Source organism: Bos javanicus, chromosome 12 (assembly GCF_032452875.1).
Source record: "Bos javanicus breed banteng chromosome 12, ARS-OSU_banteng_1.0, whole genome shotgun sequence".
Lineage (NCBI taxonomy): Eukaryota > Metazoa > Chordata > Mammalia > Artiodactyla > Bovidae > Bos > Bos javanicus.
In genome coordinates, this window is record NC_083879.1 from 7,145,672 (window position 1) to 7,289,850 (window position 144,179).

A 144,179-nucleotide genomic window follows, 5' to 3' on the forward strand; every position below is an offset into this window, starting at 1 on the left:
TTTATAATAATGGTGATCAAGAGGAGATCAGTTTATACATCCTAGTCAAAAGTTTCCAGTGGTGTGCATAGTCTCATCTCTTCTTTCCCTTAAGTGCAGTTTCTTACATTAATATATTGCAAGTTTTCAATTTTCTTCTTGGAAATTTTTTTTTTTGTCTTTCTTAACTAATATACTTTTTACCTCAAGGCCATGAAAATATTCTCATATTGTATATTTGACAAGCTTTGTAATTTACCTGTTTAAATTTAGTTTCTATCCAGCAGATTTTATTTGATTGTATCTTATGATTAAATTGTCACTATTTGTTTATGTGATCATCATGTTAACCCAGGAACATCTACTTAAAGAGTTGCTCTTTCTCTATCCCACTATTCTGTTCTGTGATAAACTAAGTATCAGGGTATTTTAGATCTGAACGTAGATCTACTGATCTGTCTTTCATGAGTTCCACAAATACTTAACTTTTGTATTAAAAAGATAATTCCTCATATATCTTTCAGAATATTCTCCAGGATTCCAAGAGAGATAGTCCTTTCACTTCAAGATTATTTATTAAGAGTTTCTTGGCTGTTCACAGTCCTAAGTATTTTGCTGTACATTTTTGAATCAATGTTCCAATTTCCACCAAAAAAATAAAAAAAGCTCAAATTTTTATTGAAATTGTCTCTTAAAATAGTACAGATAGTGTTCCAGGATAAGGACCCAGGTCTTTTTCACTTTTCTATTTATAAAGTATTTAGGAAAGGATCTGTATGAACTGGCTTCCCTTGTGGCTGCCTGCTAATATAGTTAACTTGAGTTTGATTCCTGAGTTGAGAAGATTCCCCTGGAGAAGGAAATAATAGCCTATGCCAGTATTCTTGCCTGGGAAATACCATGGACAAGGGAGTCTGGCAGGTTATATAGTCCATGGGGCTGCAAAACTCATATCTATAGCTTTTCTTCCTTTGTTTGCCCATGACCATGTCACCTCTCTCACAATCACTGGACATGGAGGCAAGTCAGATGTATTTCTGCTTCACCCTTAAGTGTAAGTATAGCCCCTTGCAGATCCAGCTAAGTATGCAGGTGATGCACTCTAGACGCTTTTGCCTTTAATGAGTTCCAAATTTTGATGTATATCTCTCTTTATCCTGCAAGGTTGTCAAAATTCTCAGCTTTGGGGGGAATTTAATACTGTTTGGACAAAAAACATCATTTGTGCTGTTTCCTCTATGGATTTTTTAAAAATATTTTGTTGGAACTTTTCTTAATCATGTAAAGAATATTTTAGAAATGTATTCTGGAATATTTTTATTTGTTGCATTTTATTTTTTATTACAAATTTATTTATTTTAATTGGAGGCTAATTACTTTACAATATTGTATTGGTTTTGCCATACATCAACATGAATCCACCATGAGTATACATGTGTTCCCCATCCTGAACCCCCCTCCCAACTCCCTCCCTGTACCATCCCTCTGGGTCATCCCAGTGCACCAGCCCCAAGCATCCTGTATCATGCATCGAAACTGGACTGGTGATTCATTTCATATATGATATTATACAAGTTTCAATGCCATTCTCCCAAATCATCCCACCCTCAGTCTCCCTCACAGAGTCCAAAAGACTGTTCTGTGTCTCTTTTGCTATCTCACAAAAGAGTTATTGTTACCATCTTTCTAAATTTTCTGAAATTTCCAAAAAGGGTTATCATTACTATCTTTCTAAATTCCATATATATGCATTAGTATACTGTATTGGTGTTTTTCTTTCTGGCTTACTTCACTCTGTATAATAGGCTCCAGTTTCATCCACCTCATTAGAACTGATTCAAATGTATTCTTTTTAATGGCTGAGTAATACTCCATTGTGTATATGTACCACTGCTTTCTTATCCATCCATCTGCTGATGGACATTTAGATTGCTTCCATGTCCTGGCTATTATAAACAGTGCTGTGATGAACATTGGGGTACATGTGTCTCTTTCCCTTCTGGTTTCCTCAGTGTGTATGCCCAACAGTGGGATTTCTGGGTTGTATGGCAGTTCTAGTTCCAGTTTTTTAAGGAATTTCCACGCTGTTCTCCATAGTGGCTGTACTAGTTTGCATTCCCACCAACAGTGTAAGAGGATTCCCTTTTCTCCACACCCTCTCCCGCATTTATTGCTTGTAGACTTTTTAAATGAGATAGTTGGTTCAAATAATCCAGTTTGTCATATTTCCAAAATAAAAGTTTGTTTTTTTATCTGTATTATTCATAGCACTTAGCATATCTTTCTACCTTAGGTACTTAATAATCACTTGCTAAATGATACAAAAAATGTCTCCTCCTTTCTTTTCTCAATTCTATTATGGGAAAAATTCCTCTATTTCATCATGGTGTATGTATGTGCACAAAAGGAACCTATATTAAAACAGAGTTGTGGCTTGGCTGCTGGTATCAAAGTGTTAGTCACTCAGCAGTGTCCAACTCTTTGCAACCCCATGGACTATAGCCCACCAGCTTCCTCTGTCCATGTGATTATTTCAGCAAGAATAGTGGAGTGGGTAACCATTCCCTTCTCCAGAGGATCTTTCTGGTTCAGAGATCAAACCTGAGTCTCCTGCAATAGTAAATTTGATAGTGATATGTTTCCAGAACTTATTTTAATATTCTATTGATATTCAACAGGTGAAATTTTGAAGTATTTTGCTCTTGTGACAGATGGTTGCAGAAAGCATTTCACTTTCAATCTAGTATCATTCCCCAGAAGTAAGAGACTCTAAGCCTTTTCTTTCAAGAGGGATGAATCCTCCAGCACCTTAGTAAGAGAGAGACTTAACTGAGGTATTTTGTAGCTAAAGCTGTCAAATTACTATGAAAAATATATTGCTGTTTATTAAATACACAAACCCTACACTACCATCTTCCTTAATGATTCAACTATGGTTATTTACATTTCACACCTGAAAATTATTTGTATTTAAAAATGCTCCATTACTAGAAATGATATGCTATTAGAGAACTCTGTTCATGACACCTGAACTAGTTAGGTTTTCCTTAAACACATTAAAATCCTCAGCATTTTTATATATGTACTTGAAATGAGATTGATTATTTCATATTAACTTACTTAAGATGCTGGGAAAGATTGAGGGCAGGAGCAGAAGGGGGTAACAGAGTGTGAGATGGTTGCATGACATCACTGACTCAACGGACATGAATTTGAGCTAACTCTGGAAGATAGTGAAAGACAGGGAAGCCTGGTGTTCTGAAGCCCGGGAGATCACAAAGAGTCAGACACGACTTAGTGACTGAGCAACAAATTTTCCTTGTAAGATCAGTGTTTACTCATCATCTACTCTGGGTCCATCTACTTATATTTCTTTATTGTGATTTATTAGAAGGCTTAAATATATTCTGCATATTATCTGCCACTATAGGTTTTTGTCAGAGTTTTATAAAACTATGCCCAGATTTTTATACTAAAACAGTTTACACAGGAGGAAGTATAGCTGACCATCACTGTGGTCTAAAATGCCGCCTCAACTGTGTAGGACAGGTTGAAAAAATATCCCAGATTTCAAGTCACCCAAATTATACACTAGTTCAATATAAATTTTAAATACAAACCTTTCACCATCTATAAGCAGTTTTCTTTAGTCCTTACTTTTGGCTTTGCTTTATTATGATATATCTGCTTTTTAAATGTAGTCAGAAATCTCATGTAGTTAGATAGCAATGAGCCATGAGTCAAAATCAAGGACTAGAAAACAGTCTAATGAATCGGTTTTTGAGGAGTCAAGATAGAAAAGGAAACACTATAGAGAACTGAAGAGCCATTCTTCCATACAAAAATAGAGAAAAGACAATGATCTTCTTTAGGAGTATAAATGAAATCAACAATTTGCTAGTTAGTAATTGATTATGAAGGCAGGCTGACACGTGCTGCCATGGTAGTACTGTTTGCAGCTGCCGTAGTTACTCTTTGCAGCTGTGCTCCACACACTCTTTTAAAGTTTGAGTGTCTTTTCCACCTATCTGAAAGGCTAAACTATAAGGCATGAAACTTGGCAGTCGTTTATTTTGCTTTGATTCCCATTTATCATTAGTGAGTTTAAACATCTGTTTAAACTTTAGAGAGAAAAACCCTTCTTTTTTAAAATTTATATATTTTCATTTTTCAATATATTGAAAAATGCTTGTAAAGCTTTATATTTCCTAATATTTTTGGAAATAATTTAGCATTTCCATGCATCTACAATCTTTGCATAGTCACAAAATTAAAGTTTCCATTTAGGCAATATCTTCTTCTCATCACATTAGAATGAAAGAATCTGAGAGAGTGAGGATCTGAGTAATTTCAACAGTGTTGTTTAACAACACAGAAATCTGTGCCTCAAGAAACTCAGCTATTACAGAATCATTGACAGTGGTATTCAGAGTTCAGTTTTGAACACGTTGAATTGAGGTGCTTCTTGGACATCACAGTGGGAATGTTTAGTGATTTATAGAAGAGCTGGTTCAGAAACCGAACAAAGCCTGAAATTGCAATAAGTACTTCAAAATTATCAGCTCAAAAGTCACAATATAAGCCATTCTAGGGCATACAAACACTCATGCAGGTGAAAATAGAAAGAGAAAAGTGTTGAAGATAGAATATTGAAACACACTAATGTTTAAGTGACTCTGTCAGAAAAAAAAAGAAAGAAAGAAAGAAAAAATTGAGCTAGCAAAGTAGGGGAGTAACAATGACTCTCATGGCAAGAGAGTAGAAAGAAGAAAATGATACCTTGAACAAGGAGGATAGCGGTAATTAAAAGAGAAGTGAGAGATCTGCTTTACTAAATGCTCTAGAGATGTGTGCCCATGGCAACACACACCTAGGCAACTTCTGTGTTTGAAAGGGTTTAATAAAATGGGACTGGTAGAACCATTCTAAGGGCTTCAATGTAATTCATCTATATCAAGGCCTGAGAGAAATGAAAACCATCAAATCTACATGCTAGTAGAAAAATTAGCTTTGCCTAGAAGAATTGAGTATATTACTAGAAATCACTTTTGAAGGTTAAATATGGCTTAGGTATACATAGTCCAGGCTCTGGAGAAGCATCATTACCAACTGAATCATATAAGCAATTTACTGATATTAGAAATCCATTTGTTCAGAGGACAAAGTTCTCAGTAACAAATTTCATCCGTTTTGTAGACTTCATTGATGATTTCAAGACTTTATAAAGTTGAAAAGTGGACATGGAGAGACAAAATCTTACTAATTAGTAAAATCTCTCAAGTTAGAATGCTTCTTAATCAGAAAATATTTTATTATAGTAATCAATAATGATTTAGAAGAAATTCTGATGTACTATGATGGATACTATCATGATGCAGTATTTTTAACATTAAAAAGTCATTTTTTACAGTTACCCTGACAGCATGGAAAGGCATAACTGTTAAAAAAAAGTAGTGAATACAATATGACTACACATATATAATTTTTGTGGCTATGTAGCTCAATCAATGATAAACAGTTTGATAGACAAATTGATATAATTAAATTTATCCACGTCTCCACAGATAAATGTAAATAATGTACAAATGTAAATAATGTACAAATAACTAAAGGGAAACTTTCAGAAGACATCTGAAACTGCTGTGCATTTGAACATAGCAAATTAAGGAAAATACTTTTTATTGAATGAATTTAGAAAATAGATGAAGAAACAGATGACTTGAATCATGAGTAAAAAATCAATCTTTAAAATATAAGGAGTCTTTAAATTATTATTTGAACAAAGTCATGATATAATTTATGGTAAATTTTTAAGATTGTTTATCTTATAAACATTAGTGATAATCCTAAAAACGATAACCTTGATAAATGACAGTCTTAAAAATGTGACCTGATTGTAGATAGTCAACCATTGTCTTGATGTGTATTGACACTGATTAATGTAATCCCTTTCACCTCAAACATCAGGCCATTCTATTTGATGTCAGCATCAGATGAGGTCAAATTTAGTGTACGAGGAACAGTAGAAAACAGAAACAACATTTTTTCTCAAAAAGAACAAAATTATTCTTATACATGGAAGTATTTATATTCTCTAATCATTATGATACTTTTAAAAATTACAAGTAAAATATTAAAACTTGAATTGTAAAATAACAATAACATGTTGCCATCACTGATCTGTTTTTGATTTCTCTTCCTGTGTCTTTCTGGCTAGTAAAGCCATTTTATATTTTGCAGCTGCACTTAACATCATTCTTTAGTTTAGTTTCTTAACTTCATCCTTTAGTTTAGTTTAGTTCCTTGTGGGTTTAGTCACTAAGTCATTTCCAACTCTTTGCGACCCCATAAAATGCAAAGCCCACCAGGGTCTTCTGTCCTGGGATTTCCCAGGCAAGAATACTAGAGTGGGTTGCCATTCCCTTCTCCAGTTTAGTTTCTTAACTTCATCCTTTATTCTTTGAGTAAAGATTACAGAGTTAACACACAAGGCCCTCAAAATCCCATTATAGTATAGCAAGAAGAATTTGGTACCAACATTATGAAAAGAGGGAGACTCACTTAAGAAAAGACTCCTTGGGACTTGCAGTTCCATAGAAAGATTTAGGGGGCAAAACAAATACAATATTGTAAAGTAATTAACCTCCAATTAAAACAAATACATTTATGTTTACAAAAAAAGCAAAAAAGAAATCCCAGGTACAGAATAAGAGCAGTGTTGAGCAGAGTAGGAAGCAAGGATTAAATTAAAATCTATGAAAGAGAGAGAACTTCCTGCCAACCCTTCTCCATTCTTTTCTCTTGTAGACAACAGCAATAGTTGTAGACAACTCCCATGTAGAAGTGTGTTCTCTACCATATCAATCTAAATAGAAAATTCTAAAATGTTACAAAACAAATATAGAGCTCATAATCAACTTTTTAAAGGTTTTACACTTTGATTCGAACAGAGTACCAATATTATGATCATTTTCCAATCATATTTGCTTTTCAAAATTTGAACCCTTTCTATAGGAGTTATATTCATGCATATTCTCTGTCTCTCACAACAATGACAATTGAGGTGATCCCTGGGTCAATTTCCTGACACAGAGGTGTCAACTGAAATCCTAGAACTTCTCAGTTTTAGAGGCACTATATTTGGAATATTAGCCTAGACTCTACATCCTCAGTGCTCAACAATATTCCAAGTTATTTAAAGTTTAATAAGCATTTCTTTAATTATACTGCATAAGTATTGGTTATTTACAACTGAAATCACTGGCTTATATATACATTGATACTTACGTTAATAGTGATGAAGTTAACTTTGGGAGCATAATAGGGAGCTGATATTTGTTATCTGGTCTGTTTGTGGCTGAAGGCAGAGAACATTCAGGTTGGATTAAGACATGGAATTCTGGAAGCCCATGACATTCAGTGGCAAACAGCTAATTAAATTATTACCTGTGGTCAGCTAGAATGAAGTGTCTATTAATGACAAGGCTTTGAAAGACTGAGTCACCTCTCAAAAAGAACAGAGTAAAGGGCATGAGGAACTCAAGGTTTTAGGGTGGGCTGGTCGCTTTTAATTTTGCTGGACAGCTTAGAGACAATGCATAAAAGCTCAAGGTTCAAAATTGTTAGTTAAAAACTCACACAGACAATCAAGGATTTTCAGTGTCTCTCAATTCTTTTTGCCTCTAGGATGAGACAGATGAAAATCAAGGTAAAACTTGATCCTAAGGGTTTTCAATTTATGTAGGTTGAATTATAAACCTGACAATACATCAAATGTAACAAAGCTTTGATAGAGAAAGAATAAAGCACTGAATGTGGGTATAAGGACATGTTGAGAGATTTGGACATTTAAAAATACACCAATTATCCAAACTCCCAATCAACCGTTATTTCCAGTGGAGGCATTGCCCCTATCTGATATGACTATTCCTGTCCTACTCAGAAATCTTAAAATTATTTGGCCAAAGAAGTCTTTTTTCCAAAGGGGATTTAACACTTTCCATACTTAATACTCAACATCTGTCTTATTGTCTTCAGACCATTCAAACTAAAACCAAATGCCAAGAGATGTATAAAATTACATATTCAAACATAGGACAAAAATACTTATATTTTGCTTTTATTTTTGCTTTTAAGTTTAATTAGGTCCCATTAAGAGACACTGATGTATAGATCAGTCTTATGGACTCTGTGGGAGAGGGAGAGGGTGGGGAGATTTGGGAGAATGGCATTGAAACATGTATAATATCATGTATGAAATGAGTCGCCAGTCCAGGTTCAATGCATGATACTGGATGCTTGGGGCTGGTGCACTGGGACGACCCAGAGGGAGGGTATGGGGAGGGAGGAGGGAGGAGGTTTCAGGATGGGGAACACAGGTATACCTGTGGCAGATTCATTTCGATATTTGGCAAAACTGATACAATATTGTAAAGTTTAAAAATAAAATAAAATTTAAAAAATACTTATAATAAAAAAATACAAGATTTTGCATGTATATATTTTTAAACTGGAAAATACATGAGATAAAATATTTTAAGTGTGCTGGATAAAGAAAAATAAGGAAAAACATAATTTTAAATGCATCTGAGCTTATAGATACAGGTAGCTTGATAGAGATTCTGGGTTTATTGTGCTACCTTGCATAGATATGATCATTTACTTGAATGGTTACTGAAATATTGATTCAAAGGTCATTCACACTAATATAAGTGGATAATCTAGAAATTCCTTTGAATGTGTACAGAAAAGAAATGAAAGACTTAAGGTTGTATTTGTTATGTATGATATTTTTCTATATTTTCTAAAATTGGAAAGCCCAGAAAATATCTCCCTTACCAAAGTACTAGGAAAACCTAGAATGAGGAAAGGACATGCATCTCTGAAAGACCAGGAGCAGCGAATCTCCTGGAGATGTGGTTACTGATGGGGGATAATGCAAAATTCGAAATGTATCTCAGATTCAAAGTAGATATTACAGGAGTAGGACTAGTGAGATAATGAACTAATTTGTAAAACAGGAATCTTTTAAGGTGGCTATTTTTTCATGGAATTCATAAGACTGAGACTAGTATTTTGTCAAATAGGTTCTTCCTTACCATTAATAACTCAAAATTGTATTAAGTTTGGGGCTTTCCTGATGGCTCAGTGGTAAAGAATTTGCCTGCAAGGTAGGAGAAGCAGGAGGTGCCATTTAGATCCCTGGGTCAGGAAGAGGGAATGGCAACCCACTCCAGTAGTCTTGCCAGGAAAATTCCATGGACCGAGGAGCCTGGTGGGCTATAGCCCAAAGGATAGCAGAGTTGGACATGACTGAAACTGAGCACATGCTGCTGCTGCTGCTGCTAAGTCGCTTCAGTCGTGTCCGACTCTGTGCGACCCCATAGATGGCAGCCCACCAGGATCCCCCGTCCCTGGGATTCTCCAGGCAAGAACACTGGAGTGGGTTGCCATTTCCTTCTCCAATGCATGAAAGTGAAAAGTGAAAGTGAAGTCGCTCAGTAGTGTCTGACTCCTAGCAACCCCATGGACTGCAGCCTACCAGGCTCCTCGGTCCATGGGATTTTCCAGGTAAGAGTACTGGAGTGGGGTGCCATTGCCTTCTCCGGAGCACATGCTAAGTTTGGCAAAAAGAACATTGATGATCGTTTCCATACCTAGTTTTGGTTTCTTATCTCTTGTTACTTCATGGACTTATGGTGTCTACAATTAAGACAGTGACAAGTAATCTTGAGAAATTGCATCGAAATAATAATAACTATTTCTCCTATAACTACTGCAATTCATCTGCAAACATTTACCAGAATCATTATTCACAGCTGAAAGGAAAATAAACAATATTTGGAAGACTGATTGGATTACACTGGGGCTCAGCTAATGCTAATTTTTGTGGTCCAGGGCAATACTGTTGTCCACTGATGAGACAAGGCTTATAGCTATCAGGTGATAAATGAAATTTTCACCTAGAACATAACTGACATGGTGAGCTACTAAATCCCCAGTTCATGACTTCATGGTTGAAATAGTTATGCACGAATAACATCATTCATGTTAGAAAGAGCCCAGTGAAACCAACTCGAACCACACTCTTCTTCCAAAATAGTAAACCAAAGTGGAAATATGTTCCTGTGTTCATCATAAACATTATTACTCTTGAGTTTTAAAATATCAAGGAAAAGTGATAACTCCTATTTAATTTGCATGTAATCCCTGTTTGACTAAACAGAACATAGATGAGACAGGTTTTTAGAAAAGCACTAAGATTAAAAACTAAAGAAGTTCAATATCACCTGTTAATACAGATGTCTACTGAAACTGTGGAAATCAATACAGCTTTGACTGGGTGTAGACATTATCTACAATGTTCTTTTCTATCTATCTTAATACGTAAGACTATCAGAAACTCTACTTTCACCTACCAAAGACAGAAATACACACTAAACCTACAAAGTCAAGTCTCTGATAGGCCACTTAGTCAACAGAGACTTTGAACATCTCATCACATCATGGGATGTCACACTGTCAATTATATTGTGACATCATTCTGCTTATACTTGGGAAGCTAGAATCAACAAACGTTCTAGATGACACCAAATATCCAAAGTTATGAGTCAATAAAACAATAAAAAATATATGTTACTCAATACAGTGATGTTCTCAGAGGTCTAGTAATCTTAGGATATCCTGAAATTAAATTTCCAAGGAAAAGAACCAAGTGCTGTCTTCACCATCTTTTACTATTTCAAAAGATGCTAATTTCATATTTTAGGAGTTTGGAGACAGTGTAGATAATATTTAAGCCTGCCACCCAGAATTATATATTGAAAAACCTAGAAAGTTTCTATCTTTATGTGGGATTAGTGAAATAAAGGTTATCAGTCTGCTCCAGAGTGTGGCAGTGTCACTGCTGAGACACTGCACATGACCACCTGAGACAACAGATACGACGTTCAGGCTACAACATTTCACTCATAGTGCAGTTCTAGCGACCCCATTCTAAGCGGATCAAAATGTGAATGATGCACCTGGAATAAGGAAGCATCTAACCTTTCTTGTGGAGAAGGCAATGGCACCCCACTCCAGTACTCTTCTCTGGAAAATCCCATGGACTGAGGAGCCTGGTAGGCTGAAGTCCATGGGGTCGCTAAGAGTCGGACAGGACTGAGCGACTTCACTTTCACTTTTCACTTTCATGCATTGGAGAAGAAAATGGCTACCCACTCCAGTATTCTTGCCTGGAGAATCCCAAGGAATGGGGAGCCTGGTGGGCTGCCGTCTCTGGGGTCGCACAAAGTTGGACACGATTGAAGTGACTTAGCAGTAACCTTTCTTGAATAGATGTTTTCTGAAACTCTCTTGCTTTTTCCATGATCAAGCAGATGTTGGCAATTTGATCTCAGGTTCCTCTGCCTTTTCTAAAACCAGCTTGAACATCTGGAAGTTCGCGGTTCACGTTTTGCTGAAGCCCTGCTTGGAGACTTTTGAGCATTACTTTACTAGCCTGTGAGATGAGTGCAATTGTGCGGTAGTTTAAGCATTCTTTGGCATTGCTTTCTTTGGGATTGGAATGAAAACTGACCTTATCCAGTCCTGTGGTCACTGCTGAGTTTTCCAAATTTGCTGGCATATTGAGTGCAGCACTTTCACAGCATCATCTTTCAGGATTTGAAATAGCTCCACTGGAATTCCATCACCTCCACTAGCTTTATTCGTAGTGATGCTTTCTAAGGCCCACTTGACTTCACATTCCAGGATGTCTGGCTCTAGGTCAGTGATCACATCATCGTGATTATCTGGGTCGTGAAGATCTTTTTTGTACAGTTCTTCTTTGTATTTTTGATACCTCTTCATAATATCTTCTGCTTCTGTTAGATCCATATCATTTCTGTCCTTTATTGAGCCCATCTTTGCATGAAATATTCCCTTGGTATCTCTGATTTTCTTGAAGAGACCCCTAGTCTTTCCCATTCTGTTGTTTTTCTCTATTTCTTTGCATTGATCACTGAGGAAGGCTTTCTTATCTCTTCTTGCTATTCTTTGGAACTCTGCATTCAGATGTTTATATCTTTCCTTTTCTCCTTTGCTTTTTGCTTCTCTTCTTTTCACAGCTGTTTATAAAACCTCCCCATGTAGCCATTTTGCTTTTTTGCATTTCTTTTCCACGAGGATGGTCTTGATCCCTGTCTCCTGTACAATGTCACGAACCTCCGTCCATAGTTCATCAGGCACTCTATCTATCAGATCTAGTCCCTTAAATCTATTTCTCACTTCCACTGAATAATCATATGGCATTTTATTTAGGTCATACCTGAATGGTCTAGTGGTTTTCCCTACTTTCTTCAATTTAAGTCTTATTTTGGCAATAAGGAGTCTGTGGAAAATTCTGAAAGAGATGGGAATACCAGACCACATGACCTGCCTCTTGAGAAACCTATATGCAGGTCAGGAAGCAACAGTTAGAACTGGACATGGAACAACAGACTAGAACAACAACAGGTTCCAAATAGGAAAAGGAGTACATCAAGGCTGTATATTGTCACCCTCTTTATTAACTTATATGCAGAGTACATCATGAGAAATGCTGGGCTGGAAGAAACACAAGCTGGAATCAAGATTGCCGGGAGAAATATCAATAACCTCAGATATGCAGATAACACCATCCTTATGGCAGAAAGAGAAGAGGAACTAAAAAGCCTCTTGATGAAAGTGAAAGAGGAGAGTGAAAAAGTTGACTTAAAGCTCAACATTCAGAAAACAAAGATCATGGCATCTGGTCCCATCACTTCATGGCAAATAGAAGGGGAAACAGTGGAAACAGTGTCAGACTTTATTTTTGGGGGCTCCAAAATCACTGCAGATGGTGACTGCAGCCATGAAATTAAAAGATGCTTATTCCTTGGAAGGAAAGTTATGACCAACCTAGATAGCATATTCAAAAGCAGAGACATTACTTTGCCAACAAAGGTCTGTCTATTCAAGGCTATGATTTTTCCAGTGGTCATGTATGGATGTGAGAGTTGGACTGTGAAGAAAGCTGAGCACCAAATAATTGATGCTTCTGAACTGTGATGTTGGAGAAGACTCTTGAGAGTTCCATGGACTGCAAGGAGATCCAACCAGTCCATTCTAAAGGAGATCAGTCCCTGGTGTTCTTTGGAGGGAATGATGTTAAAGCTGAAACTCCAGTACTTTGGCCACCTCATGCGAAGAGTTGACTCATTGGAAAAGACTCTGATACTCGGAGGGATTAGGGGCAGGAGGATAAGGGGATGACAGAGGATGAGATGGCTGGATGGCATCACCGACTCGATGGATGTGAGTTTGAGTGAACTCTGGGAGTTGGTGTTCGACAGGGAGGCCTGACATGCTGCAATTCATGGGGTCGCAAAGAGTCGGATATGACTGAGTGACTGACCTGACCTGAACTGAACTGAACCTTTCTTATTACATAATGGCCCTGAGTGTTAAATTGAAAAATAATATTCTCTTTAAATCTGTGAGAAAGTCTTACATGAATTCCAAAGTAGATTCCCCTAGGAATTTGGACCATGACTTCTTTAGAAGGCAAAAGAAAATGTGTATCATCTAAAAAAGTTGCTCTTGCATTTTTTGAGCACTGACAGAAACTGAAAGCTTTGTTCTGAGACTCCAGGTAATCATATCACTGTGTTCTCATGACTTGGTGTTATCTGATCATTAAAGATAGGTATACCTGCAGTGTTCATTATTAAACACTATAGATGGGACCAGGTTCAAATAGAGTTTGAAGGCACAGTAAGTTGCATAACATATAGCTTACTAACCTATGATACCTTCCGTAACACTCTTCCCTCAGTCTACATTTATGGCTTCATGGACACATACATATACACTTTGTGTAAAAAAATAATATATTGAGTTTAAAGAGAGACCTTTAAAACTCTCTAACAACAGAAAGGAATGAAATATTTTGCATTAAAGTTCACAAGAGATGATAGTGGATCAGGGAAATCCTTTTGGGCACAGATGCTAATGATTATTGCATTGCCATCTTTGTTAGAAAAAAAAAAAAAAAGAGATGGTTAGAGGATCTCTACCATTTGAGGCTAATGTTGTTTAATATATTTTAAGTGACTTACTAAGGCTAATATTGGAGTTCAAATGCTTAGCTTTGTGGAAGAGATAAGTGAACAGTACAGAAGCATGATTGTCCTTTGTGAATGCTCAACAAAGGCTTCATCTGTGGATAAGATTGTGAATGGCAACCACCCTTTTACCTCATTCTCATTTTTCATAGGAGGAGTCATGAACCACAAACACCAGTGTAAGGGACAAATGTGGTAGATGGCCCAACACTGACTATATCTTAACAAGGCTGATCTGATTAACAAAACAAGTAGATATAGATAATTCCCTAGTGACATGCACCAATCTTATGTGCCACAATTCCCTAGGACAATCAGATAGTATGTTACCAACTTTTTTTTTAATTTACTATTTCACATCTTGAACAAAAGCCATTGTTGATTTGAAATTCAAGCTACATGTACTGTATTTTATTTCAGTTCAGATCAGTCACTCAGCTGTGTTTGATTCTTTGCAACCCCAAAGACTGCAGCATGCCAGGCTTCACTGTCCATCACCAACTGCCCGAGATTGCTCAGGCTCATGTCCTTTGAGTCAGTGATGCCATCCAACCATCTCATCCTCTGTTGTCCCCTTCTTCTCTTGCCTTCAATCTTTCCCAGCATCAGATTCTTTTCCAATGAGCTGACTCTTTGCATCAGGTGACCAAAGTATTGGAGTTTCAACTTCAGCATTAGTCCATCAAATGAATATTCAGGACTGATCTCCTTTAGGATGGACTGGTTGGATCTCCTTGCAGTCCAAGGGACTCTCAAGAGTATTCTCCAACACCACAATTCAAAAGCATCAATTCTTGAGTGCTCAGCTTTCTTTGTAGTCCAACTCTCACATCCATATATGACTACTGGAAAACCTGTAGATTTGACTAGACAGACATATGTTGGAAAAGTAATGTTTCTGCCTTTTACTATGCTGTCTAGGTTGGTCATAGCTTTTCTTCCAAAAGGCAATCATCTTTTAATTTCATGGCTGCGGTCACCATCTGCAGTGACTTTCGAGCCCCCCAAAAGTAAAGTATCTCACTGTTTCCATTGTTTTCCCATCTATTTACCATGAAGTGATTGGACTGAATGCCATGATCTTAGCTTTCTGAATGTTGAGTTTTAAGCCAACTTTTTCACTCTCCTCTTTCACTTTCATCAAGAGGCTCTTTAGTTCTTCTTCACTTTCTGCCATAAGGGTGGTGTCGTCTGCGTATCTGAGGTTATTGATATTTCTCCTGGCAATCTTGATTCCATCTTGTGCATCATCCAGCCTGGCATTTTGCATGATATACTCAGGATATAAGTTAAGTAAGCAGAGTGGCAATATACAGCCTTGGTGTTGTCCTTTCCAGATTTGGAGCTAGTCTGTTGTTGTTCCATGTCCAGTTCTAACAGTCTCTTCTTGACCTGCATGCAGATATATCAGGAGGCAGGTAAAGGGGTATGGTATTCCCATCTCTTGTAGAATTTTCCACAATTTCTTGTGATCTGCACTTTCAAAGTTTTGGCATGGACAATAAAGTAGAAGTAGATATTTTTCTGGAACTCTCTTGCTTTTTTGATAAGCCAACGTATGTTGGCTATTTGATCTCTGATTTCTCTGCATTTTCTAAATTCAGCTTAAACATCTGGAAGCTCACAGTTCACACACTGTTGAAGCCTGGCTTGGAGAAAGCCCATATTTTATTTAGCATGTTCTTATATTTCCTGAAAGTGTTATTTGATATCATGATCTACTCCACAAAAATATGTATGACTGTAGGTATTAAAATATATATATATATATATATATGTATATATATGGTTGTTTACTACTGCTTATGGGATTCATTGATATTGACAAGCATTCTATCTTTCAGAACAGCTGCTCTAGAGTATATTGGAATTTTATATAAAATTTCATTAGGTGACTGCTTCTTATAATTATTATTGAAAAGTGAAAGTGAAAGTCGCTCAGTCATGTATGACTCTTTGCAACCTCAATGACTGTATAGTCCATGGAATTCTCCAGGCCAGAATACCAGACTGGGTAGTCATTCCCTTCTTTAGGGGATCGTCCCAACCTAAGGCTCAAACCCAGGTCTCTTACATTGCAGGTGGGTCCTGTACTGCCTCAGCCACCAGGGAAGCCCATAAATATTATAGCTTACCCCCCAAACCCTAGAAACTGACTAACAAAATGTGTTGTTGTTTTCCTCCCACCCTGAATATATGGATCCTGAGGGAAGGAAATGGAAATGGAAGTCACTATCACATTCATGATCTAGTTGAGAATGTACAGTCTATTCCTTGTTATTCAAAACTCTGCTTGTTCAGTGGCCTTATGCTAAAGCCAAGATTGTGTATATGAGAGTTTCCTTTGCACTGACAGCCATTTTAAGCAGCACATGTCTCTGGAAGAATAGGAAAAAATGAATTATTGTCTAATAATTAAACCTTATTCTAAAAGGGGATGTAGAGCCCTTAGTAACCAAGGAAAAGAAAGGAGTATGGATAAAATCATGACATCCCCTGGGACTGTCTAGTACTGCTACATCCAACAAAAACATTTAATAGAATATCACAGCCATCTCATCCAGACTGGACCTGAAAACTCAGTAATGAAGATTTAGAATAGCCTCTCAGAAAGAAGTATTTTGTGGTGCAGCCTAATAGCACAGAAAACATGAAATGGACAGATGAGAAAGGCAGCTGAAAATACCATTTATGGCCTAGTGGTCAACTACAGAAATGAAACTGTAATGACAAATTCTTGACTCTTCTTTTAACATTTAATATATATTAGCTAGTAACGTTAAATAAATAAATAATTTTCCTTTTCAAATATATTTTCTAAATACAGAATATCACTATTCAGATATATACTAATAATTTTCTGCTTAAGTACGTAAGCCCACAATAAGTGGCAATTATGAGCTTCCAGCTACTCAGGCCAAAGATCTTGGAAACCTAACTCCTCTTTCTCATGTACTTTGACCAGTCTTTCAAAAATTTCTGTGGCATCCAACTTTGAAATACGGCCAGAATCATAGTTTCTTATTACTTTTTTTTGTTCCCACTGACAACTATTCTTTTTGGTCAAACTCTAGGCAGGCTCTTCTGAGCTTTACTAGGATCCATTCTTAAGAGGGCTTCCCTTGTAGCTCAGAGCTTAAAGCGTCTGTCTGCAATGCGGAAGACCTGGGTTCGATCCATGGGTGGGGAAGATCCCCTGGAGAAGGAAATGGCAACCCACTGCAGTATTCTTGCCTGGAGAATCCCATGGATGCATGAGCCTAGTGGGCTACAGTCCACAGGGTCTCAAAGAGTCAGACACGACTGAGCGACTTCACTCACTCACTCATTCTTAAGAGGAACATAGGCTCTTGTCTCTAAGAGCCAGTTCCAGTAAAAATACTCTGAAGTCAATTTAACCAGAATCCTCTGACTTTGATATCTGATCATCCTTTTTACATGATTGAGGTCCTCATCTTTCACTATCCCCCAGATGATATGTGATACACTAGCTGTCTTCAGCAAGAATTCTATTTGATCTATTTAACGAGAATCTGCCCCCCACCCCGCCCCTTACCCTTGGTGTTTCCTTTTAATCATTTTGCATCCACTAAATTCCACTCCACTCTCTTCCTTGAATATACTTTCCCACTTTTCCTTTTTTTTGCTTGTTTTATTTGAAGTTGAGCTCAATCTATCATCCCTAATATAAGATCTCATTATGATAACCCCTTGTATAAAATCTGCCTCACCATCTTTTAACAAATGCTATGAGTATTGGATATTTTAGTTACCATCCAGGCTTATTCCACCATCAACAACTTCTGAGACAATCACAATCTTCCAGACCAGTTTCCCAGATTGTCCACTGCTTCATTAGATTCTTTCCTCAAAATAGCAACCAGTATGTTCCTTTCAAAAGGTAAGTTTGGTATGTTATTACTCTCTTTAAACCCTCTGTGGACTTACTGCAATACACAGAGTTAAATACAAGGTCATCTAGCTTTTTTAGTCCAAAGCCTAGAACAAAGTGTTTACACTATCTAGCATTTTTTAACCTCTGATCTTTTCTCCTACCACTTTTTCCCTTTCTCATTCATTGCAGTAGCATTGGTTATCTTTACAATCAATCTTTTTTTCCAAATTCTCATTGATTCCCTGTGGGTAGAAGGAAAAAAGTTTATTGTCCTCTTTCCACTCCAAATATTCTTTTACCTACTGAAGGCTAGAGGGGAAATTATAACACATCAGGATTAGGTTTTGTTTTTCTTTTTCTTTTTTCAATAATAACTCAGTATGCTTTTTAAAATATCTATCTACTTCTCCTTGAAACTAAAAACATACATGAGTAGATTAAAAGTAAGTGGATGGAGAAAATATAGCATGCCACTCCTGATCAAAAGAAAGCAGATGTAGCTATATTAATTTCAGAGAGAACAGGCTTCAAGGCAAGAAAATTTACCAGGGACAAAAAGAGGCATTATATAATGATAAAAGGATCAATTCTCTCAGAAACCATAACAGTCCTTAATGTGTGCGTACCTAACAACAAAGTGTCAAGCTGCATGAGGCTAAAATGAATGGAACTTCAAAGTGTATTAGATGAATCTGCTGTTGAAGTTTAGATTTTAGCACCCCTCCTCAGAAATGGCAGAAAATCAGTACAGACATAGTTGAATATCAGTACTTTCCAATCTGATCTATAGATTCAAAGCATTATATATCTATGCTCTGAATTTTAACAGAGTATCCCATTAAGGTCAAGCTGAAGTGATGTGTGCAAGATCTTTGCAAAAGATTGGTCATATTATAGACAATATTATGTTGGAATTAAGTTGGAGTTTAGAGACTGTGAGAAAGTAAATTAAAGATGCATTGAAGAATTTTCCAGAAAACTTTAAACTTTTCAGAATGACTGGATCAAAATGTTTTTTAATCCTAAATAATTATTGGTATTATTTTCTTCATCATGCTAGCAAATTAGTGTTTAAAGACTGGTCCAATTGTATTAACAGTCTCACTGTTTTACTTATCCATGTAGCTATAGTTTATCATTTGACTATGAAGTTTGCCCCATTTTCAGTGGGGCTTGACTTTGACTTTTGAAAACAGCTGATTTTAGCCAATTGAATGTTAGTAAGTATAGGTTGACCAGTGGCTAGAAAAATGCATGTGCAGTTAGGATTTCTATCCTGTGATAAATCAAAATCTATGAGAAGAATAGCTTTGGGCTAGCCTACTAGTCCCTCAGAAAGGATGAAGAGCATATGTAACACAGCTGGGATTAGCTAAAAACCCTCAGGAAAATGTCCAGAATTGCTTTTGTGCCCAATCAAAATGTATTAAATCATTTTTAAGATAATTTACAAAAATAAATAAATGAGATCTAATTAAGTTAAAAAGATTTTGCAATACAAAGGAAACCATAAACAAAACAAAACAAAAAAAGACAACCTACACAAAAAGAGAAAATATGTGCAAATGATGGAGCTGACAAGGGAGTGGTCTTCAAAATTTACAAACAGCTCATGCAGAGTATTATGATCAAAATAATCAACTCAATCAAAAAAAAAAAAAAAGAGCTAAATAGACATTTCTCCAAAAAACAAACAGATGGCAAAGAGGCACATGGAGAGATGTTCAACATCACAAATATTCAGTTTAGTTCAGTTCAGTCATTCAGTTGTGTCCGACTCTATGAATCCCCATGGACTGCAGCAAGCCAGGCTTACCTGTCTGTCACCAACTTCTGAAGCTTTCTTGAACTCATATCCATTGAATCAGTGATGCCATCCAACCATCTTATCATCTGTCATCCCCTTTTCCTCCTGCCTTCAATCTTTCCAACCATCAGGGTCTTTGCCAATAAGTCAGATATTCCCATCAGGTGACCAAAGTATTGGAGCTTCAGCTTCAGCATCAGTCCTTCCAATGAATGTTCAGGACTGATTTCCTTTAGGATTGACTGGTTGATCTCCTTGCAGTCCAGGGGACTCTCAAGCATCTTCTCCAACACCACAGTTCAAAGTCATCAATTCTTTGGCACTCAGCCTTCTTTATTGTCCAGTTCTCACATCTGTACATGATACTGGAAAAAAACATAGTTTTGACTGTATGGATCTTTGTTGGCAAAGTAATGTTTCTTGTTTCTAATACACTATCTAGGTTTGTCATAGCTTTTCTTCCAAGGAGCAAGTATCTTAATTTCATGGTTGCAGTTCCCATCTGCAGTGATTTTGGAGCCCAAGAAAATAAAGTCTGCCACTGTTTCTATTGTTTCCCCATCTATTTGCCATGAAGTGATGGGACTGGATGTCATGATCTTAGTTTTTTGAATGTTGAATTTTATATTCCCACACAAATTGTGAAGTTATTTGTTCTAGTTCTGTGAAAAGTACCTTTGGTAGCTTGATAGGGATTGCATTGAATCTACAGATTGCTTTGGGTAGTATACTCATTTTCATTATATTGATTCTTCTGATTCATGAACATGGTGTATTTCTCCATCTATTATTGTCTTCTTTGATTTCTTTCACCAGTGTTTTATAGTTTTCTATATATAGGTCTTTTGTTTCTTTAGGTAGATATATTCCTAAGCATTTTATTCTTCTCATTGTAATGGTGAATGAAATTGTTTCCTTAATTTCTCTTTCTTTCTATTTTCTCATTATTAGTGTATAGGAATGCAAGGGATTTCTGTGTGTTGATTTTATATCCTGCAACTTTGCTATACTCATTGATTAATTAGCTCCAGTAATTTTCTGGTGGAGTCTTTAGAGTTCTCTATGTAGAGGATCATGTCAGAATGGAACTAGAGGAATCAACCTGCCTGACTTCAGGCTCTACTACAAAGCCACAGTCATCAAGACAGTATGGTACTGGCACAAAGAGAGAAATATAGATCAATGGAACAAAATAGAAAGCCCAGAAATAAATCCATGCACCTATGGACACCTTATCTTTGACAAAGGAGGCAAGGATATACAATGGAGAAAAGACAATCTCTTTAACAAGTGGTGCTGGGAAAACTGGTCAACCACTTGTAAAAGAATGAAACTAGAACACTTTCTAACACCATGAACAAAAATAAACTCAAAATGAATTAAAGATCTAAATATAACACCAGAAACTATAAGACTCTTAGAGGAGAACATAGGCAAAACACTCTCCAACAAAAATCACAGCAGGATCCTCTATGACCCACTCCCAGAATATTGGAAATAAAAGCAAAAATAAACAAATGGGACCTAATTAAGATTAAAAGCTTCTGAACAACAAGGGAAGCTATAAGCAAGGTGAAAAGATAGCCTTCAGAATGGGAGAAAATAATAGCAAATGAAGCAACTGACAAAGAATTAATCTCAAAAATATACAAGCAACTCCTGCAGCTCAATTCCAGAAAAATAAACGACCCAATCAAAAAATGGTCCAAAGAACTAAACAGACATTTCTCCAAAGAAAACATACAGATGGATAACAAACACATGAAAAGATGCTCAACATCACTCATTATCAGAGAAATGCAAATCAAAACCACAATGAGGTACCATTTCACGCCAGTCAGAATGGCTGCTATCCAAAAGTCTATAAGCAGTAAATGCTGGAGAGGGTGTGGAGAAAAGGGAACCCTCTTACACTGTTGGTGGGAATGCAAACTAGTACAGCAAATATGGAGAACAGTTTGGAGAATCCTTAAAAAACTGGAAATAGAACTGCCATACAACCCAACAATCCCACTGCTGGGCATACACACCAAGGAAACCAGAATTGAAAGAGACACGTGTACTCCAGTGGTCATCACAGCACTGTGTATAATAGCTAGGACATGGAAGCAACTTGGATGTCTATCAGCAGATGAGTGGATAAGAAAGCTGTGGTACATATACACAATGGAGTATTACTCAGCTATTAAAAAGAATGTATTTGAATCAGTTCTAATGAGGTGGATGATACTTGAGCCTATCATGCAGAGTGAAGTAAGCCAAAAAGAAAAACACCAATACAGTATACTAAATCTGAACCAGTCCAGGTTTGATGCATGATACAGGAAGCTTGGGGCTCGTGCACTGGGATGACCCAGAGGGATGGTATGGGGAGGGAGGTGGGAGGGGGTTCAGGATGAGGAACAATTGTATACCTGTGGAGGATTTATGTTGATGTATGGCAAAATCAATACAATATTGTAAAGTAATTAGCCTCCAATTAAAATAAATAAATTTATACTAAAATTTTTAATAAATAAATAAAACATAGGAAAGGAAAAAAAAAAAAGAATTTTAAGCCAGCTTTTTCACTATCCTCTTTCATCTTCATCAAGAGGCTCTTTAATTCCTCTTTGCTATCTGCTACAAGGGTGGTGTCATATGCATATCTGAGGTTACTTATATCTCTCCTGGCAATCTTAATCTCAGCTTGTGCTTCATCCAGCCTGGCATTTCACATGATGTACCCTGCATATAAATTAAATAAATGGTGATGATATACAGCCTTGACATACCCCTTTCCCAATCTGGAATCAGTCCGTTGTTACATGACCAGTTCTAACTGTTGCTTCTTGATTTGCATACGAGTTTTGCAAGAAGCAGGTAATGTGGTCTGGTATTCCAATATCTTTAGGAATTTTCCACAATTTTTTGTTATCTACAGAGTAAAAGCCTTTCAATTCAGTTCAGTTCAGTCACTCTGTCATGTCCGACTCTTTGTGACCCCATGAATCACAGCATACCAGGCCTCCCTGTCCATCACAAACTCCCAGAGTTCACTCAAACTCACGTCTGTTGAGTTGGTGATGCCATCTAGTCATCTCATCCTCTTTCGTTCTCTTCTCCTCCTGCCCCCAATCCCTCCCAGCATCAGAGTCTTTTCCAATGAGTCAACTCTTCACATGAGGTGGCCAAAGTACTGGAGTTTCAGCTTTAGCATCATTAGCATAGTCAATTAAGTAGAAGTAGAATTTTTTGTGGAATTCTGTAGTTTTCTATGATCCGAGAGATGTTGGCAATTTGATCTCTAGATCCTCTGCCTTTTCTAAGTCCAACTTGACCATTTGGAAGTTCTCAGTTAACATACTCTTGAAGTCTAGCATGAAGGATTTTCAGCATTACTCTACTAGCATGTGAGCAAAAATTTTTGACATTGCCAAAAACATTTTTTGGCATTGCCATTCTTTGGAATTAGAATAAAAACTGACTTTTTCCAGTCTTGTGGCCACTGCTGAGTTTTCCAACCTGCTTGCATATTGAGTGCCACACTTTAAGAGCATCATCTCTTAGGATTTGAAATAGCTCAGCAGGAATTCCATCACCTCCACTAGCTTTGTTCACAGTGATGCTTCCTAAGGCTCACTTGACTTCTCATTCCAGGTAGTCTGGCTCTAGGTGAGTGATCACATGATCGTGATTAGCTGGGTCGTGAAGATCTTTTTGTATATTTCTTCTGTGTATTCTTGCCATCTCTTTTGAATATCTTCTGCTTCTCTTAGGTCAATACTGTTTCTGCTCTTTATTGTGCCCATCTTTGTATGAAATGTTCCCTTAGTATCTCTAATTTTCTTGAAGAGATTTCTAGTCTTTTCCATTCTATTGTTTTCCTCTATTTATTTGCATTGTTCACTTAAAAAGTCTTATGTCTCCCACATGTATATGTAAAACTGAATCACTTTTCTGTACACCTGAAATTAACACAGCATTGTTAATTAACTATATTCTAATATAAAATAGGCAGTTTAAAAGTAAATTAAAAAATAAATATAATTGATAACTTTTATAAACAGTTTTTATGACTAAAAAGTATTAAATGATACAGCACTTTTATTTACTCTGCTATTTGTTGTAAGAGAAGATAAAGCAATTTTTCAAGGCCATTATGCAGCATTTTGAAATAAATTTTAACTAAAACTCAAAGACAATAGCATTGAATGAAATCATAAAATGAACAGGAGCATATTGGTGACCAGGAATGGTAGTAGAGAAATTCTGGTGGTCATTCTTTGGGAGTGTGAGTGGAAAGGATGAAAGGGGTTATAGGAGAGACCAGGAAAGAGATATTCTCAAAAATAAGTCAGAGATCTATTCACAACATCTACTCACATTTTCTGTTTCTATCCATCTTCTCCTACATTCATAATCCATCACTTTCGTCCCAGAGTGCTGTCTAACTTTACTAGCCAAAATCTAACCTAGAACAGAGGGGTCACCAAAAAGGCTTTAAGACTTGGCAGAGGAAAGCTGCTGAGGGTCATGATTAAGATGCCTAGAGAGTTTGGATTTATAATAATTCTTACTTAATCTATGAATATTTTTTTTTCATAGAAAAAGCTCATTCTGGTTTTTTAGATTTTAAATCACTAAATGCATAGCTATATCTCAAGTTCATTATTGAAAAAATAATCTTTGGTGGACAAAACAAGAAAATGTCAGTTCTGTGTATGGCATTGCTAATAAGAGATAATGTGTTCATACATTGTTGTAACTTTGACAGCATTGAATTGCTTTAGAATATCGTCTATTTTTAATTTAAACCTGCCTGTGTATATTAAAGTAATCATTTTAAAAAGTGTCATCTTGCATAATGGATTAAATGAATAAAATATCCAGTAAACAAATTCTGTGAATAAAATAAAAAGAAATATTTTAAGATATTTTTCTATTATTTAATATTTTGTTTTGATTATTTAAAAATATTATTAATTTGAAAAATCAAGTTAATAAAAATACATGAATTATATTATATGTTTTATCTGTCACCATAAATTAGAAATAGAGAATTAAGCAATAGCAATTTATTATAGTCACTAAATGTTGAAATTCAGCATCAAATATAAATTATTCATCTTTAGTGCCAACATAGAAACTAGAGGAGCAACTGTTTACATTTAAATATATTTATTCATTTGAAGTAATCATATTTTGATTCAAATATTTGCATTTTTATTTCTCACAATATATTCATGTATTAAAATCTTCATTTGGCTAAATATACTATAAAGGTTTGCCAAACATAATAAAAGGATGGATTTGAAAGAGAGATAAACTGCTTATGATTATTTATAATTTTCTGAGATGACAAACTTGAATGTGTAAAGAGGGACTATTGACAAGTGACTAAAATTAACATTTTAAAAATGGAACCTAGAGTAAGGAAACATTTGAAGCTTTTTAATCTTGAATATACAACTGTCAAAATTAGAATTTCAAAATGGCACTTCCAGGTCCAAATCCATGTACACCAGTTGGTCAATATTTTCCAGAGGACTTTCTTGATGGCTGTTGGTTTCAGGATCTGAATCATTTAATATCAGATCTCAGGACAACTGAGAAGAAGTCTCAGGGCTTTGTCTGGTTTTCAGCTAGTGTGATAGAAGGACTCTCATAGCTGCATGAGTGGAGGAGCCCTCTCCTTTCAGAGTTTATATTCTATATGTAGCTTCTTTTCTTCTCTTTTATCTCTTTGCTTATTTGGCCAATTCCTCTCTGCTATTAGTATCATGGGTGGCTGTCTGATCCACATTCTTTTCACAGGCCCTTAGGCTAAACTGGACTTCCTGGGCAGTAAACTCCAATTGCAACAAATTGTGTAATTTTTAAAGTACCTAATAAATTGAGTGAGTGTTTGTGTGTGTGTGTTAGTCAGTCAATTGTGCCTGACTCTTTGTGACCCCATGGACTATAGCCCTCCAGGCTCCTCTGTCCATAGAATTCCCCAGGCAAAACTATTGGAGTGGGTTGCCTTTCCATCCTCCAGGGGATCTTCCCAACCCAGAAATTAAATCCAGGTCTCTTGCATTGCAGGCAGAGTCTTTACCATTCGGGTCACCAGGGAAGATTATCGAATAAATAGGGTGAGAATTAAATAAACATATGCAGAAAGTTGACTGTAGTGCTTGGAATATATGTCAATTAGTATCTCAAGCATTTTAATTATTATAACACAAGTTAATACAACATACTACAGCAGGAGTTATGAGTCCAGAGGAAAAGTTACGGCTTCCAGAGAAGTGGACAAGATTGGGTCAAAAAAAAAAAAATTATGGCTGAAGAAGACAGTAGATATGTAAAAATGTAGACATAGTGATCAATGATGAAGATGAATGAAGCATGAGTAAAACCAGAAAAGAAAATGCAAGTTTAATACAGAAAGTATAGGTAGTTCATTTGATAGAGTTTCAGAAAAAGTGAAAAGTAACAAAGAATAATACATTTTAGTATACCAACAGAACCAGTTCTTACTTGGTTTTTAGTTCTGAAGAGAGGTCCTGCCCAAATTTCAATCTTGTTTTTTCACCAATGTATATCTTGATGCATATTAGTATATGTACTAAGGTCATTTTGAGAATTAAAGAAAATATAAACCCATTGAAATATGTAGCGTATAAATATACTTATGTGTAATATTGCTTAGAATAGTTTTTGACATATAGTAAATATTGATTAAATAATAGCTATTTCAATATCACTGTTGTTAGCAATATAATAAAGAGACGTTATCAAGAAGTTGATTGAATGGGCTTATTTAAAACTGATGTCTAAAGGCTTAAAGAAAATCATGCCATTACTTTCAGAGACATGAGAGAAAGTAGAGATTCAAGCTGAAAAGATGAAACAGAGTTGGGACGGTGTTAAATTGAAGGTTCTTGTAGGACTTTCAGTTATAGTTGTTCATATGACAGTGAAGAGTTTTAAGGTTTAAAGCAGGGGTCCTCAACCCATGGACCATGACCTATTATCAGTCTGTTAGGAACTGGGCCGCACAGCTGCGAATGCATGGCAGGCAAGCTAGCAAAGCGTCATCTGTATTAACAGCCACTCCTCATAGTTTCTATTATCACCTGAACTCCACCTCCTGTCAGACCAGCAGAGGCATTAGAATTCCATAGGAACAAGAATCCCACAATGAACTGCACATATGAAGGATCTAGGTTATGAGCTCCTTATTAGACTCTAATGCCTGGAGATTTGAGGTGGAGCTAAGGCAGTCATGTTAGTGCTGGGAGCGGCTGCAAATATAGATTATCATTAACAGAGAGGTTTGACTGCACAGAGATCATAAAAAAATCAGTTGTTTGCAGACTCATAGCAAAGCCCCATCAGTGAGCAGCAAGTGACAATTAAGCTTCCTCTGGTGGCAGGCTTTTTGGTGGCAAGTGAGTTGATGCACTTCAATTGTACAGCTGCCTCTGGTGGCAGGCTTCAAGCCAGAATTTGACACTTATTTTAGTCAAACATGACCCGCCCATTATTTCATTTACCACTCCCATACATTCCACTTTTCCTATGCACTTGTCTCAGTCACAGTTTTGGTAAGCACACAAGCAAATGCTAGCCCAAAATGAGTAAAAACAAACATCCCTGGAGAGCTTTTTTCAAAAGAGGAAAAGACCCAGTGGTGAATCAACAGAAGACTCTAAGACTACCAACAAAAGGAAAACTGCATTTAAAAGAAAGTACCAAGAATCCTACTTAAATCATGGTGTTCATTGCAACAGGTGATTCACATTCTCCTGCTTTTATAATATGTGGTGACTGGATATCCAATGAAGACGTGAAACCTTCAAAACTGTTTTGCCACACAGAGACCAAGTACTGTGCATTAAAAGACTATACTTTGGAGTTTTGAAAAAGAAAAAAAAAAAAAAGACGAAGCAACTATTAAAGGCCACCATTTCATCAAATGTGTCTGCATTGAGAGCATCATTCTTGTGACTACCCACATTGCTAAAGCTAAGAAGTCCTTTACTTTGGGGAAGACTTTATACTGTGTGCTGCTAAGGACATGTGTCAAGAACTTTTAGGAGAGGCTACAGTTCAAAAAGTGGCACATTTTCCTCTCTTGGCTAGCACCAAAGCTAGACAAGTTGGTAAAACAGCAGAGGATACTGAGGCACAGTTGTTAGAGAGGATGAATGAGTCTCCATGGTACACAATCCAGGTGACGAGTCTACTGATGTTGACAAAAAGGCAACAATGATGGTTTTGTGAGATCTATTTTTCAAAAGGACGTGCATGAGGCTATGTCATATGCACTTTTGTTGTCAACCAATACCACAGCTGCAGAACTATTCCCGTCTTTGAATGATTACGTATCAGGAAAATTGAATTGGTCATTCTGTGTCAGTGTATTCATGGATGAAACAGCCGCCGTGACTGGCCGGCTGTCTGGTTTCACTACTCAGGTCAAAGATGTTACTTCCAAATGTGAGTCTATGCATAGTGTCATCCATAGAGAAATGCTGGCTAACCTAAAAACGTCACCTGAAGTTAATAACGTTTTGCAGGATATGATTAAAATTATCAACTGCATTAAAGTACAAGCCCTTAACTGATGTCTTTTTGTGCAGCTCTGTGAGGAGATGGACACAGAGCACCCTCATCTTCTCTCATACACAGAAGTGAGGTGGCTTTCTAAAGGCAGACCACTGCTCAGAGTTTTTGGGTTACAACAGCCACGCATTACTGACAAAATGGAGGCACGGCTCCAGACCCCTCTCTTCATTCTGCAGGCACCATTCCGGGATGAAGGAGTTAGGCCTTGTAATTCTGACTTGTCTTTTCCTCTCCTCGGCTGAGTTGACTGAAAAGGAATATTAAGGTGCTTATTGTTCTTGAGAGGAGCATGAGAAGGCACAAAGCCTTCTGCAGCTGTGCTCAGAAAATAATTCATAAAGTTAATCATTGACATTTGTTCAAGGACTTTTACAAAAGAGTGTTCCAGGATGAGCACATAGGTTGTAGCTTGAGGCCATGGGAGGGATTGCTATCTGAAGCCTATTTGTGAGGAGAATGTTTATGGCAAAGGAGTTTATTGAATTTAGGGCTTAGAAATAATTAAAATAGTTAGAAGTTAAAGATTTAAGGAATGTTGTAAAGTTAGCATATTTTACTATAGTTCATAGAAGTTAGGAATTTTTAGAGATTCTGTAGCTAGAAGCCTTGTTGGGCATACACACTGAGGAAACCAGAAGGAAAGAGACACGTGTACCCCAATGTTCATCGCAGCACTGTTTATAATAGCCAGGACATGGAAGCAACCTAGATGTCCATCAGCAGATGAATGGATAAGAAAGCTGTGGTACATATACACAATGGAGTATTACTCAGCCATTAAAAAGAATACATTTGAATCAGTTCTAATGAGGTAGATGAAACTGGAGCCTATTATACAGAGTGAAGTAAGCCAGAAGGAAAAACACCAATACAGTATACTAACGCATATATATGGAATTTAGAAAGATGGTAACGATAACCCCGTATACGAGACAGCAAAAGAGACACTGATGTATAGAACAGGCTTATGGACTCTGTGGGAGAGGGAGAGGGTGGGAAGATTTGGGAGAATGGCATAAAAATAAATAAATTAATTAATTAAAAAAAAAAAGAGATAGTGAGCTCAGGATGTGAAGGGCAAACAGGATTTAGGAAGATAAGTAGTAAACTGAGGAATGTAGCATGAGTTACAATGTAATCCCAAGTTAACTATAGGATACATTAGAGGAGGTAGATAATAGATGATAAGGCTGATTCCGAGAGAATCACTGAAGCAGGAATTCTGTTTGAAGAGCAACAATGATTTATGGAGATAATAAATCTGGGAGAGGGGAAACTGAAAATGTCAAACCTCTGGCCTAATGTTTTTGTAAAAGTATGAAAGAGAATCTTAAACTTGAAATAAACTGGCAATCCAAAAGAAAACTGAGAGGCTGCCTCACCGCCAACACCGTTTATCTCTTCAGGTTGAATCCCTGGCTGCTGGAACTGGACTCTGGCACCACTCCAGAGATTTCTTTTAGAAAACCAGTCACCACTGGCAGCACATTTCAGTGATGCAGAATGGGTCACAAAACTTGCTTACTCATGTGATGTATTCAACCCACCCTGTGAACTCAATCTATCTCCACCAAGGAGAATGAAAACTGTGTTCAAGTCGGCAGATAAAGTGGCTGCATTCAAAGTCAAACTGGAATCTTGAGGGTAGTGAGTCATCCTTGGGGTTGTTAACATGTTTCAAACATTAGTAGAGATTTTGAAAGAGACTGATCCAAGGCCTTCTTTCTCCCAGCTGGTTCATTTTCACCTGTCTTAGTTTTCAAAACAGTTTGAACATTACTTCCCTCCCACAAAAGATCCCAAAACTGGGAAGGACTGGATTCATAACCCGACTGTGAATAAACCAGGTGAATCAACTTTGTCCATACTAGAACAGGATCAGCTGTTTGAGATCGCAAAATGAAGCTGACCTTAAAAGTGTGTTTTGAGACAACATCACATCTCCATACATTCTAGATTAAAGTCAAGGTGGACTATCCCAATATCACCGCAAAAGCACTGAAAACCCCATTTCCAACATCTTATCTTTGTGAAGCAGGGTATCCTGTGGTGAGAGCAACCAAAACGAGATTGTGGGGGAGACTGGACATAAGCAACACACTTTGAATGATACTCTCTCCCATCACCTCCAGAAGAGAACATCTAGTTGCAGGAGAACAAGCTCAGGGCTCCCACTGATTCTGCATTATGGTGAGTTATATAATTATTTCATTATATATCACAATGTAATAATAATAGAACTAAAGTGCACAAATGTAATGCACTCGAATTATCCTGAAACCATACCCCTCCAATGTCTGTGGAAAATATGTCTGTGGAAAAATTATTTTCCACAGAACCAGTCCATGATGCCAAAAAGGTTGGGGACGTCTGGTTTAAAGGTTTTTTAGAAAAGATCAAGATGTAACTATTGAGTGTTCTTAAGTCAGAGATGCATGGAGGTTGGTAACAGAAGGCAGAATCATGCATTCTACGCAAGGCCCTGGGGCTAATGAGTAGTAACTTTGGGATTCAGAGGTTAGATTGATTAGTGCACATGACTTAATTTCTTTCTCATTCAATTATCTATATAATGGTGGTATAGGATTATAGAACCTCTTTTCTCCCTGTCAAGAAGAGTCTGATAATTTTAACAGAAATTCTTTAACTAATTTTAAGCATGGGCAATTGATTTGAACATAATCTATGTTTTAACAAAATTAGAAAAAGGAAATATTGGATTCTGTGAACTTTACAATGTCATTTCAAAACTATCTTCATTTTTTTCAGAAGTTTATTCCTATTTTCTAAAAAGTTTTGTTAGAGAAAACAGAAAAAAAGAGATTAAAAGGTCAATATGTTCATTATAAACTATGACATTGCATTAGGTGCAGAATTGCAGCTTTCTGTGGCCTACTACATAAATAAGATGCATACACAAATATCTGTTTCTGAACTATTGTCTTTTTCACATTTGTTAAAATTTTCAGGTTTAAAATAATTATTTTCTTGATGATAAAGCATTCTCTTACAGTTTTAGCAAATGTGTATCCTTTAACATTCAAATATTAATGATGATGCTGGTGGTGGTGGTTTAGTTGCTCAGTCGTGTCTGACTCTTGTGACCCCATGGACTCCTGCCAGGCTCCTCTGTCCCTGGGATTCTCCAGGCAAGAATACTAGAGTGGGGTCCTATTTCCTTCTCCAATTAATGATGATAAAATTATTTAATTTTTCCATTGCAAAAGTAAAGAAAATTATATTTTTATTATGAAAAGACTCAGTACTTATTACCTTTTGGACTTAAGTTAATTTTTTTTAATTTTATTTTTAAACTTTACAATATTGTATTGGTTTTGCCAAATATCTAAATGAATCCGCCACAGGTATGCATGTGTTCCCCATCCTGAACCCTCCTCCCTCCTCCCTCCCCATACCATCCCTCTGGGTCATCCCAGTGCACCAGCCCCAAGCATCCAGTATCATGCATCGAACCTGGACTGGCGACTCGTTCCATATATGATATTATACATATTTCAATGCCATCCTCCCAAATCATCCCACCCTCTCCCTCTCCCACAGAGTCCAAAAGACTGTTCTGTACATCAGTGCCTCTTTTGCTGTCTCGTATACAGGGTTATTTGAAAACTTATACGTATTTAACTGAATCACATGATAAAAAAATAACATGTACATTCATACATGCACATTGGCCTTCTCCAAGACTTCGCTTTTTTGTTTTGTTTCTCTCATTGCAATCTTATATTTTACTTGTCATTTTAGAACTTACATATGCTTTATTTACCAAACTATCCTAAAATCTCTACATGGGACACAGTTGTAGTAAGATTTTTTCATTAAGAACTAGCTCATCAGTAGGAAATATTAAAATATCCATTATAACTTTATAAGCTCTCATGTTCCTTTGTGGCACTGCTCTTATTCTCCAGAAATCCACAGTCACTGAAAGAATGTTCTCCTATTCTTTGTCTGTGTGTCCTAACTGACCGTTGATACTCCAGTGCAGTTTTATTTGGTCTTTACTCCTGTATTTCCTATTAAACTATTCATATTAGCTTACCATTGCATTATAATTGCTTAATCCATCAAACTTAACTAATTCTTATTTGTATTATCAATTGCTTAATGACAAATTACTACAATTCTTTCTACTAAACAAACAACGTTTATTTCGCCAGTTTCTGTGGGTTGGGAATCTGGGCATGGTTTATTTGGATCCTCTAGCTGTGTTTCTCACAAGGTAACAATCAAGCCTTCAGCCAAGATTAAAAAGATCTTACGGCTTGATTGACATAAACTCATTTATGTCATTGTTGTCTGAATTCAGTTCATTTTGGGCTATTGTACTGAATGAAAGTAAAAGTTTTCATTTTTTAATTTTGGCTGCACCTTGCACCATGAAGGATCTTAGCTCTTCAACCAGGGATCAAATCAAGCCTTCAAAGTGAAAGGACCAAGTCCTAACCAAGGGGCCACCAGGGAAGTCCCCCAAAGCTATCATTTCTAACATGACCACTGTGTGTCAGGCACTGATAAAGCACATACATTAAATATTTTATTGAAATCAATTATAATAGATATTATATATTATTAATTTTATTAAGTTATATATATATATTCATGGAATAAAAATTAGACAAAGCAAGCAAGCAAATAAAAGTAAGTAAAATAAAATACTGATTTCTGTAAGCAGTCATTGCAAACATTAGTATACCTCTGAATCTTTTTAGACACATATTATGCTGAATTGTAGGGCTTACCCAGTGGCTCAGTGGTAAAGAATCCACCTGCAATGCAGGAGATGTGGATTTCATGTCTGGGTCAGGAAGATTCCATACAGAAGAGAATGACAATCCACTCCAATAATCTTGCTTGGGAAATCCCATGGACAGAGGAGCCTGGCAGTCCATGGTATCACAAGAGTCTGACATGACTTAATGACTAGACCACCACCACCACCACCATGTTGAGTTGCTTTTCTTAGCAGGAAACCTGTCCCTTTTCTCCAATTTTTCTTATTTTGGATACAGTCAGTTCTTGCTATTCATAATAGCTATGTTTTGTAAAGTTACAGTAAAAACTAAATTAGCAAATAATGAAGTACTGCTGCGGGCAAAGCATAGGGTTAGTTTCCTGTGCGTCTCCAATCACAGCAACTAATACAAGACATAATTATGTTTTATATGTGCTTCTGTTTAAAGATAGGCTATATAATACACATTGTTCATTCATTAACATTGAACTCATGGCCAATAACATTATAACTCATGCCTTAACTACACTTATCCAATACACTTTTTTTTTTTTTTCTGTAAGGCAAAGTCATGAGCTAAGGCATTTCAGGCATCACTTTACCACTGCATTTTAGGGCCATTTTCAACAGGAAAACCACAGGCAATAAAAAAGCACTGAAATGCAAATTTTAAAAGTGCTAAATATACTGAAAAACAAAAAACAACACTTGTTTACACTAAGAGAGCTTAAAAAAAGAAGCAGAGCATTGCCTTATTTGACCTTGTTCTATGAGGAATATATACCGTACCGTGAGGGACTCAGAGTTTTATCTCTGTATATGTCCTCAAATGACTGCAAAAGCACTAAAAGTCCAATATGAGGAAAAAATTTAACAAGCAAACAAAATCACAAATATGAAATCAACAAATGATGAAGATTATTGTATTAAGATTTTTCTCACTCTGTCGATCAAGCAAGGCTTGTTATGTTGTTCTTATAAATATTTTTGAATATTATTTGACTTCCCAGGTGGCGAGAGTGGTAAAGAATGTGCCTGCCAATGCAGGTGATGCAAAAGATGTGGGTTCAATCCCTGGGTGGGAACGATCCCCTGGGGTAGGAAATGGCAACCCACTTCAGTATTATTGCCTTGAGAATTCCATGGACAGAGGAACCTGGTGGGCTACAGTCCACAGGGTCACAAAGAATCAGACACGACTGAGCATGTATACGGTTGACATTTGATTTTTTTCTTTTTTTCCCCAGTTTTCTACTGGTGCTATAGGCTAAACTCTTCTCTTTATTTTCCTACCTTAGCCTATTATATGCAGGAAGAACAGCAATGAGTAAAGAGTTTTCATTTTCTCCCCTTCACATTTCCTACCAAGGACAAGGAATATGTTTTCTAATTGGATGAATTGAGATGGAATTGGGCATGCATAATTTTAGAAGATGCTGTTGTCTAGTTCTGCTGGTAACTAAGAGGGCTCATGTACTCAGTTGAATAGTGACTCCTCCAAAATTTATGTGCACTGGAACCTATATATATATATAAAACCTTATTTGGAAATGAGATCTTTGTAAATGTAAGCAAGTCAAATGAGGTCATCTTGATTAATTCTTAAAGTGTTAGTCACTCAATTGAGTCTAAGTCTTTGGGACGCCATGAACTGTAGCCGACCAGACTCCTCCATCCTTAGGGTTCTTCTGGCAAGAATATTGGAGTGAATAGCCATTCCATTCTCTAGGGGTTTTTCCCAATCCAGGGATTGAACCTGGATCCCCTGCATTGGATGCAGAGTCTTTATCAACTGAGCCACCAGGTAAATCCAGACTTGATTAAGGTGGGTTCTAAATTGAATGACTATTGTCCTCGTATGGAGGTGGATGGGGTGATTTGGAGACACTCAGAGATATGCAAGTGAAATGGATGAAGGCAGAAATTAGAGTGAAACACCTATAGTCAAGGAATACTAAGGATTGTGGCATAAACTAGGAAGAGGCAAAAAAGATTATTTTCCTACGGCCCTCAGTGGAACAGGTTACTATTATCCAGTACTCGGAAAGAATACCTTTCTGTTGTTTTAAGCCCTCCAGTTTGAAGTAATTTGCAATGGCTGCTCTAGGAAACTAGTAATTCAATTTAATCCTGAAGTGAAATATTACAGAACTGACATAGTCCTACACCAAGTGCCCCAAATGGCTACATAAAGAATGTATGCTTATTCTTTTGTCTTATTTTGTCTACTTGAGTAGGAGGATGAAGGGGAAGGGGAGCAGGTGGATAATTTACTGTTTAATTAAAATATCAACATTTTGTTTTCTAAGAAGGTCATGTTTATTAACATAAATATATCAACAATTATAAATGAACTCTGGAATATTTGTTGAAAAATACATTCTAAGATTGAACAAAGAAAATCAACAAACACTTTGGAATTGTATCCTCTTAGGATTGATATTGTTTCTGATTTCAAGACTATTGCTTCTTTATATTTATTGCCATTTATAAATATATAATGTCACATCCTGCATTAGACTGTGAGCCCCCTATTTGGAGGAACCATACTCCAATATTATTGCCTGGAGAATCCTGTGGACACAGGAGCCTGGTGGGCTGCTGTCCAAAGGGTCGCACAGAGTCCGACACAACTGATGTGACTTAGCATAGCATGGCATAGCATATGTATAATAAGAGCTATTTTACCTCTGTTATTTGAACAGTGTCTGACATATGATTAGCATTCAGTAAATACCTACTTAATTATAAATTATTAAATGAACATACAATTGGCGTTAACTGTTTCAAACACTAGGGTGATGATTTACCAATGTATCATTGAAAAACACAGGATGAAGTCATGACACTGACAACATATCTAATAGGAGAAGGAACAGAAAAGTAGGAAAAATTTAATGCAAAAGGTCAACAATCTGTATATATAATAGATTTTGTTTCAAAATATTCAAGAGCAAAACCAATTGGTAAAGAATAATAAAAGTTTAATACATAAGAACAGAGAAAGCCTCAAGAGAAGGATCTGGCCACGTGGTAATAATGAAGATACACATACTACATGCTCACAAAATCAAAGTATAACCCCCAAAATTGTTCTACCATGGCTATTTCCAGATGGTGGTATGTTATTATTTTTTTTTTTTGTATTGCTAATATGTTTATTCTAAATCTTACTTCATAAATATGTACTATTTTATTTTCTTAAAAATTATAATATACAATACCTAATGACAATTAACTTAAAAACATAATATTAAGTCCTAATCCGTGCCATACACATATCCATCAATTTATAAATAATAACTACCATCATTGCTATTGTGATTGTTGAAAAATTACTAAGGGATAGTGCCTCACTGGAAGGACTGATTTTGAAGCTAAAACTCCAAAACTTTGGCCACCTCATGCAAAGAGCTGACTCATTAGAAAAGACCCTAACGCTGGGAATGACTGAAAGCAAGAGGAGAAGGGGGTGACAGAAGATGAGATAATTGGATGAGATCACTGACTCAATGGACATGAGTTTGAGTAAGCTCTGGGAGCAAAGACAGAGAAGCTTGGTGTGCTGCAATCGTCAGGTTTCAGAGCTGGACACGACTGAGTGACCGAAAAACAAGTGCCTGCTATGTGAAAATATAGTGCTGGTTGACTAGAGAATAACAATGTCTATAACCTCAGACAAAAATTGCACGTGTGTCTGCATTCATATATATCCGTTTGTGAGACAAGAAGCGTTTCTCATTTTCTTATCTGTTTTATAACTAGGATTATAATGATTAATCCCATGAACAGTATGAAAAGGCATAAAGATAGGACACTGAAAGATGAACTCCCTAGGTTGGTAGGTGCCCAATATGCTACTGGAGATCAGTGGAGAAATAACTTCAGAGAGAATGAAGAGATGGAGCCAAAGCAAAAAAACACCCAGTTGTGGATGTGACTGCTGATAAAAGTCTGATGCTGTAAAGAGCAACAGGAACCTAGAATGTTAGGTACATGAATAGAGACAAATTGGAAGTGAACAAACATGAGCTGGCAAGAGTGAATCTCAACACTTAAGGAATCAGCAAACTAAAATGAACTGGAATGGGTGAATTTAACTCAGATGACAATTATATCTACTACTGTGGACAAGAATCCCTTATAAGAAATGGAGTAGCCATCATAGCAAACAAAAGAGCCCAAAATGCAGTACTTAGATGCAATCTCAAAAATTACAGAATGATCTCCATTCGTTTCCAAGCAAACCACTCAAAATCACAGTAATCCAAGTCTGTCCCAACCAGTAATGCTGAAGAAATTGAAGTTGAACGGATCTATGAAGACCTACAAGATCTTCTAGACTGCTGCTGCTGCTAAGTCACTTCAGTCATGTCCGACTCTGTGTGACCCGATAGACGGCAGCCCACCAGGCTCCCCCGTCCCTGGGATTCTCCAGGCAAGAACACCAGAGTGGGTTGCCATTTGTTCTCCAATGCATGAAAGTGAAAGGTGAAAGTGAAGTCGCTCAGTCGTGTCTGACTCTTAGCGACCCCATGGAATGCAGCCTACCAGGCTCCTCCGTCCATGGGATTTTCCAAGCAAGAGTAACTGGAGTGGGGTGCCATTACGTTCTCCATCTTCTAGACTAAACACCCAAAAAAGATGCCCTTTTCATATAGGGGATTGGAATGCAAAAGTGGGAAGTCAAGAAATACCTGGCAAAATTTGGAGAAACTGGCAAATTTGGCCTTGGAGTACAGAAAGAAGCAGGACAAAGACTAATAGAGTTTTGTCAAGAGAATGCACTGGTCATAGCAAACACCCTCTTCCAACAACAGAGGAGAAGACTACATACTATTCATGGACATCACCAGATGGTCAACACTGAAATCAGGTTGATTATATTCTTTGTAGCCAAAGATGGAGAAGCTCTATACAGTCAGAAAAAACAAGATCAAGAGCTGACTATGGCTTAGATCATGAACTCCTTATTGCCAAATTCAGGCATAAATTGAAGAAAGTAGGGGAAACCAATAGACAATGCAGGTATAACCTAAATCGGATCCCTTACGATTATACAGGGGAAGTGAGAAACAGAGTCAAGGGATTAGATCTGGTAGACAGAGTGCCTGAAGAACTATGGATGGAGGTCCATGACATTGTACAGGAGGCAGGGATCAAGACCATCCCCAAGGAAAAGAAATGCAAAAAAGCAAAATGGTTGTCTGAGGAGGTCTTACAAATAGCTGTGTATAGAAGAGATGTGAAAGGCAAAGAAAAAAAGGAAAGATATACCCATTTGAATGCAGAGTTCCAAAGAATAGCAAGGAGACATAAGAAACTTTATTCAGTGATAAATGCAAAGAAACAGAGGAAAATAATAGAATGGAAAAGACTAGAAATCTATTCAAGAAAATTAGAGATATCAAGGGAACATTTCATGCAAAGATGGGTACAATAAAGGACAGAAATGGTATGGACCTAACAGAAGTAGAAGATATTAGGAAGAGGTGGCAATAATACACATAAAAACTATACAAAAAAAGATCTTCATGACCCAGATAATCACGGTGGTGTGCTCACTGACCTAGGCCAGAAATCCTGGACTGTGAGGTCAAGTGGGCCTTAGAAAGCATCACTACGAACAAAGCTAGTGGAGGTGATGGCATTCCAGTTGAGCTATTTCAAATCCTAAAAAATGATGCTGTGAAAGGGCTGCACCCAGTATGCCAGCAAATTTGGAAAACTCAGCAGTGGCCACAGAACTGAAAAAGGTCATTTTGCATTCCACCCAAAGAAAGGCAGTGCCAAAGAATGCTCAAACTACTGCACAATTCCATTCATCTCACACTAGCAATATAATGCTCAAAATTCTCCAACCTAGGCTTCAACAGTAATGGAACCGTGAACTTCCAGGTGTTCAAGCTGGATTTAGAAAAGGCAGAGGAACCGTATATCAAATTTCAACATCCGTTGGAACATCAAAAAAGCAAGAGAGTTCCAGTAAGACATCTACTTCTTTATTGACTATGCCAAAGCCTTTGACTGTGTGGATCACAACAAACTGGAAAATTCTTAAAGAGATGAAACTACCAGACCACCTGATCTGCCTCTTGAGAAATCTGTATGCAGGTCAGGAAGCAATAGTTAGAACTGAACATGGAACGATAGACTGGTCAGGAGTACGTTGATGCTGTATATTGTCACCCTGCATATTTAGCTTAAACGTAGAGTACATCATGAGAAATGCTGGACTGGATGAGGCATAAGCTGGAAGATTGCCAGAAGAAATAGAAATAATCTCAGATATGCAGATAACACCACCCTTATGGCAGAAAGTGAAGAAGAACTGAAGAGCCTCTTGATGAAAGTGAAAGAGGAGAGTGAAAAAGTTGGCTTATAACTCAACATTGAGGAAACTAAGATCATGGCATCCAGTCCAATTAGTTTATGCTAATAGATGGGGAAACAGTGGAAACAGTGACAGACTTTATTCTTTTTTTGGCTTCAAAATCACTGCAGATGGTGACTGCAGCCATGAAATTTAAAGACACTTGCTCCTTGGAAGAAAAGTTATGAAACACCTAGACAGCATATTAAAAAGCAGAGACATTACTTTGCCAACAAAGTTCCATCTAATCAAAGCTATGGTTTTTCCAATAGTCATGTATGGATGTGAGAGTTGGACTATAAAGAAAGCTGAGTGCTGAAGAATTGATGCTTTTGAACTGTGGTAGTGGAGAAGACTCTTGAGAGTCCTTTGGGCTGCAAGGAGATCCAACCAGTCCATCCTAAACGAAATTAGTCCTGAATATTCATTGCAAGGACTGATGCTGAAGCTGAAACTCCAATACTTTGGCCACCTGATGCAAAGAACTGACTCATTGGAAAAGGCCCTGATGCTTGGAAAGATTGAAGGCTGCAAAAGAAGGTGATGACAAAGGATGAGATAGTTGGATGGCATCACCGACTCAATGGGCATGAGTTTAAGTAAACTCTGGGAATTGGTGATGGTCAGGGTCAGGGAGGCCTGTTGTGCTGCAGTCTATGGGGTCACAAAGAGTTGGACAAAACTGAGCAAATGAACTGTACTTCAGTGATAATGATTAAGTATTTGATGGTCTGCAATTTTAGCGAAATGTGTAAGAACAAGTAAATCAACAATTTTCAGAAGGGAATGATCTGATAAAATGATCAAAATGTTTCAGTAGATGAATCCAAGTTCTGTTTATTCTACCTAATGGGATGCCACTTTGATTAAATTACTCAAAAGCCCAGTAGCCTCTTTTAAATTCTATAGAATGTTATTGATTTAAGTGCTACTTAACTCTAATAACAATACAGTCAAATGTTCATATAATTTTGTTTTTCTTTGGTACATTCTAATGAAAGGGGGAAAATATCTGGCTTAAGATCAATTTGTTAAATCCTTAAACATCTAGATTCAATTTTAAATTAAATACAAAGATTTAATTAAAAAATAAGAGATGTAATTTGTGGAATTGTAAAGTTAGTATCGAATACCTGACAAAACAAAATCAGTACAATTTAGTGGTAACTCTCTAATTTTACTAGCAGTTATTTTACTATAAATTCAACTCAAAAGGTAGTCATTGAGAAACAGCTACTTATATATTCCAACTGATCAGGAGGCTCAGAAAATATAGTGTTTTTGATAATGAAACATTCTTTTATTTTCTATGACATGAGTGGTTCAAAGTAGTATCTCACTAAATCTCCCTCGAAATGATTTTATTAAAGAGTTAGAATTTATTTAATAATATGTCCATAATAGGACTTTGAAATTCCTGTTATTAAAAATATATTTATTAAGCATTTCATCTTTTTTTCTGTATTACTTACAAGAAAATATAAATGTTGCATTGTGACTCTTCCCTTACTTCTTGCCATAGTCTCATTTTTATTAATTTATTTATCCATGTATGATGAGTGTATTTATAACCTTTTCCCTGTGTACATGTAATGATATCACACTGGGAAGATTTCTGAGCAGAAATTTCCCTACCTTATACACAGATACATAAGCTTGGATTTAAGAAATTATCACCATGGTAATCTTAAGAAGATTAAAAATAAGAGTATATATGTATATATAAATACCTGCAGTCAAGATGTATGTTCTAACACTGTGGAATTGAGGTGACTGGTATAAGTGCCAAACATACCCCAAACAATTATACTGAAAAGAGAACAAGGAGAAATTATTTTTGCTCTTATTTTCAGCAGAGAAAATCTGTATTTCATTAGATAAATTATCACCCATTCAGAAAGAGAGCCTTTTAAAATTACATCAAAATATGTGCTTTTCTTAGAACAAGTCTGAAGTAGACGTTGGGGACGCAAATGCAATTGGAAACATTTCATTTCTACATTACTTCTATAGTCTCTGTTATTACAGTTTCTCTCATAGTTAGAGAAGAAATGGAGCACTGAACTTTATGTCACCCAAAGGGAATAGAAAAACAACCCCCAAACTCAGTACTGTTTAGTCCAACTTATGAAGTGATTTGAGGCTGGTAATTCAGAAGCTGGAAAAACTGTCTTTCACTTAAGTACCAAAAACATCTAACTTAACACAGTTGACATTCATCCCTGACAGGAAAGCTGATTCATCTTCACTCTAGTATAGGTTGCTACTATATGAAGTGACAGGGCGTTTACATGTTCTGCTTGTGTATTTATTTTTTTGAACAGAGCTGAGAGGACATCATTTTTCAATTCTGTTTGCCATTTAATTTTTCATTCTAGGAAGACTCAAAGTATGAAATGAACACAGTGATCTCATTATTTTAAATTAATTTAGCTTCACAAAGAGGAAATGATTAGTTAAATAATTTGCACATGCCTAAAGATGGAGGATATTAGTATGTCTCCTGATATCTTAAATAAATCAAAATTATTTGTTAAAATTCATTCTATGAATGCTTTTAAATAACTGCTACCCACCAAGGTTTGAATAACAAATCTTTCTACCTTTTTTTTTTTCCTCTTTTCTGCTCTGTGGCTAGCATTTTAGTTTCAATTTCTACCTATTTATAAGTCTATCTACCTGTCTACTAAAGAAAGCTGAGCTCTGAAGAAGTGACGCTTTTGAACTGTGTTGGTGGAGAAGACTCTTGAGAGTCCTTTGGGCTGCAAGGAGATCTGACCAGTCCATCCTAAAGGAGATCAGTCCTGGGTGTTCTTTGAAAGGAATGATGCTAAAGCTGAAACTCCAGTACTTTGGCCACCTCACGCGAAGAGTTGACTCATTGGAAAAGACCCTGATGCTGGGAGGGATTGGGGGCAGGAGGAAAAGGGGATGACAAAGGATGAGATGGTTGGATGGCATCACCGACTGGATAGACATAAGTTTGGGTGAACTCCGGAAGCTGGCGATGGACAGGGAGGCCTGGCATGCTACGGTTCATGGGGTTGCAAAGAGTCGGATATGACTGAGTGACTGAACTGAACTGATTATACTTGGAATAATTTTTCCTATTTAATCAAATTAAACAGGAAAACATTGAGTTGATTCTGATATTTGAAAATGATTTCTTAAAGTACAATTTTGTTTCAAAGTTAATAAATGGATGAATACAAATTAAATGTTACAATGTGTTTTTAATGAGAAATATACTACCAGCATCAAGAACTAGTATAAAATAATTTTCATTTATTCAACTTTTTCTACTCATGTATTCAAATGGAAAGTATTTAAAAAAATATTTGGGAGAGTGAAGGCTTTAAAAGATAGTTATAAAAATGCTGAAATATGTGCTTTACAAGAGTATCTCCATAAGAAATATTAAAGATCCAATTCTGAGAATTCTTATTTAGCCAGTGGGTTTGAAGTATTATTGGGATATTCAAGGCATATTCCTTGAGCCCTTCAGGCAATTTATTTATCTATCTAAATGTGTGTGAAGAGATATGAGCTTAATATCATACTTTAGACACATTTCAACTTCAGAGATGTTAAAAAAATTTCCAGGGTGTTGATGATTGCTTTAGGTTCAAAATGTCTTGTCATTGATTGACCAATTTGCACTTTAAACTTTGGAGTGAAAGTTTTGGCACTGTCCTGATAGTTTTTGAGATCATAAAGAAGGTAAAGTAGAAAATAGTATAAAGTCACTTCTAGAATATTTTCACTTTGAATTATAGCTTTATTATTATGAATTATGCATCATTAGTGGAGAAGGAAATGGCACCCCACTCAAGTATTCTTGCCTGAGATTCCCATGGACAGAGGAGCTTGGTAGGACATGGACAGAGGAGCCCATGAACATAGGAGCCATGGACAGTCCATGGGGTCACAAAAAGTCAGACACGACTGAGTGTGCACACACACACACACACGTACGTGCACCATTAGTTAATTAGATTTAGCATTTAAAAATTAATTACCATTAAAAATAAATATATAATCTGCTCCAATCCCTAGGATCTATTCCAAAAATAGTCCCAGGTATGCATTCCAAATAACTGTAAGAAAAATGTTGAATTTAACACTACATTGACAGTGAAAGTTCACTTCTTGAAGTGAAGCAAAACATTAAAATATTCTTAGTCATTGACTTTGTCTTTTGTTGGAGAGAACATTCAAGGATACTAAAAAGCTAATTGCTCTCATATGCAACACACACACATACACACATACACACATGCACGCAATACACTAAACCACACAAATTCTTTCTCTTTTGTGGAAATTAAATTTACATGTGCACTGTAGTCAGTTCTAAATTGATCTTGCAAAATCTATCTTTATGTATTTGTAAGAGGAATCACTTTGAAGGATTGTTTGGTTTTTTTTTTTTCTTATTTTGATTTCCAGTGATGCTTTTTATTTCCCTTCAAAACTTTCTGCCATGATACTTGTGCTTACTAAATGGACATTTATCAAACACAAATACCAAAACAAAAATGTATATATGGACTCTATATTTAGCTTTGGCAATGGAAAAGTAAATGTGACATTGTTAATTGCGTTTCTTGATACAGCACAATAGAAACAATTTTGATTCAGTAAAAGTATTGAGTTTCTGTTAATCAAGAAGTTACTATTAAACAGATGGTCTTTGAGATAATTTTTCAAAATACAGATGTTATTAGCAACAAAACAAGCTCTCACAGTTTTTCTAGTCATGCACTAATGATAGAATCATTTCGGGTCTCAAAGCGTTTAAAACATCAGTTTCACTTTAATTCCAAAACTTGACCAAGATTTTTAAAAAATTGAAAAAGAGACTCTAGACCATCTTATTCGTGAAAAAAAAAAAGTAATAACTAAACTTTAGCTAATTAAGTCTTGTTGTTATTGTTGTCATTGTTTAGTTACTAAGTCATGTCTGACTCTTTTGTGACCCTATGAACTGTAGCCCACTAGGCTCTTCTCTTCATGGGATTTCCCAGGCAAAAATACTGGAGTGGATTGCCATTTCCTTTTCCCAGGGATCTTCCCCACCAGGGGATCAGTCTCCCATCTCCTACATTGACAGGCAGATTCTTTACCACTGAAAAACCAAGAAACCCAATTGAATCTTCAGTTCAGTTCAGTTCAGTTCAGATGCTCAGTCGTGTCTGACTCTTTGCGACCCCATGAATCGCAGCAGGCCAGGCTTCCCTGTCCATCACCAACTCCCGGAGTTCACTCAGACTCATGTCCATCGAGTCAGTGATGCCATCCAGCCATCTCATCCTCTGTCGTCCCCTTCTCCTCCTGCCCCCAATCCCTCCCAGCATCAGAGTCTTTTCCAATGAGTCAACTCTTCACATGAAGTGGCCAAAGTACTGGAGTTTCAGCTTTAGCATGAGTCTTTCCAAACTTACAATGTAGCAAAAAAAAAAAAAAAGAAGCCAAACCTAGAAGTACATCAATATGTTTCACTGCATACAGCAATCAAAAGAATAAAGCATTATTATTCTACCAGTACAAGTTATTCAACTATAATTAAAATAAAATAAAAATAGAAGGGAAAAATAGGATATGGTTACTGGACAGTTATTTTTCTCTCAAGACGTTGACGTTACTATTCTACCGTCTTTCAACTGCTGCTGTTGATCCTGAGAAGTTACCCATGGGTCCTACTGTAAATAATCTGTCTCTTTTCGGTTGTCTTTGTCTTTTTTTTTTTTTCTATTCTGATGTATGTTCACGTTTTTGTTGTTGTTAAATGATTGTGTTTGATGTACCTTGAACTTCTTTAGTACACTCATAGTACCTTAGGTTTTAAGAACTTTCATCTATCACCACAATGGATATTTTTTTTTATTATTTGTATTATGTCTAATGAAGCATTGATGCTATGTATTAATATTTGGACTTCCCATTCAATTATCAGTGAGTACAGTATTTTATTATTTCCTGTTTGTTTCACCATAAGGTATTCTGGATAATTTCTTTGAATCAGCTTTTAATGCTCTATTTCTATTTTCTGCTGATTTTCATCTGCTCTCTAATTATTCCACTGACTTTATATTTCAATTACCATAGCATTTGCTTTCAGAAGTTTTAAATGCACTATTTTTCATTATGATAGTTATCTCTAGTCCTTTGATTAATTTTTAAAGACACTCTTTAACTTTTTAAAAAAATATTGAACATGCTTATTTTATTATATAATCTTAATTGCCTAATCTAATAAGTAAAATCTTATGGAACTCATTTTTATGTCTGATAATATCATAACTCTCTTGTGGGGTGCCCTGTTGTCATGCTAACTTTGTGATTTTGATAATGAACTGAAGTTGTCTTCCTCAGAAGGCATATGCATTCAGTTCTATCCATCACTTGAGGCGCTACTAACCTAGGAATCTTTTCACTTAAATTCTACCCATGAGGTGTTTTATCACAAAATCAGGGCAGTATAGACTTAGTACACAAAATTATATACAGATTGGTGGCAATCAATATTCCTGGAAGTTGCTTTCTCTAGCAGTAATCCATTTAGAGTGACTGAGATGAGAAGTGGCTCATCTTCTCTCCTTGTATTATGGATTTATTTATTTTATCTATCTTTTTTTGCAAAGTGTAAATGCCATTTAATCCTAAATTCTGCTTAATTTCCAATTAGAGTTCCAAACTTGAGTGAGCTCCAGACATGTTCTCCTGTGTGGCCATGTACCCTGTGCAACCATGAAAATGAAAGCTCAACACACCCAGGGTCAGAAGACACCATCAGTGTAGAAATCGTGGTGCTTATTTTTCTCCCCAAACATCTAATTTCATTTTGTTTTTAGTCTCTTAAAACTGTATTTATCCCTCAGAATTTTAGAAAATTGTTTTCGTATTAGATAATCATGCATACTGATGGAAAACATTTCTTTCAAATAATTCTAATCTTAAATATTAACTGCTCTGATTAGTGTACATTAGTTTATGACTTTTAATTTTGAGAGGGAGAATTTAGCCCTTTTCTTGGAATATAATTTTATCTTATTTTATCCTTAATTTTTAACCCCAAAATCCCATGTATATACATACAATGTTTGTTTGTTTGCTTTCTCTTTATAGCCACTTAACCTCCTTTATGTCAATATTTCTTTAGCACTTTACTTCTCACAATTATTCTATAGGTGGGCTTTATCTTATTATGAACATCAGAATTAAATCAAATTATAGAAGTTTATTTCATTATTGAAGTACAGTTGCTTTATAATATTGTGTTACTTTCAGGTATACAACATAGTTATTTAGGGTTTCTTTTCCAAGTTATATTACATTCTAATTTATTACAGTATGTTGGCTAGAATTGCCTATGCAGTGCAGTAAATCTTGTTGCTTATCTATTTTATGTAGAGTGGTTTGTGTCTGCTAATCCCATATTCCTAATTTACCCCTCCCCTTTCTCTTTCCCTTGTGGTAACCATAAACTTGTTTTCTATATCTGTGAGTCTGTTTTTTGATTATGAATTTATTTCCATTAGTTTTTAGATTCCACAAATTTGATAACATGTAGTATTTGTCTGTCTTTGCCTGACTAATTTCAATTCACATTATATTCTCTAGTTCAGGGGTCCACAGCCCCAGGACTGCAGACCGACACAGCCAAAGGTGAGAAGGAGGCAAGTGAGTGAGGCTTCTTCTGCTGATCCCCATTGCATCCCATTACTAACTGAACCATCCCTCCCTACACCTACCCCTTGGTTCATGGAAAAATTGTCTATCATGTAATCGGTCCCTGGTGACAAAAAGATTGGGAACAGCTAGTATAGGTTCATCCATGTTGCTGCAAATGACAGTATTTCATGAATATGAAATATATCTCCTAATGCTGATTTTGGCTCTATCCAAAAATGGAATGAGATGACTTCCATTGTATAGCAAGCATTATCAGAGTGCCAGCCCTCATATGTGAGTACTTAACACTTGTAACACACCTGCTGTGATTCTAATGTCACATATTTTTGGTTCTGTCCTGTGCAGAAAACTTCAAGATTCCAATTATATTGGTATCACAAGTCCAACAGATGTTGGCAATTTGATTTCTGCTTCCTCTGCCTTTTCTAAATCCAGCTTGTACATCTGAAGTTCTCAGTTCACATACTGTGGAAGACTAGCTTGAAGGATTTTGACCATTACCTTGCTAGCATGTGAAATGAGTGCAGTTGTGCAGTAGTTTGATTATTTGGCATTACCCTTCTTTGGGATTGGAATGAAAATTGACATTTACCATTCCCATGGCCACTGCAGACTTTTCCAAATTTGCTGGCACATTGAATGCAGCACTTTGACAGCATCATCTCTTAGGATTTGAAATAGTTCAGCTGGAATTCCATCACCTCCACTAGCTCTGTTCATCATAATGCTTCCTAAGGCCCACTTGACTCCTCAGTCCAAGATGTCTGACTCTAGGTGAGTGGTCATACCATCATGGTTATGATGAACCTGGTAGGCTACCATTAAGAACATTTTGTATAGTTCTTCTGTGTATTCTTGCCACCTCTTCTTAATCTCTTCTGCTTCTGACAGGTCCATACCATTTCTGTCCTTTATTGTGCCTATCTTTGCTATTCTTTGAAATTCTGCTTCAGATAGGTATATCCTTCTTTTTCTCCTTTGCCTCTAACTTCTCTTCTTTTCTCAGCTATTTGTAAAGCCTCCTCACACAACCACTTTGCCTTCTGGTATATCGTTTTCTTCGTGATGGTTTTGGTCCTTGCTCTTGTATAATGTTACCAAACCCTGTCCATAGTTCTTCAGGGACTCTGTCTACCAGATCTAATCCTTTGAATCTATTCATCACCTACACTGTATAATGATAAGGGATTTGATTTAGGTCACACCTGAATAACCTAGTGGTTTTGCCTACTTTTTTTTTTTTTTTTAAATTTAAGCCTGAAATTTTCAATAAGAAGCGTAATATCTGAGCTACAGTCAGATCCTGGACTTATATTTGCTGACTGTATAGAACTTGTTTATCTTCAGCTGCAAAGAATATAATCAATCTGATTTCAGTATTAATCATTTGATGTTGTCCGTGTGTAAAGCCATCTCTTGTGTTGTTGTTAAAGTGTGTTTGCTATGACCAGTGCATCTCTTGACAAAACTGCTAACCTTTTAATTAAAATTTTTAAGGTTTTGCTATTGTTCTTTCAATTGATTTTTCTGTCTTCTAATTTTGCTTCACTTTCTCTTTGTCTGAAATTATCTGAAACAGTTATTGCCATCTTGGATAGGTGTCCTTATGTGAAAGTGTCCCTATACAAATTGCATGTGTCCAGTACCTTTGGTGGGAAAGCTGAAATGTCTTTTCTCATTGTGTTCTGACAATGGTTACCTAGGTAGGAGGTGGAGCCTGAAAAGGGGGCACTAAGGCAAAAGCCAGGTTTAATTCAGAGTTTTCCCTCTCCTCAGTCATTGTCACCACCCTATCAGGGGCAGGGTCTAGATTGCATGTTGCTAGAACAGAAACCCTAAGGTTTGGGTCCAAGCTGACTCTGTTTCATCCAAATGTGTGCATTTCCTCATCTCAGCACTGGAACCCATCCCCAGAGGGGAGCAGGGTTTGACCAAAAGGGTTTGGAATGTATACTAGACATATACCAGGCTGTGGGATGTAGCTGTCCATCCAGTTTCAGAAACTGAGACTTCTTCCGATGTGCCTCCTGTGAAAGCACTAGAAATGACTGCCCAGACCTTATTCAGTCACCATCTTGAGCCTAAGTCCTCTTTGTCTCTGGAGGCTGGGCTCGCCACCAAACTTGCTGAAGAGCAGTGCCAGGGCAGACAGGATCTGATAGTCTCTCAGCCTGTGCTGGAGTGCAGGCTGTGGTGATCTGGCTGCAGACGGAGAAGGGGCTGATTCTACACCAGCGATGGCCACCTCCATCCTGCTCAATGTTGATTTGGGTTTGAGCCATATGAGCTTTGTCTGTTTCAGAGCCAAGTTCCCAAGTGGTTGGAGTGTTTACTCAGCTCAGACTAAAGTGCTCTCCAGGGTAGGCATGGGAAATCAGCCAGCCAGGCCTGCAATTTGTAATCTATCTTCTCTTCCCTGCCTTATGAGCAAACAAGTTAACTAATGTGCCTCATGATTAGAATTTAGGCTTCCCACACTCTCCTGTAATTCCCACTGACCCTCCAACCAGTCAAGGGGCTTGTCTTCCCTGTGTCATGATGTGGGACTGGGGGATCGAATATGTGTCTCGAACTGCTCAGTCCTCAGGGACTGACTCTGCCCACGTGACCTCCCTTTTAACCTAAGCTCTTTCTCAGAGACTCAGAGCCTGACCTGCTCATTGCTCTTTCTTCCAGATTTCATGTGGATCTTGATTATAGCCTTGGTTGTACAGGAATCTTTCTGCCAATGTCTAGTTAGTTTTCAGTAATAATTGTTCCACGTGTGGATGAATTTTTGGTGTGTTCACTGGGGAAGGTGAGTTCCCAACCTTCCTACTCCACCATCTTGATTCTTCCAAGAATCTGTAATTGACTTCCAATATGTGCCCTTTATAAACGCTCATAAATGTACATCAGAAGACATGTATGAAAATGTCCACACGTTGGAACTCATATTACGGGAACTGCAAAGAGTAGTGAAAATGCCTTAGTTCCTTTGTCTGCTCACCTGCAAAGTCCCACTGGCAGCAGCTGCAGGAGTAGAAAGATTAAATCTTTTCCTCTCAGCCTTTCGATCACTGGGATTACAGATGTCGGCTGGTTCCTCCAGAGATATGCACTCAGGCCACAGTCATTCTTTTTGTTAGTTATGTCCAAAGGTCAAAGCATCTCTAGGAAACGTTGCCTTTTCTTGCTTCAGGATTTTCCATAGTTGGCACTAGGTTTGGCCCTCACATGACAAGTGTGTCTTTCTAGTCTGTAGCAAAGCCCATGACCTTGTTCACATCATGGTGACACTTCTAAAGTGATGCCAGGATTTGGGATTGCAGCAGGCAAAAAAGGCAGTAGGCATATACTCAGGATGCTGAGGGTATCTTTACTTGGAAAATAAATTTATATCATATTTAATATGACACTTTAATAATGTATTTCTGCTAGTTGACCTGTATAAATATATAAAAATATACCCATGTGACAATGTCATCTATCATTATTTCTGAAAGTTAAAATTAGGCTGATTTTTAAATACTATTTTGCTAGTTTCCAACATCGCATTAATTCTTCAAGTAATCAAATAATTTTAAAAAGAGATATTTTTCTGACTCACTTAAATAGTAAAGCGATGTGTACACTATGAAAATATAGATTGAAGACAAATATCTTTGCTTTACACACTTCATAGTTTTCTATGCAAATACTTATCAGCAAAAACAACTGCATTTCAAATTAAGCATAGCATGCTACATCTAACCTCTTTTGTAAAAAGCACTCTTATGTAAAAATCAGCGGATACATTCACAAGAATATAATGCTAAAATCTAATGCTGCTAGAATAGTTTCTATTAACTCACAATGCTTCTAAAGAAACAAAATTCAGATTATCTATTAAATCTATTTTGCATTCAACAAGCACTTTTACAATCACTTTGTAAAATATGTTTTTGGAAGAAGTGTATTTTCTATTAATTAACTATAGCTTCCATATGCCTTAAAGATCAAAGGCTTATCTGCCCTTGTACCCAGGTACACTACACAGTAAAAGCTTTATATTCTCTTTCCATGCTTAACCAGTGCAGAAGCATGGCAATGTGAAGTGTCTAATTCTCTGCACAAAATTTCAGTAGTTGAAGCTCTTCTGTTTTCTTAGTCTCAAACTAATAACTTAGAGAATCTTCAAAATACAATATGATTAGTCATTGTTAATCAAGTGAATAAACTGACTAATAAGGATCTGCCCAGGGATCACTCTCTAGAGAAGTACTTTAATCTATGTATATACTTGAGCCTTCTGCACAGAGAAAGGGCATATATACATCTGCACTGCTGTCATGTTAAGTGCATCCCAGGCAAGGGAAATATCCATCTTGCTTCAGGAAATGATAGTTCAGGTCCCTAGCTAACTTAGAAGATTGCAATCCCAGCATGCATATGGGAGAGACTTACAAAATTAAAGCAAAAAAAAAAAAAGAAAGAAAGACAGGCTTCAAATGCTTAGCATTTCTTCCTAGTTACCAGGTTAGCTTAATAAATGAAAGTTTCTTTTCAAAAGCATCAGATTAAATCTATAGAAAATAAAGTGAAAAAAAAAACATTTATTATATCCTTTTTGATTTAAGCATTTTGTAATTTAGAAAAATACTCAGAATATAATCTAAACATAAAAAGATTTAGGCAGGCAATCATGAAATGTGTCAGAGTTAAGCTACAGAAATTTTTTAAAAAGAAAAAAATATGTTTTACAATTTTCAGATCATTTGTCATAATATAACAATTCTATAAATGTGGTGCATTCAAATTTAAAAGCTTTAAGATTCAAATCAGTCCAAATTAAACGATGAGAAAAAATATAAATCTTCAGCTAGGTATTCAGAAACGTATTAAAACTACAGTGCCCTTGGGGCAATTCATATTGAAAGACATAATACTGTAATTCTTGTAATGTGTCTCAAGTCACAGCCACAGCCTATGAGTAAGATAAGTTTCAGGCACATTCTGCAACATACCTAACAGTCCAGCCCCTAGTCCTCGCATTTTTTAAACAATAAATTTCAGAGGACCCAGGGAGAGCAAAAGCCGTTTATATCCAACTTCTCACTATATTCTAAGGCAGCCTTCAGGTGTTTGCATTTTAAAGTTTGCAGAGAAAGAAAGAAAATAAGTATTTTTATGGTGATAGCCTGACTTTTTGGAAATTTCTTCTCCCACTCTACAATGCTAACAATAACACATACTTATACTATCACACTATACCAAGCATTATTTTCTCCATTTTCACAGATAAGAAACATGGGGCTTAGTTGAGGAACTTAAGGTGGCAAAAGTCACAAGCATATTTGGCTTTAAATTCTTATACTTTTATAACTATTACAAGTGTAGGTGGCCAAAAAATGAGTGTGCTTTATGTGCCATGGCTAGATATGGCTCTATTGTGATGGATGATTTCCATCAACTATGTATCTGACAAAGTGCTTCATTCCACGTGGACAAAAATCTGAATCTTTGTAGATGAGAACTTGAATTGGGAGTCACTTTTATATTCTTACATCAATGGACTATTTACTTTCTGAAAACAAATGAGAAAACCAAGAGACAGTTTGCAGGTACAGAAAAGAAAATAAGCACAAAATATAACTTTGGGAAATGTACACTGTTGAAGATAAAGAAGTCACATCTGTAAAGATCTAAGTAGGAGGGAAACCAATGAGAAAACCAGGTGCCACAAAATCAAACTAAGAGAAAATTTTAAATTAAAGATTAAAAATGGAAAGGGGAGTTCCTTGATGTTAAAGACATATCTGGATATAGTGTCAGGCAAAATATGTATTTCACAAGTTGAAATTACAGAGGAAGTATGTAGCCAATAATATTCTTTTGTACAATAGAGAGACAAGGTAGCATGTGATAAAATTTAATCTTCATAGAAAATATCTCAACTATCAAATGCAATGGATCCTATTGGTGAAGAGACTCAGGGTAGACCTATCAGAATGGAAATGATTCCAGTTGCTAAAATGAGATGTTGAAGATCTGAAATAAAGCAATATGTATAAAGAAGAGAAGACAGATTTTATGATGTATTTCAAATTGCTCAATAGAAGATTTAATTTTGTCTTTTACTAAACAATCTCATAATTTTAAATAATAGACATGTCTCTTCTTCCCACATTATCTTCCAAAATTGATGTAAACACTGATACAATGAGGGCCATGCATGTTAGTAACATGATGGCCTGAAAGACTTATAAATCAGTTTAGTGGACAGGGAAATACAAGATTTCAAATGCAACATATAAGGACAAATACATATAGAAGGAAACGATATGGAAGATATTAAATATATATAGTTCATTCACATGTTCCAAAACTGGATATGCTTTCTCAATAAGCAAAACTAATATCATCCCTAATAAATGTAAACCAATAGGACAGAATAAGACCTAAGAAGCAACAGAGTAGCATTACAGTACACTTTTGGCATACAAAGACTATATTCCTCCTACCTCTGTCTATTCTTCCAGTTGTGTTCATAGTACAAATGAAGCAGCAATGCTATAATTCTAGTCAAAATAAAATCTTTATCAGGGTTTTATGGATGAAATGTTTTCAACATATTTAAAAGAAATATATCAATAAACATAAGAAATATTCTCAATGTGAGTGGTTATAGAAAAATGCAAATTAAAATCACAGAAAAGCAAAGATCAAGTCTTGACAATGCCAAGTTCAGGCAGGTGTGTGTGGAACATGGGAGCTTTTCATATGATACTACAGGGAGTACAAATGGGAAAGACTAGGAAGCATCTTCTAGCTGTGAACCCAGTGATTTTTAATTCCAGTTACATACCTAATATAAATGTGTGCACATGTTCAACTAAGGATATATAAAATACTCACAGAAGAGCTATTTACAATAGTCACAAACTGGAAACTACTCAAATGTTCATCAACTGTAAAATGAATAAATGTGTGAATTTATATTCATCCAACAGATGATACAAAGCAATGAGAATAAGTGAGTTATAAACATGAATAAGAAGTCAAATGAATTTCAGAAACTAGATGTTGAATTAGTAAAAAAGTAGCACTAAATGTATACTGATTCCCTGTGTATATTGAATACACACACATTTACACAAAAAAATATATATACAGACACAACTTGATATATATTAAAAATATATATACACAACTTGAATATTTCAAGAATAAGGCATACAAATGGTTACTATTGGTGATGTAGTAAGTGAAAGGATTTCTGATGGAGTTTCAGGGGGTTATGGTAAAGTTCCATATCTTAATATGTTTCATGGGTTAAGTCCTCTAAGAAAACTGATCCATCAAGCAAAACTTACTTTCTGTATGTATGTTATACACAGAGTGTGTTAGTCTGCTCTGTGTGTGTGCTGAGTCACTCAGTTATGTCTGACTCTTTTTGACCTCATGGACTGTGGCCCTCCGACCTCCTCTGTCCACGGTATTTTCCAGGCAGGAATACTGGGATGGGTTCCCGTTTTCTACTCTAGGGGATTTTCCCAACCCAGGGATTGCCCCAGTCTGCTAGGGCTGCCATAACAAAGCACCACAGATGGAGTGGCCTAAACAACAGAAATTTTCTGAGTTCTGGAGACTAAAAGTCCAAAATCAAAGTGTGAATGTTTGGTTTATTCTAAGGTCTCTTTCCTTGGCTTGTTGACAGCTACCTTCCCACTCTGTCTTCACATGGCCATTTCCTTTGGTACACTCCTTGGTACGTCTTCTTTTGATATGGACATCAGTCCTTTGGAGTAGGGCCCCATCATTTGGATCTCATGTAATCTTAATTACCTCTTTAAAAGGGCTTCCCCAGTGGCTCAGTGGAAAAGAATCTGCCTTCAGTGTAGGAGACAGGAAATGCAGGTTTGATCTCTGGGTCAGGAAGATCCCCTGGAGGAGGACGTGGCAGCTCACTCCAGTATTCTTGCTTGAAAAATCCCATGAGCAGAGAAGCCTGGCGGGCTACAGTCCATAGGGTCCCCAAAGAGTCAGATACAATGAAGTCCCTGAGCACAGCAGGGCACATCTCCTTAAAAGGCTGTATCCATGCGGACATAGAGAACAGACTTATGGACTAGGGCAGGGGAAGGGAGGAGGTAGAAGAGAGTGGGATGAAAGGAGAGCGTAGCATGGAAACATATACACTACCATATGTAAATAGATAGCAATGGGAATTTGCTGTGTGACTCAAGGAACTCAAACTGTTAGGGGAAGCACACTGACTGAAACTGCCCACCCTGGCCAGGCCCTTTAGTAACCATTCGCATGAGTTGTTTTATGACAGGAGATCCTGGTAAGGAATACGGAACTAATAAGCCACCACCAACCAGAAGAGTTTGGGAAAGGTCAAAAGGAGACACCGCGTGTCCGTCCACTTCCCAGAATCCCTCTCGCTAACATCCATCTTGGCTGAGCGATGCGTGCGCCACCAGGAAAGACTCTGAATTAGAATGATTGGCCAAAGACCACCCGGAAATTAATCCATCACCATAAAACCCGAGACTGCAAGCCACGCAGCAGAGCAGTTCTCCTGGGTTCCCTTACCCTACTGCTCTCCACCCGGGTGCCCTTTCCCAATAAAATCTCTTGCTTTGTCAGCACGTGTCTCCTTGGACAATTCTTTTCCAAGTGTTAGACAAGAGCCTACTCCTGAGGCCTTAAGAGGGGCCTCCCCCTTTGTACAACAAAACTTAGGCTCTGTAACAGCCTAGTGGTATAGCATGGGGTGGGAGGTGGGAGGGAAGTTCAAGAAGGAGGGGATATTTGTATACCTATGATTGATTCATATTGTTATATGGTAGAAACCAACACAATATTGTAAAGCAATTACTGTTCAATTAAAAACAACAACAAAAATCCCCCTGTCTCCAAACACAGTCAGAATCATGGCAGGAGTGGTTAGAGCAATAATATATGAATTGGAGGGCTTTCTAATTCAATCCATAAATATAATAAACAATAAGCTAGTAATAAGTTCACAAAAAAGGAAGAAGTGTAGAATCTACAATCTGAAAAGTACCTTACATGACAGTCTTCTGCCCTCACTCCTTTTGTTCCCTATTCTTTCATTTCCCTACACAAGTAGGCATTAAACAATGTTAATATAGCTCTTCTTTCCTCACCTCTATGTCTTCATCAGCTCTATTGTGTGTCTACTTTTAACCAGCAAAACAGAGTTGATATAGACATAGAGGTGAGGAAGGGAGAGCTATATTAACGTTTGTTTTATTCCAAGTTGCGTAAGGAAAATAAAAGAATTGCAAACATTGTTGCTCATATTTCTGATGAAAAGAGTTGGGATTACTTATCTTGCAAATTTGAGACAAAACATTACATGTTTTTAGAGTAAAAGTTTCCATTTGTCTGACATTTTCAAAATAAAACTACATTAAGAAATTTTTCAAACCTCATCTGTTTAACCACATTCAAATGTAAAAAATAAAAGGTGGAATCTACATTACCAATGCATTGTTATGTTAATTAATGAATACCTACCATGAAATTAATTGTAAAGAAACTTGATGTCATAAATTGCCAGGGTCCAGCCCCGGTAGATCAGGGAATTCGAAGGGGAGATGGCTTCAGCAATCAGGATATGATAGAATTAAAGATATAAAGAGTGGTTGAATAAGGATAACTCAGTGAGGAAATTCAGTGGAGAAAAGAGGCTGAGTAGCTTGGTTTACCTGGAAAATCAATATAACCTGTGACATCAGGTTAGCTCTGACCACGGAGGCCGCAGGCGACCTCTCGAATAGCAGAAGGTGCCCCACCTTAGGCACCTTCTCGAGTGAGTCTTAGAAGCCCAGGCAAACAAGTGGTTGCAGAGGACCTCCGTGCTCCAGATAGAAACTCAGCCAGAGGTTGAGAGAAAGAATGACATGGGGAGACCAAGCTTCGGTGAGCAAGGCCCACACTTTATTTTCCAAAGTAGTTTTTATACCTTAAGTTATGCATAGAGGATAATGGGGGAAGGGGTAGAGTCATGCAGTAAGCCAGGCTTTCTTCCTGCAAACTTATCATATGCAAAAGTTTAGGTGATTTGCATCATCTTCTGGCCCGAAGGCCTGTTAACATTTTAAGACCCTTTCTTCAGAAAACTTATTTTTCTCTAAAGGTGATTAGTCTAAAGTCAGGTGCCACCCTCCAAAAGCATTAGATAAAGTTGCATTCCTACAGGGCAAAGGTGTGGTGAGCTATAACAAGAAAAAGAATTAACTCAAGGGTCCAAGGTTACAAACATTAAAGCTACTACTTACACCAATTATATTAATCAATACACTGCCAGGGACACAGCAGGTATGGGATATGGAAACTTAGCAGCAAACATTGGCCCGACAAGTGAAAAACCCTTCACCAATACAATTTCTAATCAATCTTTTAACTGCTCAAAGGAATCTGTATTTAGACAGTTTATAACATCTCATGCCTCTCACGGTTGGGAGGCTCTGAACAATCACATGTGGCCGGAAAAACCTATTCAGGCAGGCTAGAGGACTTCCAAAGGAGTTTGTAGGTTGAAACACTATCACACCCAGGAACTTTATTAACTGGAGCTGTAAGTTAACTCTTTTTTCAGAGAGAGGTAGTGGGGGACAGCCCCCTGTAAAGTCAGAAGTGTAGGTGAGAGCACAAAGCAGTAAAGTAGGCAGACTCTGGTTTTGGGGGTAGATGCTCGAGAATTTCCAGGGGACTCCTGAGGCTCGATGCCGCCTTTGCGTATGCCGAGCCTCCTTCCTCATGACCTTTGCCACAGGTGGAGTTCCTCACACTGGCTCCCGGCAATAAATTTTACTAATCCTTAGAATTCTAAAGGTCAAATTAAAAAACAATTATTGAAGGTTAAGACTTTTACAATTAAATATGTTATGAATCTGTATTGTACTTGTAAATGTTTACTGAGACAATTTATAAATATTATACTCTATCCAATTTTGTTGTTGAAAAATACACAGGAGACAGTATTTGATATGGGATTATACAGCTTGTTCTTAGAACTTGGCAAGCAATTTTAGAAATTTTAGATATCCAAGATAGCAACTTTGAAGTTGGATGAACTCTAATCCTTGAATAAATCAATGTAACACCCAAGATTTTCCACACAAATCATATACAATATATTTCAAAAGTATACCAAAAATAAGGGACTGAAATACACAGTTAACTAATCCATAGCCCCAGGGGTGTATGAACAGCTGGTTTATTTTTCACTACTCATAAGACTTTGAATTTAGTTGTCTGTTTTCTTCATTTCAACATGTGGTGCTTATAACATCCTTAATAATCAAAACTACATAGCTGTCATAAACACAAGCCCACGTTACATCATATTAAGCACATAAAATATATTAAATACAATCAGCTACTTAGTGCAGAATGATTTGCAAATGATATTATACATGTAAAAGTACTTTTCAAAATGTCTCCATTAATTTTCATTTCTAATAAAATTATATATTTTTCTTCTTAGTATTTTAAAACAGAACAAATGTGTGGTGTGAACATACCTTATGAAAATTTGTCGTATTTCCTCTAAACCACATGTACAATGGAAGAAACTCATCTAACCTTTTGGCATATCTATTTGTTTTTATGAATTACAGCAAATAGGTCAGTTTATAGATTCGTTTTATAAGTCTATTGCATATGCTTATGACCATTCAGATAAATCAAAGAGCGGTAAACTCAGTTCCATCAATTCATCCTATATAGAAGGATATATAAGAGGGTTGTAAACCTATAGCCATCCACTAAGTTTAACTGAGTCACCCGGGTATCCAATAGAAATGTTATGTATTATGTAATGTAATAAAGTTTGGGGGTATATTTTCTTCATAACTGGAATTGCCATAGCCTTAGCAGTATAGAATAGTTCAGTCCACTAGGATCTGGGCCAACTCTGGCCTGCCACTTTTTTGTGAATAACATTTCCTTGGAACACTGATCCAACAATTCATTAGCATTTGTTTTCTATGAGTACTTTCTCCCTACAATACCAGAGTCATATAGTGTATGACTTGCAATGTAAAAATATTTACCATCTGGCTCTTCACCGGAAAACTGTGTCAAATTTTCAAATGGAGAACTATGTGTACATGTAAAAAAGTTAACCTCTTCATAGGCAATAAAGAGACTAGTAATGGAAACACAGAGGACTCTTGCAGTAATCAGGACATGCATTATATGAAAGCACCCTAGTGCCAGTATTAACGCATGTTTAGATATTCAATACATGTTTATCAAAAACTGGACAACAAATTTATCTACAATATACACTGAACACACACGGAATGTCAATTAGTTAAGTGTTCATATAAATGTGAAGGGTTCTTTCTGAGTTTCATCTGTCTTGTTACTTAAAGTACTTAAATGATTACTTAATAAATGTTAAAGTGTTTATATATTACTTTACATTGTATGTAAAGTTGTACCAATAACAAAAAAATAATAAATTTTATGTTTTAGAATGCCCTTTATTTTCTGAATAATCTTAGAAATTATACTTTACTTTTGCATCCTGCCCTGGTCAAGCCTCTTGTTTTAAATCTAGAACACCACTACTACCAAACTGTAAGAATTTGTTCAGCTTAATATCTTTCATATGCTAAAAAGAATGATATAGTGATGAATATATGTGACTATCCATGAAGTGGTGGAAGAGGTTGGATTCTGGATATATTTTTAAGGTACAGTCAACACAATTTCCTAAATAATAGAGTGTGGAATGTGAAATGAGTCAAGGATTATTTCTACATATTTTTGTTTCTCTGAAAAACAGAGAATAAAACTGCTATTGACAGATGTAAAAAAGAATATGTGTTGTAGATTTTAAATAAAATTATGAGGAACTTATCCTATCTAAACTATTTTAACTTTACGTGGCTGATTTTGTGTTCTAGATTGTTAATACATAAAAGTATAAACGCAGATGACATCTATATTTTTCTCAAATAGATATCCTTCTAAGTGTATTTAAACAGAACAGAATAAGCTAGGATAACAGAAAATTATTTATTTTCCTATAGATTCAGTTGAGTTCAGTCGCTCAGTCGTGTCCGACTCTTTGCAACACCATGAATCGCAGCACGCCAGGCCTCCCTGTCCATCACCAACACCCGGAGTTCACTTAGACTCACCTCCAACGAGTCAGTGATGCCATACAGCCATCTCATCCTCTGTCGTCCCCTTCTCCACCTCCCCCCAATCCCTCCCAGCATCAGAGTCTTTTACAATGAGTCAACTCTTTGCATGAAGTGGCCAAAGTACTGGAGTTTCAGCTTCAGCATCATTCCCTCCAAAGAAATCCCAGGGCTGATATCCTTGAGAATGGACTGGTTGGATCTCCTTGCAGTCCAAGAGACTCTCAAGAGTCTTCTCCAACACCACAGACCAAAAGCATCAATTCTTTGGTGCTCAGCCTTCTTCACAGTCCAACTCTCACATCCATACATGACCACAGGAAAAACCATAGCCTTGACTAGACGGACCTTTGTTGGCAAAGTAATGTCTCTGCTTTTCAATATGCTATCTAGGTTGGTCATAACGTTCTTTCCAAGGAATAAGCGTCTTTTAATTTCATGGCTGCAGTCACTATCTGCAGTGGTTTTGGAGCCCCAGAAAATAAAGTCTGACACTGTTTCCACTGTTTCCCCATCTATATCCCATGAAATGATGGGACTGGATGCCATGATCTTCTTTTTCTGAATGTTGAGCTTTAAGCCAACTTTTTCTCTCTCCACTTTCACTTTCATCAAGAGGCTTTTGACTTCCTCTTCACTTTCTGCCATAAGGGTGGTGTCATCTGCATATCTGAGGTTACTGATATTTCTCCCGGCAATCTTGATTCCAGCTTGTGTTTCTTTCAGTCCAGCGTTTCTCATGATGTACTCTGCATGTAAGTTAAATAAACAGGGTGACAATATACAGCCTTGACGTACTCTTTTTCCTATTTGGAACCAGTCTGTTGTCCCATGTCCAGTTCTAACTGTTGCTTCCTGACCTGCATACAGGTTTCTCAAGAGGTAGGTCAGGTGGTCTGGTATTCCCATCTCTTGAAGAATTTTCCACAGTTTATTGTGATCCACACAGTCAAAGGTTTTGGCATAGTCAATAAAGCAGAAATAGATGTTTTTCTGGAACTCTCTTGCTTTTTCCATGATCCAGCAGATGTTGGCAATTTAATCTCTGGTTCCTCTGCCTTTTCTAAACTAGCTTGAACATCTGGAATTTCACAGTTCACATATTACTGAAGCCTGGCTTGGAGAATTTTGAGCATTACTTTACTAGTGTGTGAGATGAGTGCAATTGTGAAGTAGTTTGAGCATTCTTTGGCATTGCCTTTCTTTGGGATTGGAATGAAACTGACCTTTTCCAGTCCTGTGGCCACTGCTGGGTTTCCCAAATTTGCTGGCATATTGAGCACAGCACTTTCACAGCATCATCTTTCAGGATTTGAAAGAGCTCAACTGGAATTCCATCCCTTCCACTAGCTTTGTTCGTAGTGATGCTTTCTAAGGCCCACTTGACTTCACATTCCAGGATGTCTGGCTCTAGATGAGTGATCACACCATCATGATTATCTGGGTCGTGAAGATTTTTTTGGACAGTTCTTCTGTGTATTCTTGCCACCTCTTCTTAATATCTTCTGCTTCTGTTAGGTCCATACCATTACTGTCCTTTATCAAACCCATCTTTGCATGAAATGTTCCTTTGGTATCTCTGATTTTCTTGAAGAGATCCCTAGTCTTTCCCAGTCTGTTGTTTTCCTCTATTTTTTTGCATTGATCGCTAAGGAAGGCTTTCTTATCTCTTCTTGCTGTTCTTTGGAACTGTGCATTCTGATGCTTAGTCTTTCCTTTTCTCCTTTGCTTTTTGCTTCTCTTCTTTTCACAGCTATTTGTAACGCCTCTTCAGACAGCCATTTTGCCTTTTTGCGTTTCTTTTCCATGGGGATGATCTTGAACCCTATCTCCTGTTCAATGTCATGAACCTCAGTCCATAATTCATCAGGCACTCAAACTATCAGATCTAGTCCCTTAGATCTATTTCTCACTTCCACTGTATAATCATAAGGGATTTGATATAGGTCATACCTGAATTGTCTAGTGGTTTTCCCTATTTTCTTCAATTTTAGTCTGAATTTGGCAATAAGGATTTCATGATCTGAGGCACAGTCAGGTCCTGGTCTTGTTTTTGTTGACTGTATAGAGCTTCTCTGTCTTTGGCTGCAAAGAATATGATCAATCTGATTTCAGTGTTGACCATCTGGTGATGTCCGTATGTAGAGTCTTCTCTTGTGTTGTTGGAAGAGGGTGTTTGCTATGACCAGTGCATTTTCTTGGCAAAACTCTCTTAGTCCTTGCCCTGCTTCATTCTGTATTCCAAGGCCAAATTTGCCTGTTACTCCAAGTGTTTCTTGACTTTCCACTTTTGCATTCCAGTCCCCTATAATGAAAAGGACATCTTTTTTGGGTGTTAGTTCTAAAAGGTCTTATATGTTTTCATAGAACCATTCAAATTCAGCTTCTTCAGTGTTCCTGGTTGGGGCATAGACTTGGATTACTGTGCTATTGAATGGTTTGCCTTGGAAACGAACAGGGATCATTCTGTCGTTTTTGAGATAGCATCCAAGTACTGCATTTTGAACTATTTTGTTGACCATGATGGCTACTCCATTTCTTCTGAGGGATTCCTGCCCACATAGTAGATATAATGGTCATCTGAGTTAAATTCACCCATTCCAGTCCATTTGAGTTCACTGATTTCTAAAATATTGACGTTTACTCTTGCCATCTCTTGTTGGACCACTTCCAATTTGCCTTGATTCATGGACCTAACATTCCAGGTTCCTATGCAATATTGCTGTTTACAGCATCAGACCTTGCTTCTATCACCAGTCACATCCACAGCTGGGTACTGTTATTGCTTTGGCTCCGTCCCTTCATTCTTTCTGGAGTTATTTCTCCACTGATCTCCAGTAGCATATTGGGCCCCTACTGACCTGGGGAGTTCCTCTTTCAGTATCCTATCATTTTGCCTTTTCATACTGTTCATGGGGTTCTCAAGGCAAGAGTACTGAAGTGGTTTGCCATTCCCTTCTCCAGTGGACCACATTCTGTCAGATCTCTCCACCATGACCCACCAGTCTTGGGTGGCTCCATAAGCATTTCTTAGTTTCATTGAGTTAGACAAGGCTGTGGTCCTAGTGTGATTAGGTTGACTAGTTTTCTGTGAGTATGGTTTCAGTGTGTCTGCCCTCTGATGCCCTCTGGCAACACCTATCGTCTTACTTGGATTTTTATTACCTTGGGCATGGGGTATCTCTTCATGGCTGCTCCAGCAAAGCGCAGCTGCTGCTCCTTACCTTAGACGAGGGGTATCTCCTCACTGCTGCCCTTCCTGACCTTCAATGTGGGATAGCGCCTCTAGGCCCTCCTACGCCCACGCAGCCACTGTTCCTTGGACATAATCCTATAGATTACCAAACCTAAAAAAAAAAAAAAAGTTTTGAAATAATAGCAGAATCAAGGACTCAAGTGTTAATCTTATGATGCCTCAGTTTCCCATATTAGGACATCAGTTACTTTGGAACTAATATCCTGGGAATATTAGAATGCTAGACAATAATTTATATTGAAATAAATTGCTTTTATTAACAGTGTAGAGAAAGATGAGTACTTTCGAAAATGCATACATAAATTTAAATATATTTTCAAAACATCAAATATTTAGCATTTCCCACTATTCCACTATGGTGTTATGAAGTCAATTTGATTTCCCAACTGAATGAACATTCTCACACCTTCTTTTTCATGCAATGAACTGAATGGACTGTAATTTATGGTTACAATGTGTATTGTCACCAGGGGAAGAAATATAGCTATATATAAAAGTATACACTTTTTTCTTTCCTTAAAACTCCATCCCAGTCACCTTCAATGAACATTAGATTCAGGCTATGTTACTGTTCCTTGGGCTACGTGAATGCAGTGTGGAACTCTATTAGTCTTCTGAATGGAAAAATACAACTTCTTTTAAAATAAAACTAAAAGGAAATAATTTTAGGTTAAATGAAGAATGACAATATAATCTTGAAGAACAAAATCAAATTGTCCTAATTCACATTACTTGAAATGAAGCTTTATAAACTATCAATTTGTTTACACCCTAAATACTGTCTGCAGTAATGGCAGTATTAAAGAGACTGTATATCCATGCCTATGTTGTCAGAAATGGGCAAAACAACCTCTCAAGAGGAAACTCCTCAGACGTGTTAACAATACAAGCATGTACTACTATCCCAATAGCAGGCCAATAAACTGAGAGATGGGATGTTGGAGCAAGGAATAGGGACTTTATTTGGAAAGCCAGAGAAGATGGTGGATTAGTGTTCCAAAGAATCATTTTATCTGAGTTATAATTCAGGCTTCTTTTATACACAAAGGAGAAGGGTGTGGCTGCTAATTGCAAACTTCATGGTGCTGGCCAGACCCAGGAAGAAATGTGATAATCCTTTGTTCTTTCAGTTGACCATGTAGGTCAGGATATTCCCGTAAACCTCCAACAAGACAAATGTTACTCTTTGTTTTGCAGCTGCGACGGTGCACAAACACGGCCAAAAGAAGTTATCCCACCTTCGAAGTCAGGGACAGAAGACAGGAGGACCCCATGCACGAGGAGTGGCGGCCAAGAGGGGCTACCCCACGTCCAAGGTCAGGGGCGGTGGCAGAGAGGAGCTACCCCGCGTCCAAGGTCAGGGGCTGCAGCCGAGAGTGCCAGGGTCCGACAGCGCAGGAGCAGCTGAGAGGAGCTACCCCACGACTGAGGTCAGGGGTGGCAGCCGAGAGGAGCTACCCCATGTACAAGGAGCAGTGGCTGCATGGGCACAGGAGAGGCTAGAGGAACTACTCCACGTTCAAGGTCAGGAGGGGTGGCAATGAGGAGATATCCCTTGTCCAAGGTAAGAGAAACCCAAGTAAGATGGTAAGTGCTGCGAGAGGAAATCAGAGGTGAAAAGGACAAAAGATAAGACACTGAAAGATGAACTCCCCAGGTCTGTAGGGGCCAAACATGCTACTGGAGATCAGCGGAGAAATAACTCCAGAAAGAATGAAGGGATGGAGCCAAAGCAAAAAGAATACACAGTTGTGGATGTGACTGGTGAAAGAAGCAAGGTCCAATGCTATAAAGAACATTGTTGCATAGGAACCTGGAATGTTAGGTCCGTGAATCAAGGCAAATTGCAAGTGGTCAAACAGGAGATGGCAAGAGTGAACGTCGACATTCTAGGAATCAGCGAACTAAAATGGACTGGAATGGGTGAATTTAACTCAGATGACCATTATATCTACTACTGTGGGCAGGAATCCCTTAGAAGAAATGGAGTAACCATCATGGTCAACAAGAGTCCAAAATGCAGTACTTGGATTCAATCTCAAAAACGACAGAATAATCTCTATTCATTTCCAAGGCAAACCATTCAATAGCACAGTAATCCAAGTCTATGCCCCAACCAGGAATGCTGAAGAAGCTGAAGTTGAACGGTTCTATGAAGACCTACAAAGACCTTTTAGAACTAACACCCAAAAAAGATGTCCTTTTCATTATAGGGGACTGGAATGCAAAAGTGGGAAGTCAAGAAACACCTGGAGTAACAGGCAAATTTGGCCTTGAAATACAGAATGAAGCAGGGCAAAGACTAATAGAGTTTTGCCAAGAACACATGGTCATAGCAAACACCCTCTTCCAACAACACAAAAGAAGACTACACATTAACATCACCAGATGGTCAACACCAAAATCCGATTGATTATATTCTTCACAGCCAAAGATGGAGAAGCTCTATACAGTCAGCAAAAATGAGACTGGGAGCTGACTGTATCTCAGATCATGAGCTCCTTATTGCCAAATTCAGACTTAAGTTGAAGAAAGTGGAGAAAACCACTAGACCATTCAGGTATGAGCTAAATCAAATCCCTTATGATTATACAGTGGAAGTGAGAAATAGATCTAAGGGACTAGATCTGATAGTTTGAGTGCCTGATGAACTATGGACGCAGCTTCATAGCATTGTACAAGAGACAGGTATCAAGACCATTCCCATGGAAAATAAATGCAGAAAAGCAAAATGGCTGTCTGGGGAGACCTTACAAATAGCTGTAAAAAGAAGACAAGCAAAAAGCAAAGGAGAAAAGGAAAGATATAAGCATCTGAGCGCAGAGTTCCAAAGAATAGCAAGAAGATATAAGAAAACATTCCTCAGCAATCAGTGCCAAGAAACATAGGAAAACAAAAGAATGGGAAAGACTAGAGATCTCTTCAAAATAATTAGAGATTCCAAGGGAACATTTCATGCAAAGATGGGCTCGATAAAGTAACAGAGGCAGAAGATATTATGAAGAGTTGGCAAGAATACACGGAAGAACTATACAAAAAAGATCTTCACAACCAAGATAATCACGGTGGTATGACCACTCACCTAGAGCCAGACATCCTGGAATGTGAAGTCAAGTGGGCCTTAGAAAGCATCACTACGAACAAAGCTAGTGGAGGTGATGGAATTCCAGTGGAGCTATTTCAAATCCTGAAAGATGATGCTGTGAAAGTGCTGCACTCAACATGCCAGCAAATTTGGGAAACTCAGCAGTGGCCACAGGACTGGAAAAGATCAGTTTTCATCCCAATCCCAAAGAAAGGCAATGCCAAAGAATGCTCAAACTACTTCACAATTGCACTCATCTCACACACTAGTAAAGTAATGCTCAAAATTCTCCAAGCCAGGCCTCAGCAATACATGAACCGTGAAATTCCAGATGTTCAAGCTGGTTTTAGAAAAGGCAAACGAACCAGAGACCAAATTGCCAACATCTGCTGGATCATGGAAAAAGGAAGAGAGTTCCAGAAAAAGATCTATTTCTGCTTTATTGACTATGCCAAAACCTTTGACTGTGTGGATCACAATAAACTGTGGAAAATTCTGAAAGATATGGGAATACCAGACCACCTGATCTGCCTCTTGAGAAATCTGTATGCAGTTCAGGAAGCAACAGTTAGAACTGGACATGGAACAACAGACTGGTTCCAAATAGGAAAAGGAGTACATCAAGGCTGTACATTGTCACCCTGTTTATTTAACTTATATGCAGAGTACATCATGAGAAATGCTGGGCTGGAAGATGCATAAACTGAAATCAAGATTGCCGGGGGAAATATCAATAACCTCAGATATGCAGATGACACCACCCTTATGGCAGAAAGTCAAGAGGAACTGAAGAGCCTCTTGATGAAAGTGAAAGAGGAGAGTGAAAAAGTTGGCTTAAAACTCATCATTCAGAAAACGAAGATCATGGCATCTGGTCCCATCACTTCATGGAAAATAGATGGGGAAACAGTGGAAACAGTGTCAGACTTTATTTTGGGGGAGGGGGCTCCAAAATCACTGCAGATTGTGACTGCAGCCATGAAATTAAAAGACACTTACTCCTTGGAAGTAAAGTTATGACCAACCCAGATAGCATATTCAAAAGCAGAGACATTACTTTGCCAACAAAGGTCCGTCGAGTCAAGGCTATGGTTTTCCAGTGGTCATGTATGGATGTGAGATTTGGACTGTGAAGAAAGCTGAGCAATGAAGAATTGGTTCTTTTGAACTGTGGTTTTGGAGAAGACTCCTGAGAGTCCCTTGGAGTGCAAGGAGACCCAACCAGTCCATTCTGAAGGAGAATAGCCCTAGGTGTTCTTTGGAAGGACTAATGTTAAAGCTGAAGCTCCAGTACTTTGGCCACCTCATGCAAAGAGCTGACTCATTGGAAAAGACTCTGATGCTGGGAGGGATTGGGGACTGGAAGAAAAGGGGATAATAGAGGATGAGATGGCTGGATGGCATCACTGACTTGATGGATGTGAGTTTGAGTGAACTCCGGGAATTGGTGATGGACAGGGAGGTCTGGCGTGCTGCGTTTCTTGAGGTCACAGAGTCAGACACAACTGAGTGACTGAACTGAACTGATCTTTGTATGAATATAAATGTGTTATTTTTTAATCAAACCTTGCAGGCATAGCCTTAAGAAAGTGCTACTATATATATTTCAGGTTATCAGCAACAACATTCTTTTATTATTTGAGGAGACAAGTCAAGTCAGCATGACTAAGCAACAGAGTACATAAATTAGAGCCAAAGGGATAGATGCAATATGGTGTCAGGTTGTTTTTTGTTAACAGATGTACCTTGAAAACACCAAAAACAATCTAGCAGATGATTACTTAATATGTCTGAATTTTAGCTTATCATCCAATAAAATATGAGACCTTTTTTTCCGTCTCCTAAGAACATATGCAAAATGCTTTAAAACTTCTTCTATTTAGGCATAAAATCTAGTCTGAAATTATGAGTCATTAAGCAAAGTTATCTGGATAACCAATACACTTATGCCATATTTAAAGTACTATAGACCAGAAAATATTCAGGTTTTGCTACAATATCATGATGGAGAGATGAAGTTACAGGAACAACACACTGAGGCTCTGTGGTACTATGACTGGTGTTTCAAACTTTCAGTTCTTATATTATATGACCCAAGACTAATTCTCACTGCCAAGAAGTTAAAACCAATGTTTACCAAGTAGATGTGCAATTTGAGATAAAAATTTATGAATATTTTGCTATGTGGAACATTTATTTTAATGCCTTTCATTTTTTTAAAATATTTTTTCTTTTTTTAAATTTAAATTTATTTATTTTAATTGGAGGCTAATTACTTTACAATATTGTATTAGTTTTGCCATACATCAACATGAATCTGCCACAGGTGTACACGTGTTCCCCATCCTGAACCCCCTCCCACCTCCCTCCCCATACCATCTCTCTAGGTCATCCCAGTGCACCAGCCCCAAGCATCCTGTATCCTGTATCGAACCTGGACTGGCTATTCATTTCTTATATGATATCATACATGTTTTAAAGCCATTCTCCCAAATCGTCCCACCCTCGCCCTCTCCCACAGAGTCTAAAAGAGTGTTCTATACATCTGTGCTTCTTTTGCTTTCTCACATACAGGATTATCGTTACCATCTTTCTAAATTCCTTATATATGCGTTAGCATAAAGTATTGGTGTTTTTCTTTCTGGCTTACTTCACTCTGTATAACAGGCTCCAGTTTCATCCACCTCATTAGAACTGATTCAAATGTATTCTTTTTAATGGCTGAGTAATACTCCATTGTGTATATGTACCATGGCTTTCTTATCCATTCATCTGCTGATGGACATCTAGGTTGCTTCCATGTCCTGGCTATTATAAACAGTGCTGCAATGAATACTGGGATACACGTGTCTCTTTCAATTCTGGTTTCCTCAGTGTGTATGCCCAGCAGTGGGATTGCTGGGTCATAGGCAGTTCTATTTCCAACTTTTTAAGGAATCTCCACACTGTTCTCCATAGTGGCTGTACTAGTTTGCATTCCCACCAACAGTGTAAGAGGGTTCCCTTTTCTCCACACCCTCTCCAGCATTTATTGCTTGTAGACTTATGGATCACAGCCATTCTGATTGGCGTGAAATGGTACCTCATTGTGGTTTTGATTTGCATTTCTCTGATAGTGAGTGATGTTGAGCATCTTTTCATGTGTTTGTTAGCCATCTGTATGTCTTCTTTGGAGAAATGTCTGTTTAGTTCTTTGGCTCATTTTTTGACTGAGTCATTTATTTTTCTGGAACTGAGCTGCAGGTGTTGCTTGTATATTTTCGAGATTAGTTGTTTGTCAGTTGCTTATTTGCTATTATTTTCACCTTGCTTATAGTTTCCTTTGTTGTGCAGAAGCTTTTAATTTTAATTAGGTCCCATTTGTTTATTTTTGCTCTTATTTCCAATATTCTGGGAGGTGGATTCATAGAGAATCCTGCTGTGATTTATGTCGGAGATTGTTTTGCCTATGTTCTCCTCTAGGAGTTTTATAGTTTCTGGTCTTACATTTAGATCTTTAATCCATTTTGAATTTATTTTTGTGTATGGTGTTAGAAAGTGTTCTAGTTTCATTCTTTTACAAGTGGTTGACCAGTTTTCCCAGCACCACTTGTTAAAGAGATTGTCTTTAATCCATTGTATATTCTTGCCTCCTTTGTCAAAGTTAAGGTGTCCATAGGTGCGCGGGTTTATCTCTGGGCTTTTTATTTTGTTCCATTGATGTATATTCCTGTCTTTGTGCCAGTACCATACTGTCTTGATGACTGTGGCTTTGTAGTAGAGCCTGAAGTCAGGCAGGTTGATTCCTCCAGTTCCATTTAAATCATAATAATGCTGCTGCTGCTAAGTCACTTCAGTCGTGTCTGACTCTGTGCAACCCCATTGACAGCAGCCCACCACACTCCCCTGTCCCTGGGATTCTCCAGGCAACAACACTGGAGTGGGTTGCCATTTCCTTTTCCAATGCATGAAAGTGAAAAGTGAAACTGAAGTCGCTCAGTCGTGTATGACTAGTGACCTCATGGAATGTAGCCTACCAGGCTCCTCTGTCTATGGGAGTTTCCATGAAAGAGTACTGGAGTGGGTTGCCATTGCCTTCTCCGTTTACATCTTCTCCATTTAAATAATAAGACGATGTAAATAGACATTTCTCTGAACAGGCATATCGGTTACCAAAACACATGAAAACATACTCAACATAAGTAATTATTAGAGCAATACAGTTCAAAGGTACAATGAGATATCTCCTTACACTGGTCAGAATTGCTATCATCAAAAAAAAATCTATAAACAATAAATGCTGGAGAGGGTGTGTAGAAATGGGAACCTTCCTATACTGTCGATGGGAATGTGAATCCACAGCCAATATGAAGAACAGTTGGGAGTTTCCTTTAAAAAACTAAAAATAAAGCTATCTTATGACCCAGCAGTCCCACTCTGCATGTAACCAGAGAAAACTATAATTCAAAAAATACATGCACCCCAATTTTCATTGCAGTACTGTTTACAATATCCAGGGTGTGGAAGTGATGTAAATGCCCATCAACAGAGGAATGTGTAAAAAAATGTGGTACATAATACACAATGAAATATTAAAAATAAAAAAGAATGAAACAGTGCCCTTTGTTAAGCTGTGGATGAACCTGAGGGCTGTCATAATGAGTGAATGAAGTCAGAAAAAGGAAAACAAATATTGTATAATATCATGTATGAAATCTAGAGAAAAGATACAGATGGATTTATTTGTAAAGCAAAACAGAGACATATATATTAAGAACAATTTCTGGATATCAAAGAGGAAAGGGAGGAGGAATGTACTGGGACATTGAGATTGGCATATATACTACTATGTGTAAAATAGATAACATATGATAAACTACTGTATAGCACAACTGTACTCAATGCTAAATGGGAAGGAAATCCAAAAAAGAGAAGATATATGTATAAGTATAGCTGATTCACTTTGCTGTAGAACAGAAGCTAACACAACATTCTAAAGCAACCACATTTCAATTAAAAAAATGACAAAAAATATATAGTTACAATTTTTTAAAAAAGAAAAATATGATTGAGACAATTAGGGATTTAAAGATACATTTTTCAGTATTGCATGAGTTTATTTTAAATTTTTATTATTATTTTAATTTTTATTGTTTATTTTTAATTTTTATAAAGAAAAAAAAACTATTCTTCTTTGTCCCCCCCAATAAGCCAAGATTCTTATGTAACTATGTTTTTTTTTTGCTGAACTTAATTTAAAGTTATAATACACTCTAATTTTGAAAACTATGTTCTATCCATTTAATTTGATATATATATATATATAAATCACTTATTCATCAATAATAAAAACAGAACTAAATTTCAGCCTAGCAATATTCTAGATATCTGATTTTTGACATTCAACGGTAATCTCAAATATCATCATTTAGAGATGCTGGGAGGGATTGGGGGCAGGAGGAAAAGGGGACAGCAGAGGATGAGATGGCTGAATGGCATCATTGACTCTATGGACGTGAGTTTGAGTGAACTCTGGGAGCTGGTGATGGACAGGGAGGCCTGGCGTGCTGCAATTTATGGGGTCTCAATGGCAATCCACTCCAGAACTCTTGCCTGGAAAATCCCATGGACAGAGGAGCCTGGTAGGCTACAGTCCATGGGGTCGCTAAGAGTCGGACACAACTGAACGACTTCACTTTCACTTTTCACTTTCATGCATTGAAGAAGGAAATGGCAACCCACTCCAGTGTTGTTGCCTGGAGAATCCCAGGGACAGGGGAGCCTGGTGGGCTGCCATCTATGGGGTCGCACAGGGTCGGACATGACTGAAGCGACTTAGCAGCAGCAGCCCCAAGGAGTCAGACACGACTGAGTGACTGAACTGAACTGAATGCAATCTAACACTTTACAGGCATTTTTGCATCTGTTTTTTCCTTCATAGATGAACTTTACTTATTTTGTAACTGGAAGATGTTTTGTTACAGGAAGCATTACATTTCACTCCAATGTGAGTGCGTGTATCATGAAAGTAACATAGCCTGGTTGGACTGCCTTTACTTGAAATGCATTCTGATAACTGAATTATTCAAAAAGTAACCAGCATACAATCTGTAAATAATTCTAATTATTTATTGAGTAATTGAAAGTTAAAATCATTCTCATTCTCAAACATTTGTTTGATAAATTATTTGCCTACATGAGACAGTAATATTTCTTAGTGATCTTTCTGATAAATTTACTGATTTAGTTTTGTCAGCTGGCAAGTTTCCAAAAGCAACATATTCAAAAAACATTTTTAAAAATCCTTTAATCCATTTTTTGGACTTTAAACAAGAATTCATCTACTCTGAAGGTATAATACTTCTATTATCACAACCAACATAGATGAATACTGTTCTTTTCATCATCCCACCATTAACAGCAGTATATCTCACCAGTGAACATAATTATTAGCATTTCTCATGTATACCATCTTGTTTCACTGTTCTTCACAAACACGAAATAACATATCAAGGCTTTTCATCTTTATTTTCACCAAAAATATGACTGTTTATTTTGAAAAATGTAGAGCTAAGTTATCAAATTTCAAGTACATCATTTATACATTACATATGTATGGTGTTGAAGTTTAAAAAATCTATTTACATTAATAATGACAAAATGTGGAACTATCATTACATAAATTAATGTAATTAGTTTTATATATTTAAAGTAATACAACTGTGATGATTACACTGAAATTTTCCTCCAATACATGCTAAATAGGTAGGCACCATACGACCTTTCACATATTACTAAGTATTATACTTGGTCTTGCATTGCAGGCGGATTCTTTACGAGCTGAACCACAGAGGAAACCCAAGAATACTGGAGTGAGTATCCTATGCCTTCTGCAACTGATCTTCCCCACCCAGGAATGGAACCAGGGTCTCCTTCATAGCAGGTGGATTCTTAGAGTAATCAAAATATTTAACAGATAATGGAGGTATTAACAGCTTTAAAGTCTATATTAGGAAAATATTTTTCTTATCAAATTGTAAGACTGTAATGATAGATATTATTATGAAAAATTGCAAATCTGTCATTTGCTTCTATAATTTATTACAATATTGTATATTAATTGTATACAGTGTCTGACATTTTGTGTAATGTTTTATCATTAGACAATAAAATGAGAAGTAGCTGACTTTTGGTTAATTCTTCAGATTAACTTGATTGAACCTACTAACTATGCAATCAGTAAATATAGACATTCAAACACATGATTAAGTTAGTTAAAATATCATTACTAAATGTAATATTTTTTCTTCCAATATTTCAGATCTTAATCTTGTTTGTTGATTCCCTGGTGATTATATATATCCACAGAAGACCAAATCATTCCAAACTGAATTGAATGAAATATATTTTCTCTGCCAATTCTTTAAACATAAGAACATACTAACAAAATATTTATTATCTGATGATACCTTTTGCTGTTTTCATATCACTCAGTATGTTTATTGTTACAGACCATTCTTACTGAATCTGAAGAGACAGCTCCACACAGGAAAGTATGCAAGAAAGCTAGATACATAATTCTAAGCTTGTAATAAAGAAAAATATTATATTTTAATAATTTTACTTCTGTGTTCACACACATATAAAAATTAACAGATATAATAAAAATTTAATCATATCAAGATAATTTAGTTTAGTATGCTGACCATTTAAATAGGCTAAAAATATCTCAGAGTGAACACAAAATCTCTCATTCATAGTCTTAAAGTGTTATCTTCCTTTTTATGAAATAATCAAGTACAATGTTTCTAGGATACTTAATAATCATAAGTATAGCTAACATAACATACATACATTGCAGTTATATCAGTTATAGTATGATGCAAATGTATTTGGGCTTCCCTGGTGGTTCAGACAGTAAAGAATCTACCTGCAATGCTGGAGACTTGGGTTTGAGCCCTTGGTCCAGATGATCCTCTGGAGAAGTGAATAGCTACCCACTCTAGTATTTTTCACCTGGAGAATTTCTTTGACAGAGAAATCTGGTGGGCTACAGTCCACGGAGTCTCAAAGAGTCAGACACAACTGACTACTATATCAGCAAATTGGAGATGAAAATAATGAATTTTTAAGTTTTTGAGAGCATTCTAAATTATGAAATGAAGGTTTTAGAAGGCACAAAATAAATGTATCTTTATAATTTGTTTCATGTTGAATATGTTGAAAAAACCTAATCTCATCATTTTCTTGCCAGAATTATATCCCATCACCAATATACTTTTTCTTTAACAATTTTAACTACACTTTGTGTTGGGGACAGTTATATGAGTTTTTCCTATTATAGCTATTTGTAAGACAGCTATCTCAAATATCAAGTGAAGCATAGCGATATTTTATGGTTTTCATTTAGTCCTTAAATGATCACTGTATGACCACTGGGACAACAATGATGGCAAATGCAATGTTTACTCTTGCAGAATCTATGTTCTTACGGAAATTCACAACTCAGTGCAACTCAGATACTGATAAGAGGACATCATGATGAAAGAATAAGAGAAGGTAAGTACCACAGTTACTCTAGAAGAGGTTTATGGAAATTATGAGTGAAAGCTAATATGTATGTTTTATAAGACTGAATAGTGCAAATTTGTCATTAGGGATCAGGAAAAACTATTCTGTATAGCAGAAAATCATGTGCTGCAAGACCTATAGATTTGTGCCCTAATTTTTTTATTTCTGTTGCCATTGTTTTACTTCTTCCTCAGCCTTGATTTTATTACATATTCACAGATTCACAATAAATATAATCTCGAAGTGATGATAAAGGAGCCATTAGGCAAGAAGCACTCATTGTTGTTCATTATTTATATTATGACACTAAATATGTCAATATATTTTTAGTCATTAGAAAACAAGTCTCCTGAAAGAATGGCACACTGATTTCTAAGTTGAGTTTCCATTACACTCCAAAAGAGAGAGTGGTCACAGCAGCTTTCTTCTCCAAGGCCAACAGAAAAGTTTTTCTGTTGATCTGCTTTGATAGAGTCTTATACAATATAGAGCTTCCCTTGTAGCTCAGTAAAGAATCTTCCTGAAGTGCAGGACACCCGGGTCAGGAAGATCCCCTGGAGAAGGAAATGGCAACCCACTCCAGGATTCTTGCCTGGAAAATCCCATGGAGAGAGGAGCCTGGTGGGCTGCAGTCCATGGGGTCACAAAGAGTCGGGCACGACTAAGTAACTAACACTCATTTACTTACTATACAATATAATGTACTTATGGGAGTGACATCTTTCCAGCTTTGTTGTGTCTTATTAATAATAAACAAGGTAGAATTTCCATCTTTACTCAAGGCAAGAGTGATACACAAGCCAGTGGGTCATGAAGGCTGTTCCTTAAGGTATCCATCCTTTCTTTGTGTGTCTAGTGAACTCATGTGTAATTCTTTGCAATCCAGTGTACTATAGTCTGCCAGGTCCTCTGGCCATGGGATTTTCCAGGCCAGAATACTGGAGTGAGTTGCCATTCCCTTCTCCAGGGAATCTTCCTGACCCAGGGATCGAACCTGAGTCTCTTGCATTGGCATTCGTATTCTTCACCACTGAGCCACCTGGGAAGCCACACCTGGGAAGAGCAGTGGCTGTGATGACGCAGGAGCACAGCCGAGGGGAGCTACCCCATGACCAAGGGAGGGAACAGTGGCTGCGCTTTGCTGGAGCAGCCGTGAAGAGATACCCCACGTCCAAGGTAAGAGAAACACAAGTAAGATGGTAGGTGTTACGAGAGGGTATCAGAAGACAGACACAATGAAACCATAATCAGAGACAACTAGCGAATCTGATCACACAGACACAGCCTTGTATAACACAATGAAACTAAGCCATGTCTTGTGGGGCCACCCAAGATGGACAGGTCATGGTGGAGAAGTCTGACAGAATGTGGTCCATTGGAGAAGGGAATGGCAAACCACTTCAGTATTCTTGCCTTGAGAACCCCACGAACAGTATGAAAAGGCAAAAAGATAGTACACTGAAAGATGAACTCCCCAGGTCTGTAGGGGCCAAACATGCTACTGGAGATCAGTGGAGAAATAACTCCAGAAAGAATGAAGGGATGGAGCCAAAGAAAGAACAACAGCCAGTTGTGGATGACACTGGTGATAGAAGCATGGTTTCACGTTGTAAAGAGCAATAGTGCATAGGAACCTGGAATGTTAGGTCTATGAATCAAGGCAAATTGAAGTGGTCAAACAGGAGATGATAAGAGTGAACATCGACATTCTAGGGATCAGAGAACTAAGATGGAGTGGAATGGGTGAATTTAACTCAGATGACCATTATATATACTACTGCGGGCAGGAATCCCTTAGAAGAAATGGAGTAGTCATCATATTCAACAAAAGGGTCTGAAATGCAGTACATGGATGCAATTTCAAAAGTGACAAAATGATCTCTGTTCATTTCAAAGGCAAATCATTCAGTATTACGGTAATTCAAGTCTATGCCCAGACCAGGAATGCTGAAGAAGCTGAAGTTGAACGGTTCTGAGAAGACCTACAAGACCTTCCAGAACTAACACCCAAAAAAGATGTCCTTTTCATTATAGGGGACTGGAATGCAAAAGTGGGAAATCAAGAAGCACATGGAGCAACAGGCAAATTTGGCCTTGGAGTACATAATGAAGCAGGTCAAAGGCTAACAGAGTTTTGCCAAGAGAACGCACTGGTCACAGCAAACACTCACTTCCAACAACACAAGAGAAGACTCTACACATGGACATCACCAGATGGTCGACACCAAAATCAGACTGATTATATTTTTTGCAGCCAAAGATGGAGAAGCTCTATATAGTCAGCAAAAACAAGACCAGGAGCTGACTGTGGCTCAGATCATGAACTCCTTATTGCCAAATTCAGACTGAAATTGAAGAAAGTGGAGAAAACCACTAGACCATTCAGGTATGACCTAAATCAAATCCCGTATGACTACACAGTGGAAGTGAGAAATAGATTTAACGGACTAGATCTGATAGACAGAGTGTCTGATGAACTATGGATGGAGGTTCATGACATTTTACAGGGGACAAGAAGCGAGGCCATCCCCACGAAAAACAAATTGAAAAAGGAAAAATGGCTGTCGGAGGAGGCCTTACAAATAGCTGTGAAAAAAGAGAAGTAAAAAGCAAAGGAGAAAAGGAAAGATACACCCATCTGAATGCAGAATTCCAAAGAATAGCAAGGAGAGATAAGAAAGCCTGCCTCAGCGATCAATGCCAAGAAATAGAGGAAAACAATAGAATGGGAAAAACTAGAGATCTCTTCAAGAAAATTAGCGATACCAAGGGAATATTTCATGCAAAGATGGTCTCGATAAAGAACAGAAATGGTACGGAGCTAAGAGAAGCAGAAGAGATTAAGAAGAGGTGGCAACAATACACAGAAGAACTGTACAAAAAAGATCTTTATGACCAAGATAATCACGATGGTGTGATCATTGACCTAGAGTCAGACATCCTGGAATGTGAAGTCAAGTGGGCCTTAGAAAGCATCACTAGGAACAAAGCTAGTGGGGGTGATGGAATTCCAGTGAAGCTCTTTCAAATCCTGAAAGATGATGCTGTGAAAATGCTGCACTCAATATGCCAGCAAATTTGGAAAACTCAGCAGTGGCCACAGGACTGGAAAAGGTCAGTGTTCATTCCTATGTCAAAGAAAGGCAATGCCAAAAATGTTCAGACTACCAGACAATTGCACTCATCTCACACGCTAGTAAAGTAATGCTCAAAATTCTCCAAGCCAGGCTTAAGCAATAGGTGAACTGTGAAATTCCAGATGTTCAAGCTGGCTTTAGAGAAGGCAGAGGAACCAGAGATAAAATTGCCAACATCTGCTGGATCTTTGAAAAAGAAATAGAGTTCCATAAAACCATCTATTTCTGCTTTATTGACTATGCCAAAGCCTTTGAATGTGTGGATCACAATAAACTGTGGAAAATTCTGAAAGATATGGGAATACCAGACCACCTGACCTACCTCTTGAGAAACCTGTATGCAGGTCAGGAAGCAACAGCTAGAACTGGACATGGAACAACAGACTGGTTCCAAATACGAAAAGGAGTACGTCAAGGCTATATATTGTCACCCTGCTTATTTAATTTATATGCAGAGTACATCATGAGAAATGCTGGGCTGGAGGAAGCACAAGCTGGAATCAAGATTGCCGGAAGAATATCAATAACTTCAGATATGCAGATGACACCAACCTTATCTAGAAAGTGAAGAAGAACTAAAGAGCCCCTTGATGAAAGTGAAAGAGGAGAGTGAAAAAGTTGGCTTAAAGCTCAACATTGAGAAAGCTAAGATCATGCCATCTGGTCCCATCACTGCATGGCAAATAGATGGGGAAACAGTGACAAACTTTATTTTCTTAGGCTCCAAAATCACTGCAGATGGTGATTGCAACCATGAAATTAAAAGATGCTTACTCCTTGGAAGGAAAGTTATGACCAACCTAGACAGTATATTTAAAAGCATAGGCATTACTTTGTCAACAAAAGTCCATCTAGTCAAGGCTATGCTTTTGCCAGTGGCCATGTCTTGACGTGAGAGTTGGACTATAAAGAAAGCTGAGAACCAAAGAGTTGATGCTTTTGAACTGTGGTGTTGGAGAAGACTCTTGAGAGTCCCTTGGACTGCAAGGAGATCCAACCCGTCCATCCTAAAAGAGATCAGTCCTGGGTGTTCATTTGAAGGACTGATGTTGAAGCTGAAACTCCAATACTTTGGCCACCTGATGGGAAGAGATAAGTCTTTCGAAAAGACCCTGATGCTGGGAAAGATTGAGGGCGGGAGGAGAAAGGGATGACAGAGGATGAGATGGTTGGATGGCATCACTGACTCAGTGGAGATGGGTTTGGCTGGACTCCGGGAGTTGGTGATGGACAGGGAGGCCTGGTGTGCTGTGATTCATGGAGTCGCAAAGAGTCAGACATGACTGAGAGACTGAATGAAGTGAACTCATAGCTCATTCTTCAACTTGGACAAAAATGTTAACCTTTGTTATAGAATGAACAGTGACTTGATAGTGATATCATATTACTTTTTATAGTTTTAAAATGCTTGCATCTTTCATGCATAAATGCCTTTACGGTTATAAGCTATATTCCTGTATATATATTTTCCTATATATATATATATATATATATATATATATATATATACCAGATGGTGACTGCAGCCATGAAATTAAAAGACACTTACTCCTTGGAAGGAAAGTTGTGACCAACCTAGACAGCATATTCAAAAGCAGAGATATTGCCAACAAAGTTTCGTCTAATCAAGGCTATGGTTTTTCCTGTGGTCATGTATGGATGTGAGAGTTGGACTGTGAAGAAGGCTGAGCACTGAAGAATTGATGCTTTTGAACTGTGGTGTTGGAGAAGACTCTTGAGAGTCCCTTGGACTGCAAGGAGATCCAACGAGTCCATTGTGAAGGAGATCAGCCCTGGGATTTCTTTGGAAGGAATGATGCTGAAGTTGAAACTCCAGTACTCTGGCCACCTCATGCGAAGAGTTGACTCACTGGAAAAGACTCTGATGCTGGGAGGGATTGGGGGCAAGAGGAGAAGGGGATGACAGAGGATGAGATAGCTGGATGACATCACTGACTCAATGGACGTGAGTCTGGGTGAACTCCGGGAGTTGGTGATGGACAGGGAGGCCTGGCATGCTGCGATTCATGGGGTTGTAAAGAGTCGGACACGACTGAGCGACTGATCTGATCTGATCTGATATAGTAGGTATGGTCTTCTTTTCAGAGTTTTCTTATTTTGTCAGATGGGCTTAACCATGCATTTTTTACTTCTTTCCATTAAGGACAGATATATTAAAAATATACTATGTGTATATACATATCATGATGCATGCAAACATTTTTGTATATATACATATTTTTATTTTGTTTTCATACTCCATGTTCTAGAAAGGATTTAAATAGGTACTGAAGTATAAAATATAAATTCACCCTTTTATTTCCAGCTCAAGTTCTTTTAAGTTGAATATACTGACATAAATTTGTGTGTGTCTACTTCTTGCTACCCAGAAAGTATTTAAGGCGTGTTTGTTGTATGTGTGCAAAGTCACTTCAGTCATATCAGATTCTTTGCGATTCTATGGACCGTAGCTCTCCAGGCTCCTCTGTGTACAGGATTTACCAGGCAAGAATACTGGCTGCTGCTGCTGCTAAGTCGCGTCAGTCCTGTCCGACTCTGTGCGACGCCATAGACGGCAGCCCACCAGGCTCCCCCGTCCCTGGGATTCTCCAGGAAAGAACACTGGAGTGGGTTGCCATTTCCTTCTCCAATGCATGAAAGTGAAAAGTGAAAGTGAAGTCGCTCAGTCGTGTCTGACTCTCAGCAACTCCATGGACTGTAGCCTATCAAGCTCCTCCGTCCATAGGATTTCCCAGGCAAGAGTACTGGAGTGGGTTGCAATTTCCTACTCAAGGGTATCTTCCCCACCCAGGATTCAAACCTGTGTCTCTTATGTCTCCTGCATTGGTAGGCAGGTCTGAAATACATTTTTTTTTTTTAACTATACCACATGGCTTGTGGGATCTTAGTCCCCCAATCAGGGATTGAACTCATGTCCTCAGCACTGAAAGCACGAAGTCTTAACTACTGGACTACCAGGAAATTCCCCGTTTACATAATTTTAAGTAAAAGAAAGACTGTTTACTGATAATTCATTTGTTTTATGCTTTTGCCTATGTCTGCTTTTTAATATGCCATGAAACTAGTGTTTCTCAAAATGTAAATGTATTAATAATGTGTCCTTTAGATATACTTCATTAGATCTACTGAACCATAAATCTCATGATATTGGGTCTAGAAACTGGCAGTATTACAATCTCCCAAGTGATTAATATAGATAATAATTAGAAGAGTATTTTGTGAGATGTTATGCATATGCACTGCAAAAAAAAATAAACAATGAACTTTATTAAGACTAACTATTCTGACAGGGCAAAAAGAATTACACTGACAGGTCTGAAATAAGGAGAGAAGACATCTTGACTATGTAACCAATAATTTCAATAAAATGTGACTCTACTATGTATCAGTTCAGTTCAGTCATGTCTGACTCTTTGCAACCCCATGAATCGCAGCACGCCAGGCCTCCCTGTCCATCACCAATTCCCGGAGTCCACCCAAACCCATGTCCATTGAGTCAGTGATGCCATCCAACCATCCTATCCTCTCTCGTCCCCTTCTCCTCCTGCTCTCAATCTTTCCAGGCATCAGGGTCTTTTCAAATGTGTCAGCTCTTCATATCAGGTATGGCTATATTAAACTAAGCCTTCCTTTGTAATGACAATAAAAGATAAATAATTAAACAATATTACTTATATACATAGACTACTGTTTATCTGAAGCACGGATGTAACAATGTTTTTACTTTTACAAATAAAATTTAATTACAATATAAAATATATTTAATTATTGTTTGTGTATATTTCATGTATATAAACTATCTAAACACATATAATATGCAATATTTTAGGTGCTTTTCATGAATGATATTCTCATTTCTGTAATTTTGAAAAGGATTTCACAAACTTTCAGACCATAATATAATATCTTCTGTAACTACTATACCTCCTTATGTATTGGTGAAATAAAATACCCTGGGAAATGACTAATCATGACTTTCAAGGAGTAACACTAAATAAAACTATCCTAATATAACAAAAAGATTAAGGAAAGAAAATTTGCTGTTATTTCTTCAGTTCAGTTCAGTTCAGTTGCTCAGTCATGTCTGACTCCTTGCAACTCCATGGACTACAGCAGGTCAGGACTCACTGTCCATTACCAACTACCGGAATTTATGCAAACCCATGCCCATTGAGTCGGTGGTGCCATCCCGCCATCTCATTCTCTGTGGTCCCCTTCTCCTCCTGCCTTCAGTCTTTCCCAGCAAGGGGGTCTTTTCTAATGAGTCAGCTCTTTGCATCAGGTGGCCAAAGTATTGGTGCTTCAGCTTCAACATCAATCCTTCCAATGAATATTCAGGACTGATTTCCTTTAGGATGGCCTGGTTGGATCTCCTTGCAGTCCAAGGGACTCTCAAGAGTCTTCCCCAACAGCACAAGTTCAAAAGCATCAATTCTTCAGCTCTCAGCTTTCTTTGTAGTCCAACTCTCACATCCATACATGACTACTGGAAAAAAACATAGCCTTGATTAGACGGACCTTTGTTGGCAAAGTAATGTCTCTGCTTTTTAACATGCTGTCCAGGTGGGTCATAACTTTTCTTCCAAGGAGTAAGCATCTTTTAATTTCATGGCTGCAGTCACCATCTCAAGTGATTTTGGAGCCCCACAAAATAAATTCACCCACTGTTTCCATTGTTTCCCCATCTACTTGCCGTGAAGTGATGGGACCAGATGCCTTAATCTTAGTTTTCTGAATTTTGTGCTTTAAGCCAACTTTTTCACTTTCCTCTTTCACTTTCATCAGGAGGCTCTTTAGTTCTTCTTCACTTTCTGCCATAAGGATAGTTTCATCTGCATAATTGAGGTTACTGATATTTCTCCTGGCAATCTCAATTCCAGCTTGTGTTTCCTCCAGCCCAGCATTTTCATGATGTATTCTGTGTATAAGTTAAATAAGCAGGGTGACAATATACAGCCTTGACATACTCCTTTCCCTATTTGGAACCAGTCTGTTCTGTGTCCAGTTCTAAACTGTTGCTTCCTGACCTGCAAACAGATTTCTCTAAAGGCAAGTAAGGTGGTCTGGTATTTCCATCTCTTTAAGAATTTTCTACAGTTTGTTGTGATCCACACAGTCAAAGGCTTTGGCATAATCAGTAAAGCACAGATAAATGTTTTTCTGGAACTCTCTTGCTTTTTCCATGATCCAACGGATGTTGGCAATTTGACTCTGATTCCTCTGCCTTTATTAAATTCAGCTTGAATGTCTGGAAGCTCATGGTTCACGTACTGCTGAAGCTTGGAGAATTTTGAGCATTACTTTGCTAGCGTGTGAGATGAGCAATTGTGCAGTAGTTTGAGCATTCTTTGGCATTGCCTTTCTTTGGGATTGGAATGCAAACTGACCTTTTCCAGTCCTGTGGCTACTTTTGAGTTTTCCAAATCCTATTTCAAATCCTAAAAGATGATGCTGTGAATGTGTTGCACTCAATATACCAGGAAATTTGAAATTTTTTGTTTACTATTTAAGGATATAGAATTTGGTAATAAAATGTACTTTTTCTAGAAGACCCAGTCCTGTTTAAATAGTAATCTTAACTCAGGATTATATTAAGAATCGCCACAACTTGATTCATATCTGATCTTTAGCTACAGTCAGAAAAAAGAAATCTATGAATGAAATAATGCATATATTTCTATAATGTACATATATTTGACATTTCATAATGAATCTATTAGGTAGTTTATTAAATGTTTTGTTTTTTCAAACTATATTGATATTATAGAATTATAAGTTAAAAAAATTCTATGAAAGAGGTCAACTGTTGAGTAATTCAGGAATATGCTAAGTTAATCTAAAATTGGGCAATTCTGAAGTTTAGTTACAAGAAACAAGCCAAAAGTCAACATAGTAAAAGAGCAACATGGTTTTATTTGTTATTCAAATTTGACTTTGTTGTTAAAAATAGAAGTTTTTTTGTAATCTATATTTCTGGGGGGGGTGTGTGCTGAAAGTTTAATATCAGTTTAAGTATTAGAATTACATACTTGAGGTTGTTGCTAAGAAAAAAAAACTTCAGGTTTTGTGATGAAAATGTCAAAAGACATTTCATAAATATGGTCTATTCCTTGATAAATCCTATTCATAATTAATACATTTTCAGTAATGAATAGAAAGTTGGCTTTAGCAATATTTATGCTTTTGTAGTACAAAACTCTTTTACAAAGTGATATTCTACCAATAATGTGAAAACCTGTGTTTTTATTGTTCAAACTTTGAAATTCTCTTTACTCGCTGAATAAAAGATACTGTATTAAATCTCTTGATTGTGGGTCCTGCTACTGCTACTCCTATCCTTTCTTTGACTACTCCCATTGCTCCCCATGATTAATCATCAAAAAAGTTAACATTTGTCTTTGCGGGGGAGCCCCCAAGACTCTGATGCAGGACTTCAGACTTCATTCATTCTAAATGGTCAGTAACAACACAATGATTTCCTTGCAAGTCCAGCTTTGAGGTTACCCTATTGGCTATCCAAAGAGACACAGATAATCAACTTTATTTCTCAGTACTCTTCTCTCAGGGCTTAGACAGCTGGTAGGCCAGAACAGGCACTGAGAGGGAAGACCATCCATAGTCACTATCTCTTTTCTTTAATTTCCTAGACCAGTGCAGTCTCAGATACCAGCAGAAGAAATGGAATCCTTTCAGACAAATGTCTAACATTTCAGTTCAGTTCAGTCACTCAGTCATGTCCGACTCTTTGTGACACCATGGACTGCAGTATGCCAGACCTCCCTGTCCATCACCAACTCCGGGAGTTTACTCAAACCCATGTCCATTGAGTCAGTGATGTCATCCAACCATTTCATCCTCTGTCATCCCCTTCTCTTCCTGCCTTCAATCTTTCCCAGCTTCAGGATCATTTCAAATGAATCTGTTCTTTGCATCAGGTGGCCAAAATATTGGAGTTTCAGCTTCAGCAGCAGTCCTTCCAATGAATATTCAAGACTGATATACTTTAGGTTTGAAGGGACTCTCAAGAGTCTTCTCCAAAACCACAGTTTGAAAACATTCATTGTTTGGTGCTCAGCTTTCTTTATAGTCCAACTCTCACATCTGTGTGTGACTACTGGAAAAACCATAGCCTTGACTAGATGGACTTTTGTTGGCAAAGTAATGTCTCTGCTTTTTAATAAGCTAACACTAGTGATTAATATTTATCTTGATTAAAATCTCTGACATATCTTGCTTGGACAGACAAATTCCTTATCCTTAGATCATTTAGTCTGTTATGATACAATCTTTACTTCCTCGTTTCCTGTCATCTCTTTGTGTACTTTCTCACCTTTGAACTCACTTAAATTTGTATTAAGTATTGGTATTCAAATCTGCCTCTGCAAATGTATTATAAGCTTCTCTGAGATAGATCCGACTTCAATAAAGTGTATAGTTCCTAGATGCTCAGCATATGTCTTTAATAAGTGAATCAATGTACTAATTGAATAATTTGTGTCATTAAGCAATTAGTATAATGACACTAATAAATATAATGACACTTTTAAATATTCAAGTTAGAAAAATTAAGTGCAACTAAATTAACAAACTGTTATTTTATGTGATGCTTATATTGACCAAGACATAAACATATGAATGTAATTTTGAAAGGCATCATTCGTTATCAGGTTGTATGTAGAGTAATTCAACAACATGACAGGTGTTTCCCACTCTCTTTAGCTTCTTGTTGATTTCTATCAGTTAATGTGACATTCATAAAATAGAACACAATATCAAGGGACAGATCAAGGACAGAGGAGCAAATGTACCAGAAAAGAAGAATCTTATTAATTAAACTGCATTTCCATCCTCCTATTACATAATTTGATTGTAGCATTTGATTGCTTGTTTAGAAACTAACTTCTACACAAGAAAAATGATAATAATTTATAATAATATGAGATATTTTTATTTTTAATAATGATCTACTTTTTTCACATTTTATCTTGCTTTAAATGGATTCCTAATGATTGAATCTATAGGGACCACAAATATATGAGATCACTTAATATTAAATTCTGGTTTTAGATGTTTGCATATGTAAAATGCCCATTAACATTTACACAATATTTTATTTCTGGACAATTTTAAGGTAGTATAATGTAACTAACATATGTGTGTGTGTGCATGTGTGTGCACGTGTGTGCTGTGACCCTAGTTCTAAGCCTACATTAGATCATTACTCTTAACATCAAAAACATTTCATTTTCAAATTTTAAGAATAAAATACACAAAATAAAGTGAATACAATATTCCTTCCTACTCATTTTGAAAGTTTTATCACATTTTGGGCAATATATATTCAATATTATCATGGTGGTCATAATTAATTTAAATAAACCATTAATTAAAAAGAGACTGACATTAATATATGTTTTCTTTGTTGTTAAATTCCTAACAAGCACTAATTTCAATTACTCTAGAGAGTCTTAAATGTATTTATACTAGTGTTCTAGTAGAGAAAATGGCAAATGCGTATGAGTGGAAAATTTCTTTAAAATATTGTGAGTACTGTAAAATGTATTTACTGAGCCAAAATGCCTTTGCATAAACTTTTCTGAGCCATTTGGTTAACAAATTTTAGTCTCTCCTAGATGTATCAAGATTGTGTCTGAACTTTATAAGTACTAAAGGAAGTTTACTTATTTTGAAATAAAATAGAAATACTTTTATTCTTATCATGTATTTGCTTTTATAAGAAAGATTATATTAATTTCTGTTAGATGTACAGGAATGCTTTATAAATTTTTTACAGTAATAGATAATGTATCTTCTAACCAAATATCTATCTTTTCATTTTACATTTTTGAAAACCTACTTATTCATTGCAAGATATAAAATCAATTATTTCAGTTCAAGCCTTATTGATTTTAAATAGACATACTGACTTGGATTATTATATGGTCAATTTTAGATGATATTATAATTACTTTCAGAGAAGGTGATGTCACCTCACTCCAGTACTCTTGCCTGGAAAATCCCATGGATGGAGGAGCCTGGTAGGCTGCAGTCCATGGGGTCACTTAGAGTAGGACACAACTGAGCAACTTCACTTTCACTTTTCACTTTTATGAATTGGAGAAGGAAATGGCAACCCACTCCAGTGTTTTTGCCTGGAGAATCCCAGGGACGGGGGAGCCTGGTGGGGTGCTGTCTCTGGGGTCGCACAAAGTCGGACACGAGTGAAGCGACTTAGCAGCTGCAGCATAATCACTTTGGGGCTTCTGTCTTGGCTCAGTCAGTAAAGAATCAGCCTGCAATGCAGGAGACCCTGGTTCTATCCCTGGGTTGGGAAGATTCCCTAGAAGAGGAAATGGCAACCCACTCCAATATTCTTACCTGGAAAATCCCATGTACAGAGGTGCCTGGTGGGCTACAGTCCATAGGGTCACAAAGAGTCAGACACAATTTAGCAACTAAACTACCACCAACTGCTTTATTCTATTCCCACAGAAGGTATAATATAGGCACAAAAATTATCTACAGGTAGGACTTTTCTCCCCATCACATACAGCATTTCAAAGCAGCCATTTATCCTAGATGAAGTGACATTCAGATTTTGGAGCTACACTTGAACTTTAAAATAATACTAATTACTAGAGATTTTTGGATGGTCTATGGTCGATGGGTCAGAGTGGACTTAATGGAAGCAGAAGATAAATGCTGTTTTGATCTAAGTCCACTATGTTATGTTAATGCAGATGTAATCCATACTATGCTTATTTTCCCCATGTCCTGGGTGTATTATCATAATAAGAATTTTTACCAACTGAAAGAATACCCATAATGGCATCTTGCACAAAGATAATGATTATGACAATAGAGAAAGTCAAGTAGAAAGATTTGAAATCCCCACTCTCTCCCAAAATCCGTGGTCCATGGGATTTTCCAAGCAAGAATACTGGAGTGGGCCGCCATTTTCTTCTCCAGGGGATCTTCTCAACCCAGGGATCAAACCCGGGTCTCCTGCATTGCAGAGTGGTGCTTTACCATCTGAGCCACTAGGAAAGCCCCTCTCCCAAAATAATAAATAGCAAATCAATTCCAGTGGTATAACTTCAAGGGATTATAAGAATTAGTGTTATACTGAAAGATTGTAAGGATCAAAGATATTGATTCTTATCACATCCACATTTCCACTCTCCTAGGCATAGATCCAACCAGTCCATTCTAAAAGAGATCAGCCCTGGGTGTTCTTTGGAAGGAATGATGCTAAAGCTGAAACTCCAGTACTTTGGCCACCTCATGTGAAGAGTTGACTCATTGGAAAATACTCTGATGCTGGGAGGGATTGGGGGCAGGAGGAAAAGGGGATGACAGAGGATGAGATGGCTGGATGGCATCATTGACTCGATGGACCTGAGTCTGAGTGAACTCTGGGAGTTGGTGATGGACAGGGAGGCCTGGTGTGCTGCGATTCATGGGGTCACAAAGAGTCAGACATGACTGAGTGACTGAAATGAACTGAATTAAACTGAGGCATAGATTGTATTTGAGAATGGCAGTGAATTTTTTTAAGATTAATTACTTGTAAATATTATTGTTTAGCATTAATTGTTAATAAAAAAATTTTTTTGATGTAAACTTACTGCTTGAGCAAATCAAAGAGTCCCTGGCAATCAGTTTGAGGTTATTAAGGTGGAAAATACTGTTATCTCTAGTCCAAGGAACAGAAAATCTCCTAACAGGCTGACTTTTATCTGGAATAGATGCAAATATACATTTCCTATCTTGGAAGACTGCTGTGAAAGAAAGTTGAAGAATGTTCAGAGGGATAACTACTTAAAACAAGCTTAATTGTAGAATATTCTGTCCCACATGAATTATCTTACAGAGGTCTACTATGGATATGTTCATTGATCAAGTGTAAAGGGGACTCTATCCACCCAAAGATCCCAGCTTGTTTGATAAGCTTGTGAACAAAGTAGGTAGAATGGTAAAAATGGAGACTGTACATGGGATAAAAAACACGGATTCTCTAAACCAGGCCCAATCTAACCACCACTGCTTTTCAGTGCTGAAGTTGGAATTGGCCAACTTGAACAGTTGTTAAGAGAACATCTGCTGTGGTGCTATAAATCAGAGTGGACAAGCCAGACTTCAGGTGGCAAATTTATTACACTTAACTTTTTCCTTCACTGAAGAACTGGTAATACGTTGTCACAGAAAGAGATAATGTGTTTGGATTGGTCTTCCTTATCTATTGATATTATAATTGCTTACTTTTCCAAACAAAATTTCCCAAATCTGAGTAGCATGGCATCAGTTAGGGTGGCTTCTTTTTCACATTCTTTTTTCTAATTGACCCTCAGTATCTCTCTCTTGGCACAATGGTAAAGAATCCACCTGCCAATGCAGAAGATGCAAGAAATGTGTGTTCTGTCCCAGGGTTGGGGAAGATTCTCTGGAGTAGGAAATAGCAACCCACTCTAGTATTCTTACCTGGAAAATTCCATGGGCAGAGGAACCTGGCAGGCCAGTCTATGGAGATGCCAAGAACTGGACATGACTGAGTGACTGAGCATGCACCACATCTCTCTCTCTCTCCATGTAATATCTATCCTCCAAATTCTACCTACATCCCTTGGACTTTTCATAGTGTAACAGTTTCTGAGTCTTCTTAAAAAGTGGCCTATTCCCAGATTAACTGTTCCACTATTCCAAAAGCAAGCACTCCACAGATTCTAAGCAGAGGCTACAAGACTTATTATGACCAAGGCTCAACAATCCAAAAGTGATTCTACTGGCTCAATCAAGTCACTAAGGATATCTTGACCCAAGAAGAGGAAGGAAATAGACATCTCTTCTCAATGGCAGAGTGGTACCTACATATCAAAAGGGAAGAAATTGTTTGAATCTGTCTTAAAGAGGAGTCACCATAGTTAGTTGTGTTTGTTTGCCTTTGCTAATCATAGTATATATTCCAGGAAATAAGATTATTTCTACAGAATAAAGTGATGTAGAAAAAGAAATAGAATCTATATATTCCCTTAGGATATATTGTCATGTCTATAGGAAAATGCATGTTTTAATTCAATTATTTTATATAGGCATTTAGTTGATTTATTGATACATGTTGTGTTAGTTTCAAGGGTACAAGAAAGTGATTCAGTTACATGTCTACATATATTCATTCTTTTTCATATTCTTTTCCCATATAGCTTATTAGGTTATTATACAATATTGAGTAGTGTTCCCTAAGCTATAGGGTAGGTCCTTGTGGATTACAGAAAAATGTTCATAAAAGTTTACTCTAACACTTTACAAATTAAACCAGTAAAAACTTACAATTGATGAAAAATAAAAGTAGGTGAATAAAATAACTTCTTCATTTTTTTTCCTCTTAATGTTTCTGTCTATACACTGTTAAATACCATGATATAGTACAAGGGCCAAAATCAGAGGGGAAAAAAATATCACCTAGAGTTCCTGAACTTGGGTCTGAATACTGCAAGAGATAAATATTTACATATCTTCTGTTTGGCTGATTGTCTTCCTCCTTTTCTTCCTTCTTCTTTCTATACCTCCCTCTCCTTCCCTCCTGCCTCCTTTCCTCCCTTGCTCTCTACCTTCCTTCCTTATTTCCTGTCTCCTCTTTGGAAAAGGAATAAATTTTTAATCAGTCATATGAGGGTTGGCCTCTCGGATGGCTCAGTGGGTAAAGAATCCACCTGCAATACAGGAGATCCCGGTTCGATTCCTGGGTCAGGAAGATCCACTTGAGAAGGGATAGGCTACCCACTTCAGTATTCGTGGGCTTCCTTTGTGGCTCAGCTGGTAAAGAATCCTCCTGGAATGTGGGAGACCTGGGTTTGATCCCTGGATTTGGAAGATCCCCTGGAGAAGGGAAAGGTTACCCACTCTAGTATTCTGGCCTGGAGAATTCCATGGACTGTATAGTCCATGGGGTCGCAAAGAGTAGGACACAACTGAGCGACTTTCATTTGAGTGGCTTTCATTTCACTGGCTTCATGAACTTCACTGTCTTCATTTTATAAGGGTTAGTTGAACAGTTACCATTGCATTTTATTAGGAACATATTTTGTTTGCTTTTTAAATTGGAACTGCAATCAGGAAAAATTGTTATATTGATTGTAACATCCCAAATATGGAATATAGTGAATGTTTTGACTTGTTTAGGTGTTAAGCAATGTAACCCCCTTCTTATACATTGGAACTTTTAGCACTGCATGAGTTTTTGCCAGTCAGGTATGCTTATTTGGAACTTTTAATCTGATCTAGTGTTTAAGATAATCAGAGTCAAAGATCTAATTCAGCAAGGGCAGCGACAGCAGCCATCAGGTTTGAGAGGTATCTATACAAGTGTGCTAACACAGGCAACTGATGCTTGGCAACATTTGGGATAGTAGTGGTACAATCTGAGACAATCTATATGAATGTGTGGCAAGATGGCCCTTACAGATTGCTTCTGTGGTATGATTCAGACATTAATGCTTATTATCTACATTTCCTTTTTCCCTCCCCAAAATTTGTTCTCCTCTTTTGCTGGTGAATTTGTGAGCTACGCAGTAAATTCTCTTATTGCTTAAATTGGTCAGAATACACTTCTGAGAATCTTGTCTTATAAACATATATTCACAAAGACCTACACTTTTTAAGTATATTTTGCATGAAAGATAAAATTTAAAACTGTAATTTATTTAAAAATATTTTTATGTCAATGTCATTGGTAGTCACCTCACACAAAATATGAAATCCATAATATGCATACTCCATTAAAAAGTAAGTATTACAAATATACCTTAGAACAGTATAAAAATATCAATTCTCTATGAAATATAAGTGAGCACTCATTTCCCTGTTGTGGAGAAAACAGATATTCATTGGCATATTATTTGAAAGAAATGCAGGAGTTTTACAGAATAACAAATAAGTATTGATCTTTAGCAGTATTAAGAAGAATGCAAACTTAGGTATTAAACCAGCATTGCTTTACTCTGTAGCATTGGCTTTATATTTAGTCATAAAAATAAAATACCTCTAAGTTGTCATTTTCTTACTATTTAAAGGTAACTATATCTACCAAACACTCATACACACAAATTGGTAAAGATGTACCTTCAGATGAAGCAGTATTTAAAATGTTTTACAAATACTTGGTGTAAGTATGATACTTATATTGGTAATTTCATTCCTATAGATTACAGGAAGGGCACTACTCATTTGGATTATGTTGACTGGAAATAAATATTTTTAATCCTATTTAAGCTATAAAAATCAGTATTTATTATAATATAAAAACAACATAGAAAATTTAAAGTTGTAAATGAAATACCTCAACCACCAAATGTATCACTATTTTTTCCATCACAAATTCTGTCTCTTGGTAAGAATGTCATATATTTTTATATTTGCAACCCAAAATGTCTAAGACAATACTTTACACATTGTGGTAGTCAAAACATTGCTACAGTAAATAATTGAGTCTTGTGAACTTGATATAAAATTATTTATTAAGAGATAATCTAAGAAGAATATATCATGCTTTTCAACAAGTTAGAATAAAACCTTTGTAAAAATAGACGTCGGTCAGTTCAGTCACTCAGTCATCTCTGACTCTTTGCAAACCCATGGACTGCAGAATGCCAGGCTCCCTGTCCATCACCAACTCCCAGAGCTTGCTCAAACCCATGTCCATCCAGTCGGTGATGCCATCCAACCATCTCATCCTCTGTCATCCCCTTCTCCTCCTGCCTTCAATCTTTCCTAGCATCAGGGTCTTTTCCAGTGAGTCAGTTCTTCTCATCAGGTGGCCAAAGTATTGGAGTTTCAGCTTCAGCATCAGTCCTTCCAATGAACATTCAGGACTGATCTCCTTTAGGATGGACTGGTTGGGTCTCCTTACAGTCCAAGGGGCTCTCAAGAGTCTTCTCCAACACCACAGTTCAAAAGCATCAATTCTTCAGTGCTCAGCTTTCTTTGTAGTCCAACTCTCACATCCATACTTGACTACTAGAAAAACCATTGCTTTGACTAGAGGGACCTTTGTTGGTTGTCTTTTTAATATGCTGTCTAGATTGGTCATAGCTTTTCTTCCAAGGAGCAAGCATTTTTTAATTTCTTGAAAAACTTGATGGTTCACATATTTACAAGTACTCTGCTTTTTCTTGTCTTTTTTATACTAGAATTTGTCACTGATCAGAATTAAAAAGGATGTCAAGGCTTTAAAATATTACATTTATTACAATATTGCAAATTCAACTTACTGGTTTGTGTTCATTAAATTTGGGGAGATACACAATAATGTTTTATGATAGGGTATTATTTGGGCCACTTTATCCTCCAAGAGACTGTATAACTCCTTTTGTGGACTATGTTGCCAAATTGCTTATAATCTTCTCAAACTGGAATAATTGTTCCTGTAGTCAGTCTTCATATTTGATGAGTTCTGCTGAAATATATGACAACATATTTTTGTGTACTGGCAACTGGCCTATGAGCTACTGGACAGCAAGAAATGTAGTTATATCTATTTGAACATTCAGTATCTGTACTAGTATCTGGTATAATACAGCATCTTATTGTGCATCTATGAATGTATCAGTCAATCAAGGAGTGCTACCATTTTATAAGGTTAGAGTTTATTTCTTTCTTTTTCTTTCACTTTTAGTGACCCAGTAAAGTAGCATGAGGTCTGATCCAGTAGTTTCAGTGCTTGATGATGAATGAATAATTATCCACTATTAGAATATAAGACGGAGAAGGCAATGGCACCCCACTCCAGTACTCTTGCCTGGAAAATCCCGTGGATGGAGGAGCCTGGTGGGCTGCAGTCCATGGGGTCGCTGAGGGTTGGACATGACTGAGCGAATTCACTTTGACTTTTCACTTTCATGCATTGGAGAAGGAAATGGCAACCCACTCCAGTGTTGTTGCCTGGAGAATCCCAGGGACGGGGGAGCCTGGTGGGCTGCCATCTCTGGGGTTGCACAGAGTCAGACACGACTGAAGTGACTTAGCAGCAGCAGCAGAATATAAGAAGGATAGCCTAGACTCATTTTTCATTTTTTTCATGTTCAATAACATTTCATAACACAAGTTAATAGTGCTAGATAAATGCAATCATGTGTAATGAGAAGCATGATTACAGTTTGTTGTGAAAATGAAAGTGAAGTAGCTCAGTTGTGTCAGACTCTTTGCGACCCCGTGGGCAGTAGCCCACCAGGCTCCTCATCCATGGGATTCTCCAGGCAAGAATACTGGAGTGGGTTGGCATTTCCTTCTCCAGGGGCTCTTCCCAACCTTGGAATTGAACCCAGGTCTCCCTCATTGCAGACAGAGGCTTTAACCTCTGAGCCGCCAGGGAAACCCATGTTATAGATGGACATTATATACTTCTATTTTGCTAGTAACTTTATTTCAGCCACCCTATGTTCTTACCTCTAGCAGAGCATGTAGATAAGAGTTTAAAATATTCTCTACTATGTTTATTTTAATTAGTTGATTATAATCCATAATGACATTGGAATTTCAATCTATGTAGTCATTTTATTGATATAAAATGATTTATGTAGCATGCTTTATGCCTTTGGAACTTTGCAAATACTGAAAGGATAGTCATACATATGATAAATTTATTGAATAGCAACAATGTGCCAGATACTGAGTATTCTACCAATAATAACATAATTAATCAATTTAAAATACTATTGCCCTGATTATCCTTTTTGTTTACATATTAAGGAACTAGGGCACAGAAATCACAATGCTGCTGCTGCTGCTGCTGCTGCTGCTACTAAGTCGCTTCACTCATGTCTGACTCTGTGTGACCCCATAGACGGCAGCCCACCAGGCTCCCCCGTCCCTGGGATTCTCCAGGCAAGAACACTGGAGTGGGTTGCCATTTCCTTCTCCAATGCATGAAAGTGAAAAGTGAAAGGGAAGTCGCTCAGTTGTGTCCGACTCTTAGGGACCCCGTGGACTACAGCCCACCAGACTTCTCCATCCATGGGATTTTCCAGGCAAGAGTACTGGAGTGGGGTGCCATTGCCTTCTCCGAATCACAATGCTAGAAAGTGTTAAATCTAGAATATACAAGGCAATCTGACTCTAGAGTTAATATCTGTAATCACTACTCTCAAATGTTAAATAGAACAGCTCTATTGGGTAGATTTGGAAAAATAAGCTTTCATGATTTTGCCTTACTTGTCCATAATATAAATAATATTGTCTTCAAGAACTAAAATTATGATGTTTCATGTGATCCTTAGTTTTCTTTGTCTTTGTCCCATTACCTCTCCTCTCCACCAGATGTCACATGTGTCACCTCAGAACAAAGGTCTTCCTAGGTAGACCCAGTCGCTCATGATGGGCAAGGAGTCTGGGCTTCTCAGGTAGCTCAAGTGGTAAAGAATCTGCCTGCTAATGAAAGAGACAAAGGCAGGAGATGTGGGTTCAAACCCTGGGTCATGAACATCCCCTGAAGGAGAAAATGGTAACCCACTCTAGTATTCTTTCCTGGAAAATCCAACAGCCAAAGGAGCCTTACAGGTATAGTTCATGAGTTTGCAAAGAGTCAGATGTGACTGAGAACACACACTCACACATGCACACACACACTGTGTTTATGTAGTATAAAAAGAAGCATTTCCCAGATCTAGATGTTTTACTTATCTTGGAGATTTATATATAACTTCTCTTCCTGCCAAGAATATTTTCCTCTAGTTGCTGTTCAGTTGCTAAGTCATGCCCAACTCTTTGTGACCCCATGGAATGTAGCATGCCAAACTCCTCTGTCCTCCCCTGGAGTTTGCTCAAATTCATGTTCATTGAGTCAGTGATGCTATCTAACCATCTCATCCTATGCCACCCTCTTCTCCTTTTGTCTTCAATCTTTCCCATCATCAGGGTCTTTTCCAATGAGTTGGCTCTTCACATCAGGTGGCCAAAGCATTGGAGCTTCAGCTTCAGCATCAGTCCTTCCAATGAATATTCAGGGTTGATTTCCTTTAGTATTGACTAGTTTGATCCCCTTGCAATCCAACTGACTCATAAGAGATTACTCCAACACTACAACTGGAAAGCATCTATTCTTTGGCGCTCAGCCTTCTCTATGGTCCCATTCTCACATCCATACATGACTACTGGAAAAATCATACCTTTGACCATATGGACCTTTGTCGTCAAAGTGATGTCTTTACTTTTTAACCTACTGTCTAGATTTGTCATAGCTCCTTCTAAGGAGCAAACATCTTTTAATTCTGTGGCTACAGTCACTGTCCACAGTGATTTTAAAAATCAAGAAAATAAAACCTGTCACTGCTTCCACTTTTTCCCTTTCTATTTGCCATGAAGTGATGGAGAAGGCTGCCATTATCTTTGTTTTTTTGAATGTCCAGTTTTAAGCCAGCTTTTTCACTCTCTTCTTTCACTCCCATCAAGAAGCCCTTTAGTTCCTCCCACTTTCTGCCATTAGAGTGCTATCGTCTGCATATCTGTGGTTGTTATTTCTCCCAGCGATCTTGATTCCAGCTTGTGATTCATCCAGCCCAGTAATTCACATGATGTACTCTGCATAGACATTATTAATAAATAAGCAGGATGACAATATACCTCTAGTCATGATGTATAAGGCTTGCAAACCAGGGAGGCAGGGATATCAAGACTTGATAAAGACTTGCAAACGTGGGCAAGAGGGATATCAGGACCTGAAACACTCAATCAGCCTGAAGACAAAATAGATGCACATATAACATAGTTGCTATCTTTATTTTCAGAAATCTTTTTAAAAATTGTCTTTAGTTATCTTTCAAGGGCAAATAAAAAATTAATCTAAAGAAACAAATTCTTGAGTATACCTCAGCAATTGAGTGATTGGTGAGCTGGAGGAAAATATTTGTTGTACTGTTAAATATATATCTAATAGAGTCCAATTAAAAGTAAAATATACATGTTTTCTGAACCTACTGAACCTTCAAAAATAAAAACCAAAAGGTTATACAAAATGTTCAAAAGTGAACTCATCTTTTATTTCCCAAGATTTAAATGTAATATTATTTTACATATTATATTACAAGTTCCCCCAAAGGAAAAAAATACATTGTGAAGTAATTAAATGTTTCATTTTCTTCCTGACAAATTAAGATTCAAACCTAGATGCTGAGTCTTTTTCTTTAGAAACTTATAATTCATACAGTGTAAGAAAATTAATAAGCATAAATATATAATATTATGTACTATTATACTAATAGCAGACATGAATTACTACATGTTAAGTGATCAACAAATATATAAATAATGCTATAATGTTTGAAAAGTGACTATTTCCATTATCAACACATTCAAATATTTTAAGGCACGCTTTGTGCAGGTAATGGAGAAGGCAATGGCACCCCACTCCGGTACTCTTGCCTGGAAAATCCCATGGATGGAGGAGCCTGGTGGGCTGCAGTCCATGGGGTCCCTGAGGGTCGGACACGACTGAGCGACTTCACTTTCACTTTTCACTTTCATGCATTGGAGAAGGAAATGGCAACCCACTCCAGTGCTCTTGCCTGGAGAATCCCAGGGATGGGGGAGCCTGGTAGGCTGCCGTCTATGGGGTCACACAGAGTTGGACACGACTGAAGTGACTTAGTAGCAGCAGCAGTAGCAGTTGCTCAGGTAAACTACTTCAAAACAAGTTTAAAAAGTTATTGTCCATGTTCTTTGTTAGAGAATTACTATCTATTCATTTGCTAAGATTTCCAACTTTTTGCTATTTTCCAATGCCTTGAAATAGCTTCATAATAATAATTCTGTAACTACAGACATGCTTACACACCTTTGCTGCATGTCAAAAATATACTTAAATATGTACAGACACCATGAGAAAGCTCTCTTCACACCATTCATCAGAAGTATAAGAAGTACAAGCAAGAAATAGTTTCCAGTTCACTTAACAATACCTCTTTACAACAAGCTCTCCAGGGCTCAAAGGACAGTATGGTATGTCTTCATCTAACATCACTCATTCTAAAATGGGTTTTGCAGCTAATGAAAACTAATGAGTAAATAAGATTCTCCATTTAGAGATAAATGTGATGAACAATAAAAATCAGTTCTTCAATATTATAGCTTAGAGACAGTGAATTGATGATTCTTTAATTCTTATTCAGACTGCAAACACACTCAAACATAGAAGGAGGTGTTATATTAAGGATAATGATAAAACAATATGTATAGGAATTCTCTGTTTGTAAGATTCACTGATTTCATTGGAAGTGGCAGCTGCTGCTGCTAAGTCGCGTCAGTCGTGTCTGACTCTGTGCAACCCCATAGACAGCCGCCCACTAGGCGCCCGTGTCCCTGGGATTCTCCAGGCAAGAGCACTGGAGTGGGTTGCCATTTCCTTCTCCAATGCATGAAAGTGAGAAGTAAAAGTGAAGTCCATCAGTCATGTCGGACTCTTCACGACCCCATGGACTGTAGCCCACCAGGCTTCTCCCTCCATGGGATTCTCCAGGCAAGAGTACTGGAGTGGGTTGCCATTGCCTTCTCCCATTGGAAGTGGACTGCTCCTTTAATAATAATAATAATGGGAATTTTAAATAAGAGTGATTTTGTACAACCTGCTATGTTGTCTTTCCAGGTTGATAAAATTGAAATATTAAAAAAAATAAAATAAAATAAGGATAGACAACACTAGAAGTTAAACATTAACTGAAATAGAAAACAAAACATATTAAACTCACTTTGCAGTTAGAGAAGAGATAATTTATATAGTGATATAAATTAACTACAGTATAGACTACTATGTAAAAGAATAGGTAAAATATATAATTAGTTTAAAATACACTTAAATAGCTGGGGCTTTCCTGATAGCTCAGTTGGTAAAGAATCTACCTGCAATGCAACATTGAACCTGGGTTTGATCCCTGGATTTGGAAGATCCCCTGGAGAAAATTCTAGAAAATACTAGAGAGGCTACCCACTCTAGTATTCTGGCCTGGACAATTATGGGACTGAAAAGAATAGGACACAGCTGAGCAACTTTCACTTTCTTCACATTCACTTTCTTCACATACTTAAATATCTACATGGTACAAAAGAATGCAAGTAGAAAAAATACTAGAAACGAGTTTTAAAGAACGACCAAATGCCTGGCTATATGACAAGCTAACAAATATGAATTAAATTAAATAAATAGACATTTTTACAAGAAAAAAAATACTTCTATGTTAACAAATCCAGACAGCACAAAGTTTGTTTTTTCTTATGAAAATATCCTTTATACCTCCACTTTCTATAATATGATTGAAAATAGTAAAATAGTTGACTTATCATGTTGTAGCTTTGTTGAACATAAGAGTGACTTTTAACCAACTAGGATTTTTACCTGTGGGCTTCCTAGGTGGTGCTAGTGGTAAAGAACCTGTTTACCAATGCAGGAGGCATAAGAGTCAAAGGTTAGATCTCTGGGTAGGGAAATTGCCTTGGAGGAGGGCATGGCAATCCACTCTAGTATTCTTGCTTAGAGAATCCCATGGAAAGAGGAGCATGGTGTACTACGGTCCATATGGTTGCAAAGAGTCAGCCATGACTAAGGTGACTTAGCACACACACACATTTCGAGTAAACTAGTTAGACAATCTAGGTCCTAGGCTGTATTTAATTTGAAAGCAAGAACTTTCTTGCTACATTGGATAATTGTTTTGATTTTCTCAGAAAAAAAAATAAATAAATGATATAATCTATTTTAGAAATTAAAAATCTTAAGTATAATCACAGTTAAATAGAAAACTAAATTATCCTTTAAACTCCTTGTTGACTTTTGAGATTCCTCCTCTATGTCATCTCTTTCCTAAAGTAATTATGAAAGATTCTAGAAAATTAATCATACAAATGAAAACAAATCAAAAGAAAAAGTCTGAGAATGTGACTTATAAATGTTTCCATTACAACTGAAAAAAATCACCAAGCTTTAGGGCTCAGCAAAAAGAATAGAAGAATACCCTTAATATCATCAGCAACTTCTTGGGACCTCAGAAAGTAGCTCAAGGAAGGTGACTTTCAGAGGAAGTCTCTAAAGATGAGAGACAAATGGTGCCAGTAGGCAAAGTTGAGGACCAATTTTTTCTATACATCTGGGGATGGAGTTTTGCTGCAAATAAAATAATAATAATTGAAAGTGGGAGAAATAGCTTAAAATAGTAACAATAATTTAAGCTCATCAATTATTTGATCAAATATTCATTTATTGAATATATTAACTGAACATTTACTATGTTTGTGGCATTTTGCTATTCCCTAAATATATAAATACTAATATATTAAAATAGGTCTCTGCCTTCCTGAAGATTGACTACTGTAACAGGAAGACAATAATGCAGCCTCTAATTCCATTACTCATTTTTTCCTTGAATTTTAAATTTTTTCCCCATGATTCTCTCTTCCACAGAATAGTCATTAAAAGTCATACCTGTTCTTCTAATATAGGACATACTATTATCATTCTCTTATGAAAGGAAAGAAAGTCTAAACACCCAATCCCATTTTCAAGGAATGTGCTATTAACCCAATCTAAAAAACCCAACCCTTTCTCTCATTTCACTTTTTCTTGACCCCCATTTAAGTTGCTAAGTATTTTCCAATTATTCTTTGACAGGGGTTCTTCATTTGGGAATTGTGTTTATCCAAGGGAAATAGTGTAGTATTTTAGGTTGTAACAATGACTGGAGAGAGGTGTCACTGTTGGCATGGGTTGGGAGTTGATAAAACTAAATGGTTTGCAATATAGGTCAGTTAAAACAGCAAAGAACTGTTCTTCCCCCAAACCCAATAGCACCCACCTGGAGAATCATGTGCCATTTGCACTTCTTAATGTTTTCCACTTGGTTCTCCCTAAAACATAATCCTTCAAAATGCTCCACTTTCTAGAAATATTTCTTCCTCTTTCTACAGCACAACATCAACATATCAAGATTGTCCCAATTTTAAGGCAAGGAAATGTTTCCTATGACTTTCTCCTTGCCTTAAATAACAACACTTGAATTGGGAGGGTGAGAAGAGCTTAAAAATTTCCAGTATTATGTTCACAGATCATTCTGTTGCACCTCACTACTTCTGTTAAATTTAATTTTAGATGCTGAAGAATGCAAGGTGAGATATTATTGGTAAAGGACACCATTTAGTGGTAAGTGTGTGTCTAGGTTGCTGACTAGGAAGGTCAGACTTAAACCATGCAATTACTGAAGCAAGGAAATTCTCAGAGTAGATTGCCATTTAAGTCTAGCAATTTCAAGAATGATGATAATGGTAAAACTATAGCTATTACTACTACTACTGAGAGAGAGATAGAGAAAGAGACTGAGGGAAGAGTACATAGGAACTGATGGTACTACTAGGAGAATGACGCTAGCCCAAGCTTGTTGTTTACAAGCTCCTTTACAAACAAAAAAAAGACAGTTGTAGAACAAGAAAAAATGTTTGACACAGCACAACTGCCCACATTCAGAGAATGGGAAAAGGAATAACTACTGAAGAAAGTCACAGAATTTGTCCTTCCTCATAGTTTATATCAGATATTCTTAGAGCCTCAAATTAGGTGAGTGAAGGTCAACCTTCCATAAATTACTAAGGTTAACTAGGAGTAAGAAATGTAATGAAAGAACTTACAAAGACATAAGTAGTTTGACTCTCCTCCTTAAGAAGCTCCATGGAACATGGAGTCTGGTAACAATATAAGTTGTGATCAAGTTAGAATCCCTTTCATCTGGACACTGATAAAGATAAGAGTTTAAAAGTTATCAATTGTGGGCATTTTATCCTCAATGCCTTAAATGCAAAGGTATCCTTAAATAGGAGTTGTTTTATCTACATTTTACAGACATGGAAACTTAGGATGGTGTTGGACAGGATGAAATACATTGCCAGGTGCCTTTGGTCCCTAGGTATATCAAAATATGTCGTTTTATTTAATAGTGAAATATACACAGCATGGGTTCCTGCAGTTCATGCAGATGTGAGTAGCCTCAAGCTTTTAGAAATTTCTGCAATCAGCTGTGCCATGAAGATCTATCAGGAAAAGAATAATAATAGTCTTCAAAGGAACTCACTTTTGCAATACAATCATTGAAGAGGATCTTATCCTTCATCTCTCCATTAACTCTTTTTATACCACACTTAACTTTATGCTTAACCAACTGTCTTGCAAAATAACTTTGAATGACATATGTTATAAGTACAGTACAGAAGAATGTACAGTCAGAATGACTACAGTAGAAGTACCATAATAAATATTTATATCTCACATTTATTTAATTTAATATTCTACAAATAAAGCTTATATCTGGTAAGAGTTACAGAACAGAGGAAAGCTAAATAAACTATTTCTTTATCTAAAATCATTTTTTCTATTTTATTTTTATAAAAAATACATTTGGTTATGGAAAATGCATATGTTTAACTATACACTGGATAGTTCTACTGAAAGCTAAAAACCTTTATACCTACAGTTTACTTCCTACCTACTTTAATTTAACTTTATTATTCCATTATATTCCTCAATATGATATCCTTATTCCTAAAATCATTTGAACAGAAATATTCAAGTAGTAAGCTGATTTATTTTTTTCTCCTAGTAACTTCTGGAAAACCAAAACACTTAAGTATATATGAAACTGTTCACCTTCTTAATAAATAACATCAAAGGATTGTTTGTTGTTGTTGTTCTTGTTTTATTTCCACCTGCAATGCAGGAGATCTGGGTTTAATCCCTGGATCAAGAATACCCCCTGGAGAAAGGAATGGCTACCCACTCCAGTATTCTTCCTGGAGAATTCCACAAACAGAGGAACCTGGTGGGCTATAGTCCAGGGGTCACAAAGAGTCAGACATGACAGGAAATAACACTTTCACTTTCATTTTGTGAAGGAAATGGTTGTTTGTGTTTTGTATTTGTTTGTTTGTTTACCAAGAGTTTTTGAACCTATTGTTCAAAACAAAGAAGAGAAACAGTGTACATTTATACTTACATAAGAACATGTTAATAATATTAAGATCCAGAAATTACTTCTTAAGCTACAGAGATGGGAATACCAGACCATCTTTCCTGTCTTCTGAAAAACCTGTATGTAGGTCAAGAAGCAACAATTAGAACCAGACATGGAACAACAGATCGGTTCAAAATTGGGAAAGAAGTACATCAAGGCAGTATATTGTCACCCTATGGATCAGATGGTAAAAAATATGCCTGCAATGCAGAAGACCCAAGTTTGATCCTTGGGTTAGGAAGATCCTCTGGGGAAGGGAATAGAATCACACTCCAGTATTCTTGCCTAGAGAATTCCATGGACAGAGGAGCCTGGTGGACTACTGTCCATGGGGCCACAAAAAGATGGAGGGATTAATGCTTTCACTTTCACATTTTATTTAACTTATATGCAGAGTATATAATGCAAAATGCCAGGCTGGATGAACCACAAGCTGGAATCACAAGATTGCCAGGAGAAACATCAACAACCTCAGATAAAAACTAAAATTGTGGCATCTGATCCTATCACTTCATGGCAAACAGATGGAGAAAAATTGGAAACAATGACAGATTTTCTTTTCTTGGGCTCCAAAATCACTGCAGACAGTGCTTGTAGTCAGGAAATTAAAGACAGTTGCTCCTTGGAAGAAAAGTTATAACAAAACTAGACAATTTATTAAAAAGCAGAGACATCACTTTTTGAAAAAATATTTGTATAGTCAAAGCTATGGTTTTTCCAGTAGTAATGTACTGATGTGAGAATTGAACCATAATGAAGGGTGAGCACCAAAGAACTGATGTTTTTGAACTGTAGTGCTGGAGAAGACTCTTGAGAGTCCCTTGGACTGCAAGGAGACCAAATCAGTCAATCCTAAAGGAAATCAGTCCTGATTATTCATTGGAAGGACCAATGCTGAAGATGAAGCTCCAATACTTTGGCCACCTGTTGGAAAGAGACAACCCATTGGAAAAGTCCCTGATGCTGGGAAAGATTGAAGGCAGGAGGAGAAGGGGATGACAGAGGATGAGATGGGTGTATGACATCACCGACTCAATGGACGTGAGTTTGAACAAACTCCCAGAGATAGTGAAGGACAGGAAAGCATGGCATGCTGCCATCCATGGGATTACAAGGAGTCAGACATGGCTTAATAACGGAATAACAACAAGCTATTCCTGGACTGAGCTAATGAAAAAATTTTTGGGGAAAAAAAAAAAAACTAATTTTTTTAAATATATTTTATCTCAAAACTGAAAGCTAAATGTTTTTATCTTACTAAACTCTCCTCTCATTCTTTGCTCCATCATTTCTCTGTGCCCCTAATCCTCTTTTGAACCACTCTCCTTGCCTCTTGACCTGGTAAAAAGCTCCCAAATTCAATTACTTCTTAAAGTTAAATCATTCTTTGAACAAGGAAGCAACATTTTAAGATTTGGTCTTGCACTGAACTGACAGCTACCATCAAAGACTTTTCAGAACCTCTTCAAGTTAGGAATTTGCAGAGTAATATAAATTAGCTATAAGGATATATAACCCATGGATCTTAGATAATTCAAATGTTACTGGAAATTTCAATTTCCAAAATTTGGATTGAAAATACAGAATGAGAAGATTCCAAAATGACTTAAAAGGATTGCAAACTGAACAGGAAATCAGAAACATTTGGGAAAAACTGTAGATCTTAACAAGGCATTTCGGAGGCCATCTCCAAAGGCTTTCCTGTGAAGTAGTGATTCAATTCTCTAAGCAAGGAGAGGTTGAATCTTTGGAAGACTTTTGAATTAGCTCTTTCACACTTTTAAATAGACAGCATGCAAGAGTAGATCCTAAAATAAATGTGACCTCAACTCTTTCCTCAAGTTTTGCTAGTGTCTTTAAGTCAGAAATAGGAAATTTAACATGGATGAAAAACTTGAACCGGTTCATTGGCCCATTGCAAACCTCTAATACTTTGTTCACTTTTTTTTTTTTTTAAATCCTTGTACTCGGTGAAAAAAAGAAAGCTTTTATTATCTATTTTCTTTTTTTTTTTTTAGCATTTACCTTAAACATTTTGAAGGAGCTTTAGAACAAAAACATAATACAACTCAGATAAATGATGGCTTTAGTGATTAGAACAAAATAAAACATAAAAATCCCCACCCCAACTAGTAAATAGCATCCCTAAATAGTGTATACAAAAGGATATTTATTTTCTTGTTTGTTTCCTGTGTCAGCTAAAGTAATATCAAATGTTAGTTATCATTGAAGGTGGTACTAAGAAAATTTAGCATCCCAGTTTTATTGTATGTTCTTTAACTCAAAAGGATAATTTTCCTATAACACATAAGGACAACTTTAAGAAAACAACTTCCAGAACAGACGAGTACCTCAGTGGGCTTGCTACAACAAAAATATGGGCAAGACAACTATGAATTAACCATATCAAAACTCTAGCAGTTAATCTAATTATCTAGCCAATAAAATGACTAAATCTCTATAAACGGGCTTCCCTGGTGGCTCAGACGATAAAGTGTCTGTCTACAATGCAGGAGACCTGGGTTCGATCCCTGGGTCGGGAAGATCCCCTGGAGAAGAAGATGGCAATCCACTCCAGTACTATAGCCTGGAAAATCCCATGGACAGAGAAGCCTGGTAGGCTACAGTCCATGGGGTCGCAAAGAGTCAGACACGACTGAGCGACTTCACTTTCAAACCTGTATAAGACAGCCAGTTTTGTAATTTTTAATTTGAGATTATTCCAAGACTTTTCCCTTCCCAGGTCATTGGTATGATAAATAAAAGTCAGTAGCACTACAGACAATGGAGAGGACTAAGGATATTTGGAGATCTATTGTATCTGGAGTATAGTCAATATTGTGTCTGAACTTGAATCCTGTAGGAAAATCTCTACCATAAAACAAGTCTAAATAAATTGAAATGTTAAAATTATACATATTATGTGTTATAATCACAATGAAAATTAAAAAAAAAAAATCAACACCCTAAATAATCAATGGATCAAAGATGAAATGGCAAGAGAAATTAGAAAATATTTTGACAAAAAAGACAATGAAAGCACAATCCACCAAAGTTTATGAGATGTAGCAAAGCAGTTCTTGTAGATTTACAGTCTTATTTTTCTTTATGGAAAAACAAAAGAAGGATACAAAATCAATACTCAACCTTCCACTGCAAGAATTTAGAAAATGAGAAAGCTAAAGCAACACAGAATAAATAATAAAGATTAAAATTTAAACTGGTAAAATAGATAAAAGTAAAACAACTAGAAAATCAATGAAGTAGAAAATGTACTTTTGAAAAGCTTGGAAAAAAATGAAATGAAAACTCTTTGCTTACAAGGACCAAGAGAAAAAGAAAATACACAAATTACTAAAATAAAGAATGGAAGAGGAGTGGTCTTAGAGAAATTTTAAAAAAGTATAATAAAATAATGCTATGAACAACTATGTGTCAACAAATTAGATAAGCTGGATGCAATGACAAAATTCCTAGAGATATAAGAACTATCAAATTGAAGAAGACATAGGTAATCTGAATACAATTGTAACATGGATTCATGTTGATGTACGGCAAAACCAATACAATATTGTAAAGTAGCTAGCCTCCAATTAAAATAAATAAATTTATATTTTAAAAAATAAAAAAAAAGTTTCAATAAGGATACATCCTAGATCAAATAATTTCAATGGTGGCATTGATGAAACATTTCAAGAATCAATAGGAAAACATTCACAACTTCTTTCAAAATGTAGAAGAAAAGGAAACACTTCTCTACTCATTCTATGAGATCACTTCTGTGCTGATAAGAAAACTAGTTAGACACAACAAGAAAACTGCAAAACAATACTCCTTATAAATGTTATCAAGATATTGCTGTAAAAATGAATCTAGCAATAATTAAAAGTGGAACACATATTATAGCCAAGTGCAATTACTCCAGGCTTTCAAGAATCTCTTAACATCCAGAAATCAAATGATATAATATTTTATATTTATAAAATAAAGGCCAAAAGTAACACACGATCACCTCAGTAGACACAGGAAAAAAAAAAAAATTTAGAGAATCCAACAGCTTTTTATGATTAAAAAAAAACAAACAAAAAACAGCCCTCTGCGGGCAAGGCCCTGCACCCCAGGCCGGGAGCTGAGAGCTCAGCCCGAAAGTGCTTTGGTATTTTTATATTTGGCCTGTGGATTCTAGACCTGACCTTAAGCATACAAAAGCTATCTGTTAGGGTAGGCTATTCCAGTGAAGTAGATGGGTTGTTGTTGTTTAGTTACTGTGTCCTATCTGACTTTTTGTGACCCCATGGACTATAGCCCGCTGGGCTCCTCTATTCATGGGATTCTCCAGGCAAGAATACTGGAGTGGGTGGCCATTTCCTCCTTCAGGGGATCCGGCCCAGGGATCGAACCTGTGTCTCTTGCTTGGTGGGCAGAGTTTTTACCTGTGCCACCAGGGAAGCCCATGTAGATGGGTAGTATACTTCAAAGCCAATATGTGCAGTTTGGATCAGAATTGTTTTGGTCAAATACTGTATTGGGGAAACTACTACACTTTCAATATTTTCATGAAATTTACAAGCAGTCAGAAAGCACAGTTTACATTTACATTCTCCCTGCTAAAGTAAAGCAGAAAGCACTTGCATAGTATATATATATATATATATATATATATATATATATATATATATATATAAAGTAGATAGAACCATCCAGCTAAAGTTCATATTTTATTAGGTCCAACCACATGACAAAACTGTTTACAAACTAAATGATCAAATATTAGCAATTTCATAAGATTCAATTTAATAAATAATGTATAAGTACATGTGCAAACATAGTTTATAGGTATTTTGGTAATTATAGTAAAATCACTGCAGATGGTGACTGCAGCCATGAAATTAAAAGATGCTTACCCCTTGGAAGGAAAGTTATGACCAACCTAGATGGCATAGTCAAAAGCAGAGACATTACTTTGCCAACAAAGGTCCGTCTAGTCAAGGCTATGGTTTTTCCTGTGGTCATGTATGGATGTGAGAGTTGGACTGTGAAGAAGCCTGAGCACTGAAGAATTGATGCTTTTGAACTGTGGTGTTGGAGAAGACTCTTGAGAGTCCCTTGGACTGCAAGGAGATCCAACCAGTCCATCCTAAAGGAGATCAGTCCTGGGTGTTCATTGGAAGGAATGATGCTAAAGCTGAAACTCCAATACTTTGGCCACCTCATGCGACGAGTTGACTCATTGGAAAAGACTCTGATGCTGGGAGGGATTGGGGCCAGGAGGAGAAGGGGATGACAGAGGATGAGATGGCTGGATGGCATCACCGACTCGATGGACATGAGTTTGAGTGAACTCCGCGAGTTGGTGATGGACAGGGAGGCCTGGCGAGCTGCGATTCATGGGGTCGCAAAGAGTCGGACATGATTGAGCGACTGAACTGAACTGAATGTGAGGATAGGCAGAATTTAGTATATGATGGAGAAAGTGTTATATATAGATAAAAGGAATTTAAAACCTACGGAAAACGCCATTACAATTTCCTCTGGGTGTCAGAACTCCCACCTGAAACTGATGTCTAAAAAGAGTCTCGTTTACCTTTTAAGAGGAATTTTGAAATCGCAAGTTGGTGTGAAAATGTACATGTATGTAAACTTATGATATTTCTTGTCAAAGGCCTGAGTACTTTGTGAAGAACAGAAAGATCATGTCCTTTTATATCTATCTGCATGGGTCTGAGAGTGCCAACACAAGTCTCTAAAAAGTCCTTTTGACTCTTTACATGGTGGTAATAGTTTAGTTGTGTCTGACTCTTGTGACTCCATGGACCAGAGTCTGCCAGGCTCCTCTGTCCATGGGATTTCTCAGGCAAGCAAACTGGAGTGGGTTGCCATTTACTTCTTCAGGGGATATTCCTGATCCAGGGATCAAATCAACATCTCCTGTATTGGCAGGCTTCTGGATTAACTGGAACTTTCTTCCTCTCTCCTGTGAAATTTTCAAGATACCAAAGACTCATAATGCACAAATCTTCCCAAAGTTTTAAATTCAAAGACATGAGTTCACAGAAGAAATCTGGTAGAGAACCACCCGGCAGGTGCTGGTAAACTTGGGTGCAGCTGACGGTCAGCCCATCCCCTCAAACAAAGTCAGCAAGTCTTTCTCTAGAGTGGACAGCTGGACACTGGTGCTTCTGTGCACTGTTCTTCAATGTTTCTCATCAAGTCCAAAGTCATCCTTGTGTTCCAAGGAACAGGAAAGCACATTGTTGCAACTAGTTTAAGCCTTTGATATGAAAAACATTTTAAAGTTAATTTATCAAAATACTGATTTTGTGTTTTAACCAACTTCTCTACATAAAATGTATAAGTTATGGCATGATTTGCGTATAAGCTCAGAGTCCCTTCATCATTGAAACAGTGAACACAAAACAAGGTATTCTATAATAAAAAGCACTTCTCTCTCTCTCTCTCTCTCACACACACACAGTTAAGGTGTTGAAAAGAATTATCTCAATCTAATAAAGACCAATTATAAAAAAGCTATAAATTACCTCATACTTATAGAGAAAGATGGAATGCTTAACACCTAAGGTCAGGAACCGGGCAAGGGTATCTTATCTCACACTTACATTCAAAAATAGTACTGGAGGTTTTAGCTAGGGCAATCAAACATGGACAGAAGAACATGTCCATGTTGGAAAGAACTATTTGTAGATGACATGATCTTATTTATAGAAATCATAATTAACATGTCATTTTATTAGAACTAACAAACGAGATATAGATTTAACTTAAAATCCATTGTATTCCTATCCACTAATATTGAAAAACCTAAAAACCTAATAAATAAAGCAATTTTATTTATAATAGCATCTATAAAATACTAGAGATACATGTAACAAAAAAAAAAAAAGGAAAAAATTGAGACTCTGAAAACTATAAAACATCACTGAAAGAAACTACTAAGTAAATAAAAGAGAGTCCAGGTCCACACATGAGGTGACTTAATATCGTTAAGGTGACAGTACTACCCAAGGAGCATGAGGTCTCCAAACATGCTCTTTTTAAGAGAGCTTTGGCCATTCCAGGTCCTTCCCATTTCCATATGAATTTTAGGTTTAGGTTGCCATTTTGCTTTAAATTTAAGACAGTTGGGGTTTTAATAAGGATAGTGGGTATCTCTAGCAATCATAATCCTCAGACATTGCCTTTGTCCCAGTGCACGCTGTTACCTCAGACCTTTAAACAAGACATTCTTCCTCATTTCTGAACCCACATCCACTAACTTAACTGTGAGGCTTTTACTGGGCAAATGGAATTGCTACTTTAAGTATTATCCTGATGGGCTTCTTGAAATTTCTGAAGATACTGATTTTCATGATGAAGTAATAGCTATATTGAAAAATGGCTTATCAGTTTTGTTTTTTTTTTTTTTCCCTAAACTAATCTCAAATGAAAGACTTTAATAAATGTGCTGACTTCTTGTGGGGTATGAAAAAAAATCTATTCTCATGGTTGGATTTTGAAAGTTGAGTCCACTTGTGTTCTCATTGAAACATCTAAACCTCTAGCCAGACTAACAAGATTATAAACTCAATCATAAAAATCCTAAGGACTCAACATGTCTTACAATATGCCTATCCTTTCTGTTAAAATATACTAAGCGAGGACATAGGTTTATTTGGAAACTGAGACATAAATAAATATAATAGTCACTTTATTTCACTATATTATGAAGCTGGGATTTTGTTTTGCCTTCAGTGACTCCTGATTCTGCATATTCTGCAGTCACAGATTTCTGTGCTGCTTTTTTTAGTAGCTCTTTAGAATTAGATCAATATAGACAATATCTGTTTGCCTTGTCCTAGAAAAAAATCAAACAGCAAAACATCTGGTTATTATGCCCAGTACTTTAGTAAGGAACTCTGCTACTTTCATAAGACCTGAAGCAATACCTTAAGGAAACATTAAATTTTCCTTATTTAAGATGTACATGGCCATTTGTTGTTTTAAAGATAAAGAAAATTCTAAAATTGATTGTATACAGCTATTAACTATTACAGTTTAGAAAAATTATGTGATTTCTGAAGATAATTTAAATGTTTTCTTAGTAAAGTTTATTACTTAGATCATGGCTTATCTCAAAGAGATAGATCTCTTATCCCTGACTGACTACAAGTTATAACTTTCTCAGATTAAAAAAAAAAAAGAAAAGACTAGATTTTATTGACTTTTATCAGCAGTGACCCTCATTTTTCTGGAATCACTGTGACATTATATGAAAGTGAAAAAAAAGTGAAAATGTAAATCACTCAGTTGTGTCAGACTTTTTGAAACCCATGGACTGTAGCCCACCAGTCTCCTCTGTCCTTGGGATTCTCCAGGCAAGAATACTGGAGTGGGTTGCCATTTCCTTCTGCAGGGGATCTTCCTGACCCAGGGACTGAACCCTGGTCTCCAGCATTAAAGGCAGATTCTTTACTGTCTGAGTCACAAAGGAAGCTCATAACACTATATGACTTAATTTTTTTTATTACTTGAACCTCTTGCCTGGAAACCTGAAGAGGGGCAGATGTGTGTGTTTGTATGTGCGTGTGTGTGTGTGTGTGTGTGTGTGTGTAAGCTAAATTCACTCTTCAAACATCTGATCTGGGCTTACCTATTATCATCAATGCTTCTACCTATTCATTTATGAGAGCTTGGGACAAGCCTTTAGTATTCTTAATATTTTGGGAATGACTATAAACCAATAGCCAACTACAATTCCATACTGATGCCATATCACAAGCCATATCAGCTGCTTTGTCTAAAGGTGATAACCAGAGCAAACAAATAACCAGAGACTTCTGCCAATTTGATTTTAGCATCTTCTTTCACCTTGAGCATCCCTCATGTTTTGCAATAGTTGCTCATTGAAAAATACACATATCTTAGCAGATAGGTTTACCTCCTATGAAATTCATTATTTTCTCCCTCACACATTTCCATTAATCTTTGGGATGTTTCAAATCCTGCTATGGTTATTTCATTATGTTAGAAAAGGAAAAACTCATAATTGCCTAATCTCTTGCTCATGAACTATGTTCAGATAGATTTATTATATAGATAGAAATCCCTTTAGAATATACAGACGATCTTTTTTGCTGATTGGTTGTATCTTGATGTCAAAACAGGAAACACTGTGGGTGTACCCTTTGATATACCTGACTTCTCCCCTAGAATATGACTTCCTGCCAGTGCCAACATCTATCCAGAAGGCAGAAATACAGATCTTCATAAGAGTTTTCCATTTAGCTGGAGATTAGAGACTAATGTGAACAATAACATAGGCTAAATTTTGGGGAGTGGACTGTAATGTTGGAATGCTTTTAAAAATAAGAAAGGTTCCTAACTACATCTCAGAGTAGTCAATACATGAACTTTCATGTTCTCTAGTGTTTCCTTATGACATGGACATGAAAGGGTAACCTGGAGCCTAAAGAAAATGGCACACTGCTCTTTTTTCTAAAGAGGTTTCGCTCATTAACGTTCTAATTATATGCATAAAGAGTAAATCTTTTAAAAGCTTCAAAAGACTGTTATAATATACCAGCAATTGGTGCCACAGTCAGAAGAAAAGTTACTGAGAAAAATATGAATTCAGGTTGAATGAAAATAATCTGTAAAAATGACCACTTAGGAACAATGGAACCACAAATGGAAGCACTGCAACTCTACGTGAAATTTCCAACAAGAAAAGGTAGCTCTTGTATTCAATTAACATTCATGGGAAAACTTTACTAAGTTTTCTGAGTGTGTCTATGGTGCATGTCTCATTTTTCACAAACACAATTTTGGTAAAACCGTAAAGAACAAGGTTCAAGACTGCAAACTGCAGTCATCATTTGATTACCTCTAAATGGATTGCAGATACCTGAATGGCTTTTGTTTATATGTCTGCAATTTTCTTCATGTTCTCAAAATAGATTGAATCCTTTCAATGACTGAAAATGTAACAATTACTTGATAAAAATCTGTTGCATTAAAAATAATTAGAAATAACATAAAAATGCATTTAAAAACATCAGGTTTGTCTTACCAACAGGAGGAATCTCATTCTGTCCCTCAAGTGACAAGAGTGATCTCTTTATTGGAATGTTGTCACAAAAAATTTACAAAGCTTGGAGTTTTGAGGAAAGTAGAAAGAAAAAATGCAGTTCTGAAACTGAAAGCAGAAAAATTCTCAGCTTCTCCAACTTCCATGCATTTAAAGTATTACCACTGGGTTAATAGCAATGAGATCAACTCCTTCTGGGTGTTGTCAATTAATTCTCCACTTATGAGACAGTAGCAGGCAGAAACATGTGTTTAGATATATCATCTCCAATTCTAGATACCATATTATTTCAAGAATACATTGTCAAAATTACAAGGGATAAGCACTGTACTAAAGGCTGCTGTCAATAACTTTGAGAAGCCAGTCCTCAATTGTTTTTTAAACAAACATTGAATAACAATATCTGGAGACCAATTCCAGAAACATAAAGATACCAAAGATAGCAGAGAAAAAAAGACCTTGGCTTTTGATTCAAAGGGGTCCCTATATCCCCACTTAAAAAGAAGGCATTTATAGTATTCTTGAAGAACTGGAAGATAATCCCTTCTAGAACCTTCCATAAGAGAATTATTTGGAAAACTACTTTAGAAGTATACGATCTTTGTAAGGGGACAAATTCCAATCAAGACACTTGGATTGGGTCAACAACTACATGCAATATAGACAACATTAACCAAAATTACAGAGATGGAGACCTGATTGGAAAAAAAAAAAAAGTATTGTTTGGGGTTTGTTAGAACTTCAGCCTGGAGACACAAATTCAAGAAGCACTCAAATTATGTTTCTCTGAACTACAAAATGAGGAAGGCTTTTAAAAGTAAAACTCATATAAGATTACAGTTAGCTATATGACTTGCTTATCAATAATTGTAATTGTAGCTGACAATAAGTAAGGGTGTTTAAGTAGCAATTGGTTAGAGTCAGAAATTTTTGCATATTTATAAAGGGAAAACTTGAGACCATAACATTGCAGGTGTTCTGAATAGAGCTGGTGGTATCCTTGGGTCTGGTACAGTTTAAAGAAAGTTTAAGTTCTCAGTGGTGCAGACAAGTGTCTGAGACCAGATCTTCAGTAGTTGCCCAACTCCAGTTTTGTACATCTGAACCATGATTTCCCAATTATAATTTCAATTTGTCATCAATGGGCTTTTATTGAAGTTTGACTAAATAAAATTAAAAAATTATTATATTTTATCTGCATTCTTTTGTTCATTTTCCTAGCTATAAAGCAGAGGAGCCTGGTGGGCTGTAGTCCATAGGGTTTCAAAGAGTTGGACATGACTGAAGCGACTGAACACAGCACGCAAAGAAAGTTTCTACTCCTAATATTGCTTTTTACCTCTTTATGCAATCCTTGGCATGATTTCAGTATTGTCTGCAATTGGTTTGTGAACTGGCTAAACCACACAACAAACTGACTATTAGATTTGTGCACACTTTTTTTTTTTTTCTTTTTCAGAGAACTACCTAGCTTTTTTAACACCAGTTTTTTGTATTGAATCAGTCGTTTTCCTGGTTAACTGGATTCAACCTATGCAGGACTTTGGAGATGGCAAATGCAACAGGTCAGACATTTCAAAGTCTAAAAATCACATCTTACACAGAAAACTAGGTTAGTTTCTTCAATTAAATATGACTGAGGACCTTATGTAGGAATCAACTTTTATAACTGAACTTTTAAGCAAAAAGGACTTGGAAGAGAAAGAGAGAACAGATGGTGAATATTTGGAGTCTGTCTCATTTTCACAGATCTTACAACTAAGACAGACTTCTCTTTTGCTTTAGATCTACCTAATGATCTAAGAATTACAAGATAATTGCTTGGCACTGGACCATTCTAAATGGGTTGCACCATAACATTATAATACTATCTAGCAATCCAATGGGAATATTTTACCCCAAAATTAAAGTGACCTCCAATTTCTTGTATTAGATATCTGGAACAAAAGCCAACTGGCTTCCACCGGCTCATCAGACACAAACTTGATAATTCCTTTCCCAAAGATTTTCCCAAAGATGTCAGTTATGCCCCCCTCTCACCTTTTTTTGCCATCAGTTTACTCTCTTGGGGGGGAAAAAAAAAAGGGTATTGTAAGATAACAATTTAAGAAGAATAAAATGGTGTGTCTTGATTTGAGAACAAGTATATTAATTATTCAAAAGGAATTTTAACCTCTATTACGGTATGGACCTAACAGAAGCAGAAATATTAAGAAGAGATCGCAAGATACACAGAAGAACTATACAAAAAAGATCTTCACAACCCAGATAATCACGATGGTGTGATCACTGACCTAGAGCCAGACATCCTGGAATGTGAAGTCAAGTGGGCCTTAGAAAACATCACTATGAACAAAGCTAGTGGAGGTGATGGAATTCAAGATGAGCTATTCCAAATCCTGAAAGATGATGCTGTGAAAGTGCTGCACTCAATATGCCAGCAAATTTGGAAAACTCAGCAGTGGCCACAGGACTGGAAAAGGTCAGTTTTCATCCAATCCCAAAGAAAGGCAGCCAAAGAATGCTCAAACTACTGCACAATTGCACTCATCTCACACACTAGTAAAGTAATGCTTAAAATTCTCCAAGCCAGGCTTCAGCAATATGTGAACTGTGAACTTCCTGATGTTCAAGCTGGTTTTAGAAAAGGCAGAGGAACTAGAGATCAAATTGCCAACATCTGCTGGATCATGGAAAAAGCAAAACAGTACCAGAAAACATCTTTTTCTGCTTTATTGACTATGCCAAAGCCTTTGACTGTGTGGATCACAATAAACTGTGGAAAATTCTTCAAGAAATGGGAATATCAGACCACCTGATCTGCCTCTTGAGAAATTTGTATGTAGGTCAGGAAGCAACAGTTAGAACTGGACATGGAACAACAGACTGGTTCCAAACAGGAAAAGGAGTACGTCAAGGCTGCATAGTGTCACCCTGTTTATTTAAGTATGTATGAAGAGTACATCATGAGAAATGCTGGACTGGAAGAAACACAAGCTGGAATCAAGATTGCTGGGAGAAATATCAATAACCTCAGATATGCAGATGACACCACCCTTAGGGCAGAAAGTGAAGAGGAACTAAAAAGCCTCTTGATGAAAGTGAAAGTGGAGAGTGAAAAAGTTAGCTTAAGCTCAACATTCAGAAAACGAAGATCATGGCATTCGGTCCCATCACTTCATGGGAAATAGATGGGAAAACAGTGGAAACAGTGTCAGACTTTATTTTTCTGGGCTGCAAAATCACTACAGATGGCGACTTCAGCCATGAAAATAAAAGACCCTTACTCCTTGGAAGGAAAGTTATGACAAACCTAGATAGCATATTCAAAAGCAGAGACATTACTTTGCCAACAAACGTTCGTCTAGTCAAGGCTATGGTTTTTCCTGTGGTCATGTATGGATGTGAGAGTTGGACTGTGAAGAAGGCTGAGCACTGAAGAATTGATGCTCTTGAACTGTGGTGTGGAGAAGACTCTTGAGAGTCCCTTGGACTGCAGGGAGATCCAACCAGTCCATTCTGAAGGAGATCAGCCCTGGGATTTCTTTGGAAGGAATGATGCTAAAGCTGAAACTCCAGTATTTTGGCCACCTCATGCGAAGAGTTGACTCATTGGAAAAGACTCTGATGCTTGGAGAGATTGGGGGCAGGAGGAGAAGGGGAAGACAGAGGATGAGATGGCTGGATGGCATCACTGACTCAATGGACATGAGTCTGAGTGAACTCCGGGAGTTGGTGATGGACAGGGAGGCCTGGTGTGCTGCAGTTCATGGGGTCTCAGAGTCGGACACGACTGAGCGACTGATCTGATCTGATCTGATCTGATGTTTTTCTTAAGGTCTTCACACACAAAGTAGAATGAGTCCCAAGTGTCATGTGTTAGAGAATAACAGAGTTAAATAATGCCATATAGACTATAGACCTCTTTAGTGGAGAGATTCATTACATTGGAAAAGCAGTGGTCATAGAAAATCCAAATTAGATATAATTTTATCTTTAATGGGAGCAGAATATTCTGTTTACATACCTGCAGTACTCACCAGGATTTTTACTACTACAAAAAAGACCTGCAAATCAAAGAAAGAATGAAAATTTGATGATCTTGTGAATTACCCATGTCTGGTTCTATAGGGTTCTTTGATTGTAGATGGGAGATATCCTCCTTGTTTATTCCAACACCATTGGTGTCTGGCTGAGAGTGGACTACAAATTCTGATAAAAATATTTCTCTTATTAGTTACCTGGGTTGAAATTTGCAACCTGTAATCTTCAATATGTCCACAGCTGTACTATATATATATATATATATATATATATATATAGTCCACCCCAGTGGACTGGGGTGTCTCAGATTCCTCTGTCCAAGGATTCTGGAGTGAGCTGCCATTTCCTTCTCCAGGGGATCTTCCCTACCCAGGACTGGAACCTGAATTTCTTGCACCTCCTGCATTGGCAGGTGGATTCTTTACACTGTGTCACCTGGGAACCCAATACAACCAGGAAACCCTAACAGGGAACTTAAATTGAAAACATGATGCCGTATGTTGTAATGATCTGGATTAATCACGTCTCTATATATTAGTTATGTATCATTTAGTTCAGGCTACAGAATGGCTACAAGGGAAAACAATGAGACAAATCCACCTCAAAGCAAATAGCAGATGGTCTAAACATTGTTTTTCCACTGTCTCTATCAACATAACTTTATTATTACAAGAAAGTTTTCTACAGAATGGAAAATATTGAGAATAATTTTAATTTTCCTTCCAATGATTCTTCTTCTTCCCCAGGATGAAGATTAAAGTGTTCAGCTCTACAAAAGAAATTATCAGACAGTTGCTTCCTTTCCAGAAATCTTTGCAGTCATCATATAAAATCGTTATGTTGCTACGCTCCTCCCCCCCTCCATAGTTTTAAACCATTATATCATGATCCTTATAAAACCACACTCTTTGATTTAAAAAAAGCACCTTAAATCAAACTCTAAAACCTCACAATTATATCAAATTTACTTTACCATTCTCTGAGATGCTACTAAAATCTACAGTTTTTCCCTTACTCAATAACAATAAACTCAGTATTTTCCTATCAAATGGTTAATTTGGTTGTATTTTGACATGGTTGGTATTAACATCATTCAGAAGCCCCTAAATTAAGATAAAAACATGCTTATTGCTGCACTTTTATGGAATACTTGTATTTTATTTTTCCCTAGACTAGACCAATTTCCTTATATAAAGAGAATAACAAAAAGAAGAAAATATCATGAGTTGGGCACTTAATGTGCTTACAACTTTATCCTAGGCACTGTAACACATTCATTGAATATCTCACAAGCACCTTTATGATATAGCTATTACTTTGTTCATTTGATAGATAAGGATACAAAGGCCTACAAAGTTTAAGTAGTTAGCAGTTATTCTAGCATAGAGGTTGATATGCAGTCTTTCATTTCTAAATTTCCATGGATCTATAATATGAACTTACTGAATAGAAAATAAATTAATGAATGCCCCTCAAATTTTGTTTCCTATTCATCAGAGAGAAGGGAAAATTAAGAACCCCTACAGAAAACACCTTTTTGATGAGAGATTGTCTCTGAAAAAAAGTGCCAGAATTTATGCTAGAAATGTCAGTTGTCATCCTTAAAATATGATACCCAAAAAACTACACCAGGAAGCCTTCTTATACAAATTGTTAAGTGAACAGTATTCTACCTAAGTCCATGGGTATGTAGTATTGAAAGACAGATGTTTAGATAGACAGATAGATAGATATCACTATCCAAGCAGGACACTTTTATTGTGTTTACTATGACAGTTTAGTACTAGATAAACTGGAAATGTATAACCGATACTGGTAACATATTAAATTCAGCCATACACAATAGGCTTAAAAAGGAAAATAAACTGTTTGAAATGTAATGTTGGTATATTTGACCTTTAATGATATCATAACTTCAGAGAAATTAATCAGAACAGTGTTTATTCTTTATTACTATATTTATTTATTAATATTTTATCTATATCTATGTATAGAGTGCCTGATGAACTATGGAATGAGGTTCGTGACATTGTACAGGAGACAGGGATCAAGACCATTCCCATAGAAAAGAAATGCAAAAAAGCAAAATGGCTGTCTGGGGAGGCCTTACAAATAGCTGTGAAAAGAAGAGAAGCGAAAAGCAAAGGAGAAAAGGAAAGATATAGACATCTGAATGCAGAGTTCCAAAGAATAGCAAGAAGAGATAAGAAAGCCTTCTTCAGTGATCAATGCAAAGAAATAGAGGGAAACAACAGAATGGGAAAGACTAAGAATTTCTTCAAGAAAATCAGAGATACCAAAGGAATATTTCATGCAAAGATGAGCTCGATAAAGGACAGAAATGGTATGGACCTAACAGAAGCAGACGATATTAAAAAGAGGTGGCAAGAATACACAGAAGAACTGTACAAAATAGATCTTCACGACCCAGATAATCACGATGGTGTGATCACTGACCTAGAGCCAGACATCCTGGAATGTGAAGTCAAGTGGGCCTTAGAAAGCATCACGACGAACAAAGCTAGTGGAGGTGATGTAATTCCAGTTGAGCTATTCCAAATCCTGAAAGATGATGCTGTGAAAGTGCTGCACTCAATATGCCAGCAAATTTGGAAAACTCAGCAGTGGCCACAGGACTGGAAAAGGTCAGTTTTCATTCCAATCTCAAAGAAAGGCAATGCCAAAGAATGCTCAAACTACCACACAATTGCACTCATCTCACACACTAGTGAAGTAATGCTCAAAATTCTCCAAGCCAGGCTTCAGCAATATGTGAACCGTGAACTTCCTGATGTTCAAGCTGGTTTTAGAAAAGGCAGAGGAACCAGAGATCAAATTGCCAACATCTGCTGGATCATGGAAAAAGCAAGAGAGTTCCAGAAAAACATCTATTTCTGGTTTATTGACTATGCCAAAGCCTTTGACTGTGTGGATCACAATAAACTGTGGAAATTCTTCAAGAGATGGGAATACCAGACCACCTGATCTGCCTCTTGAGTAATTTGTATGTAGGTCAAGAAGCAACAGTTACAACTGGACATGGAACAACAGACTGGTTCCAAATAGAAAAAGGAGTTCATCAAGGCTGTATATTGTCACCCTGTTTATTTAACTTATATTCAGAGTACATCATGAGAAACGCTGGACTGGAAGAAACACAAGCTGGAATCAAGATTACCGGGAGAAATATCAATAACCTCAGATATGCAGATGACACCACCCTTATGGCAGAAAGTGAAGAGGAACTCAAAAGCCTCTTGATGAAAGTGAAAGTAGAGAGTGAAAAAGTTGGCTTAAGCTCAACATTCAGAAAATGAAGATCATGGCATCCGGTCCCATCACTTCATGGGAAATAGATGGGGAAACAGTGGAAACAGTGTCAGACTTTATTTTTCTGGACTGCAAAATCACTACAGATGGTGACTGCAGCCATGAAATTAAAAGATCCTTACTCCTTGGAAGGAAAGTTATGACAAACCTAGATAGCATATTCAAAAGCAGAGACATTACTTTGCCAACAAACGTCCGTCTAGTCAAGGCTATGGTTTTTCCTGTGGTCATGTATGGATGTGAGAGTTGGACTGTGAAGAAGGCTGAGTGCCAAAGAATTGATGCTTTTGAACTGTGGTGTTGGAGAAGACTCTTGAGAGTCCCTTGGACTGCAACGAGATCCAACCAGTCCATTCTGAAAGAGATCAGCCCTGGGATTTCTTTGGAAGGAATGATGCTGAAGCTGAAACTCCAGTACTTTGGCCACCTCATGCGAAGAGTTGACTCATTGGAAAAGACTCTGATGCTTGGAGGGATTGGGGGCAGGAGGAGAAGGGGACGACAGAGGATGAGATGGCTGGATGGCATCACTGACTCGATGGATGTGAGTCTGAGTGAACTCCGGGAGTTGGTGACGGATAGGGAGGCCTGGCGAGCTGCCATTCATGGGGTCTCAAAGATTCGGACACGACTGAGCGACTGATCTGATCTAATCTGATGTATAATTTATTTAATTATACATTTATTAAGTAATATATTTAATCTTTATCAAATTTAAAAGTGAAAGAATAGTTGAAAATATTTAATATTGGGGGATTTAGAGAATTTAGAAGCCTAATCATAAGCTACAGAAAAATTAAAATGCAAATTTATGGCATGAATATAGATTATTTTAATTAATTTTCCATGTGATTAAGAGGTCTCCCTGGTGGCTCAGACAATAAAGAATCTACCTGCAATGCAGAAGACCTGGGTGCAATCCCTGGCTACCCACTCTAGTATTCTTGCCTGGAGAAGTCAATGCACAGAGGAATCTGGCAAGCTATAGTCCATGTGGTTGCAAAGAGTCAAGCATTACTGTCCAACTAATACTTCATTTCACACAATGAAGAACACAAGATGTGAAATTGGAAAATTATAAATTTCTATAAGAGTGCATAGGCATAATTAAAATGACCAAATATAAACATGAGTTGATACTTACATACAAACTGTAAATACTAAATATAGCACATACTTAAAAGCGGGACAAGCTTTCTTTGCTATGTTCTGTTAGATGCTAGTCCCTTCAAATACTCCTCTAGAATTTTTTAACCAGAGAACATAGAGTTGATCCCAAACACCAAACAAGGACAGCAGGTAAGGAAATGTTCAGCAGCCAAGTTTAGTATTTCTCCAGAGTGTCCTGAAGTCAATGCTGACAAATCTCCCGTCCTTTATTCCCACCTCCTACAAGTCCTGCTGATCTCAAACACATTTGGAGAAAAATGAAAGTCCTTTCCTGCCAGATTCTGGAATAAGTGGCTGTAGCTGGAGATGAAGGAAGTTAGATTTCTCATGGCCAGAAGACATCCAGTGAGCACTGTCTTCAAAATATTGAATTACTCATATTTATGCTATAAAATATTGATGCACTAAACATTGTTCACTGAGAATAAACTTTTAAAAATTTTGGTGACCTTCTTCAAGTTTCCCATTGAAAAAGCATACATAAAACAAGTGTTAAACCTTAAAACTTAAGAAAAAAAATTAAATGGCTTTCACATGCTAAGATATATGGCAAGAACCAAGCAAACAGATGGAATAAACAGTAGGCAGATAGAAATTGAAAATCATATTTGATTAGCCCAAGTAATGCCATCTGACATCCAGTTACAAAATTATAGTAAATTGCATTTTATTGATATCACCATATGAAATCTACTGGTAAAGTAAGGCAATAACATATTGAACAATGATATTTTCTTCCTGATACTGTCAATTCTATAGCATTTTCCTTGATATTCACATCTCTTTTCCAGAGACAAAGTCCAGCAATGCCTCACATAGCAACCCTTTTTAAATATACGCTTCGGAAAATAATGCTAATGTATTCACATAAATCAGCTCTACTGAGAATGAAACTTCCATATGGTTATACAGACAATAATAAAACCATATCATCTTAGGCATCCTTTGCAATGGTTCTGATCTGATTCCAGTTATTGAAAGAGAGGTATAACCTTCAAAATGATTTCTGCAATTCCTTTTGAAGATCAAAGTTGAAAACAACAATGCTAACAGCATGTATATTTCCAGTGTTATGTTTCCTGTTCTCTTTAGATTTACTAGTAGAAGCTGAGTGGATGGCAAGTTATATTATAAAAATAATGTTAATTATTTTGTTCCTGTGGTAAGCTGAAATAATACAGTGAAAATATTTAGGATGTAAGAGTCAAGATCATGGAGTAGAAGGATGTGTGTTCATCTTATCCTGTTGAGAACTCCAAAATTACAACTCCCTACTGAGCAACCATCAAGAGAAGAATGTTGGATCCCACCGAGAAAAGATACCTCATGTCCAAGGGCAAAGGACAAGCCCCAGCAAGATGGTAGAAGGGGCAAAATCCTGAATAAAATCAACCCCCACACCTGCCAGAGCCACTTAGATGGCTCAAACAAAACCTTGTGTGCACCAGGAGACCCCACAGAGACTGAGCCAGACCTGCCTTTGAGGGTTTGAGGTTTGAGTCAACAGTGGCCTGCCACAGGGGCAGGGGCTCTGGGTGCTGCAGCCCTAGGTGTGGCATAAGCCTTCTTGGAGGACTTCACCATTAACCCGACCATAGGGCTGCCAGAACTTACACAGGACTGGGGAAACCGACTGTTGGAGGGCACAGACAAAACCTTGTGCAATCCACGACCCAGGGCACTTGTGTGAAGCAGTGACCCTACAAGAAAATGACCCAGACTTGCCCGTGAGTGTCCAGGAGTCTCCAGCAGAGGCGTGGGTCAGCAGTGGCCTGCTGCAGGGTCAGGGGCACTGAGTATAGCAGTGTGTGCATGGGACCTTTTGAAGGAGGGCACCATTATCTTCATTACCTCCACCACAGTTCAATCTCAGGTCAAACAACAGGGAGGGAACACAGCCCCTCCCATCAACAGAAAATTGGATTAAAGATTTACTGAGCTTGGCCCTGCCCATCAGAACAAGATCCAGTTTTCCCCGCAGTTAGTCTCTCCCATCAGGAAGCTTCCATAAGCCTCTTATCTTTATCCATCAGAGGGCAGACAGAATGAAAACCACAGTCACAGAAAACTAATCAAACTGATCACATGGACCACAGCCTTGTCTAATCAATGAAACTATGAGCCATGCTGTTTAAGGGCCACCCAAGACAGACAGGTCATGATGGAGAGTTCTGACAAAATGTACTCCATTGGAGAAGGGAATGGCAAGACACTTCAGTATTCTTGCCCTGAGAACCCCATGAACAGTATGAAAAGGCAAAAAGATAGGACACTGAAAGATGACCTCCCCAGGTCGGTAGCTGTCCAATATGCTACTGGAAAAGAGTGGAGAAATAACACCAGAATGAAGAGACAGAGCAAATGCAAAAACAACACCCAGTTGTGGATGTGACTGGTGATGGAAGCAATGTCCGATGCTGTAAAGAACAATACTTCATAGGAACCTGGAATTTTAGATCCATGAATCAAGGTAAGTTGGAAGTGGTCAAACAGGAGATGGCAAGGGTGAACATCGGCATTTGAAGAATCAGTGAACTAAAATGGACTGGAATGGGCGAATTTAACTCAGAGGACCATTATACCTACTATTGTAGGCAAGCATCCATTCAAAGAAAGAGTAGCCATCATAGTCAGCAAAAGAGTCCGACTTGCAGTACTTGGATGCAATCTCAAAAATGACATAATGATCTCTGTTCATTTCCAAGGCAAACAATTCAGTATCACAGTAATCCAAGTCTGTGCCCCAACCAGTAATGCTGAAGAAGCTGAAGTTGAACAGTTCTATGAAGACCTACAAGACCTTCTAGAACTTCTTCATCTTCAGTTGCTCAGTCTTGTCCAACTCTTCACAACCCAATGGACTGTAGCCTACCAGGCCCCTCCGTCCATGGAATTCTCCAGGAAGAATACTGAAGTGTGTTGTCATATCCTTCTCCAGGGGATCTTCCCCACCCAGTGATCAGGCCATCTTCTCCTGAATCTGTACACAGATCCTTTACTACTGAGCCACGTGGGAAGCTGATCATCTTATAAACTCATTTACTCCTCACACTCCATGGGGGTTATGCTCCCATACCCTGTCTTCACAGATAAGGAAGCCAAAGTGCCAAACAGGTAGCATGTCCAAGATCAGAGCAGAAAACCAGAGGCTGGATTCAAATCCAGACTGTCTGGCTCTAGAGGTCAAACTCTGACCTTCAGGGGAGGCTGGCAGGAAGCAGCACAGGCCTTGACTTAGAGTGCACTGCACGTAGACCAGCAACCCCTCCATTCAGTTCAGCATAAGCTTACTGAACATTTACTGGGGTTGCAGAGCCCCTGCCTGGACTGGTAATGCAAAGGACCAAACTGGGGCATGGTGAATCACTACTCGCAACCAGCAGGAAGAGTGAAAGGCAACCAGATGGCAGGTCTGGGTGTGTCAGAGACTGGAGAAAGGACATGTTAATGCTGGAGCCACTCCTGAAGTTCCTGTGCTCCACAGGGCCAAGGGGTCCAACTATTCCATCGAGGCCCCAAGGTCCTTCCCCAGTCAAGGAGCATTTGTACATTCTCATACTCCAGGATCATCATGCATGTGTAGAAATGGTTGTGAACTGTTTCCTCCGAGCACTGGGCCTGTGAGCAGCTTCTGGAAAACCAGTGCCCAGCACGGGGCAGGAAACAGTTTACTTTCCATTGCAGAAGGATAAACAGATTCCCACAACCATTCTACTGTGTTCAGAATTTCCTCTGAAACCTTCACTCTCTAGGTTTCTCTATGTCTGGTACCCAGATCAGTACAAAGCCTACAGGAGGACACAACACTCACCATCTAAGTGAGAGGACATGTGCAAAGACAGGGAATACAAAGTGTTTGTGGTCTTTTCTCCAACACCCTAACATCTACAACCCCAACAAGAATAAGAAGGCATCTGTCTTGGATCCAGCCTGGCACAAACTGCAGTCCACACATGTGTGTTCAGTTGTTAAGTTGTTAGACTTTCTAGAACTAACACCCTCAAAAGATGTCCTTTTTCATTACAAGGGACTGGAATGAAAAATTAGGAAGTCAAGACATACCTGGAGTAACAGGCTAATTTGGCCTTGGTGTACAGAATGAAGCAGGGCAAAGTCTAACAGAATTTTGCCAAGAGAATGCACTAGTCATAGAAAACAACCTTTTCCAACAACACAAGAAAAGACTCTACACGTGGACATCTTCTGATGGTCAATAACAAAATCAGATTGATTATATTCTTTGTAGCCAAAGATGGAGAAGCTCTATACAGTCAGCAAAAACAAGATTGGGAGCTGACTGTGGCTCAAATCATGAAAATCTTCTTGCAAAATTCAGACATTAATTGAAGAGAGTAGGGAAAACCACTACAGCATTCAGGTAGGACCTAAATCAAATCCCTTATGATTACATAGTGGAAGTGAGAAATAGACTCAAGTGATTAGATCTGATAGACAGAGTGCCTGATGAACTGTGGATGGAGATCCATGACATTATACAGGAGGCAGTGATCAAGACCATCCCCAAGAAAAAGAAATGCAAAAAGACAAAATGGTTGTCTGAGGAGGCCTTACAGATAGTTGAGAAAAGAAGAGAAGCTAAAGGCAAAGGAGCAAAGGAAAGATATAACCATTTGAATGCAGAGTTGCAAAGAATAGCAAGGAGAGATAAGAAAGCCTTCCTCAGTGATCAGTGCAAAGAAAGAGGAAGAGAGTAGAATGGGAAAGACTGGCAATCTCTTCAAGATAATTAGAGATACCAAGGGAACATTTAATGCAAATATGGGCTCAATAAAGGATAGAAATAGTATGGACCTAACAGAAGCAGAATATATTAAGAAGAGGTGGCAACAATACACAGAAGAACTGTACAAAAAAGATTTTCATGTCTCAAACAATGATAATGGTGTGATCACCCACCTAGAGCCAGATATCCTGGAATGTTAAAGTCAAGTAGGCCTTAGGAAGCATCACTACATGCATCACTATGAACAAAGCTAGTGGGGGTGATGGAATTTAAGTTGAGCTACTTCAAATCCTAAAAGATGATGCTGTTAAAATGTTGCACTCAATGTGCCAAAAATTTGGAAAACTCATCAGTGGCCAAAGGACTGGAAAAGCTCAGTATTCATTCCAATCCCAAAGAAAGGCAATACCAGAGAATGTTCAAACTAACATACAATTGCACTCATCTCACATGCTAGCAAAGTAATGCTCAAAAATCTTTAAATCAGGCTTCAACAGTATGTGAACCATGACATTCCAGATGTTCAAGCTGGATTTACAAAGAGCAGAGGAACCAAAGATCAAATTGCCAACATCCACCGGATCATCAAAAAAGCAAGAGAGTTCCAGAAAAAAACATCTACTTCTGTTTTATTGACTACGTCAAAGCCTTTGTCTGTGTAGATCACAACAAACTGTGGAAACTTCTTCAAGAGATGAGAATACAAGACCACCTGACCTGACTCATGAGAAATATGTATGCAGGGCAAGAAACAGCAGTTAGAATTGGACATGGAACAGACTGATTCCAAATCAGGAAAGGAGTGCATCAAGGCTATATATTGTCACCATGCTTATTTAACTTGTATGCAGAGTACATCAAGTGAAATGCCAGGCTGCATGAAACACAAGCTGAAATCAACATTGCTGGGAGAAATATCAATAACATCAGATATGCAGATGACACAACCCTTATGGCAGAAAGTGAAGAAGAACTAAACAGCCTCTTGATGAAAGCAAAAGAAGAGACTGGAAAAGTTAGCTTAACACTCAACATTCAGAAAGCTAAGATCATGGCATCCTGTCCCATCACTTCATGGCAAATAGATGGGGTAACAATGGAAACACTAAGATACTTTATTGGGGGTGGGGTGGGGCTCCAAAATCACTGCAGATTGTGACTGCAGCCATGAAATTAAAAGACACTTGTTCCTTGGAAGGAAAGTTATGACCAACCTAGACAGCATATTTAAAAGCAGAGACATTACTTTATCAACATAGGTCTGTTTTGTCAAAGCTATGGTTTTTCCAGTAGTCAAGTATAGATGGAGAGTTGGACTATAAAGAAAGCTGAGTGCCAAAGACTTGATGCTTTTGAGCTGTAGTGTTAGAGAAGACCCTTGAGAGTCCCTTGAACTGCAAGGAGATCCAACCAGTCCATCCTAAAGGAAATCAGTCCTGAGCATTCATTGGAAGGACTGATGCTGAAGCTGAAACTCCAATACTTTGGCCACTTGATGTGAAGAACTGTTTTATTGGAAAAGACCCCAATGCTGGGAAAGATTGAAGGTGGGAGGAGAAGGGGATGACAGAGGATGAGATGGTTAGATGGTATCATTGACTCAGTGGACTAGAGTTTGAGCAAGCTCCAGGAGTTAGTGAGGGACAGTGAAGCCTGGAATGCTGCAGTCTATGGGGTTGCAAAGACTGGAACACGACTGAGTAACTGAACTTAATTGAAAATTTATTTTTGAATATTTCTTAATTTCCATCTCTAACCACACTTCTCAAAAGGCACTACTATAACTTATCTGAATACTTTCAACTTTATCAAACTTAGTCTTTAGCCTGACATTCAAGGCTGATTAAGATTTCATTTCACCTTTACTCTTCAAACATAATATACAACACTATATTCTATAAACCCATCAGTGAAAGAACATGGGAACATTAAATAATATTGAGCTTGTTATACTTTTTTCAATTAATAGGGGTTGTGATTATCATAGAAGCTATATGTGTGATTCACAGTATATGATTTCCAGCTTCATATATGTTCCTATCAATCCATAAGGATTAATTAATTCAGAAGCATCTTCTTCTAAGGAACTAATAATATTTTTACCTCCTACCTGAACCCCACAAGCCAAACCTGGGAATCATCAGCATTAATTCCCTGAACTTCAGTATTACTTTTATATATTTCCTTTAAGGCACTTAAATATTGCATTAAACTTCATTCACATATCCAGTGACTCGATTCACTATGAATTCCTTGAAATTCATACTGCTTTTATTCCCAGAATAATACTGTATATTACAGATTTCCAATAAAATATTTTCTCTTTTCCTACTTAAGCATTCAAATAGTATTATATTAAAATGTTATTTGAGCAGATATAATTATCAGGCACACATTTCTTCCACATCTATGTATAGTTACATTCTTAATAGTACAACAGTGATATTTTTAGCTTAAGCTATATATACCCTTTCTAGGTCTGTCAGAAGCACTTTATATAAATTGTATCTTTATAAAAGTTTTCATCAATGGGGCAAGAATTAATATCCTCAGAGTTAAGGAAAAAAGGAAGATTTATAAAGGATGAAACTAATCTGAGCTTATGCTCTGGCTATCTTCAGTTCTTCTTCTAAACCCTTTGTTAACAGGGATACACTGCAGCCAATTACTTTTCTAGAGCACAAATTTGATCATGTCTGCCTCTAATTAAAACTCACAGATTTATTGAATCTCCTTGATGCAGAACAGTCAGTAAAATGACAAATGAAAACATATTAAAAATAATATATGTAGAACACAAATGTATCTGTACAGTCTGTATATATAGATACATTTTTGAAAGAATAAGAAAAAACAGAAGGGAGAAAAATACCAAGATAGTTCAAGGTAGTTTCACAGAAACAAAAGATAAACTTCCTTATATATATATAGTTAATTAGTTCATGGAACAGACACACACACACACACACACATCTCTATGCATGCAATGTGGCATTTCAGAAAACAAATAGAAGGGTAATCATAAAAGCATCCTTGAAGAAAACAAAAAACAAAAACAGACAAAAAAAATCTCCCAAATAATCCATTATAAAATAAATTAGTGAAGATACATAATAATTAAACTGGAATTAGACTTCCCATTAACAACACTGATGATAAAAAGCAATAAAAACATCAGAAAATGATATTTAGATTTATAAAATTTAGTTAAATTACTGAATAATAATGACAAAATAAAGACATTTTTATACATATAAAGAAATCCCTACAAAAAGCTTTCACAATCTATTTCTTGGCATATAATGAATGATGTCCTTTAGTGATACAAAAGTTTCCTTATGGAACTGAAGTAATAAAGGATCAAATCAACAAAGCAGTAGTGAAATAATGTTTCATGAATGCCTTTCTGCTGTTCTTAATAAGATCTCAGCTACATGGTATCTAGAACAATAGTACCGATGAACCTATTTGCAGGATAGCAATAGAGACGCAGACAGACAACCGACTTGTGGACACAGCAGGGGAAGGAAAGGGTGAGACAAACTGGAAGTAGCTTTGAACCATACACGTGACTGTATGTAAATTAGAGAGCCAGTGGAAATTTCCTGTAGGATGTAGGGAGTTCAACCCACCGCTCTGTGATAACCTGGAAGGCCAGAATGAGGTGGGGAGTGGGAGGGAGGTTCAAGAGGGAGGGGACATATGTTCACCTATGGCTGATTCATGTAGTCATATGGCAGAAACCAACACCGCCCTGTAAAGCACTTATTCTCCAATTATATATATATATATATATATATATATATATATATATATCAGAATAATGGAGGGAGTTCATGAGGAAGGTTTCCCAAGGAAAAAGACATTCTAAAGATTCAGAATTTGAAATAAGAATAAAGGATTTTAAACACAAGTTAAGGGCACTTCCTTGGTGTACAGACTGCATCTTCCAGTGTAAGGGACACAGATTTGATCTCTGGTCAGGGAACTAAGATCCTACATGCTGTGTGGTGTGGCCAAATAAAACAAAATACAAGATAAAAAAAAAAAAATCATAGTACTTTAAATAATTTTACATAAACCTTATTTACATAGTCACACTATGAATCGCTTTTTTAATTTTCAAATTTGACTCAATAAATAGGCTTAATGATATCAATAATAATGACAAAAGATTTCACAGAAACTGAATCAATCAATTGTAATATACATCATTATAGAATGGAATTCAAGGTCAATCTTTTGTTAGATACAGTGTTGTGTCATATACCACAGCAGAAAAATCTAGCAGCTAAACCCTGATCCAGGACCAATAGCTAAATGTGCATATTAGAATTGAAAAGAGAGTGGAAACTCTAATAACTAACACTTGTTAACTACTTACTGTCAATTCTTTTTTTTTTTTTAACTAAAATCATAGAATTCTAACAGCCAATCTTCACAACTGAAGAAATAAAGGCAAAATGAGATAGTGTAAGCTACCCAAGATGCGATTGTTGAAACCTGCAATTATTTGAACAGGCAGCTCTGTGCTTAATAAAGTGATACTATGCAGTTTTGTCAGAGAAGGCAATGGCACCCCACTCCAGTACTCTTGCCTGGAAAATCCCATGGATGGAGGAGCCTGGTAGGCTGCAGTCCATGGGGTCTCTGAGAGTCAGACACAACTGAGTGACTTCACTTTCACTTTTCACTTTCATGCACTGGAGAAGGAAATGGCAACCCACTCCAGTGTTCTTGCCTGGAGAATCCCAGGGACGGGGGAACCTGGTGGGCTGCCAGACGTCTATGGGGTCACACAGAGTCGGACACGACTGAAGCGACTTAGCAGCAGCATGCAGTTTTGTAGATATATGAAACAAATGTGAATCTTTTCCATAAATTTGAAAAGGAGCTAGCATACGATGCAAAGTTCAGTATATATCTACCATGGAGGAGAAGGGACAAAAGAGGATGAGATGGTTGGATGGCATCACCAACTCAATGGACATGAGTTTGAGTAAACTCCAGGAGTTGGTGATGGACAGGGAGGCCTGGCCTGCTGCAGTCCAGGGGGTCGCAAAGCGTTGGATACGACTATGACTGAACTGAACTGACCATGTAATTTGTGTTACTTGGATGTGCTAAATTATGTTAGAACAAGTTAAATTATTATTTATTATATATGTATGTATGTGTTAGTTTCTCAGACATGTCTGACTCTGCCATCCCATGTAATGTAGCCAGCCAGGCTCCACTGTTCATGGAATTCTCCAGGCAAAAACACTGGGGTAGGTTGCCATTCCCTTCTCCAATTATTTATAATAACAGAGAGTAAATATATAATGGTAAAGTATGTTAGTTTTTCATTAAAAAAAAAAAGATTAAAAGAAGCTTGCTCCTTGGAAGAAAAGCTATGGCCAATAAAGACAGCATATTGAAAAACAGAGACATTACTTTGCCAACAAGGTCTGTCTAGTCAAAGCTATGGTTTTTCCAGTAGTCATTTATGAATGTGACAGTTGGACCACAAAGAAATCTGAGTGCTGAAGAATTGATGCTTTTGAACTGTGGTGTTGGAGAAGACTCTTAAAAGTCCCTTGGTCTGCAAGGAGATCCAACCAGTCCATGCTAAAGCAGATCAGTCCTGAATATTCACTGGAAGGACTGATGCTGAAGCTGAAGCTCCAATACTTTGGCCACCTGATGCAAGGAACTGACTCAGTGGAAAAGACCCTGATACTGGGCAAGATTGAAGGCAGGAGAAGAAGGGGATGATAGAAGATGAGATGATTGGATGGTATCACCAACTCTATGGACATGAGTTTGAGCAAACTCTGAGAATTGGTAATGGACAGGGAAGCCTGGTTTGCTGCAATCCATGGGATTGCAAAGATTCAGACATGACTGAGTGACTGAACTGAACTGAAAGTATATTACTTAGTAAAATAGAGGTAATAAAAAAAATAACAAAATAATTTAAATTATGTTTCTATAGAGTAAAGATGAGATAAATGGGGTAGGCTACTATTACTTTTTACTGTATTTATTGTCTTGTTTTTAGTATAATTTCTATATCAATTTCATAAAAACTAAAAATATACCCATTTAAAATGTGAATGTAAATTATATACTTCAAAACGTATAAAATATTAAAATCCTGTAGTGACTTACATTTACCATTAAAACATAATAGAAGTGCCCATTCATGTCCAACTCTTTGCAACCCCAAGGACTGTAGCCTATCAGGCTCCTGTGTCAACAGAATTCTCCAGACAAGGATACCATAGTGAGTTGTCATTCCCTATTCCAGGGGATCTTCCCAACCAAGGGATTGAACTCCTATCTCCTGAGTCTCCTGCATTGACAGATGGATTATTTACCACTGAGCTACCTGGGAAGCCTCCCCAATTAACAAAGTAAATTTTTGATATTGGCAGCTGTTAGAGAAACCAAGTGCCTGACATGAAAACAAGTACTTTACTTGAAACTGAATATATTTTGCAGTCATCACTTTTCACATCTTTCACCCACTGATTTTGGTATGTTGAAATTAGATACACATGATTCTACTTTGTGAGGAGCATTTTAAAGAGTACATCAAACAAGACAATACAGCTTTAGGATGAAAACAAGCAGCAAATATTGTTGTCTTTCCTGGGGAAAAATTAAGTCTTTATACTTTGCATTAAATTGATATTAGGTATAGAGAAAAGGTGAACAAGAAGAAAATGCTGTTTAGCTCTAAGGAAAATGCATTACATTGTAAGGTACTTAAAAATAGCTATCTTCTTGGGGTTTTTTGGTTTCTTTCAGGTCTAAATAGCTCAGTTTTGGTTACAGTGGGCAACAAAAAATAGAAAATTATTATGCTCCTAGCTAAGGAAACCTCTAAATTGTGATTTCTAAATAAGAATAAGGCTTTCTCTTTTTGAGATGGTTGGATGGCATCACCGATGTGATAGACATGAGTTTGAGCTCCAGGAGTTAGGGATGGACAGGGAAGCCTGACGTGCTGCAGTCCATAGGGTTGCAAAGAATTGGACAAGATTGAGCGACTGAACTGAACTCCTCTTTTTATTTATGTATTAGGAACTAAAATGCAGGTTTCTTTCTAAGAAAAGAAAGTTTTGCTAATTTGATTTAATAAAGGTTACCACATTTCTCTAAAAATCATGAAGTATTTACTAATATTATAAGACATAAAATGAGGTTTTGAGACTCATGACTTAATTCTATAATTTACTTGTTAGCAGAATGTAACCCAAGTCTTGAACCATATCCAGTAAGCATGCAGGATTGTTAGGTCTGAAGATTCTTTTTTAAATATTAACCTCAACTTTGACACCATAATAAATATAGTACTGGCAGTGGTATACTTGTTTTTTTTTTTTTTTACAGTCTACAGCTTATAGTGTTTATAGGTTGCCATTTTTAAAAGAATGAGTTTTGGACATTTTTTATAGAATACCATGATGGAATCTGTACTTTCAAATAATTTCTAAAATTTCTAGTTCCATCAATGTTTATAGTTTCTGGATTGGCTGATGATGGCCTACATCACAATCAGTAGAATAGTCTTTTGAGACACTCCACGTTCTTCTATATCAACTGGCCACTAATATAAACAGGATTTTTATCTCTCATTGCTCCCATCTGCTTGAAAATGTTGCCAGCTGAAAGTATAAAGTGATTTGTGAAACATTTACTTTTTACTTTTATTTCCTCATAATAATTATACATAAATTAACATACTTGATGTATATACTGCTGCTGCTGCTGCTAAGTCACTGCAGTCGTGTCCAACTCTGTGCAACCCCATAGACAGCAGCCCACCAGGCTCCACCATCCCTGGGATTCTCCAGGCAAGAACACTGGAGTGGGCTGCCATTTCCTTCTCCAATGCATGAAAGTGAGAAGTGAAAGTGAAGTCTCTCAGTCGTGTCCGACCCTCAGCGACCCCATGGACTGCAGCCTTCCAGGCTCCTCCGTCCATGGGGTTTTCTAGGCAAGAGTACTGGAGTGGAGTGCCATTGCCTTCTCTGGATGTATATACTAGGAAGAACTATATAAATAGAAATTTATATTATAGATTGGGTAAATATATCTTAAAAAAATTATTCATTGACTGTTCTGACTTCATTGCTGCATGCAGACTTTCTCTAGTTGTGGTGAGCCAGAGCTACTCTGCTACCATGCGTGGACTTCTCATTGCAGTGACTTCTCTTGTTGCAGAACATGGGCTCTAGACTTGGACTTCACTGTTGCAGCTCACAGGCTATAGAGGGCTGGCTAAATTAGTTTTGGCTCATGGCCTTAGTTGCTTCTTCACACGTGGGATTTTCCTGGACCAAGGATTGGACATATGTCCCTGCACTGGCAGGTGGATTCTCAAACACTGGACCACCAGGGAAGTCCAAAACCGTGTTTTTAGTGTTAGATTTGCTAATAATTCTGTATGTGACTTTGCTGAACTGATTGAACTTTGCTTCAAATTAGTTTTATAACAAGTTTAAGGGAACTTTTATATCTAAAGTTAAAATACTGCTGTTCAGTTCAGGGCAGTCATTCAGTTGAATCTGACTCTTTGTGACCCCGTGGACTGCAACATGCCAGGCCTCCCTGTCCATCACTAACTCCAGAGTTTACTCAAACTCATGTCTATTGAGTCAGTGATGCCATCCAACCATCCCATCCTCTGTCATCTCCTTCTTCTTCTGCCTTCAATCTTTCTCAGCATCAGGGTCTTTTCTAATGAGTCAGTTCTTTGCATCAGATGGCCAAAGTATTGGAGTTTCAGTTTAGCATCAGTCCTTCCAATGGATGCTCAGGACTGATCTCCTTTAGGATGGGCTGGTTTGATCTCCTTGGAGTCCAAGGGACTTTCAAGTGTCTTCTCCAACACCACAATTTAAAAACATCAATTCTTTGGCACTCAGCTTTCTTTATAGTCCAACTCTCATATCCATACATGACTACTGGAAAAACCATAGCTTTGACTTTTGTTGGTAAAGTAATGTCTGTTTTTTAATATGCTGTCTAGGTTGGTCATAAATTTTCTTCCAAGGAGGAATAGTCTTCTAGTTTCATGTCTGAAGTCACCATCTGCAGTTGTTTTGGAGCCCAAAAGTATAAAGTCTGCTACTGTTTCCACTGTTTCCCCATCTACTTGCCATGAAGTGATGGGACTGGAGGCCATGATCTTAGTTTTCTGAATGTTGAGCTTTAAGCCAACTTTTTCACTCCTCTTTCACTTTCAAGATACTCTAGTTCTTCTTCACTTTCTTCCATAAGTGTGGTATAATAGACATAAATATTTCCTGCAAAAATTTTAGTAAACTCAATTTCTTTTGGGAAACTGATTTCAAATTATTTTAGAAAAAGCATAAATTAAAAATTGCTTTAAAAAGTAGAAAAATGTGGACTCATCCTGTTTAGCACTCTAAAAAATGAATTTCACTTAAAATTGATCTGACCTTAATAATATTAAAATTAAAAAGAAATTATTGAATTCAATCTCATTAACTTTTGGGGGTTGAATACCAAAATAGTTTGCCATTTTAGATATGTTCTTTTAATAAATAAAGTATATAAATTAACCTATATTTTATAAATTGTAAATTCATTATTTATAAATTAAGTAACTATAAAATAATTATTTTATCAATTATGAATAAATAAATTATAGTTATAACATTTTTGAGGAGTCAATAAATGCATAACTTATAATTTCTGTTTAGTGTGTATAATTTCAGTGTTATAGAATAACTTTTTAATTAATTCATGAGACTTATGATCATTTTACATGACTTGATCTTTAAAATCAATTTTTTTTTCTATCATGTAGACTTTCCTTATTCCTTTGAATGTTGGAAGCTATGCTAATACTTGCACGCCTTTAGTTCCTGACACTGTCTTCAGAATCTACACTTCAATTCCAGATTGAAACCACAAATTAAGTTTTTCTGTGAATGCCCACTAGGTGCTTTGGAAAATATAGTAGCCATGTGTTTATATGTACAGATAGTTTACCAGGCTTATTTTAAATATTTATACATTTTTTTTTCCTTTCTCACGTAACACCCTTTCCCACATAATTAAAAGAAGCCCATGGCACAGTCTCTTTTCTGAATTTATTGTATATGCCTGGAATAAGAATTAGAAAATCAGTAGTTATAGAGAAAATTGAATGAGGGAGGGTGTCATAAAACAGGTACTTGTGGTCCAGCTTGGCAGAAAAATGGAGAAGAAAGACTGGGAAATGAGAGATTTTAGAGTTTTTAGCCTTAGGAAGAGTTAGAGAATGCTTTTTAAAAAATAAACTGGGAAGTCATAGAAAATTTGGAAAGTGTTTTTATGATTTACAAGTCCTTAACTTTACATAAAAGAAAAAAATATTTTTAAGATGTCATTATTTCCTGAATTGTTATATGTTGTTTATAATAAAAATTATAATAAGATTGTAGCAGGCAGCCTTTAAGATAGGCCCTGATGATCCCTAACTCCTGATCTTTACACATTTGTGCAATCCCCTCTCTCTGGGTATGGGCTGGATGTACTGACATGCTTGAAACTAGTAAAATATGATAGAAATGATGTCATATTGTATGCTCCTTCTAATATTAGGTTACAGTGAGAGTCTTACTCCACTTTCACATGCTCACCAGCTCTATCTGTTTCAACTCACCCTGGCAGAAACAAGCTGCCATATTAGAGGGTAGCCTGTGGAGACTCATGTGACAAGATACTGTGACAGGAAAATAGTCACATAAATGAGCTTGAAAGAAGATTCCTATCCTTACAGCCCAAACTGACAAATTTCCTGAGCCAGAAGCAATCAGACATACTAAACCAGGTAACTGATTAACTGTGAAAAAATAAATGTGCAAAACTAAGTTTTGATGCAATTAATTACACATAAGTGAATAAATAATACAGAACTTGGCATCTGAATGTTAGGTATAGCTAAAAGAAATGACTAAATGGGGGAGTAAGCTTTGAAATCATGTTGTAGTCAGAATCTAGAAAAGCTGTTATTTTGAGGAGAGTGTTAATAAAAGTGCTAAGTGCATTGAACACACTGTTAAATTTTGAACTTTAAAAATGTTATAGGTAAAGGCTAAGCAGGATAATTAGAAAAATCTTATTTGAAACTAGAGGAAATGAAATTCTTGTTACATAGTGACAGAAAGTCACTGTTACCTGAAGTTATGTGGAATATTCTTATTGTAGAAAATTAATTTTACTCACCTAAAGTAATAATATCTGCAGTAGTATAATAATAAACTCATTTTCTAAGACATCACTGATTTTATGCATATTCATGCAAACATATATGCTTATTATATTCTTCACAAATATATATATTTATATATAAATATACACACATACATATGTATTTATACAACTCAATTTAAATATTTAGTCTCTTACACCACACATCAATCCTTGAGGGCTATGATTATCCTGGTCTCTCAGAGACCCTTGTGGATGGAGCATGTGTCATCTTGAATATTACTTATTTGCACGTCAGAGGGAAAGGAGTTTTGAAGGGTATCACAGTAGTGATTAAATGTTTCAGCCTTTCAGATTATAATGTTTTGTTCTACCAAAACTATTAAGATATTCAAATGATCAAAATGAATCCCTGAAACACATGTCCATGGAAAAGGAGAGTATCAGCAATGTTGGAAAACAGTCTGCATGACAATTTAAATGCAGTGATATTTCAGTGATATATCATGATGTTTGGAAAGGTTAAACATAAATGTGTAAGAAGTTTACAAGAAGACACTATAAAAACAAGTTTGAAAGATCGAGAATCAACCACAATAAATGATGTGATGATTGTAGAGTGGCAGTAGGGAGAATTCAATGCAACTTTATGACACGCACACAGAGCCAATACTCATAGATTTTCGAGGCCATTAGCAGTTACTTCTCTATACTGTTTGTGATTATATACAACACCAGAGTCATCTGAGTAGTTTGCTTTCTTGCAAACTTACATGCTGTTTCAAATCTATACATATCAATTTCATTGTTATCTTTACCAAATTGTTTCAACATTGTTTACAAAACAATGACAACAACAGCAGCAACAATAAATTAAACTATATTACACACATTCTATATAATAGAGTAGTAGAGTTTATAAAGAATTTATAATAAAGTCATCTAACTATATCTTCTGTCTCATAAAATTCAAGCTCGTTTTCTTTATATTTCAAAATATTTCAAGATAATTCTGATGCATCTGGATTTGTTAAAAAAGTGATTACTGCCTGTTTTAGTAAATGGAAGATTTGGTAATATAGAGTTCTGTTATTTTTCTCTTGACCAATCATGATACAGTGATATTAAGTGAGTAATAGTTAGATGATCACGATCATAGAAGATGTTTATCCATTTTCACAATCAATAGCAAGAAATAAAAATAAAAGATAATTACAATTGCAAGCCATAATGGGAACCTGATTAACCTACCAATAAAAAATAACTACATACAATTTGGGGGGTCAAGCAGAGTGATGTAGTAAGTGGAAGAGCATACATGCACATTTTCATCCACCCAGCCAGTCTATGTCTTTTGATTGGTGCATTTGATCCATTTAAATTTAAGATAATGATGGATATGTATGATCCTATTAACATTTTCTTAATTGTTTTGGGTTTATTTTATGAAGATCTTTCCCTTCTTTTGTGTTTCCTGTCTAGAGAAGTTCCTTTAGTATTTGTTGTACAGCTGGTTTGGTGGTACTGAACTCTCTTAACTTTTGCTTGTCTGGAAAGCTTTTGATTTCTCCATCAATGCTGAATGAGAGTCTTGCTGGATGGACTATTCTTGGTTGTAGATTCTTCCCTTTCATTATTTTAAATATATCACACCATTCCTTCTGGCTTGTAGAGTTTCTGTTGAGAAATCCGCTGATAGCCTGATTGGAGTCCCCTTGTATATTTGTCTTTTTTCCCTTGTTTCTTTTAATATTTTATCTTTAATTTTTGTCAGTTTGGCTACTATGTGTCTCGTTGTGTTCCTCCTTGGGTTTATCCTGACTGAGACTCACTGTGCTTGCTGGACTTGGTTGCCTATTTCCTTTCTCATGGTAGGGAAGTTTTCAGCTACTATCTCTTCAAATATTATCTCAGGTCTTTTATTTCTTTCTTCTCCTTCTGGGATCCTTATAATGCAAATGTTGGTGCATTTAACTTTGTCCCAGAGGTCTTTTAGGCTAACTTTATTTATTTTTATTCATTTTTCAATATTCTGTTCTGCGGCAGTGATTTCCACCATTCTGTCCACCAAGTCTTGTGTCTGTTCTTCTGCCTCAGTTATTCTGCTATTGATTGCTTCTAGTGTGTTTGTCATCTCGTTTGCTTGTTCTTTAGTTCTAGGTCATTGGTAAAAATTTCTTGCATCTTCGTTATTTTCCCAAGATCCTGGATCAGTTTCACTATCATTATTCTGATTTATTTTCCTGGAAGATTGTCTATCTCCATTTCCGTTAGTTGTTTTTCTGGGGTTTTATCTTGTCCCTTTATTTGGGACATAACTTCCTGCTTTTTCATCCTGATGAATTTTCTGTAATGTGGCTTTTGTTTTAGCCACTGTGGGACTGTGGTTCTTCTTGTGTCCTCTGTGCCCTCTGATGGAAGAGGCTAACAGGCTTGTGTAAGCTTCCTGATGGGAGGGACTGGAGATGGGAAAAATGGGTCTTGCTCTAGTGGACAGGACATTGCTCAGTAAAGCTTTAATCTGATTATCTTTTGATGGCTGGGGTCTACAGGCTCTCTGGTAACTTTAATGGAGACCTCCAAGAGGGCTTATGCCAAGTCAGAACTTCACAGACTGCTGCACCAGTGTGCCTGTCCCTGTGGGGAGTGCCTGCAACCCCACGCCTTCACCGGAGACCGTCCAACATTAGCAGGTAGTTATGGTTCAGGGTCCTGTCAGGTCACTGCTGCTTTCCTCCGGGACTTGTTGTGTGCAAGATTTTACTTGTGCTATCCAAGACTGGAGTCTCTGTTTCCCTTAGTCCTGTGGAAGTCCTATAGTCAAATCTTGCAGTCTTCAAGGTCATTTTCTCTGGGAATCCCAGTCTCTTTGTCAGATCCCCAGCTGGGAAGCCTGATGTAGGGTTCAGAAAATTCACAACAGTGGGAGAACTTATTTGATATTATTGTCCTCCAGTTTTTATGTCATCTACCTGGTGGGTATGGGATTTGAATTTTATTGTGATTGTGCTCCTCCCATCATCTTTCTGTATTTGGACATGTGGTATCTTTTTTGAAGCCTTCCAGCATTCTTCTGTTGATGGTTGTTCAACAGCTAGTTGTGATTTTAGAGCTCTCACAAGAGGAGAGGAGTGCAAGTCTTTCCACTCAGCCGTATTGACCCAAAAGCCTCACGTCCTTTTTGCTATTCTGAAGGGACCTATATTATCTGACCCAAGAAAATTTAGTTTATTTTTTATTTTTTTCACCTACAACTAACATTCTTATTGTTTCTGGAATTTCACTGCAAATGCCACATTTGAGCATCCATATGCAGAACGTGAATATTAGTATATCAACTGCAAAACTCAAATTTTGTACATATTAGCTTCATGGTACAACTGTAGGAGAACAAAAAATATTTTCCCTTTATGCTTCTAAGTTCTTGGCTGAGATCCCCATGTAATAACAAAGATTATCATGAGACAAACAGACACAAGTTTAATAATATACATACCTTTGTATTCACTGGAGACACCCAGGAAGTGTGGGTAATTTCCCCCAAACAGCTCAAATCACCACCTTAAATACCATATCCAGCTAAAGACTAAATAAGATTCCATAAGGATAGAGGGAGTTGGTTATGGGCGGTTATCAAGCAAGAGCAGTAAACAAAGCTAAAATTGTTATGCAGATTTAAGTAGCTGCCTTTGAGATTGATAAGTTTCTAGAAATATTGTCCTCCTCTTCCAGGTGTTAGGTAGTTAGAATAGGAAACAGGAGTCCAAAATGGCGGTGGCTAAAAGACAAGGAAGGGAAAAGCCCATGAAAATAGAACAAAGGAAGGTCAAAGGAAGGTCAGAGGACCAGAGTGAGGACTTCAAGTAGAACAAACAGCACTCCTGGCTAACCCAATTTACATAGGGTAGGCCCAGGGGGAGGAAAAACATAAAAAAGGAGGAGCCAAAGTGTGCATTCTCTCTCTCTTCCCACTACGTGTGTGCTCTCTTTCTCTTTCTCTCCCATGCTTGCTTGCACTCTCTCTCGCCTTGTGTGCATGCACTCTTTCTCTTTCTTTCTCTCTCTTTCTCCCTCTCTCTTTCTCCCACACACTGGGCATTCTTCTCTTTGCCTCTTTGGGTTGACATGCCCTCACACATCGAGGATGGATTTTCCTGCTATTATCTAAATAAAATAGAGTTGTAACATGGAGCTGTAACACTGATTTGTCTAAGAGCTATAACATAGTCCGTTCGAGACCTGAGAGCTATAACACAGTCTGTCCAAGACCCAAGAACCATGACACACCATGGGAGGGCTGTAACGTCCGTCACTCCAAATTTTTGTTGTGGATGAGACAGAACTGAGGAGCATACACTGTGTCAGATGAGTACCTTACACAGGTAAAAAGAGGAATACATCCTTCCAAGTGAAGATTTCTCTTATGAATATAATTTTTTCTTACAAAAAAATAACTTCTACTTTGCTTTCAGAGCTTCTCCTATGCTTGCTATTTCTTAAAAACAATCAGGTCAAAATAATCCTTTTGCCAAAAAGGCATATTTGGGGGTACTATGTTCACCTTCACCACAAAACGGTGACACTTGTGTTTGACATTTTTGGTAGTTAATAGTTTTGCACTGCAAAATTATTTGTGTATTTTATTACATTTTTAATTTATCAAATAGATTTTTTTTCAAGATTGGGAAGTGATAATGCAAATGTTGGAGAAAGCCCACAAACTAAAAAATTCTGTCAAAGGTTAGTTATAAAAATTGCGTCAATCCTCTAGCTTTAATTTGGCATTCCTTTTAAGCTATTCCATTGCCTTTCCTAAAGTTTAAAAAAAAAAAAAAACTAAAATAAAGTAAAACCACATACAATACTCCAAAACAATATTGATGTAAAAATGAGATATTATACTTATTCTCTCTCTAAGAACAGAACAAAGACCTACCTGCCACCCCACTTCAACCTAGAAAGTTATTGTTTGGCTCATTTTCCTTTCATTAGTGTTTTAGAAGTGCATTATGCAGGAAAGAAACAGTTTGCTGGTGATCTAATCACAAAGAAGGTTATAGCAACCTCCTAGAACTCAAAGGGACTGCCTGCAGGCAGCCTTCTCTTCAGATAAGGGAAAATGCAGGACACAAAGAAAGGTACTTTCCATTACAAAGGCTTTTAGCAAAGAGTACAAAGGAAAGAAAAAGGTCTATTAGGCTTAGATATAGAAATGTTGCCTTAGAGAAAGTATTATTCATCTTAAAGGATGCTGGCAAAGAGAGAGAGAAGAGGAAAAATAAAAATAAAAAACACTTATGAAAAAACCTTTGAACCCAGATTGTAACTCGATATGACAGTAGTTCATGCTGACCCTGACCATTTTAAGCTTCATTGAAAATATTGAAAAAAACGAAAAAATAAAAAAACTGAAAAACGATTAAGTTAGGGTGTAATAATATAAAATTAACAACATATAAATCTAATTTACTGTTAATGTAAAGTTTTGTTTCACTGAAAATAGTAAGTTTTAAAGTCATTTCAAAGGAGTTTATTTTACACATTTTAAGATTAGTATTACTAAATGTTAAATCACACCTTTAGGGATTTTTGATCAGTTATTCTTGCCTTGAGAACCCCATGAAAAGTATGAAAAGGCAAAATGAGAGGATACTGAAAGAGCAACTCCCCAGGTCAGTAGGTGCCCAATATACTACTGAAGATCAGTGGAGAAATAACTCCAGAAAGAATGAAGGGATGGAGCCAAAGCAAAAAGAATACACAGCTGTGGATGTGACTGGTGATAGAAGCAAGGTCTGATGCTGTAAAGAGCAATATTACATAGGAACCTGGAATGTCAGGTCCATGAATCAAGGCAAATTGGAAGTGGTCAAAGAAGAGATGGCAAGAGTGAATGTCGACATTCTAGAAATCAGCGAACTGAAATGGACTGGAATGGGTGAATTTAACTCAGATGACCATTATATCTACTACTGTGGGCAGGAATCCCTCAGAGGAAATGGAGTAGACATAATGGTCAAAAAGAGTCTGAAATGCAGTACTTGGATGCAATCTCAAAAATGACAGAATGATATCTCTTCATTTCCAAGGCAAACCATTCAATATCACAGTAATCCAAGTCTATGCCTCAACCAGT